This window comes from Eretmochelys imbricata, chromosome 19 (assembly GCF_965152235.1).
Source record: "Eretmochelys imbricata isolate rEreImb1 chromosome 19, rEreImb1.hap1, whole genome shotgun sequence".
NCBI classification, from domain to species: Eukaryota; Metazoa; Chordata; order Testudines; family Cheloniidae; genus Eretmochelys; species Eretmochelys imbricata.
The window spans coordinates 10,157,202-10,261,977 of record NC_135590.1 but is presented as its reverse complement, the minus strand read 5'-3'; the positions used below and the strand labels follow the sequence as shown (position 1 = coordinate 10,261,977).

The following is a 104,776-nucleotide window of genomic DNA, read 5'->3' as shown; positions in this document are numbered from 1 at the left end:
CCGTCACCTCAGACCCCATACCCCACACAGCCCCCCAACCCCCTCCCCTTGTACCTCCTCACAGCCCCCCAACTCCTCACCCCACCACCCCGTCACCTCACATCCCGTACCCTGCCAGCCCCTCAACCCCTCACCCTGCAGCCCCCCAACCCCTCACCTCACACCCCGTACCCACCACAGCCCCCAAACCCGTCACACCGCAGCCCCCCAGCCTGTCACCTCACACCCTGTACCCCCCCCCCAGTGCCCCAACCTGTCACTCCGCAGCCCCCCAACCCGTCACCTCAGACTGCGTACCCCACACAGCCCCCCAACCCCCTCCCCTCGTACCCCCTCACAGCCCCCCAACCTATCACTCCGCAGCCCCCTCACCCGTCACCTCACACCCCGTACCCCCCACCGCTCCCCAACCCATCACCCCGCACCCTGTACCCCCGACAGCCCCAACCTGTCACCTCACACCCCGTATCCCTCACAGCCCCCCAACCCCCTCCCACATCACCCCCCAACCCGTCACCTCACACCCCGTACCCCTCGCAGCCCCCTCCCCCGTCACCTGACACCCCATACCCCTCTCACCCCGCAGCCCCCCAACCCGTACCCCCCACCGCCCCCCAACTCCCTCCCCCCACTGCCTGCACCCCCCAGAGCCCCAACCCGTCACCTCACACCCCGTACCCCTCACAGCCCCCCAACCCCTCACCCCGCAGCCCCCTCCCGTCACCTCACACCCCGTACCCCTCTCTCCCCGCAGCCCCCCAACCAGTACCCCTCACAGTCCCCCAACCTCCTCCCCCCACAGCCCGCACCACCCACAGACCCCCAACCCCTTCACCCATCACCTCACACCCCGTACCCCCCACAGCCCCCCAACCCATCACCCCACACCCTGTACCCCTCTCACCCTGCAGACCCCCAACCCGTCACCCCGCAACTCCCTCACCCCACAGCCCCCCAACTCCCTCACCCATCACCTCACACCCCGTACCCCCCACTGCCCCCCAACTCCCTCACCCCACAACCCCTCCCCCCACAGCCCCCTCACCCATCACCTCACACCCCGTACCACCTCACAGCCCCCAACCCCCTCCCCCCACCGCCCCCAACCCATCACCCCACTGCCCATACCCCCCACAGCCTCCCAACTCCCTCCCCCCACAGCCCGCACCCCCCACAGACCCCCAACCCCTTCACCCATCACCTCACACCCCATACCCCTCACAGCCCCCAACCCGTCACCCCACAGCCCTCCAACCTGTCACCTCACACCCCGTACCCCTCACAGCCCCCAATCCCCTCCCCTCGTACCCCCCCAGCCCCCTCACCCATCACCTCACACCCCATACCCCGTCCCCCCACAGCCCGCACCCCCCACAGACCCTCAACCCCTTCACCCCTCACCTCAGACCCCGTACCTCCCACAGCCCCCCAACCCATCACCCCACACCCTGTACCCCTCTCACCGCACAGCCCCCCAACCCATCACCCCACACCCTGTACCCCTCTCACCCCACAGCCCCCCAACCCGTCACCCCACAATCCCCTCCCCCCACAGCCCCCCAACTCCCTCACCCATCACCTCACCCCCGTACCCCCCACAGCCCAACTCCCTCACCCCACAGCCCCCCAACCAGTCACCCCACAACTCGCAACCCCCTCCCCCCACAGCCCCCTCACCCATCACCTCACACCCTGCACCCCCCACAGCCCCCCAACCCCCTCACCCATCACCTCACACCCCGTACCCCCTCACAGCCTGCACCCCGCACAGCCCCCCAACCCCCTCACCCATCACCTCACACCCCGTACCCCCGACAGCCCCCCAACCCCCTCACCTCATACCCTCTCACAGCCCCCCAACCCATCACCCCACAGCCCGCACCCCCCACAGCCGCCAACCCCCTCACCTCATACCCTTTCACAGCCCCTCAACCCATCACCCCACAGCCCCCCAACCCCCTCACCTCATACCCTCTCACAGCCCCCCAACTCCCTCCCCAACCCGTCACCCCACAGCCCCCCAACCCCCTCACTTCATACCCCCTCACAACCCCCCAACTCCCTCCCACCCTAACCCATCATCTCACACCCCGTACCTCTTCACAGCCCCCAAACCCCCTCACACCCTAACCCCTCACCTCACACCCTATACCCCCCTCAGTTCCCAAACCCATCTCCTCACAGCCCTACAGCGCCCTTCCCGCCCATCCCCCCACAGCCCCCAAGCTCCTCAACCCCAAAACTCCCTCACATCCTAACCCATCACCTCACAGCCCTGCAGCACCCTTCCACCCACCTCACCCCATAATCCATCACCCCACAGCCCAACCTCCCCACCCCCTCACACCTTAAGCCATCACCCCACACCCTGTACCCCCAAACCCCTCACACCCTAACCCATCACCCCACAGCCTGAATCCCCACAGCCCCCCCAACCCCCTCACACCTTAACCCTTCACCCCACAGCCCCCAATTCCCCCATCCTCACACCCCACAGCCCCCAATCCACCCAGTCCTGACACCTCACAGCCCTCAAAACCTCCTCACATCCTAACCCATCACCCCAAGCCATCTCCCCACATAGCCCCAGCCTCCTCTGCCCCCTCCCTCACACCCCACAGCCCCTAATCCCAATTCACACCTAAACCATCACCCTCCTTAGCCCCCAAACCTCCTCTGCCCCCGCCCTCAAACCCCATAGCCCCCAAACCCTGCTCAGTCCCCTTTCCTAACATGCCAGAGCCCCAGAATACAATCCCAACAGCATCTCCTGAAGCCCCTCACACCCTAAAGCATCATCCTCCCCAGCCCACAATCCCCAGTCCCCAAACCCTCTCACCCCAAACCATCACTCCTTCCACAGCCTGACCCACACCCCAATAGCACAGCTCCCCACTCTTCCTTAGCCCTAACACTCTTACCCTTCAGCCTCTACTACCACATACTCAAACTGTCCCTTACACCATTACCCATAGTACCTCCACAGCCCCAAGCTCCCTCACCTCTAAACCTAACACTACACACCTCCATAGCCCCCTCAGCCGCTAAACCTAACACCCCCCGCCAAATCCCCATACCCCCTAAATCTAACACCCCCACAGGCTCCCATATCCCCACCCCAATACCACAGACCCAAACTCCTGCTCTCTAAAGCCATAACAACCGCATAACTCCTCAATCCCCACCTTGAACACTACAGCACCCGAATCCCTTTACCTCTACATTCATTAGCTCTCTACACACCTCAACCCCATCAAAACCCCACAAATCCCACTCCCCCCAAAAATCAGTGACACCCCATAATAACCCTTCACCTGAACACCACATTCTTGCCAAATCTCTTAAACCCCATAACTTCACAACTGTCTCAGCCACACCACCTCCCACATGGCTGGAAGTCTGCCCTGCAGCCCCCAGAGACCCCACTTTTCTCTTAAACCCGTAACATTCTTAAAAAACCTCAGATCCCCCAAAATTCCATTCATCCCTAATCCCCAACCCTCAAAACCCCATAACTCTTCATAACTCCTGTCCCCCCAAAACACTCATTCCTAATCCTGCAATGCTACACAGTCCCCTTCACCCCACCATAGAATCATAGAATATCAGGGTTGGAAGGGACCTCAGGAGGTCATCTAGTCCAACCCACTGCTCAAAGAAGGACCAATCCCCAACTAAATCATCCCAGCCAGGGCTTTGTAAAGCCTGACCTTAAAAACTTCTAAGGAAGGAAATTCCACCACCTCCCTAGGTAACGTATTCCAGTGCTTCACCACCCTCCTAGTGAAACAGTTCTTCCTAATATCCAACCTAAACCTCCCCCACTGCAACTTCAGGTCATTACTCCTTGTTCTGTCATCTGCTACCACTGAGAACAGTCTAGATCCATCCTCTTTGGAGCTCCCTTTCAGGTAGTTATTTTTGTTGCCCTCCACTGGACGTTTTCCAATTTTTCCAAATCCTTCTTGTAGTGTGGGGCCCAAAACTGGACACAGTACTCCAGGTGAGGCCTCACCAATGTCGAATAGAGGGGAACGATCACATCCCTCGATCTGCTGGCAATGCCCCTACTTATACATCCCAAAATTGGCCTTCTTGGCAACAACGGAACACTGTTGACTCATATCCAGCTTCTCGTCCACTGTAACCCCTAGATCCTTTTCTGCAGAACTGCTGCCGAGCCATTTGGTCCCTAGTCTGTAGCAGTGAATGGGATTCTTCTGTCCTAAGTGCAGGACTCTGCACTTGTCCTTGTTGAACCTCATCAGATTTCTTTTGGCCCAATCCTCCAATTTGTCTAGGTCCCTCTGTATCCTATCCCTGCCCTCCAGCGTATCTACCTCTCCTCCCAGTTTAGTGTCATCTGCAAACTTGCTGAGGGTGCAATCAACGCCACCCTCCAGATCATTAATGAAGATATTGAACAAAACCGGCCTGAGGACCGACCCTTGGGGCACTCCACTTGATGCCGGCTGCCAACTAGACATGGAGCCATTGATCACTACCCGTTGAGCCCGACAATCTAGCCAGCTTTCTATCCACCTTATAGTCCATTCATCCAGCCCATATTTCTTTAACTTACTGGCAAGAATACTGTGGGAGACCATGTCAAAAGCTTTGCTAAAGTCCAGGAACAACACGTCCACTGCTTTCCCCTCATCCACAGAGCCAGTTATCTTGTCATAGAAGGCAATTAGATTAGTCAGGCATGACTTGTCCTTGGTGAATCCATGCTGACTGTTCCCGATCACTTTCCTCTCCTCTAAGTGCTTCAGAATTGATTCCTTGAGGACCTGCTCCATGATTTTTCCAGGGACTGAAGTGAGGCTGACTGGCCTGTAGTTCCCAGGATCCTCCTTCTTCCCTTTTTTAAAGATGGGCACTACATTAGCCTTTTTCCAGTCATCCGGGACCTCCCCCAATCGCCATGAGTTTTCAAAGATAATGGCCAATGGCTCTGCAATCACATCCGCCAACTTCTTTAGCACTCTCGAAAGCAGCGCATCCAGCCCCGTGGACTTGTGCTTGTCCAGCTTTTCTAAATAGTCCCGAACCACTTCTTTCTCCACAGAGGGCTGGTCACCTCTTCCCCATGCTGTGATGCCCAGTGAAGCAGTCTGGGAGCGGACCTCGTTCGTGAAGACAGAGGCAAAAAAAGCATTGAGTACATTAGCTTTTTCCACATCCTCTGTCACTAGTTGCCTCCCTCATTCAGTAAGGGGCCCACACTTTCCTTGAATTTCTTCTTGTTGCTAACATACCTGAAGAAACCCTTCTTATTACTCTTAACACCTCTTGCGAGCTGCACCTCCAGGTGTGATTTGGCCTTCCTGATTTCACTCCTGCATGCTCGAGCAATGTTTTTATACTCTTCCCTGGTCATTTGTCCAGTCTTCCACTTCTTGTAAGCTTCTTTTTTGTAAAAAGAAAAGGAGTACTTGTTCCGATGAAGTGAGCTGTAGCTCACGAAAGCTTATGCTCAAATAAATTTGTTAGTCTCTAAGGTGCCACAAGTGCTCCATTTCTTTTTGCGAATACAGACTAACACGGCTGCTACTCTGAAACGTGGCACCTTAGAGACTAACAAATTTATCTGAGCATGAGCTTTCGTGAGCTACAGCTCACTTCATCAGATGCATTCAGTGGAAAATACAGTGGGGAGATTTATATACACAGAGAACATGAAACAATGGGTGTTACCATACACACTGTAACGAGAGTGATCACTTAAGGTGAGCTATTACCAGCAGGAGAGCGGGGTCGGGGGGGAGGGAGAACCACATATCTATGCAGGGGACACCATCATAGGGCCTAATCACATCAGCAACACTATCAGAGGCTCCAGAGTAGTACTCCTTATCAGAGGCTCGTTCACCTGCACATCTACCAATGTGCCAGCAATGCCCCTCTGCCATGTACATTGGTCAAACTGGACAATCTCTACGTAAAAGAATAAATGGACACAAATCAGACATCAAGAATTATAACATTCAAAAAACAGTCGGAGAACACTTCAATCTCTTTGGTCACTCGATTACAGACCTAAAAGTTGCAATTCTTCAACAAAAAAACTTCAAAAACAGACTCCAACGAGAGACTGCTGAATTGGAATTAATTTGCAAACTGGATACAATTAACTAAGGCTTGAATAAAGACTGGGAGTGGATGGGTCATTACACAAAGTAAAACTATTTCCCCATGTTTATTCCCCCCAGCCCCCACTGTTCCTCAGACTTTCTTGTCAACTGCTGGAAATGGCCCACCTTGATTATCACTACAAAAAGTTTTCCCCCCGCCCCCCCACTCTACTCTCCTGCTGGTAATAGCTCACCTTACCTGATCACTCTCGTTACAGTGTGTATGGTAACACCCATGGTTTCATGTTCTCTATGTATATAAATCTCCCCACTGTATTTTCCACTGAATGCATCCAATGAAGTGGGCTGTAGCCCACAAAAACTTATGCTCAAATAAATTTGTTAGTCTCTAAGGTGCCACAAGTCCTCCTTTTCTTTTTGCGGATACAGACTAACACGGCTGCTACTCTGAAACCTTCTTTTTTGTGTAATCCATCACAACACCCATAGCCCCTCTCACCCCCTACTCCCATAACTACCACCACAGTATAACATTCCTTGTGGCCAGTCACTGCACCATCAACTTGCAGCCCCTTCCAAACCATAACACCATTATAATACAAACCCATTTGCTCGGCTCAAACCCATTATAACAACTCCCACAGCAGGACCACCACCAGTGTGTGTGCCCTCCTCCAATTAAGCTGTTAACAGCCACCTGGGTGATGGTCACAACTTCAAGCCAGTTGTAGCTCACCTCCCACTAGACACCTTCCCCTTACAGACCCAGTGTAACTGTAGCTCCCCCAAATAACCACAGATCTAACCAAGCAAACAATAACAAGTCAAATTGTTTTGTTATTTTATTTTATAAATGTTTGTAGTGAATTTAGTGCTGGTGGAAGTTGGTGAGCTGACCACCCTGGAAACTGAAGGCCTCTGTTTATCCACAGGATAGGTTAAGTTTCCCTAACCCACACCATGTTTCACCACTCTGATGGAGGGACCACCCACAGGCAAACCAGGAGAGTTCAGTCTGCCTGGCTCACTCAATCCTTTCGCTCTCTGGGTGAGAGGTGGGATACTTGTACCACTTGGAAACAGACTGAGAGCACACTTATTTCATATATATCACAAAACACCCTCAAGACTGTAACCATTTTTGATCACTACTGACCTGGTCCAAACTTCAAATAGTGTCCTGGCTTTGATGAAAATCGATAAAAGAAACTAAGGATAAGACATGTCCTGCTACCTAGATAATTTAATGATGAAGAGCATGGATATAGGGAATAATGCTGCAGCAGAAACACTCAGAAATGGACTTGTGCATCGGAATAGAGTCTAAGTCTCTACAGCCATAACTGGTACATAAGGCAGCAAGGGTAACATAGGCTGGCTGAATCATCAATTTCCTGCTGTGCAGTTTGAGTCACATCCCTACTATTATTGTGGTTGCTATTTCTGTCAGTTTCTCTTTGACGTTTTTACCATCTATTGTGGAAGTGGGTAGGTAAAGGGCACAGCCCACTGTGACGTTAATGAACTGATGGTTAAAGTCTTTGCCCCCAAAGTTTCACCTGGAATCAGCAGAATTGGATAGTGGGGAAACAAGCACAGAATTTGGCCTCTTACATTTAAAATTTCACAACTGTGTATGGTCAGGATTCAAGGTCCATTCAGTTCTCTGGAAGCTTTGGGATATGAGTGACACAGATATGGATCACACATTAGTCAGGGGAGAAACATGTTTTGAGCGAGACATGTCCAAGAGATCTCCCACACTCAGGAAACAGATTCCATTGGCCTGAGTCTGGGTGGTGCAATAAGGAGCCTCTTCCCCCTTCACAGCAATAACCAGGGTCAGCAAAGCCTAAAGCAACAGAAGCTGGAGTCCAGGAAGTGTCAACCTGTGCAAGCAATTGCTGAAATGGCATCAGCAACATAAGACACTGCTGCTGGGTGTAGGCAGGAGGCAGCCTCCTGGGTGTTGGCTGGCAGTCGGGGCATCATGTTCAAGCTCAGGTTCCTGTAGTTTTATGAATGACTGTAGCCCTCTGCCCCCATTGGAGTGCTGCTACTCTTTGTGTGTCGCAGGACCTCTTGCAATTGTGTCTCAGGGACTCCAGTTCAAATGCGTTCAGTTTACAAGTTGTTTTTGACAACCAGAGAGATACTAAAATTGCAACAGGTCTATCTTTATTCATTGTTTTATTTGGAGTTTTAAGTTTAATCTTTATTCTTATTTACCAGTGCAAAGTCTGACTAAAAATGTCAGCAGAATTTTCTTGTAGGGAAGGCAAAGCTTAAACACTGAAGACACACTTGCCTTCTACAGGCGCAAAAATATGGACCCAATCCCACAAGCAGATCTTTGCAGACAGATCTCTGAAGAATTCAATTGATTTCAGTGGCAGCATGCAGGATCCCGGGGCTGTTTTGGAAAATCTCACTATAGCCTCTTCCAGTTAGCTGGAAAGTTTCAGGGTAGGTTTGTTTTCAAAGTCTCACTATCAGTCATGTTCGCTACATTAGCCTACTGCTGTGTGTGTTGTTAGGTTCCAGAATGCAGGTATGCCTGCTTCTCATTTCCTTTAAGTCTGTCCCTTCTGGAATTGAAGGGGTGACAACTGCCAGCACCTCAGAGGAATCTTCCAAATTAGTTTGCAGTTATGTCCTGCTGCAAGCAGTATTTAAACCAAAGTGACCAGCTACAAACAGCTACTGTCAAGGGAGGGAGGGAGAGAGAGAGAGAGAGAGAGAGAGAGAGAGTGTGTGCACGCACAAATGTACAACACCCTAAATCATTAACTGGTCATATATGTATACTATACTTAAATACTGTAGAACCAGAAGTCTCAGGGGACACCCAGAATACGTCTACATGGCAAGTAGAAACCAGCAGCAGAGCCTGGGCCTACAGAATTGGGATCACAGGGTTCATGCTGCAGTGCTAAAATAGCTGTGTAGACATTCAGGCTCAGGGGGGAGCTTGGGCTCTGAAGTTATTTTGAGCACTGCAGCACGGAGCCCTGTGAGCCTGAGTCTGTAGACCCAGGCTCTGAGACTCAGTGCCACAGCTTTCTGCTTGCTTTGTAGATGTATCCTCAAAGCCTTCATCAGAAGCTTGGACAGCTGGAGACTATCACATTCACAATTAGCTTATTCTGTTTTACGCTAAAAACAGTATATGCTTTACCCTTCTTTAGTGCCTTCTATAAAAGATCTCAAAGAGCTTCACACATTCATTAAACAAACTTCACAATCCTTTGGTGAGAGCGGGAAGTAGCACTGTCTCCACTTTAAGGGAGAGTAGAATCAGGGCATAAAGAGGAAGTGACTTTCTCCAGAATACACAGCAAGTCAGCAGCAGAACTGAAAATAGGAATTAGACCTCAGTCCTTCTGCCCTGCTGTAACCAGAGGGCAACACTCCCCTACTATTTAATGAAGTAAACAGGAATGTTCATTTCCTTCCCTCAATGTCCAACTTCCTGACAGTACTCTCCAAGCTGTAGGCCCTGTCACACTGACTCTCCTCCCCACCACAGGCAGTTCTCAAATTTCCCAAAGCTAGAGATGTCTTTTCATTTGGCGGGGAAAAGTGACTCTCATAAGGTCCACAAACTTTACTGACAACATTCAAACACTCTGATACACCCTTGTGAATTTCCATATGCCCTAGCTTGAGAACCTCTAACAACTTTCCCTAGGGACCTCTCCAGCCAACTCCTTTGTGACTCCACTTGTTCTCCATGATGCCCAGGCGCTCCTACAGAAAGAGGAGCACACTAGGAAGGCTTCTCACTGCGAGCTAGAGGATGCTTCCTTGAGTATCTCCACCATCTCAGAACCCCAATTTGTATTCTGCAGATAGACATGTCAACTGTAACCTAACCTATAACCTCAAACAGGCCTATAATTCATTTCACTAGACCATTATTAATTATGGTAAAGTGCTTCACAGAAGACATAAGAATAAAAAGACAACCCCTACCCCAGAGAGTTTACAGATTAGATTTTAGCCATCATACGACCAGTAATGCACAAATTGTAGGGGGAGAATGGAATGAGGAAGGATGAGGTTTACAGCAATAAGAGCAGAGTCATGTGCACATATTGGGGGCTCTGTATGCCTTTGGAAATAAAAAAATAAAAAAGTTTATATTCTGAGCAGTGATTCCGTTCCCATTAGCAGGTCCATCACAAATACATGTTCTCAAACTCTAACTATGTCCAAGGCAGGAAGTTGCAGTGTAGGATCAGCCCCAGCAGCCAGAAGGACAGGAAGTATCCCAGAATGCATTTGGTGAGAGGGGAACTTATTCTCCAGTTCAGCAGTAATCTCATGATGGGGTTTTCAGAAATCCCTTTTCTGAACGATCCAAGAAAAGAGCTGCCTACACTGGGCTTTTCAGAGAAGGATGCTGCAGTCTGGATAGCAGTTCCTTCTTTCCACAGCAAAGGTTCATAGTTCTGGAGCAGATGAGCAGAGAACCAGTACAAGACTGGTGTAGACGAGCCTAGGAACCTGGTTAGAACCTGAAAACAACAGGGGGAAAAAAAAAGCACATTAATTATGTGCCTGTGACTCTAAGTGACCCTGATTCTGAAGAATGAAAGGTGCAATCTATCTGCCTCAAACAGACTACTGACAAATTGGAGTGAAATATAGGCCCACTTTATGGTGCTAGAATTTATTATAAAATAATATGAAATAAAATGCCTCTCAGCTCAGGGTTACGCTTATAAAGATGTCTGTGAAAGCAGCCAAGTAACCTCCAGGTTACAGAAAAACACAGCAACAGTTTACTTGCCACAGCTCTGCAGAAATCTCTACTAAAACCTCTACAGAGCCCTATTCCTGAGCAGGGCTACAGCAAAGACTTGAATCTTGCTATCTTCCCCAAGGAAAATGAGAGAGCCAAACCCTAACTAAGAAGATGACTATTTTACATTTATGAAGAGCCTTACATTTCAGAAGATCCCAAAGCACTTTATAAATGCTATGCATGCAGCATCACTAAAACGCAACCATCTCTGTGGATGACAGCAACAGCTAGCTGGTACACAGCACTCTGCAGAACAGTGTGGAGAGGGGAAACAATGGCCTAAAACAACTCCCTTTGCTCTTCTGGAAAGAAGTTAGTGCAATATAAGATAGTACCTCACCCACTCTGTAATATCCTGGAACTAACATGGCTACAACTACAACGCAAACAACTTCTTGAAAGTGACAACGACCCCCCTCCCCTCCCCGCCATGTACTAAATTGAATGGCAGCAGTTTGTCTCCTGTGAAGGATAAAGGCATCATTCCTGTGAAGCTTCCATGGCATCCCCTCTAGCATGTATGTCCTATAACCCTCCTCAACCCTGAAGGGTCTAGAGTAACTGGAGGGACAGACTATTAGCACATAGGAGGAATCCAGAGACATTCTCCACTAATCCCTGCCTGCTGAACACATGCAAACATTTACACCCATAGATCTGCTGGGGACCTGCCAAAGCAATGTCAGAGACTGAAGAGGTTATTTAACAGGATTCCAAGTGAGAGGGGACAGACTCCAGAAGGAGGAGTCCTGCTCATACATTGGGAGGCAGGGGAAGAGAGAGAGAGTACCTCCTGCACGTGAGTTCTTAAAACACTTCTAGAGACTGGTACAGGGTTACAGAGCTTTTTGTTTCCAGGTCACCAGTACAAGCCCAGCCCAAGGTGGTAGTGGCCCAAAGTCTTTACCCCCGACAGTTGACTAGCAGCACTTTGCTGTCCTGGTGATGAGCATGTTACAAACACCATCCATTAGATAAGTGGCCAAAGTGAAACAAGCCGGTAGTTCCTAGTGCATAAGTGTCCCCATCACACCTGGCACCTAATGGGCCTCCTTTTAGGCAGTGTCAATGAAAGAAAAGGAACTAAATGGCCAGGGAAACTGAACAGTCATCTCTGACCTGGAAGTGGTTCCTACAGAGCACGATGAAATGTGCTGAGGGGGGAAGCTTGCACTGCCCCTGTCCTTGTTCTGTGGCTAGACAAATTCCATCTCCATGGCTGTCAATCTATCACCTTGCCCACCGCATTCAATTCCTTTAAAGACACCACTGCCATATGCTGCTTCACATGTCTCACCTGCACGTGCATGCAGAGGATTCCAAAGGCCAGAAGAGCCGTGGCATGGACCATGTAAACAAAGACACTGAAGCAACGAAATCCATCCACTGGCTTATCAGAGTCTTCTCCTTTCCTTCCTTCATTCTTTCTTCTCACTAGCCCAAGCATTAAGCAGTACTGGGGATTTGCAGTGAGGTAGAACCAGGTGGCCCAAGAGCCCAGCACAGTAACCGGCGCAGCTAGCAGGAAGTTGGGTACCTGTTTAGGCTCAAAGTACCTTAGAAAGCCCACATTCCAGTAAACATCTTGAATATAAGAATAGACCACAGGGAGCCCCTGGGAGCACCACACAGGTTTCACCCCATTCATGGCCGCTAGACGATACCCCTTATCCACAGCCAGCTGCAAGAGCGGCCTGGGAACAGCTTGTTCAGAGCCGGTGTCAGGATTGCAGAATCTCAAGTAGGCATAGGACTGAAACAAAGCAAATGGGAAAAAGACCCCAGCAGACATCAGAACCACTGAAGCTGCAAAGCGGAAGAGTCGTCTCCAGACATGAGGCAGCTTCATTACAGTCCCAGCACCTGCCTGGAGTTCGAGGGCAAGGTCTTTACTCTGGGAATAGATGAGGAAGCCAGTGTTGACCACCCCGTTGGAGCGCACACCAGCAGCAAGGGAGAAGAAAAGTGCGCTGGTCCAGCTCTGTCCTTTCTCCAGCTGCAGCATGGCAGTGAACACCAGGAAAGCAAACAAGCTTTCTGAGTAAGCGGCTGTCATGAACACATTGGCAGGGGTGAGGCAGAAGAGGACAGCGGAGAAGAAGGCCATCCTGCGACACCGCAGCACCACGCACCCCAGCTCATAGAGGACAGCAGCTGCCAGGACTGAGAGGAGAGCATTCAAAAACACCGCTGACAAGAGCAGGCGGCTCCGTAAACACAGTAGCCCTTGCAGAGGCCACAATGTGACCTCTGCCATGGCTCGCACACTGAGGGGGTACACTGGGAAGAAGGCAAAGTTGTGCTCATACAGGTAGCCATGCTCAGCTATGAACAAGAAGTGCTCTGCATCCCAGTGTGACAAGCCTCCCAACAGCCATTCTGACAACCAGTCACAGAGGCTGGGTTCTGACAGGCGGGGAGGAGAGAAGGCATCTGCTGCATGATCCGGGACCAAGAAGTTAAACAGGGCCTGGAAGAGAGAAGGAGAGAACTGAAATTAACCAAGCATTCTATTGTGACTTCCAGCATTGAAGACAGTCAAATGGAGTCCCAAGCAGGAGGAGGACTCCAGGGACTCAAAGTGTTAACTCCAAGAAGGGAGAATAAACAGGAGCCAAGAAATGCAGGCTAAGGGTATGTTTACACTGCAAAGAAATGTGTTAGCAGCTCAAGTTCAAGGCCAGGCTCCCCATGGGCTTTAACTCGAGATGCTAATCTGAGTTGCCGAGTCTTTGCTGCTCTTTTAGCCCAAGTTAGTGTATGTTGGTTAGCTATCCTGATTTAAAAGAAAAAAATTTTTTTTTTTTTGGCAGTGTAGCATATCTTGAGTATCGGGAAAAGGTTCGAAGTGGTGAGACCTATTGGACAACATAGTCTCTGGTGAAAACCCAAATCATTTGGAACATTCAAATCTAGACCAGACAACACTCTGGAAAATATGCAGGGAAAAATCCAAATCCTGCATTAACCTCTGTGGTGCAGGAGGTGGGAAATGGAGATGAATTAGCATGCCTTTTCTTTCTGTAATGGCTGTGATTCTGTAGCTAGCTATGAAGCACAGTTTATTCATTTCTACTCCAGAACAGCTCTAACTCTGTCTGTGCTAGTGAATGTACACTATAGCAGCTTCCATCTAAACCTCTCAACTGCTTTACAATGATTATTTCACAACCCCACATGCTGGTGAGACGGACATTTTGACCCCCACTTTATAAATGGGGAAACTGAGGCACGGAGAGGGGACGTCTTACTGATGTCACACAGCAGGTGAATGCAGTGCCCAGGCCCCTTCTCCAGCCACTAGATCACACCCCCATTGTCTCTGCTGCTTAGCATGCTGCTGTTGGAGCTGACACACAGGTGTCCCCTGACCTTCCTATTAGAAAGGCGAACGGGACTCTCGACAAACTAGCCCCGTTGTGAGTTTGCGGCATTCACCATGTTTTAACAGACGAGAGAAAAACAGAACGCTCAAGAGGCTAGGGTCTAAATTTTAAAGCACTGTAATACCCAGCCAGATGAAAGTCATGCATCTGACTGAGCAGTCCTGAAGCTTAAAATGCGGAATTAGGGGTGTCCCTTGTTCAGTTATGTCAGTGCTGGCACTAACAGGGGAAGGAGAACAGAAGAAAAAAAGGGCTGCATTTAACAAACTGTAATGAAAAACATAAAAGTTGATGCTTTACAGTGAAACCTACATTACCAGGAAACTGGCTGGCTTAGGAGACTTTTTCAGATATGGAGCCTTTCATCTCTCAGATGATTGTTCAAATCCATCCCAACCCAGTAGAAACCAAAAGTTGTTACTATCAGCTGGCTGTTTGGTGGCGCTCAATATCTTTCCCAGTTTGACTGGTTTCACTTCACAAAAGCCAAAACAGCTGGGTTCCTTGTTGACAGTCTCAGCAGATACACTAAGGAGTGAATGGGCCATGAGTAGGGTCCTACCAAATTCATAGGGTTATGAAAAATGCATCACGGACTGTGAAATCTGGTCTCCCCACATACAAGCTGGTCTTTTGTGTACTTTTACCCTATACTATACAGATTTCATGGGGGAGACCAGCGTTTCTCAACTGGGGATCCCAACGCAAAAAATGGTCATGGTTTTTTTTTTTTTGCAAGGTTATCGTAGGGGGGTCACGGTATTGCCACCCTTACTCCTGCACTGCCTTCAGACCTGGGTGGCCAGAGAGCGGAAGCTGCTGGCCAGGTGCCCAGCTCTGAAGGCAGTGCCCTGCAAGCAGCAGAAACGCAGAAGTAAGGGTGGCAATACCATACCATAATGGCAGGTTTCAGAGTAGCAGCCGTGTTAGTCTGTATTCGTAAAAAGAAAAGGAGTACTTGTGGCACCTTAGAGACTAACCAATTTATTAGAGCATAAGCTTTTGTGACACGAAAGCTTACGCTCTAATAAATTTGTTAGTCTCTAAGGTGCCACAAGTACTCCTTTTCTTTTTAGGAATACCATACCATGCCACCCTTACTTCTGCACTGCTGCCTTCACAGTTAGGTCAGGACCCTACAGTTACAACCCCATGACATTTCAGATTTAAATATCTGAAATCATGAAATTTATAATTTTTTAAATCCTATGACCATGAAATTGACCAAAATGGACCATGAATTTGGTAGGGCCCTAGCCATGAGCACTGAGATTTCCTCATGTCTAGAGATAGTGCCTCTAGGCTTGAGACTTGGGAATTGTTTGAGTGGGAAGATTAATGTACCTGTTTTGTGGATAAGCAGGGGACTTCAGTCTATAGAACTGTCAAAACAGCCGCTTGCAACAGCAGTGAATTCACACAAAAGTTTTAATTTAAAAGTAAATTAACCATGTCAAACTTCTATTTGACAGCAACACGACTTCCCAGATGCCGCTTGTAGGCCTCTGCATTAGAAGTCCAGTAACAATCAGGAAGATCGTGATAGCTCAAAATACACCCTGCAGTACTGAGGAGGTAACTCGGAAGTAGTATATTACATTTAGTACAATGTCTTGTGTTCATTAGGAGACTTGCCTGGAGCACAAGTGTCAGGGCTCTGCAACACACTGCAAACCGGATGACCTCTCGAAAATAGGGGTCTCTTCTATTCATCAGTTTCATTATGACCTTGGAAGTTGCCTCAGTGGGTCACTGCTGCTTTCGGCAGGGGAAATTTTCTCTCTGGCTTTTGAAACCTGAATTAAACACAGAGTTCAGGAACACAAAGAGGTATTGCAGGCTTCAGCTATCTTTGTAAGTTACAGATCTTTACTTACTGGCCAACAGTACTTCCCTCATAAACCTCAGGCTGTAAACTTGAAGAATGTTCCTTCTGAAAGAGACCATGGTTCAGGGGACACCATAGAACAGGAGTGGGTAAACTACGGCCTGCGATTTAATCTGGCCCTTGAGCTCCTGCTGGGGAGTGGGGTCTGGGGCTTGCCCTGCGCTCACGCTCCAGATGGGGAGTGGGGTACGCTCCATGCGCATGTGCTATGACTCCTGGAAACAGCGGCATGTTTCCCCTCTGGCTCCTATGTTTAGGGGCAGCCAGGGGACTCTGCGCGTTGCCCCTGCCCCAAATGCCACCCCTGCAGCTCCCATTGGCCATCCTGTATTTGTTCTGGAGAAACATAAAACTTCAGCCTTTAGGGCTATCAAACCAACACCTTCCAACATCATTGAATTCATTGACCATTGCAAGATGAGGGCTGGAATCCCCTCAGTGTCTCACACCTACTACTTAAGCCCTCCACAGAACAGAGAAATCATTGTCCTGACATATTTACAGAACTCTATTCTCTCACTGCTCTTCTAATGCTCTGGCAGGGGTTCCTGCTCACTAGAGTGAGGGCAACTGCTTGACTCAAGCAAATGACATATGCTAAGGGGACTCTTATCTCCCCATACCTTAACTAGAGGATTTAAGCCAGTTTAACACACACCTTAGTATTCTGGGCTGACATTTTCAGAGCTGATATGACGGGGTGGGCAAACTACGGCCTGGGGGCCACATCTGGCCCTTCACATGTTTTAATCTGGCCCTCGAGCTCCCGCCGGGGAGCAGGGTCCTGGGCTTGCCCCGCTCCAGCTGGGGAATGGGGTTGGCCCCACTCCACGCGGCTCCTGGAAACAGCAGCATGTCCCTGCTCCGACTCCTATGCGTAGGAGCAGCCAGGGGGCTCTGCACGCTGCCCCCACCTCAAGCGTAGCCCCTACAGCTCCCATTGGCTGGGAACCATGGCCAATGGGAGCTGCAGGGACAACATCTGCAGACAGGGCAATGCACAGAGCTGCCTGGCCATGCCTCTGTGTAGGAGCCAGAAGGGGGACATGCTGCTGCTGCCAGGAGCTGCTAGAAGTAAGCGTTGCCCAGAGCCTGCACCCCTGTCCCCCAACCTCCTGCCCCAGCCCTGATCCCTCTCCCACCCTCCAAACCCCCCTCGGTCCCAGCCCGGACCACCCTCCTGCATCCCCAACTCCTCATCCCCAGGGGAGTCCTCACCCCACCATCCCACTCCCCTGCCCGGAGCCCCCTGAACTCCTCATTTCTGGCATTGCCCAGAGTCCGCACCCCCAGCTGGAGCCCTCATCCCCTCCCATGCCCCAACCCCCAATTTCATGAGCATTCATGGCCCGTTATACAATTTCCATACCCAGATGTGGTCCTCAGGCCAAACAGTTTGCCCACCCCTGAGATATGATCAGAACAGGCTCATGGTCATGGAAGGCAGCTAAGTAAACTCCAGATCGGTTATGCAGTTCTCTAGGGAGCTTTAGGATAATATGAGTCTTTCCTTGGCTCCCATAGCCCTTAATGCCTTGTTGCTTTGAGAAATGGTAGGTGCTAGGTTGCCTGTAGGTTCACACTCTGTGCGCCACTCAATAATTTTACTGATTCCATTTTCTATAATACACACAAAGAGTTCAAAGCACTTTACAAACTTTCATGAATTAAGCCTCAAAACACCTTGTGAGATAAAGAAGTGGCATTATCTTCACTTCACAGGTGGGCAAAACGGAGAAACAGAGAGGTAAAGTGACTCACCCAAGGACACAGAGCAGGCCAGTGGCCAAACCGAGAACAACAGCCTAAATATGCTGAGTCCCAGTTTTAGGCTTTAACCATTAGTTTATGCTTCCTGTTTTCTCACGCACAAAACTTTTGGTTTTGCTGATATACCTCTGTCCCTCCCAAACATTTATAGCACCAGACAAATAAAGTAATAAACATGGGGAATACAATACCGAATTGTGAAGTTATAATTTATTATGGTGCGGGATTTCAGCCTAGATTACATTCTATTAAAGCACATTCACAGCTGTAAATCCTATTAAAGAACATAAGATATTTTTTGCCCCGAAGTTTATCACCACTTTGGATATTTAAAAAATCCTAAAATGAATATGCCAAGAAGGTTCAAATCAATCCATAAGAAAAGCCTGTTTCTGTCAGCACACCCTCTATCAGAAGGCAGCAAAGCCTAGAAAAAGCTACTATCCACAACCACCATATCGATAGAGAACACAGTGTTGCATGGGTCTAGATGTCTTTACACAAAAAGCACCACCAAGTGTTGCTCACAGGACCACAAGAACACCAGGGTGGATAGAAAAGGGACACAAGGAGCAAAGGTGGGTAAAAAAAAAAACTTCATAGAAGAAAAGTCAAATCTTATGCAAAATTAAAGGTGAATTTCTATCAGTGTTCAGTATTTCTAATTAGTTCCTTGTTTTTGGACAGGAATTCCCTTTGCCTCACCCCATTATGCTATCAGTAAGGGTATGAACCTCAATCAAACAGATGTTAGATAGATCATCAGGTAAATTAAAACAAATTATGGAAGAGCTATAAAATCTGTAGTGGTGACTGTCCACCACCAGGGGGCAGTACACTCTTACTACATTGGCACTTCCTCCCTCCATATACTATGGCAATCAGATTCTGGTTAGGTTATAGGATTCCTAATAGGAAATCCATTTCAATGTACACATTGGAAGCACTTATAACACAATGATTTAGGCATCTCTCAGTATTTTTGCAATCTTCCTTCAGATTAAAGGGACTCTTGAATTAAAAATATATTTACAAGAACGTGCTTCTCACCAACATCATAGATGAGTAAAACAACAGTAGAAATCCAATTTACTTTTCACCATTTATTCTGCATACTGTTTGCATTTAGAACAGCTTGGATAATAGAAAGCCTAGTCATTTTCACATTTGTTTCTAGTCAGCTTCAGTGTCTGGTCCTCAGGCACAAGACTAAAATATATGGTTGTAGCCACCGCACTATTTATTTATTTTAAAAACATTTTCCATTCAAATACTTTTTAAAAAAGGGAACATTTCTATTGATCATAGTTTTTCTAAAAGCTTATTTGTGCAAAATTTATGCACTGGGTCAAAAATTAACATGGTGCTGTCCCTGTATAATTAATTTGAAAGAACTGGCCCATTGGACCACACCCAGAGTTGATTTAAAGGGTACCAATTCACTGAAGTCAAGAGAGCTGCACCTGCTTACAGCAGGTCTGAAAATGGTCCAGTTAATCTTGCACACAATGGTATACTCCAATTATTTTGCCTTTTTCTAACACACATTTTCCAGTGTGTCTGGAAATACTACTGTACCTAACCACAATAAGAGAAATCAGACTTAAAAAAAAATCACTTCACAAGACTCGCTTGTATCAAACCAAGTAACTTTTGTTTGTTTGTTTGTGGACTCCAACTCATTACTTTGCTGTTGGTTCTTTCAGATGGCTAAAACTGACAAAGCCTGCACCTGGCATTTAAATTAAAATGATAAAAATGAAACAAAATTATTCCTCCTCACTTTGGAGATAAATTAAATCCTGCAATTTGCAAAGACTCCAGCAGAGGTTAGATCACTGTGGAAGCCCTGAATAGGAACATTTTCAAGGTTGGAAGACAATTACTTAAATAGCTTGTGTGTTTATTAATGGATTATTATTAAACACCATAGAATACAAGCAGCATTTATAGACACAAAAGGGCCTCAACCCCAGAACAGGTCACTTCAAGTGTTTCCATTAAATACATTCACTTCTGTTGTTATAAATCTTCCTAGTAGGGTTGTAGACTAGAGAATGCTTCAGTATCTTATGATTTACTCCTAGGTCTCAGATGATGTGTTTGGGCAGGGAGAGCTCATCTTTTCACTCCACTTTTTTTTAATTAACTAACCCCTTTTAAAAGGGTCAATTTGAATGTTGACAACCCCAAGAGTAAAAAAATCATGACATGCAACCCAGCCCTTCCAAAATTAGTTTTGTTTAAATGTCAGGAGATTTTTTAAAAAGTTAATCCCAGGGTCTGAGTCTGACTTCTGAACTCTTACTGGAAAGCCCCTAGCACTTATTCGTGTATGTGTTTCCAGATGACCGTCAGCCTGAGATGAACAACTATTGCACACATTTCCCTACTACTTTTCTCTTTCATTGTCAGATCTCCATGCAGCTACAGAACACTCTGGGCATCCTCTCCTTCCAGGACTGAGAAGGTGGGGGAATCAGGGAACTGGTTTCCATTTAATTCCCTCTATATAATTCACAGGTTGTCAAAGAACAGAAAAGGGACAAAAAACAGCAAACCAGTTTTGTGTTAGAATTTTTAAACACATTAACTGAGAAGACTGTAAACGCTGTGTAGACACTCCACAAATATTTGTTGTGAGTTGTATTTAGGCTGCAGCTTAGGGTTAAAAAAACAAACATTTTTGTCCTGTGTCCACTAGAATTTACAGTGACGTTAGTTAAGATGACTAAAAATCCCTGTGTGGCCATACTCTCATAGGTGGATACAGAACACTAAGTACTTCATATCCTGGAGGAAAAGAGTAGGACATTGCAAAAAGTGAAAAGAGTTGTAGCTGTTTCCAGGCCTCAGAGCTGGCCTTATCCCTTCTCTCCCCTCCCCCACAGACCCCACACTAAGTTTTATGGGCGCTGCTTTCCCATGTGTCCAGGCCCACTCGCTGGGGAAGGAGAGCAATTTTAAAACAGATTGTGAAGTGTCCCGCCCTGCAGACGCATTCCTATTGCCAAGGGATCGGGCACTGTGTGTGACTGTAAAGGCTCCCAGGGCTCGGGGGGGGGGGGAGGACGAAGTTCCCTCATTCAAAATGTCCCAGGGTAGGAAAGTCCCTCCAGGGGTCTCTCCTCCTCACACAAACCCAGTGCTGGCAATGCGGGGGGAAGAACAAGGTCTGGAGACGGGGAGGGATTAAGAGGTCTCTCAGGAGGGGGGAGGGGCTGGTACAGGGGGACACAGGGAAAGCAGCAAACTGTGGGGCAAGGAGCAATGGGGCTCTGGGTGGGGAGGGGCCAGGGGGCGAGTCTCTCTGGGGCCCCCCAGCAGTGAAAGGCCGTGGGGGGGGCAGGGAGGGTCTCGGCGGGCGAGTCCCCGCCCGGGGCTCCTGGCGCGAGGGGGAGAGTCTCGGAGCTGCCCCCGCCCCCCCGCCCGCTCTCAGGGGCTGCAGCGCCCCGGCCCCTCCCCCACCTGAGCACTCAGCGCGGGGCTCCCACTCCGGCTCCATCCCGCCGCCACCCAGGCACCGCCCCCTCACTTCCGCCCCGCAGCGAGCACTTCCGGAGGCACGCGGCTTTCGGCGCCTGCGCCGTAGGACTGAGCGAAGGCGCCTGCCGGCCCGGGCCGCGCACGCGGCGTCCGCGGGGGCGGGGGGGGCCGCCCTCTTTGCCTCGCCCCAGAGCGGCTGCGGCGCCTGCCCGACCCGCGGGGGCCCGAGCTGCGGGGGCAGGATCCGTGACTCAGCGCCAGCTCCGGGCCCTGGGGCGCCAGCTCCGGGCCCTGGGGCCCCCGCTCCCTGGCAGCCGCTGGGCCCCGTCTAGCCGGCCCTCAGCCGCTCCCGCCTGCTGAGGTGCCCCCCCCCCCCGGGCTGCCCCCCCGGAACGGACACCGCGCAGCCAGCGACGGGGGGGGCGGGCGGAAAAAGGAGCCCGCCCTGACTCCCCGCCCCCACAGGCAGCAGGAGGGGCCGGGACAGGGCCTCAGAGGCCGTTTAAACCGGTGTCATTCCCACAAGCGTCAGCCGCAGACGCTGCCCCCCGTGGCCGAACAACGGCTCCGCTGGCCGCGCGGCCGCAGCCCCGGGGAGGAGGCCGCCGTGACCGCCAGCTCCAGTCCCCCCAGCCCGCTGCCTTACGCGCCCGCCCGCCCACGCCACGCACCTGTTGCGCAAGAGCGTCTTTCAAAACCAGCTGCTCTGGAGGTTCGGCTCTTCCTGGACAACTTAGTTCAGTTTCACCCACCGTGGGGAGAGAGGAAAAAAATAAAATCTGGCCCCAGCCCATTCCGGTACTAGAACGGCTGTAACTGTAGGTCGTAGACTCTTAGAGACCTAGCCCTCTTCTCCTCGAGTAGGCCCCCACGACGAGTAGAAAAGGTCATTAAGGGATATGTTTTTACTTAAGAAGGAAAATACATTTTCTCGTGTAATGTACTTGAGAGAAATAAAACCAATCCTCCTACAGACATTGCTGATGCACAGACTCTTTTCTCTACCGCAAAAGCGCTAGCTGTAGGAGGAATGAGACAAGCCATGGCAAGAATTTTCTTCAACCTTTCGCTGAACGGCTTCCACAGCAATCATTCCCCATTTGGTCTATTCCTGTGCGGCTGCAAGGACTTGACAGGCCGAAAGTCCAGCGGTACAGACTTGATTGCAAGAATACTCATTTGCAAAGAGTCATGAACTGAATCTCAGCCTTTAAGAAAGTAATGAACCTGACTTGAGCAGGGAACCAGACACACTCTAAGAAAAGGAGTACTTGGGGCACCTTAGAGACTAACCAATTTATTTGAGCATAAGCTTTCGTGAGCTACAGCTCACTTCATCAGATGCAAGTGAGCTGTAGCTCACGAAAGCTAATGCTCAAATAAATTGGTTAGTCTCTAAGGTGCCACAAGTCCTCCTTTTCTTTTTGCGAATACAGACTAACACGGCTGTTACTCTGAAACCAGACACACTTTGGCATTCTAGCTGTCACTTCCAATTAAAAGATGTCTAAAATCTAAGTTTGCCCTCTGTTTGAAAAGTAACATGGAAAATTAAAATCTCCCCTTAAATAAATTCACTCCACAAGGCCAGCAGGAAGAGCCTGGTGGCATGTGTGAATCACTCAAGTTAACATTTAATGTACATCCACCTACACAAATATTTCCTCCTTTCTCCTACTCCATACCTAATCCTTCCCCTCCCCACCCCCCAACTGGATAAAACAGATTGAGGACAGAAGGTAACTGCAAATTAGCCCCAGGATAACAAAACTACAACAGCGCACTCATTCTTAAGGTTAGTGGTACTCAGGTATCCTGTTCTCATTTAATAGATATAGCCACATAACAGATGCATCATAAAGTAGCAACTAAGCATTTTGGTTTTATAAAGTCTTGGGAAGGGGCCTCTCCCTGGCTAGCTCAGTGTGTTTAAGACACTTTTTTGATATGCCGATACTGTGATAAAAGTTGGCAACCATCAGTGAAAACCATGAACTAGCTTCCTCCCAACCAAAAGCAACCCACAGAGCAGGCAGTGACAGCTGTTGAAAAGTACCAGCTTAAGTCCACTACGATGTTCTTCCCCTGAGGGACATGAGGAACCAATACCTGAGTATCCCCATTGCAGTAGGTTCTACTGAAGCAATGCTGTCCGTTCTGCCTGCTTTATGCCATTAGCTGTGCCACAGTGCATACCTGAGGGCAGATCTCCAACCCTCTAGTTATCAAGCCTCAGAACTCAGCCAAGGCAATTCAGTACAGGCCACAACTGTCCCGATCAACGATCATCACTGTCTTCCTCACTTAAACCTTGTCTACATTAAGGAATTTTGCATGATGTAATTATACAGATACTACACTTGATCTTAGCTCAGAGTAGACCAGCATTAAGTCAGCAATTCAGTTTAGGCCAGTAACATGCCAAAGTACATTATATGTTACATGCTACAGTACATTGGGTAACGTACCATATTTGTGCATTCAGTTAACATTACTTATAGTGAAAAAGGCTCCACTCAAGATCCTGCCCACAGAGTGAATAGTGACTTACAGATTTTGATTTTGCTGAGACCTCACAACGTACTTATCAATGATGTGGTTAAACTTAAATAAGGGCCCCACAGTCCATCAAGGACATGTTAAAGTTCTGTCTGTAATCTGGTTTGAAAAAATCTAGCAAAATATTGCAAATATGGCATTTTCTTCTGTTTGGGGTATAATCTGTTAAACAACATTCTAGCAATACATCGAACTGACAGTCATCTTCACTCATATCTTCAAAGGAGGTCCATAAAGCTGCTTCAGTCCAGGCTCTGACTGGAAGATGGGAGAACCAGCTCTCTGTTCTCTCCTGCTAATGGGAATGATAAAAAGGCTGCCTCAGCTCCCTGGGTCAAGAAAAGGACTTAGGCTTCAAATTTTCCACAGGCATTCCCTGCAACAGTAGAAGTCAGGTCAAAGCATTAAGACTTGCATTCTGCTGGGCTTAAAGTCAGGGAATTGAGTCAAACCTAATTACAAATTGTGGACAGTGGTTGTTCTCACTGAACTTATTTTCAATCTATGCTAATGTATACCATTTTTTAGAAGACCACTGGAATATACATAAATTAATCCACCTTGTGGGGAACATGCTAGGAGTTTCCCCTCGGCTCAGTTAGTAGATGTCAGTAGAACTGGTAATTATTGGCAGTTTCACTCTTCTGTGCCTCTCCACGTAGCGTTAGCTGTGAAATACCTGAAGTCCCCTTTGGACGGAGAGAGACTTGCAAGCCTGCAGACAAGCCCTTGGACACAAGCTGTTGGCAGTACCTTGTGGACATTGCTGCTGAGGTTCTTTTAGTTTAAAATCTCACTCTGTCAATTCAGATTTCCTAGTTCACTAATGCCTACAAGAACCAGACATGAGATTCTCCATTTAAACAAAGCGGCTAGGAGACAAGAGAATCTACAGACCAGACATGAAGTGTGCTTGATTAAAGACACAGATCATCGTCTTTCTACGTACAGAAAAACTTTTCAGGATGCAGTCATAGGGACTTGATACTTTAGTGGTCATCCCAGTAATTAGCACACTGCTAAAATTAAATGTAAATGGTTAAAGTTCTGCACACACCTTTTTTTTAAAGAACACAAAAATAAGGCCAGAGATACTACTTTATTATGAGCTCACTTCCCTATTTACTCAATTTCCCAAGGAACTGGAGGTTTAAAGATTCCCCAATTCCCACCAGCCAAGCAAGAAGAGTTATAAATTACTGTATAATGTTTGGTTTTGAAGCCCGTTTATCACCAATAAACACCATTACATTGAGGTGGAATTACTTCCAGAAGTCTGAAGTTAAAGACTAATCACCAAAGGGCAGTGGGTTTCAAAGTTAGGAACTGGGACATGTCAGGGAGGAAGGATTAATTAAAAAAGCAAAAACACCACCGAAACACAAGAGGTGTTTCTGGATTTCTTGAACAGAAAGGATATTTACATTAAAATAATTCACTCCTTTTCCTTTGCTGGTCTTTTTACTTACATGGCATTTCATTATTGACTTTGCCACAATTTCAGCAATGTTTTATGAAAAGTTAAAGTAAAATTTATACATTTACTAACCAACCAGAACCTATTAACGTGCAGATTGTCACATCCAGAACAAGGATTACTGGGCCACAGACTGAAATTTGGTTGCTGGCTGAAGGTCGCTAAACCCCCACTTACTGGAAACCCCCTTTCTTTCAGGAAGTCAGAGTCCACACAATAAAGTTCCAAGAAAGTTCTCTCTCCATCTCGCTCTTTCTAAATAAAATTTCCTTCTTTCAAATACCAAAAGGCAACTGTTTCTCTGCCTCTAAAAATTGTACTTTTTCCTTTTTAACCTCACAATGAATGAATTCCCAATTAGCTCCCAAGTTTCCACTACAAAATTCAGATTTTCCCTGGAAGCAGGATTGGTATTTATGAAGCTAAACCACCACCACTATGGCTAGTCTATGCCAACAGACAAGAACATGGCATTAGGGTCAGTGGAGAGACAGACAGTATCCATCTTTCTAATAAAAAATAAAAACCCTTACAAACATCTTACCAAGATTTAATGTACATTTATTCTTAACACGTGGAACATATAGTATAAAGATTTCATACTGAATAAATGATATTCATTAAGCCAAAAAAGGAAAAAAGGGAGGAATTTACATCAAGTTTTTAGCTACATCGTCTGAAATACAAATATGCAGAATTCATCACTGAAAAATCTCAATTGTGTTTCTTCATCAGGAACTTCAACTGAACCTAGAACTTTTTCACACCTCGATTAGAAAGAAAACCAAAACAGGAAAAATAAACTATAAGTTGATTGGCTGCTGAGACAGCAATGACTTTATACACAAAGACCTGTACAGCATCCTTCAGAGAGAGATGTCTGGCAAGAGATTAAATAATTGTGTCTCGCTTTTGCAGGTCATCAACTCGTTAACTCGTCATACTATAAAGGGGTGGGGAGGAGGGGGACAAAACTGCAAGGAATCTGAGGGTATGTGCAATGTACAACGTCATATATATATACACACGTGGCAGCGTTCAGGCTGCAGCTAAAGGTTAAAACCAGTTCTAAGAGGTGATCTCAGGGTTATTCATACAATCAAGGAGGAAGAGAGAAAGAGGTCAGGGTGTTGTAGGTTCACACATGATACTTTGGGGGAAAAGCCTTTTTTTTCTCCTCAACATTAACTAAAAACATTTTTAAAAACTACAGCTTGCTGCTGATCCAGCGTTTTTTTTTCAATGTGAGACATTATTACAGTATGTTTACAGTTTAAGGTGTACAGTACATGAAGTTCTACACTCTACTGCACAGGCCTCCATTGGACAAGGTCTGTTCACAACTGGTGACTTCTTGGTTCCTGCAAGATTGTGAATGTACAACGATAAACCACAGAGTTCAGCAGTCACTTTTGTCCTTCCGAGTTTACCATTAAAAACAGTTATGAAAGTGGCGCCTGTCGATGCGATAACACGGCAAGTCGTTTTCCCCAAACTCACTGTAAACGACAGTAACTTTGGTTAAAATAAAAAAAAGTCTTCTACGTAGGCAGAACTTTTGTCTCCTGGAACTGGGGGTTCAGGACAGAGTTGAGGGTGGGGTAAGGGGAAAAGGGAAGGGGGACATCTTTCCCAGGGAGAAGCAGGGCAGCGCAGGGCAGACAGTGGATTCTGAGGTGGTTTTGCATAAATAAAGGGCAACAGTCAGTTTCTAAGTTCTCCACTCACGCACACGCACACAGGGGTATAGGCATCCCACGGCTGTCATGACTGGCCAATTAAAAACAGTACATCACAAATAACTTGTGAAACCAACGAGTTCATCAAAGGCGACACGGAGATGTCCAACAGCCGCGACTCGTATAACGTGAACTCAGAGTGGTTCTCGTCCACTTTGGCCAGGGCAAGCAGCGCCCGAGCTGCCCGACGCATCATGTCCACACTTGTCGACTCAAAGGGAGGGTTTTGCATGTGCATCAAGCTGGCCTGACTCTGCTGGAACTGAGTGGTTGCCAGGCTGTCCTCCAAGAAGCCCAACAAGTTGCCAATGCTGCCCTTCTGCACTGCAATTGCTCTAGCTGCCAGGCTGTCGCCCTGTGCCAAGTTGGCCAGCAGTACCACAGCCATCTCTCGACACACTGGGTTCTTTCTGTCACTAAGGAAACGCACCATGGTGCTATAGACCTTCTCCAAGCGACTAAAGGGGGGAGTTGCAAGAATCAAATCCACGTTGTTGTCCTGGATGCTGAGTTTGCTGAGAGTTTCCAAAACCAGTCTCTGAGGGGAGAGGACAGCATTAGGCCCCAGGGTTGGAAAAGGATCCTGGGCCTCTGCTGATGGACATACTGCCCAGTGGAGGAGTCCATCCAGGACAGGCAAACAGATGCTTTCCGGGTACGGGGAGAGGTCCAACTGACCAGAAATGTTGGCCAGTGTAACCAGCGTGTTTTCACGCAGCATCTCCAAGCAGTCCCACCACCACTCCACCTTGTTGCAGCTCACCCCTTGGTCCTGCTCCTCTTCCTTCTCATAGGTCAGTGGTGCCTGTTTGCGTTCCGGATGCTTGTGGTGCAGGAGAATCAGTTTCCCTAGAATCAGCAGCAGACCGGGGTGCTTAGACATTTCAAAGTCATTGCCCGGCACAAACGATAAACTCCTGATGATGTTAGACACACAGACACAGCGTTTAGCTAGAGAGTCTTGCCAGTCTAGAAGGGTGCACAGGGGTGTCTCATCTTTACTGTGAGGTTCGTCCTCCAGAATTTTGATATTTCTGTGGCTCTGAGCTGGACTACTGCCAAATGGAAATTTGCTGCTTTCCTTTGTTGCTTCCGAGTTTTTGACCTCCTCCTCCGCCAGCGAACCTGGCCGTGCCGAAAGCATGTCATCCATAGTAGCCGTTATCCTTTTCTCCGGGGGACCATCAGATGGCAGATTCTCCCCCTCTCTAGTTCCTGGATTGCTCTCAGCTGTGGAACGTTTTCTCAAGGCAGAGTTGCAGGAAACTCGTTTGTGAGTTAACAGTAGCTCCATTTTGCTCTCAAAGTGGGTTTGAATGTGTTCAGTGGTGTCTCCACCACCAATCCGCCAGTGCAGCAGTCCACTTTCAAACTCCTGTACTCGCCCCAGCTTGTCTGAGTAATCTACCACAAATGGGTCGTTCTTCTGCACTATCTTGACTGGCAGCTTGTCAAATTTACTGACTAGTTTTTCCTCATTGCTCTCTAGGGGTGCTTTCTCTTTACTTGCAAATGCAGCCTCCTCTTCCTCCTCCTCTTCCTCATAGTTAGGGCTCTGTGGCTCCTCCTCTTCGTCCCCCTCTTCAGGAGGGGGACTTGAAGACTTGCAGAATCTTTCAGGATCTAATAGTGTTTTTTGTCCTGGATCTCCCACCTCATATTCCTTTAGGATCCCAAAGATTTCGATCAGGCAACGCCGGAAATATTCCACCAGTAGCTCCAGCAACCCTGGCAGCTGCAATAGAAAGAACAAGGGGAGGAGGGGAAAAAATAAATAAATCAGAGCAAGCTAGGCCAATACAAGTGACTGGGGAAGTTGGTCAGAAGAGAGTTAAGAGCTGAAACCGTATTGGCAATTAGTTTCTTATTATACTGGTTACACATTACAGTATTGCTACTCTAAACAGACTTCCCATCTTCTGGGAAAGGGGGTAATGGAGGGGGAGAAAGAAAAAAAAAGGTCAGTCAGTATTTTACTATCCATCACTGACCAAACACACAACACGCCCCTACACCCCCTTCCTGGTCACCTCCTCCTTCCTTCAAGCACAGGGTGGCAAAATACAACAGCAAATGAAACAGTATTTACAATATAGTAGTTCATATTTTTTGCTATGGCTGGGGTGAGGAGGAAGGAGGTATAACGCCACATGCACCAGACACCCAGCCAGAGCCAGTTTAGGAAGAAGGTTAGCTTCCTTGAATTGGCATCCAAACTTCAGGAAAAGAGGCGTGACAAAGACAGACAGCTACAGAAAACAAAATGGCATTGTAGCTCATCAGAGAAGATAGTCAGCCTTCAGAATTTTGCGGTGCCCTTACTGTGAAGGTAGGTTTGAACACCTCATCCCTGTTATTCCCTTTTTGTACCACAGAGACAACACATCCACCAGCCAGGCAAAACCTTGCATTTGCACACAATGCAAGTGGATAACTGTGTATACCGACAAAGTAGTCGGGCATGCAATTACCCAGACTCTCTACATGTATGTATTCAGGGTTGGCCTACACAACAGTTATGTTACATTTCTGCAAATGTTGGGATGGCTGGAGGTTTGGCTCTAGATGGAGAACACCTGTATTCTGCTATCTTGTTGACAGGATTCTGAACATAGGTTAGTGCTTCAAAGACCTAGATCTCAGAGCATCTGCACCTACCTGGCTGAGGTTGAAGGTCATTATGCTGTTGTCATCATAGAGCAGGATGTTTATGGTATCCAAGGCCCACGTACTTTCAGCCAGCAACCCAGACTTCAGAGACATCATCACTCTCCATGCTTCAGGAGTTCCTGTAATACAAACATATGATACCACCAGTTCCTGGCACTAAGAAACGGAAAAAAAAAGGACTGACACTCAATATTGCTTTCTGATTCCATGGACAGCAGAGCCCATTCCACGGGGCTTTACTGACCACAGTGCAGACAAACTAAATATGCGGTGGGAGGGTGGGGCGTGATTCAGACAAGGCCACCTGAGACCCATTTCCTTTGGTGGCTCCCTTCCCAACAGCCTGCCCCCAAAAGCAGTGATGGTTCTGACAGGACATCCCCAACAGCTACAGCAGAGCAGGAGCTTAGTCTTACCAATATCTTTCGTGGTCAGCCGTCTCCTTTGCTTCAACACGGGCTGCGTAGCTTCCACGGATCCGGGTGGGAAGGTGATGTCCCGTCGTGTCATGGGAGGCTGTACGGCTGCTGAGGCTATATGCGAGGCAGGGACGGGAGGTCCTGCTTTCTGCATTTTCATCCCCGAGTGCAGGAACGGAGATTTGCTGGGTGAGGTGCGGTTCTCCAGAGGTCTGGGCAGAGGTGCTGGGCTGGATACCTGAGGAATGTGATTCTGCATGCTAGGAGGGGTCTGGTAGTTAGGCTGTGGGGGCCTTGTCATTGGGGGTACCGGGGCAGAAGGACCGTAAGGAGGCTGACGGTTCCCATGGGAGGGCCATGGCCCCTCATGATTTACCCTCTGATCTGCATGTAGAATTTCATCTGTTCGATTCACTCCATGATAAGCAGGCCCCTGGGCTGCAGAGCCTGAACTCTGCCGATTTGGATAGCTGTACCCTATTTCATTGCGCCCTTGCCACAAGCTGCCCTGCTGCAAGCCCTCTGGAGTAGACTGTATGGGACCACCCATCATCTGTGGTGGCATATTCTGCTGGGCAGTCGAGCCCGGGGGAGCCGAGACCCTGTCTCTGCCAAATTGGAACGGGAACTGGTTCTGCGGCCCTCCAGCAGGTCGGCGGTCAGTGGCGGGGTATGTACTCCCATACTGGTTCTCCACAGCAGGACACGTATAAGGCTGTGCAGTTTGCTGCTGGCTCGGTTGTTGGGTCTGTGCTGTAGGCAGCTGCTGCTGCCCCTGCCCCTGCCCGGTGCTGTACGATACGTTGTACATCTCCCCTTCGTGCCGCTTGGCAGGTGGGCCATAACTGCCATCCATCGGTCGCTTGTAATTCTACAAGGAAGATGCACAAAGCAGTTGGTAATGGAGATTATTTATAAAACGCTAAAGGCAATGCGGCAGAGCTGCACAGACCAAGTGGGACTGCATCCCCAAATCATACGAATGCTACTGTCTAACCTGCACTGAGGGGAACTTTTCTAAATGGTCAAGAAGACCAACCTTCCCACATGAGGCCTGAAGAGACAGCAGCCTCCGAAGTTTACAAGCCAAGACTGATTCTTTCAGGCATTTTGAGTTATCCTAGCTGCTTCCATAAGGGCAGCTTTCAGGGCAGGCTAACAATCAGTGGGAAAGACTTGCCTATAAAAAGAGCTCAGCCTCTTAGCCTTTAGTACAGTCACCCCACAGTACAATCTGTGTGTGGATTCCTGTTCGGTCTCAGCAGCTTCAGCAGACCCTGTTCCAGTTCTTCCATAAACTGGACAGCAGAACAGAAGGTTCCACTGAACTCTCAGATAGGGTGTGAATCAAAAGCTACAGTTTGTACTTCTAATTGTTCCTTTCATCATAGATCTCAAAGCACCTTACAGAAGTGAGGATGACCCCTTTTTTACATATGGAAGGTCAGTTGGGCCATGACAGAACCAGGATTAAAACCCAGATCTCAACACCCTGTCCTGTGCCCTAACTACCGTGCTGTCTATCTAGGCTTCAACGTGATGCTCTAGAGCTCCAGGAAGACACTTGAGAACCAAAGTAACTGAAACCCTTGGCCAAGTGCCCTATGGCTCTGGTTGCAAAGCCAAACAAACTGCAAAGCAGTTGGAATTATTCTTAGCACAGCTCTGAAAGTGCCCTCTACTCTATGTTCACAAGCCAGACAGGATCTATCCCAAAATTGCAAGAAAAACAAGGGACTGGTTGAGGCATTGCCATGAATAGCAAATTAAATTTCCTTTCTTCGTTTTTATGGACGTTACACTAAACTCTTCTCTGAAAAAGGTACTCTGTATAACACTCAAGGGAGGGATATAACCCCAAAATCTTCAGCAATGGGCTCAGGAAGTGAAAAATATCCAAGAAAATTCTGGGTTGCGTGGAAGGATCCAAGTCAGAGGCAGTTACCTAGACCTATTAAGGGATGATGACCAGGCCATACATGAAATACTAGACAAACCTGCTGACTGGACACCAAAGACTGTTAGAGATACTGTGGGGATCAGACAGGTATGTTCCAGGGAGCACAGAACCCCAAGTGAAGCTTCCTGGGCTCCTGGAATCTGAACTAGTAAGTGTACTAGCTATGTACTGAAGAGCCCCCACTTTACAGAACACAGCTAACAGGACGAAATGTACACACTGCACAAAACCACAACGTGTATTACAGCGAAGTTGCATTAAAACCTGTTTAACTACTTGGAAACTGGCAGTAACATGGAAAGGTTTTGCATGATGTTTGGGCGTGTACATTCTATAGAACTCTCAAACATTACACAGAAATCAGTACAGCAGACAGCTACCCCAGAACACAATTTGCTTTTGAAAACTTTCCACAGGTAAATCATCCCACGTTTCCCTGGAGCGAACTGGAGACTTTTGGGGAGCTCACCTGCTGTTGCTGTTGATATATGGTGGTTTGCTGACTGGGAAAGGGGCTGCCAGAGGATGTGCCTTGAGTGGAGAACTGATTGCCATAGGAATCATGTCTGCAGAGAGAGATTGAACAGGTGCATTACCTCCTGCCCAGGTGCACACTTAGCAATAAGGGTTTCTGAACTCCCTGTCTGTAGTGGGAGGCAGCCAGTTCTATTAACTGGCAAACGCTGCTTGCTTGGCACCAGCCGGCACCTACCGTTGCTGCTGCTGTTGCTGCTGTGGATAGCGGCTGGGAGAGTACATCCCTGAGTCAGGGGTGGAAGGCATAATGTTGGCCTGGGGAGTTCCAGTTCCTAAGCTTCCCTCGGGTCCCATTCCTGGTTCCGTCCTGCACAAACACATACACTTGTGAAGGCTGCTCCTTTGTTCCTCTAGAGAAAAGAGGCTACCAGGGAAGTCACTGTTGTGAATAAGGGATACACTATTACACTTAGAGTCCAGCAAGCCCTCACCTCACTCTGTCGTAAGGACCTCCATAGGGATAATGTTGCCGTTGTCCCAGGGCCATGTTACCCATCCCTGGACCTGCAGCACGATTATACGGGTCACCCATACCAGTGTTGGGGCCCTGCCCTGAGGACATGAAGGGGTCACTTCCTGGAGCTGGGAGAGGAAAAGAAAGGATCAGCACAGAAAGTTCACCTTGGAATCAGAAAAAAACATTCTCCCCTTTTGCAGGAGATGGATGGCTCTGGCCCAGGGGCTGCATATATCCCGAAGGCACCTTTCAGGGGTTAGACAGTTCAATGGGTTAAGTGCTTCTGTATAAAAGAGCTCCATCACCTTTCCTCATACTGCTATAAGGATCCTTATTTGGCTCGTAGGACATGCGACCCATCATGTCGGAGGTATTCATGCTGGGCTGGTACCCGGGATTTGGAGTCATGGAGTTCCGCTTCTGGAAAGTGGGGTCACTGCCATCTGCAAAGGCATCCTGAAGACCTACTGAGTTACTCCTGATATAATACAAGAACATACTCTTTAAAGTCCTGTGCCACTCTTCGCCCCCACACCCCAGATCACCCATCTTGTAGGTGAGGAGGGGGTATCCTATCCCCCTTCCTGACAGACCCATCAAAAGAGGAAAAAAATCCTTGTTTCCCTTCAGAAAGGGAAACCCCCTAGGAGAGACTAACAATGATTACACAGATGATGGGATATAGTTGCCAATTCCACAGCTTCACTACCAGTTATTACAAAATGAGCGTGACTCGTGCAACTGACCAAAACGCTCACCTTGGCCCCAACTCAACTGCTAGCGAACATTAGCAATCCTGCCAGCAACACAGGCTCTTTGCTCATAGCAGACAGAATGTGGCAGTGTAATACCTGATGCCTGGCAAAGGGGGCATCTGACTGTGTGGTGTAGACGCTGGCGTTGGTGGTTTCAAATCTCCTCCCTCTGCCATAGAGCTGCTGGTGGACTGAGGTGTCTGAGGACCCTGCATGGAGCCTGAACCCGCTGCAAGCAGAGAAAGCCAGCATGAGTAGATATGCACCAGACAGAAGAGGTCATCCAGAAACACTCCAGAATCTCAGCAACTCCAAAAATCAAGAGACACACCCTGAAGGAGTGGTATGGCCATGCTCAAAACATGGACAGGTAAAACCTCTCTCTAACCCTCCCTCTAAAACAGAACATGTTTGAAAGATAAAGGAAAGCAACAGTGAATACAGCAGTACAAGGACATACCATCAGCTATCCAGACTTCCCAACAAATCCATACACAACATGTTGAGCTGTGAGAATGCTTAAGGCTCTCATAATTCTCTGTCAGAAAGAATGTGTCTTACGTTTTCTATCCAATTGTCCCACCCTCACCCCTTTAAAACACCTCCCACCATACTGGACAAGCTTCCCAGATTATGTGGTGTCAGAGGAAGATGCTTAGCTGTGTACCAGGCTGCACAGAATTAAAATGTTTCTCCAGCAAGTGTGACAACCCCAACCCCAATATCAGAGTTAGCAGCCCAGCACCTTCACGTTCACACCATACTCAAGGCAAAGATAGTGAGTTCGATGTCTCATAAGGCTCACATCCTTTACGAGATGGAAACTCCACTGCCTTCAGCGGAAGTAACTCTGATTTTGTACTGCATGGCTCCTTTCTCTGATGTGCCCTTTCCGGTGGGGATTCTTTCAGGAGAACCCTAGAAGCACTCCTAAGCCATCTTGGGATAGGCTCTTAGGAACAGGGACCAGAGAAAGAACAGCACTTTCAATGAATGACAAAGCCCTTGTTTAGCAAAGAAGTGGAGGATCAATTGAGACAAAGAAGCTACGGAAAACCCTCGCTCGAAAATCCTAGGCCACCACGTGTAACCAAGCACACAGCGAGCTCAGGGAGTTCCACTATTCCAGTGGAACTACTGCTATGCTCCTTGCAGCTGGCAAGAGCTGAACTCTTAATTAATGTTTCCATTAGTTACCATTCCCAGCACCCGATCTCCCTCAGCTTCAGCCTTGCTGGTTGATGAGTCATTTCAGCTATTCATTAAAATCCTCTAAGGTCACATACAGGTCATGTTTGTTTATGCCCCACCTTCCTGGCACCCTGTCCCTCTCCCCCCCCTTCCTCCTTCTCAGTCTGGGGACTTCTCCACAGAAGGAAGGGCAGTCAAGCTCAGCAGGGAGCTTCATTCATAACCTCCCCCACGCCCTTCTTCGCTATTCATTAGCATTTCAGCTCCACTCCCGCCCCCCTGGGAATTCAGCGCTGGGCTCCACTGCATTAGAACGCACAGACATCAACAGGAAGAGGCTGTTTGTCCCCATCCCCTGCTGTCTCTCCTACTCACTATTTTACAAACAGTTGGAGACAAGCCAATTCCATCCTCTGAGAATAAAACCTAACAGCCTGCTGGAGGCACCTCCCAGGGGACACCCAGCCAGTCACACTCAGGAACCCAAGAAGGAAGGGGGGGCGGGGAGAGAAAGAGGAGGAAGCCCAGAAGGCTATATCCAGACTCCTGGGAACACAAGTCACGCAGCTTTGGGGGGGACGCAAACTGCACACTAAATGGTTTTACAGTGAGGATTGCCTGAGCAGGGCATACGTTTCATTAGACACTCTCCAGTAGCCTTACCCCATCACACACACCGAGGAAGTCCCTATGTATTCCACAGCTACAAAACATACCCCTTAATGCAGAATTGTATATTGAAATCTAAGCCTCCATTAAGATGAAAATAAGTGGAAAGCGATCTTCACAGCCAGAAGGGCCAGCAATCAAAGGCAAACAGAGTAGTCTGCAAACAGCCTGAAGCAACAGCTCTGAGTGATATGAACTGCCTCCATTCATCTTCATGGAGTGTTAACTTGGTATGCCAGCAATGGCAGCTTAAATGCATTCAGTGGTGGACATGCAGGGCATAGCTTTGGAAACCAGAACTCATACTTTTCCACTCCACCACCAAAAGAGAGTCACTCACCTCTTCCTTGTTTGCAAGAGAGGAACAGAAGCATCCCCACAGTGCTAGAAGCCACCACCTACCTCCTGGGTTCTAACTGTCAAACTGCTGTCAGCTGCCAAACCTAACTCAGGCCTCCTGCCCTCCTGGATACCAAATGCCCCACTGCCCTCTACTCAGCTGCCAAAAAAACTTTCTGAGAGAGCGAGTTGCCTATATGCATTCACATTTGTGGGATGCTCCCCCTGTCTAGGTTTCAGGAACCTGGTGGGACAGCATGAGCAGCCACCTGAGGCACTGAGGTTTGGAGCCAAGGTTGTTAGAAGCAACTATGTGGGTGGGCGAATACACTGAGAATGGTCTTCCTAAAGCAAGCATCAGATCTACAGGCCAAGTCAATAGAACAGTGCTGCATAAACGTACAAAGAATTCGAGGTAGCAGGCCTGCAAATTTCCATCACTAAAGCAAGCCACCAATGCCACCATATCACTAGAAGGCCAAGTCTTGAGAATAACGCTAGCTAAAGAAAAAGAGAAAGCTATGCACCATCTAATTCACTGACAGGTACGAAGTGGAAATGCCACCCCTTCTACATTAATCTCCAAATGCCACAACTAAGTAACTTCCTAGATCAGTGGTTTTCAAACTTTATTTCTTGTGACCCAGTTGAAGAAAACTGCTGATGCCAGTGACCCAACGAAGCTGGGGATGAAGGGTTTGGGAGGGGCCGAGTGTAGGTGGGGCCCAGGGCTCGGGATGAGGGGGTTGGGGTGCAGGAGGTCGGGGCTCGGGATGAGGGGGTTGGGGTGCACCAAGGGGTTCTGGGGGCTCAGGGCTGAGGCAGGGGATTGGGGCACAGACTTACCTCCAGCAGCACAGTGGGGGTGCTAAGGCAGGCTTCCTGCCTGTCCCAGCACCATGGGCCATGCTGCACCCCAGAAGCGGCCAGCAGCAGGTCTGGCTCCTAAGCGGAGGCATGCAATCGGCTCTGCGCGACTCTTGCCTGGAGGTACTCCCCTCCTTCCCCCCACCATTCCCATTGGCTGGTTCCTGGCCAGTGGGAGTGTACAGCCGGTGCTCAGGGCGGAGGCAGCACGCAGAGCCCCATAGCCCTCCTGCCTAGAGGCAGGACTCGTTGCTGGCCGTTTCTGGGGTGCGGCCCGGCGTTGGGAAAGGTAGGCACTAGCCTGCCTTAGCTAGGCAGCACTGCTGACGGTGCTGACCAGAGCAAGGCGACCCAGCGCTTTACATGCCGCGACCCAGTAGTGGATCGTGACCCACAGTTTGAAAAACACTGTCCTAGGTGCCTTAGTCCTAACCAAATAAACTCAGAACCCTCTTAACACCTTGGTTATGCAATCTAATTTCCCTGTTGGAAAGAATGAGGTTTTGTGAAGAAAGCTGGAAGAGATCAGCGGTCTGGTTTAAGTTTAACTCAGACGCTGCTTTAGGCAAAATTTTTGCCTAATGACAAAATAGTTTCATCCTGTGGAATACAGTGAAGTTAATCCCACACTGGGACAGGTTTCCTGAATGGTGGAAAGACATTACTCAGTTCTCTGAGGAAACTTTTGACTGTGGCTGAATGCTTCACAGTTGTCTATGGGAGAGCGGTATTCTGAGATGGCAAACAAATGCATTTTGTTCAAGGACACAGCAAGGCTGATGCTTCAGATACAGTAAGAAGTCAATAAAAGATTATATGAACGCAGAGCATGATGAACTGCCGTCCACTGCTGGAAGAGGGAAAACCTTTATCCACTTCTGGGAGCAGTATTTCAATATGGAAGGCTTCTTGGTCTGCAAAGAGATCCTTTGTAGCCTTGCAAAATCTGCTAGATGAGAAGAAATCCATGTCCTGTGACCCAAGCAGCAAGGTGAAGAGACTGATCTGGGATGCAAGACCAGATTAATTTTCTTAGGTTACATGGCCCAGTGGCATAGGTAGCTGGTATGGAGACTCTTGGAGACCTATAGAGCAATACTGCCTGTTCCAAAAAAACTGGACTGATCAAGCTAAACCAGGCCCTGATCAATTGTCTCTCACCACCAGCGGTAGTAAGGGGATTGGTGGAAACGCACATAGTGGATCCCTGCTCCAATTCCATCGGAAGAACACCGGTCACTGGACTTTCTGTTCGGCCCTGCTCTGGAAGAACAACAATAGTGAGGATGCTGCACTGCTGCCTCTACCTGAGGAGGTACATTTTCCTGCCCAGACAGAAAATCTTTCTGGTTTTGTCAGAAGGGGGGGCACCACCAACCCTGGAGCTCTTAAGGCTTCCCACTGGCTGCAGAGACAGCCAGAAGAGTTTGAGTCAGGTGCGGGAAAGACGCTGAAATCCCTGCTGTAGAACCAGGTACAAGCGACCTCCCTTTGTGGTGATGAAGGGTGCAGATCCTGGGGTCAGCCAGCTGTCTGCAGCAGGTGTCATCAAGCCTTAATCAACAGATAAGTTCTTCTCCTTGTTCTCAAGTACAGTCTATCTCAAAACAGGGAGCATTTTCTTCCTGAACTTGGACAGTCTTCAACTCTAAAGATAATTATTCAAACCTGCAACTCTTGAAATTATCTGTAGTCATCGGGGTAATGAGGACAGACGTGACAGTATTCAGGCAAAACAGAAGGACTGACATTAAATGCGACTTCATCCCTATCCAGCAGGCACGTTACACTGTGGATATGAGCCAAAGGTGGAGAGAGATGATAGACTCAACAATTTAAAGAGGCAAAGAAGGTCATGGTGATTGCCCTTGGCCCTTTTGGGAAAGGTCAAAGAAGCAGGCTTCTCAACTGGCCACCAATAAACTGAGGGAGGTAGCTGCATCATCCATGGATTAAAGCATGGGGAGGACGGGAGAAAGCAGCAGCATCTGCAGAGAAATATGCCAGGGAGTCTGAGAAACCTTTGAGAGAAAGGTCCTGGTGGGGCCTGAAGGAGAATCTCACAACCCCAGGTGCTTCCTTTTGCCAGGACTGACAAAATTTACACAACTGGAGTACTCTCAAAGTAGGACTCTGTTTCACTGTCCTGGAAGATGCTTATCCCAGAACCAAAGGCTCTCTCTTTCCCACATTAAGGTGCTTCAGAGCAGACCTTTGCATGGGAATGGGACCCTAACCAGAAAATGCATCTGAAGATCTGGCTTGTAGGGGTTAAATCAGAGGTGGGCAAACTACAGCTTGTGGGCCAACTCCTGCCTAGCCCTTGAGCTCCTAGCCGGGTAGGCTAGCCTCCAGCCTCTCCCCTGCTGTCTCCCATCCCCTGCAGCCTCAGCTAGCCATGCCACCAGCGCTCTGGGCAGCGAGATCCTGCCGGGCAGCATGGCTGGCTCCAGCTGGGCAGTGCTGCTGCCAGTCCTAGTGCCCTGAGCGGCATGGTAAGGCGGCGGGGGTGGTTGGATAGGTGTGGGAGTCCCGGGGGCCTGTCAGAGAGCATAGGTGTGGATAGGGGTCAGGGCAGTCAGGGAGCTGGGGGGGGGGAGGGGAGGGGGGGAGGAGGTTTGAAGTGGGAGGGGGCAGAGGCCAGGCTGTTTGGGGAGGCACAGCCTTTGGAACATACAGTTTTGGAACCCTGATGTGGCCCTCAGGCCAAAAAGTTTGCCCACCCCAGGTTAAATCATTAGGAGGACCTGGAACCAGCTGGGTATACCTGGTCTTTTGCAATAGAGGCTTAAAGGCTTGGCATGTTCAAAACAGCCATCCAGGGAACGACCTTCTCCAATACAAATAGGATAGAAGGTTTCACACACTGGGAAGACAAAGGGGCAGAAAACGCACTCTTAAACCCAGAGTTTTCTCCTGTTCTGTACAGTCTGGATCAGACATGATGCCCAGGAACCAAGGAACAAACTGGAGATTCCCCAGGAAATGAAACTACACAACAGAGACTATTTAATTATCTATTCTAAAGCTCCTCTAAATGGTCTATAACCAAAACCATCCCAACATCTACCAATAAATTTGTGTTTTAAAACAACAAAAAAGGCTTTGGGCACAGAGTCCTAGACTTGCAGCTAGCCCTAGGAAAGCAACGGACTGATGCGGTATCTGACAACACATCCCCATAACGCAAGCTTCAAGTATTCTGTGCCGCGGAGGGGTGCTTTTGTGATCACAAGGTGCTACTTTCCCAAAAGGTTCCCACATCGCAGCAGCACGTGGTGCTGCTTGAATATGCTGAAGTCATCTCAGAGAGCCTCCTCCAGGTCACTCTCCCATACTTCCCCATCCTCCATCACGCAGTTACGCATTGTCAGTATAAAAGCCTGCAGAATACGGAACATATGGTGGCAGCGTAAAAAAGCCAGTATCAAAGATATCTCAAACTCCAGTTCCTAGAAGGTAAGTTACGTGGTCCCTAGGGATACTCACTGCAGGCATGTACGTGCTCAGGGTGCCAAGGACTAGAAATTCTTCAGCAGTGACCATTGGTCCGCGCCAGCACCCTGCGCCTTCTTGGGCTGCAAACCCAGGGCATAAGGGACAGCACACACTGACCACCTCTCCAGTTCCCACCTGCCACAAGTCATGTGAGGATCCAGAGAAGAGGCGGAAGGAGGAGAGGTCATGAATACACACAGGGACCACACATCTTTAGGAACTCCAATTACTGTAAGGGAAGTAACCGTCTTTTCTTCGAGTGCTGGTCCCTAGGTGTTTACTATGGGTGACACCCACACCATACCTATTGAGGAGGTGGGCCTGGGGCATAAGTGCCACAATAGGTGGAGAAACAAAAGGGGGAACCCATAATTAACAGCTTAAGAATCTACTAAATCAGCGGTTCTCAAACTTTAGCAACCCGAGGACCCCCATTTTGATTTAAAATTTTTCAGGGACCCCTTGGCCCGGCCCTTCACTGTTGCTTGCTCTCCCTCACTTTCACCGGGCTGGGGCAGGCGGTTGGGGTGCGGGGGGGGGGGGGGTGAGGGCTCCAGCTTGGGGTGTGGGCTCTGGGGTGGGAGGTTTGGGGTGCAGGAGCAGGCTCAGGGCTGGGGGGGGGAAGTTTGAGGGCTCCAGGAGGGAGTTAGGTGTGGGAGGGGACTCTGGGTTGGGGCAGGGGGCTGCGGTTCGGGGTCCCGGCGGCACTCACCACAGCTCCGAGGAAGCAGCCACTAGGTCCCTGAGGCCCCATGGCACATGGGCAGCCAGCGAGGCACCGTGCGCTGCCCTCATGCCCACAGGCACCGCCCACAGCTCCCATTGGTTGTGGTTCCCGGCCAATGGGAGCTGCAGAGCTGGCACTCTGGTGGGGGCAGCACGCGGAGCCTCCCTGGGAGGAAGGGGGAGGAGTTGATCAGTGGGGCCCGCTGACCTGGAGTACCCTCACGGACCCCAGTTTGAGCAACACTGTACTAACTAGTAAAAGTACTAAAAATTTTTTCGCAACATTTACAGAGAAGGCTACACACACGAGGGTTCCCTCCCAGTCAACAAGCAGCAGAAAAGAAACTGGAGAGGTCAGCAGCCTGCCACACCCCATATTCCCTTCGTTCTCAGCATTAGGAAGATGCAGACCAACGGACACTCCTACTGAAGGAGTTCTGGACCTGGGCACATGGACAACATTTGCATCCACCATGAACACCCATGAGGATGAGCCTCGAAGAAGATACATACACTACAAGGAATATTTTACTCACTGTTCTATTCCCTTACATATGGGGCTCATTAAAGGCCTTAATTTGAATGCATCTGATATTGCCACGAGAATTTCCATTTTACAGTAGGAATGCGGAGGACCTTGGAGAGGAATTTAAATCCAATTTGCTGCAGAATATATGGGATCTTGTCTGTAATCTTTATACTCACCTGGAGATGGGGGCTGTATCTTGGGCTGGGACTTCTTTGAATCAGCAGCCGCAAAGATGTCTGGGGGCGGGTCTTCGCCTCGTTCAATCTTGCACTCAAAGGCATAGAGACATTGGATGTACTGCTTCTTCAAAGAACTAGCTGCACTGCTAGAAGTGCCCACATTAAGATTGGTGGCTAACTCACGCCATTTCTTGTTTTTGTTGACCTGCACAACCCCAAAAAAAAAAAAAAAAAAAAGGGGGGGGGGGTGTCAGAACATAAAATTCAAGCCATTTCCCCTTTCCCCAGGGTGAGACAGAGCCATGTTTCCCACCCTAGATACTAGCTAAACATGTTATGTAGCAATCATAACAGCTACACTATTGGGCTGAAACTGTGGATCAAAAACAAAACAGTAAGCCTCCTCTTTGCCCACCTGGAGGGGGGAAAAAGGAGTCTCAGAGCTGGATAATACCAAGCAGCAAACTGAAGTAGACATGAGGCCAGCAGGAAGCCCACATGCATCAACACTAATAAGTGATGCAAACACAGAGAGCATCATTGCTATTCTATGGACTGGGTGAGGAAAAGTACAAGCTGGATCTCAGTGCTGTCAGAATACTCTGAACAGGAGCAAATACCTGGAGCACTGCGATTAGATCCACTTAATTCAAGGATACTGGATTTTATAAATAAGATATTAACACTATTTTAAAAGTTCCAGACTCAACTTAAATCAAAAGAACTCAGTTAGCAAATCGAGTTAAGCCTGAATCCTATTGCCTATACAGCACCTGAGATTTTGAGACTGACGCGGCTATGCATACAAACGTATAGCCATCTCACTTGAGTCACAGTCGTGATGGCTTTCAGAGCTTCTGGTCACCCACCTGAGTAAGTCCTCCAATCTCCTTTACAGAGATATAGAGTCGGTAAAGGTCTAGGGGTTTTCTGCCTACAGCTGGGAGGTTGGTCATGCCCATTGCCTTCTCTTCAGTGAAGGCTAGGTAACGATCTACCCAAATCTTCCTCTCCGGCTCACCGCCCAGCTCATACAATTTGGTAATCTTCTCATTGGTGGTAGTAGAGGAACTGGACTTCTAGAATAAGGAGAAAGCAGATCTCAGGATGGAGGAGCAAGTGAGCTAAGAAATTTAAACATATCAAGCTCAGGCCAGGTTCGTCATCTTATCAAACAGAAAAAAACCTGAAGGGATAAAATTCTGTAGTTGTATTAGGAACAGCCACATATCAGCCCAAAGGTCAAACGCACACATCTCAGTTCGATGTTGGTGTAGACAGACAACATAGAGCTTTTGTGGACAACGCTGCTGAGAATCACAATGACCACACTTCAAAAGGTGGAAGTTTTAGTCCACCCATAGGAAGGCTGCAGATATCAGGTAAATTTCATCCAGACACCAGAATGGTTTGTGTGGTGAGGGGACGAGGGACGGGCAAGGGGCTACAATCTTTCTAAAGAAGAGACTGACTTACCCGTAATTCTGCTTCTCTGAAGAGACCTTGTAGGATATTCATATTACTTGGGGGAGAGGAGGGGCTTTGTTCCTTAGCACAAGAAATGGGGAACTCCCTCAGCTCTTAAGGTTTTCTGATCCCCAAGGACAGCACTAACAGGATAAGGGAAAGCCAGGACTCCCTGCTAGCCATCACACCCTGCCAACTATAAACACTGCCCTCCAAATTTTTCAGTCAGTCCCTTTTCTAATTACTCTAGTGGAAGCTCCCAGGATACATTACTACAAATGTATCACAGATCAAAAATATGCCCCAAAGAAAACTAAGACGAGGTGTAAGAATTTGGCAGTTTAACTGAAAACCTGATAGGAAGTGGATGGGTGAGGAATCCTACAAGAGAATATCTTCCCTTCATAATTTTCCCTCCCTAATGATTCAATCTGCAGAATTTGTCACAATGCCACTAATGCCAAAAATGTTGGAAATTTCTCTCTCTTCCCCTGCCAGAATTTGCTGCTTTTTACTCACAAATATAAAAGGAAGATGCCTCTTAAAAAATACTGCATCAAACAACCTTCAAGTCTGCAGAAGGAGACCACAATTAAAACTTCTTGATGTAAAAATAATTAATTAGCCAACTGAAAAGGAGTATCCTGAATTTAAGATTGTATTGGAGTAAGTGGAAGGAAAGGAGTTTGGCCTCTCCTATCTTAGGAACAGAGGCCGGGGTGGGAGCTCTATTCTGGAGGCTGAATCCAAGCAATAACGTGCAAGTCTGCAGAACAAGGACTGTGTAGCTACTCTACAGAGGTCAACAATTAAATATTTGAGGCAGACTGTGGTGACAACCTTGAACTGGATCAAAGGAGCTTTTACAAGGTCTTCTAGTTTCAGGCCAGCCAGGTCACAAGAGCAATCAGGCATCCATGTAGACGTGACCCCGCTGGTCACAACGTTGCCTAGCAAACGGATGTCAAAAGAAACAGAATTGGACGGATTTTTTGTTAGGGGTGCTAATCCAGGTAGAGCCTGAGACATCCCTCCCTGGACCATCTGAGGTGGCATATATGGAAATGTGCCTCTCTGCGATGGGCATGCCGATGTGAGGAAAATGATGATAGGGCAATAAGTTAAGATGGAACTCAAAACACCACTTCAGAGCAATGTGGGATGAGTCTGCAGCACCACTTTGATCCACCTTATACCACATTTTACAGGGATAGGCTTTAGAGCGCTTGGTGGTAGAAGTCACTGTCACCAGTTAAATTACCTTCCATGAAAGAAATTTAAGCTCCCATGATTCATAAGCGGTGTTCATCAGCTTTGACAACACCACAGTAAAGTCCCACAACACAAGGGGCTTTTTAATTGTTTTTTTTTTCCCCTCAAGTATCAATCCTTTTGGGAGTCTGACAAGGAGCTGCAAAGACACTGGTTTACCTTTGATTAAGGTGGGATAGGCTAGACACCTGGGTGGAGTCAGACAGACACACGACAAAGGTAGCCAAGCATTTTTTGCACAAGGCAAGTAAGAGGACTTGCATCATCCCATTTCCATCATCCCATCAAATCTTTTGCCCATGGAATTGTAGGGCTTTCTGGCATAAGGCTAATCAGAGATGCTAGGAGAACACAAGCCACCTGCAAGAGACACCATGACTATGCATTGCTATCTTGTCAAGTGTTCAGTGACTAACGAGCAGTTAGCTGTCTGTTTGGAGGTGGGCAGTAGCAGTCCTACCTAAACAATGATTGCAGGACCAAAGCAACTATTCCATCTGGAAGCCTCTGCCAAAGAGCAGTGCCTTGTAAATGCATGGACCAAGCTCCATGTAGCTGTCTTAAAGATTTCAGAAATTCGGACAGTCTTTAAACAGGCAGCAGAGGCTGCGTGAGCGCTAATGTGGCTAGGTGGACCTAACCTGATTAACTCTTTTATTAACATGTCTTTATACACTTGGAGACTCTCTCAGATAAACTCTGGGGGGATATTGCCTAACCCTCTCTGCAAGGGCCAAAAAAACCAGTCCAGGGGCATTCCTGAATGATTTTGTCCTGTCAATGTAGGAAGACCATCCTTTACTATAACGTCAAGCATGCAAAATTTAGCTTCCTTTGACAATGAGTGAGGTTTGGGGAAGAACACTTGGAAATAAATCAGTTGGTTCACATGAAATTCTGAAAGAACTTGGGTTGAGGTTTGAGAGTGATCCTGTACTTATGAAACACTGTACACAAGGGTCCCTGCCATGAGGCCTGAATCTCCTCTGCCTGTCGAGTTGATGTAACGGCCACTAAAAAAGGCAGTCTTCCTAGATAAGTGGTGAAGAGAACAAATTGCTAAGGACTCAAAGTGGGATTTCATCAGTTGTGCTAATAACAGAGATCCCCAACCTGGGGACGGACAAACAAATAAGGCCCTTGAGAAACCTTACTGCTGCAGTATGGAAAAAAACAATATGGCCCGGGATAGGAAGGTGAGGAGTCAAGAGTCCAAAAATAGGAAACCAACCTCGTTTCCTTTTAGGGATGGCAAAATAGTTGGAATAAAAAAACCCTGCTCCTGAATTCTGAGGGCACCTCTTGCATTGATCCAAGTGGTAGAAGGAAGTCCACCTCTTGTTTTAATAGTATCACAGGAGAAGGAGCCCTGAAAAAGGATGGGGAAAGGGGGTAGGGCCAGAAAGCAACTGGACAGAATACCCCTTGTTAATTTCTAGGATCCACTGAACCAAGCTGATCGGAGTCCAGGCTTCCCCAAAGAAGGAAGTTGCCAAAGGTAGGGATGGGTAGAGATCCTCTGGAGGTTCTGCCAGGCTCTTGACCTGCCGACTGGTGGACAACAGACTGCCGCAGCAGGGGAAAAGGCAGAGGATCATCGCTGGAACCTCTGCTTCTTTATCAGCAGCTCAGATGTCCTTTGAAGGCTGGTAATAGGAGGGGCCAGAAGAATGCTGCCTGAAAGAAATCTGTGGTTTCACTGCTTCCTTCTTGTGGGTGGAACGCAGAGGCCCAGGGAGGGTAGTGTCACCCTGGAGTCCTTTAAGGAATAGAATCGGTCTTTGAACTAAAGCACTTGTTGCCCTTAAAGGGAGGATCCTCAGTTGCTGTTTGGACCGCTCCAGGCTGGAGTCAGGATGATCGTCTCATGGTGTCTGCTGGACATATCCAGTGCAGCCTATAAGGATGTGCAGACATGCTGTTTAGCTCCTCTGTGTATTCCTGGAGGTAGCATGTCCGCAAACAGACAGCTGGTTCCAACTGAAATAACGGTATTAGACAGAAGCATTTGGAGCATGTGGAGGCTGGTAGATGAAAATTTTGCATCTGAACAGGTCCAGTCTCTCCGGGTCTTTCTCCCTGGGTGAGAATTTGGAAGGCCCCTATTGCTTCAATATCTCTTAGACCGCAGCTACTACAAGCAAACCTGGTACTGGATGGGAACAAAGGTATTCAAAATCCCTTGGAAGCGACTGAGCGTGGATGTAACCAGAATGGATGCTGGTGTGTGCCACAGGTTTTTTCGCAGGTTCCAACAGTTCCTCCTTTATAGGCATGGAGAGCCTACCAGGCCTGGATGGGTGCAAGACGTCCAGCAGTCTGGGAACCTGCACCATTTCCAGAGGTATATCTAAAGTCTCTGCCATGCGCTTGTGGCAGCCCTAGAATGCCTTGAAGTCATCAGCTGAAGATGATGCTGAGAAGAGAATGAGGAGAGTGCAGCGGGAACAAGTTGTTCTGCCCTTTGTAGATGTCGTTTCTCAACACTTTCCTCCTCCTCCTGCCTTTCCAGAATCTGGGGCTAGCTGATGTGGCTGTGTTGATTTATATAGTCTCTTTGGGGAGGGGGATCTACACTGCAAAACTCTAACCCTATTAGCAAGAAAACAGACTTTCTCCCATTTCTTAAATAACTGCTCTACAGAGCCAAGGTGAGAGAGAGTGGCATTTGTACAACAGATAATTTTGAGGGAGAGGGTAATATTCTTGGGGCAGACACCATGTCATCTATGTGTTTGTACAATGCCCATGCAATGGGACCCCGATTCCAACTAGCGTCTTTAAGCACTGCTATAGCAGTAATGCCCAATAATAAGGGAGAGTATGTTGCACACACAATCAGAGCCTGTTCCAAAGCATTCTAATCAGAATGTCAGATGTAGTTGTTTAAATTATGATCTAAAGTACTGCACGCAGAAAGAACATTCACCCCACTAGCCGTATTTGACCCAGTGGTGCAACATTTCAGAAGCAGCACGTAACAGATTACAAGGATAAGTTTACTGATGAAGGGTGGGGGAGAAAGGTGAACTAGCAAGCTTTCAGGGATCATTTAAATTGAAATACAGTCTGAAAATACTCGGCAGTAAATAGAGTTACATTATTAAATGGAGGTTTTGAACACACGAGCAATTAAACCAGTGCATGAAGGCCATATTCTCACATTTCCTATCACCTGGGAAAGTAACAGGAATACACATGCTTTACCTTTGACTTGGATTCTGTTTTTGGCGTCCCATCTGCCTTATTGTTCATTTTAGTTGCAGGCGTTAGTTTGACATCCCCAAGGCCCATCATCTCAGGACTTGCTGCCATCCCTAGAAGATTAAACAGAATCTTCAAACACTGCATTTCAATTCAGTATCATGAAATCCAATGCCCTCCTTTGGGTTAGCATTGGCTTACCTGCCGAGTTGTTGGCCATATTCCCACTCATAGGATATGGAGCACCCTGGGGGTTTATCATGCCAGCCATACTGTTAATTCCTTGTCCATAAGGAGCTCCAGTTCCCATCATCCCCCCTTGGTTCATGTTGGGATAGCCAGGAGGCCTGAAAAAAGGAGAAGGAGAGAGCAGAAGTACATTTTCAATATCAAGCATTAAGATTTGTATTCTGCTAGAGTGGGTTTTGCTAACAGAGACTTTCCTGCAGTTGAAACATGAAATGGAAGTGACTGGTTCCATGAGAATACTTTTCCACCAAAACTGACCTAGAATAAAGTCTACAAGAGCACATACGTGACTTTGAAGCCAGAATGCTTGTCTACACTGCGCCACAACATGGACACTACAGGGGTGTGAACTTCAGAGTACGCTGAAGTGCTGCACTCTAACTGCTCCGTGTGGACATTGCTGGGGTGAACGAGTAGTCCTCTTTCAAATGGGACTATTAACGCAAACTAAATTCCTTTTAATTGGCACCAGGAGCGTCCACACAGGGCAGTTCAGGTACATCTATACAGTAATAAAAGATACATAGCAAGGCTGCAGCTGGCCTGGGCTGGTGGGGCTAAAAATCACTGTCTATATGTTTGGGCTCAGGCTGGAGCCCGAGCTCTAGGATCCTTTCCCCTCACAGAGTTCCAGAGCTCAGGCTCCAATTCGAGCCTGAACATATACAACATAACAATTTTTCAGCCCCAGAGCCCGAGTACCGTGAGCCCAAGTCAGCTGACCTGGGTCAGCCACGAGTATTTTATCCCTGTGCCCTCAGAGCACAACACATCCCCAGAGCCAGCACTGTGGCAGTGTAGACAAAGTCTTAGTCTCACTGAAAGTCAATGGGACTTCAGCTCCAAAATACCTCAACCAATTTTGCAAACGGAACTTCAACGCTTTTGAAAGTTTTGCCCCCAATCTTGCTCTGTTGCAGGTGTTAAGTTACCTGCCAAAGGAGATGGAACTCTCAGGTCTGGAATGTCACCGTAAACGTTGCTGCTCCTGCTGTCCAAGCAGGAAGTACATTGCTCCAGTCTACTGTAGCCACTGCTCTTTCTCCTTTTTGCTATATCAGATATACCCAAAAGCACCACACCCTAATACCAACTCAAACTCACATTCCAATAGAAGGGGCATCTCTATCTTTACATCTGTGGTTGGGACTATTAATCCAACAGCCTTACAATCAGGTGATAGGCCTTGTCAAACTGAAATGGGAGACCGGAATACTTGTTCAGATCTCATTGATACGCAAGACAAACCAGAAAACTTCTACTCTGCAGAGGCGACTCAACTTGTGCGTGAATTCATTGCTCTCATGACTACCCTGGTTGACTTCTGTATGCAACCTCCACCTGATTTTACAGCCATCCTACTCTTTCCTGCAGACTCCAATAATGAATTCCAGATATCTCCCCTCAGGTCTGCTGCTCATCAAGACCCACAACAGGAAAAGGTGAACTGCACCAGACACAACTTAAGTCTAAACTCCTCGACTCAAAAAACAGACAAATACAGTTGGAATAATGGCCTGCTAGATTTATTAGCTCTTCCAGGCACACTGTATCTTGTTCTCGCCTGTGCAACAGCTCCAGAAACCAAAACTGCACGGATCTCAAAGAACAACGGATTTTCTTTGTACACACAAAGAAGCCACAGAACATTGCTAATTGCACAGTGATTCAAATACGTCTCCCCTCCTAACTTCTCCAGACTGATTAAAGACCTGCTCTTCTGCAGGCATTTTAAGGAAACCTGTATTCAGGGTTTCCCAACTTTGATTTGTTTCAAAACACATGCTAGTCTGACATCATAGGACGTGCTATATGAAAGGGTTGAAAGCAAGAACAGCGACACAGGGCAGCCTCATTTCTTACCTGTTCTGGATGGAGTTGGCAGCAGCATGCATGGCGGCAGCAGCTGCTTCTTGTGCTTTCCGGTTCATGCCACCCGGTGGTGGGCACATCCCTGTCCCCACCTGGGGAGGCATATTTGCCATGTTGGGTCCATAGGGCCTGTTCCCTATGGCTGCATGGCTCATCCTTCCTGGGGGAAGCCCAGTATAGGGTTGCACACCAGTCTGACCATGAATCTGGCTCCCTGCTCCCATTGGGTTTATACTTCCCCCCATTCCTGGGCTGGGGTAGTTGGCATTAGGCATAGCATTATAGTTTGGCTGCCTGGGATAACCTCCTGCAGAGAGAAGGGTGGAGGGAGTGGGAGAAAAAGCACATTCAACTACTTGATTTGTGACTCATTAGAACTCTTCAAATCTGCAGCTGTTTTAAAATCACTAATAAAAACATAGGGACATGGGTGAATTTTAGCACCTCAACTCAGTCAATTTACCTGGTTATAATCCACATAAAATAGGTCTAAACACACAATCAAGTAACAACATCAATTCAAAGGCAGTAGGAACCTCCCCTGAGCACATCACAGAACACAATGAGCCAAACGGCCCAGGACGAGATGGCGAGGTCACAGGTAAAGTGCCATAAGATGTACAGCTCCTGTCAAGCTCTGCCCCGCTGAAGTTAACTGAATTAGCAGCAGTTTGGGGGCACAATCATCTGAAGATTTTTCAAACCAGGAGAGGAATTCTGTAGCAGAAGTACTTTAATCCTTAAAGCCCTCTGTCTTACCCTTGCTCCTGAGTGACACACACAAAGCACACTCCCTTTCATGACAGGCAAGGGTTTCAGATGTTGCTGCATGAGCTGCACATTTTAAACCAGTCCAAATAAATGCAATTTGATGAAGGCAAAAAAAAAAAAAAAAAAAAAAAAAAAAAGAGTACAGGGAATATGGGCCGTTTTTCCTGCCCACATGTTTACTTAGTGGAGCTCTATCAGTTTCCCATTCTATCCGATTGGTTCACGGCCTTACCTTGAGGACCATACTGACCCCCCTGCGGCCCATAGCTTCCCAGTGAATTCTGCTGATAAGGTCCCATCCCAGCATGCATCTGTCCTCCAGAAGACTGACGTGGAGATAAGGCGGAGCCAGGCTGAGGGGAGCTGTACTGGGGCATCTGAGGATTCCTCTGCATGTAACCTGATCAATGAGACATTCAAATGAGATAGTTATTCATTCCAATTGTTGGAATTACTGCACACACAAACATTTTAATGACACAACCCAGACAAAGTTGTTGTTTGTTTGTTTGTTTAGCAACAGCCATTAAAATAAAAAAAAAAGTCAACTGTATGTGCCAAAAGATTCCACACCTATTGCCTACTCTAACTCGGGGAAAACTGTAGCATGTCATGGCACCTGTAATGAGCTAGCCAATGTTGCATTTTTAGTGGGGAACATTGTACTACATATGCCTGCAGCCATAAAGAGAGAGGCTCCTACTCATGTATCCATCTTCCAGTGAATCTGTTCCCTTTTATGGAGCACAGAGCCACAACTGTTGTGAACATCCCACATTTTGAAGTTTAAGGTTTTCGTTCTTGAAAATGCAGCAGTCAGAGAAATTTGTTTTAAAAACCTGCAGGAAACATCTTAAATCGAAGCAAAATCTCTAGGACAAGCAACGGGCAACCTTACTGCAATGTGCTCTGAACGCTAATTGAGTTGAAAGAGCTGGTCCAGCTTTACAAACAGTATCTTAGCCCACAATCTCCACCTCATATGGAAGGGGCTGGTTTCAAAGCTTGCAGAAGTCCAGGAGATCTTTATTATGTATATATCCTGCTTTACATTTAGAAGTCTACTGTTAAAACTTAGAACTCTTAACACCACACACACATGCTCATACTCCTACCTCGATCTTGGACTATGCTTGACTGATTCATGGAAGGATGCATGATACTGTCCGAATGGCCACTAGGTGGTCGGGGTGGCATCTGATTGCCTGCACCATGGATAGAAAAGCATTAGCCACAAGAAGCACATACACAAGAAAATGCAGAATACCTAGAAATGGCTGATAGAGACTTAGGCTCATAGCATTAAACAATAGAGCAGCAACAAAATTCAAGGGGAGGTGGCGGGAGGGGGAGTTAAGCCAACCGAAGGAAGTGTGGGAGGAGAAGACACAGGTAAATTAGTCTTTTCCATATAAAACAATTAACATTATGTTACAAGTTTGCAAGCCAACAGACCACAGCTACTCTGCGAGATACCTTAGTTCATACATTTAAAAATCTCCTCCAAATTGTAGCCTTATTTTTAAGGCAATTAAATGATCCTGAGACCCACAGCGTCAGAAAGCGGGGCTGCTCTTGGTAAACCTCTCTTTAAAACTGCCAAATTTTAATTCACTGAGCCCAGGCTCTTCAGCTGCACAGCGCAGTCACACCAGCAGATCCAGAGATACACAGAATACCTTTACCTGGTACGGCAGCAGGTGAGAGTGGACCAGAACGCGACTGGGCAACACTAGCAGGAGAGCCAACGGGGGAAGGGGAGGGCCCTCTGATTCCTGGGAGGTGAGGCGAGGTATGCGGAGAGAAAGGAGACTGAGCTGGGTTACTCTGCTCTCCTTGACTGCTTGAAATCCCTGACGTGCTTACTCCAGGACTCAGGGCTCCTTCTGTACCCATGGGTAGATCATCTATGGAACCAGACAGATCCTGTAGTGCACAGAAAAGCGGATCAGACAAAAAAAAAAGGTTACGAGGCAGAGCAATTGTTCTCCCGCACATCACCAGGAAAGAGAAGCGTCTGTTACAGAATTCACTGAATTCTGCTCCTAGGCAAACTACAAACAAATAGAAAATCAATCAAGCCAGCTCATGTTATTGTCAATGATGAAGGCTGTAGCTCACACCTAGTTAACTGATAAATGCATCTTAATCTGTCCTCCCCCACACACATCCAGAAGTTCCCCAGCTGTGGTCTGTGGAGTGCTGACTGGTGGTCCAGAAAGCTAGTTGGTCACATGGGTGCCAATTCTCAAACGTGTCTCAGCTGCTAGGTTGCATTAAAAGAGGATAAAAGTAAGTTCCTACATAAGCAAGTGATGTAGTTGCCACAGGCATGTATATGATTGCAAACAGGAGAAGAGGTTGTCTATGTGATGACTAGGTGAAGGGAAGTGGTCCATGACAGAAGAGTGGCTCACCCTTTGAAAGAGTTTGAGAACTCCTGCCTAACCTCAGTCCACTCTGAGGCCTCAGGTAGGCTGGGCAGCTTCTTTCTTGAGAAAAAAGAAAAACTAAAATACAGATTTAAAAGAAAACCATGAAACATTTCCCACTTCCCTTTCTTCACCGAAATCAGAAATTAACCATTTCTTTCTGCAGCATTAAGTTTCAGGCATTATTGAAGGCAAGAACAGAGAAGGTCTCCCCTACTGCACACGTCCACCTTGAACCAGGAGACAGCAGTCTTCTCTGAACTAGTTTCAATGCCCTAAATTGGCACAAGAGTTGCTGGAAAATTGCAGCCGGTGAACAATCGGTAAATTGTCTGGATACTGCATGTGCAGGTGGGTAGGGGAACCTCAACTCATGGCTATTATTCAAGTACCTTGGTACTTACAATAACCCACGTGCGAAGACAGTCCCTGCCATTAAGAGATTAAGCTCTATGATTAAAAAAAACAACCAACCACCACCACACACGACCTAACATACTGGGAAAAGTTGGAGGAGATAATATATGGCGACGTGCTCCCCATCTCTCTCTCTCACACACACATACTAATGGTGGACAGGTGGGTGGGGAATGAGTAACTCCCTCTTTGTGGAAACCCAAGGAATAGTGTAATAAGGGTTCTGACCCTACCAGAAATCTTATTTTCCTTATTTCTAAAATACAAACCTTAGGTTTAAAATTAAAGGATTCAGATTTTTTATTCTTTACATAAGAACCGTTGCTTCCTGAATTTGTTCATATAAAGTGAAGCTCCGTAACAGTTTAATGAACAAAAATTGTACAGGTTTTTCCTCGATCTGGTTCTTATTTCTTATCCTGCATGAAACTAATTTTAAGTAGGGTTTTGGGTTTTTTTGGAATGATAGTTTAAATATTTTTTATAGGAAATGCAGAAGTAGAGAGTCTTAGGATGTACTTGGATGAGGAGAGAAAGGTTTGGAAAACCAGTTTTAGGAGGACATTTCAAACAGAAGAGGAAGCATGAAGAAAGGCACAGAAGTGGGAAAAGGAAATTAACAGTGCTTTGCAGCTGGCATCATTGAAAGAGCAGAAGATGATGCTGATGATTTAGGAATGGGCCACATTTTAGCCTACATTTCACATTTACTTTGAAACAAGGACAGACATCAAGTTAGCTTTGCTCTGTACCTACCTCTGGCCTAAACTCGTGCACATTATCCTTTGCATCTGTTAGGAGGAGCCATGTGACCATAATATCCTAATCTGATTTACAACGATTGTGCTAAAAACATTTTCGCATCTTTTCATAGACATCTTTATTTGGAAGACAGCTAGTTTTATAGTATTTGTGTAATAGCAGGTGTACAGCATGGACAATCTGCCTTTCCGTGATTAGGGACAACAGAATACCAAGGTAATTGGTCTTGTGGTTAAAGCACTGGACTGGCAGTTGTAAGGTCTGGATTCAACCCCCTGTTCTACTACAGACATCCTGTGAAATCTTGGGGCAGGTCACAGTCTCTCTCTCAGTTCCCCTCATTTGTGAGGTGTGGATGTAATTGTATCCACACTTCACAGGGGGTGTTGTAAAGATACATTCTACAGTAATGGACGGTGGGAAGTCACGTAAATAGGGGCAGGGACAAAGGGGAGCTCACAGGAGCTAGGAGGAATGGGCACGGCAGCCCTAGACCAAAGGAGACAAGAAGTTGGAAAGCAATTTGGGAAACTAAAAAAAATGGCAACTCTGATACCTGTCCAAAATTGTCAGCGATGGATGTGGAGGAGTCAATCAGGTAACCAAGTGGGGGACATATGAATAAGGCCAAACCACGTTTTAAAAACATAATTCAGAAAAGTCAGGACACAATTGCTAAACATGGCTTAGACAGTTTAGTCCCATCCTCATTGGCTAGGCTAATACCACTCTCCACAGTTCAGATAACTTAGCAGGACTTCAGGACTGAGGCCCTGCCTGCACTGGGGTGGGTAAGGGTTATCATAGGCAAACAAGAGGCCTTGTCACTCTAAAGCACCTGCTTGTCAGCATGTTCCCATCCTCAGGCTGAATACACAGCACTTCACTGAACATTCAGGGAAAGGGAGACCTGAATGCACAAGACAAGAGTGAAGCGATTCCTGTCTATGCTAGAAAATGGTTAGGGTACGTCACGGTTGGAGACTGGGTAGGCAAAGAAATCACTGTGTCTAAAACGGGTGTGTATAAGTGGGAGGGGCATATGAACAGAGTCCCATTCTCTTGCAGCACTGCCCTCTCTTGCACCATTGCAATTTCCACTGATTTTAATGGCAGAATTTGGACCCATTTTTCAAAACACCCCACACCTCCAGCAAGTGTTAACTGGCACATTTAAGATGGAAATGCCAATCCAATCCTTTGCTGGCATGACCTCAGGCCCGCTATTCTCAACTTTTTATTACCACTTCCATTTGTATTAAGACGATGTCTTGCAAGGCAGTCTCAGTAGTAGGTCTGCTTTTCTTTTTATTTCAATCAAAGATATGATAGTTCAGAAAAATCCTAAAAACAAAGTTTACAAGATCCGACGACTTTCCCGTCTCTCTGCTGATCAGTCTCAGTATGGTTGATGGCAAAGCTCCCAGTCTAAACAAAATACAACTCGTCTCTCCAAGAAGGCCTGAAGACAGTACCTTACATACAGCCATTATTGGTTCTTAGTCACTCACATTCAGGAGTATTAACCTCAAATCCAAGAAAAATCTTCTCATCTTACTTTGGGGCTTCAGGACAAATTTCTCGTTATGTAGGAATTACATTTCTTCTTCAATCTATGAGTTCAGACAAGTCGCTCACATTATCCTAACCCATTTGTGTTTGGGGTCACATTAGAGACATGTATCACAACCCCATGTCATTAAGTGGGAATGTTACAACTGCAGCTTCAGTATTAACCCCAAATTTAGTATGCCCAAACAGCCAGTTAGGTCTTAATCTGTTAATACTTTGGACTTGTCTAGCACCTTCCATCAAAGAACTGAAAAGCATTTTATAAATATTGCTTCGCAACACTCCCATAACAAAAAGGAGTTAATTTCAGTTTTATAGAACAGGCATAAAGGTGATATGCAAAAGGAAAAAAGATTGCGGGAAAAAAAAGCCACACACACACCATGTATAACGGTCTGAAAGGTTTCTTTAACCAAAAGATGTCTGCCTTTTTGTAATCTTAGAAAAAATATCTAATCTTGACTTCTCTGGCTTTGATAGATGTTTCCTTAACTGGAGAGACTATGTTAAATCTGTAACCAAATCTTTTCTCCCAAATGCTTGTGAGGTGTTTTGATTAAATAGGTAAATTTAAGAAACAAATTAAGTGTCTAAAAATCCCTTTTCTACTGCATGGCTTGGGTTTTACTTCCTTAGTGTTGTAATGTTACAATCTTACTAGTTTCTCCACAGTTGTCAGAGTCTTCCAGGAAAAGACAAGAAGATAAGATCTGAATTCTTAACGTGAAACGTAAGTGGAAGTTCGATAAAGAATCACAATTAAAATACAACCACAAACACAGAAGGGGCAAGCTCTCTTCCTCCCACTTTACAACTTCCATTTAAGTGACTTAAACAACATTATACTGGAAAATTGTGGAACAGCCAGGAAAAGAATGCAACCTTATTTATAGATACTTTGAGGAGAAAACCCAATACACCACATAACATATTATCTGATTTTGTTCCTTTATTTCAAGCCAAAAAAAAAAAAAATGTAAGACACCGTTAAGGAGACTACAGAGGTGTATCAATTAGTTCTGCTAAAAGACTTTATTTGAATGTAGTTATAACAAGCTGCATGCTTGAAAGCAAGGAAATCCAGAGTTAAGTACGCGAACATCCTTAACTCTGATCTAACACCACTACAATGGGGTGAATCCACATGATGAAGGCTTGCATTTCTCTTAAGTACTTTAAAATACTTTTAGGCTGAAATTGTCCAAGTTGTTGAGGGGGTCTGGATGCTCGATTCCCATTACAATTAAAGGGGAATTGAGAGTCCAGATCACCACAGGCAATGGAAAAACCCCACTCGTAAACTATGTCAGCGTTGTTTTAGAGAATGAAGTATAGTACTCTGCGGATGTTACACAGTAGAGGTCAGGTCATAGTAGATATCTACTCAGACTTCTGCTGGAAAAGTACATCTATAAATAAGAGAGAGAATGAATACTGGAAACGATTGTAAATGATGCGTGTTTGGGGACTGTACACTGAGGGAGAAATGTGACAACAGCAGGAGTGTGGCAGGGACACACCTCTGATCTTTGGCACCTCTGATCTTTGGCAGGTAAAAGGCAGGGTGCTATATCTGTCTTCTTCCAAAAAGAGTTTGAGGAGATCGGTGGTTGCTATGTGATGAGACTGATGTTTGTACGTTATCAGTGGGCAGAGTAAAGGCTACAACAGTAGGGCATGTGGCTTATACTGGAAATATATAGATAGGTACATGGTGTGAGGAAGTGAAGCACTGAGATACTGAAAGGAGGAAACATTAAAGGTGTTTGAACCTCAACTCTAGTTAATTTAACGATTAAATATTTGAAGTCTATGTCCTAGACTCATCTACACACAAAGGCTTAGCTAACCTGCTGCATGTCCTATGTGGATATATTTTAACTGGTTTACATACATTTAGCTTAATTTGGGAATTTATTAACTTAAATATGCTTACCTGTGTTAAATTGGACGTAAGGCCACTTTACACTGGACGGTGGCATAAAAGGGCCTAACATAGAAAAATCAGGTCCTGGACATTCATCTTATACAAGTCGGCAGAAGCAGCAGTGGCCTTACATAAGAACAGCCAGACTGGGTCAGACCAAAGGTCCATCTAGCCCAGTATCCAGCCTTCTGACAATGGCCAATGCAGATGCCCCAGAGGGAACAAACAGAACAGGTCATCATCACGTGATCCATTCCCTGTTGCCTATTCCCAGCTTCTGGCAAACAGAAGCTAGGGACACCATCCCTGCCCAATGGCTATTAGCCAGGCTGATGGACCTATGAACTTTTCTTTTTTTGAACCCTGTTATAGTCTTGGCCTTCACAACATCCTCTGGCAGGGAGTTCCACAGGTTGACTGTGTGTTGTGTGAAGAAATACTCCCTTCTGTTTGTTTTAAACCTGCTGCCTATTCATTTCATTGGGTGACCCCCTAGTTTGTGTGTTCCGAGAAGGCATGAATAATACTTCCTTACTAACTTTCTCCACACCAGTCATGATTTTACAGACCTCTATCATATGCGTAAGTTAAAGAAATTAAGGAACACTGACATGTAAGCCCACTGTACTTTTCTGACAGACTATTTAATAGGTGTGTAAAGCTTGTATGTTAAAACACCATGTATATTATAGAACAATATAATAGGAAATAGGACAATAGCATCCTAATGAAAATACTGTGCCAGTTGCATCTAACCTCCCTTAGGCTGAATGATTTAGCCACTGAAGTTTATAAACTCCAGCAATGCAGCCATCTGCCAATGGAGAGAAACTCCATCACATACACGGTCTTTTTTTAAGGTTAGGATTTCAAAGCTGTTGTGTGGTATTTATAAAATTTCACAGGAATTTGACTTCCACGGGGGAGAAGTAACGAAATGGTAAAACTAGGACCATAAATCTTAACTATGGCCAAGACTCATCCAGTTTCCATCTGACCAGATTAGTTTCTCAGACTGGCTATCATTCAAATAACTAGAGTATCTTTTAATCAGGCCCGAACACCTGGAAAACTTTAAAATGCAATTTACTGAAGTGCAACACAAAGAAAAACGCAATAAAGCTTCCCCTCCACAGTCTGCTTCTGGGACAGGTTTTAGCACGAAGTCCCTGATCCAAAGCTCACTGCAGATAACAGAGACCCATTGACTTCAATGGGCTTTGGATCAGGCACAAACTTTATTTGCCCTCTGTAAGGCTTTCACAGACAGACTTAGAACTACGTAACAGCACCACTAACAGGGCTCTCCCTCTTCTCTCCTCCTCTGAGCCCAGCCAGTCACAACGAGAGACAGGAGGTGAGGATCAACAACAGTAACTCTGCCAACTTGAAGGAAACGTCAGGGTCTGGAGAATTTCCTCACGTGTTTCCAATGTGTTTTTTATGCAGTTTATTGCTCATCTGCCATGCAGATCAAAAACGCTGGAGGGATTCCAACTATTTCACACAGAATCTCACACTCCAGGCTGGCTGCAGCCCCAAAGCCATAGTTTCTTCACTTGAAATACTGCCCAGTGTTATTTTGGGATGTGACCTGATAGCGGAAGCCCACAGGGACTCTGAAATGATAAGTGTTCCAGCTGCAATTGGTTGCCCAATCCTAGATCATGCCAGCACGGGTTTGTCAGCTCTGCTGACAAACAGGGACTCGGGCAGCTAAAACCTTTTCACACCACAACAAAACCATGCCTGAAATCACACAATTCAACACCCAAAGGAGGAGGGGCAGGGGGACTTGTCTTTCTCAGGGTGGGAGCTGCAAGTCCTAGCATGACCAATAAGAGGAAGCTGCTTATGGTAGTTTGTGCTCAAAATAAAGGGTTTTGTTTTATATGAAAAGGGAATCACCATCTCTCACTATCAGACACTAGCTCATTTTTTAAGCAAATATCAGGATGGATCAACAAAAAATACGTAAGCTTAGGACAGTAATTCTCCAGAGTCTGGGCTAGTCTGCCAGAGTACCATAGAAGGTCCAAAGTAAAGGGACCGACCAAAGTCAACAAATTGCACCACATGGGAATTACATCTGTCTAATACCGCCCCACACAGTCCCCAGGGTAAGGGCATAGAAAAAATGGGTTGAAAAGGGAAGGGGCATAGCCAGGATGCACCGTGCTCTAGCTACTACGGACTCTTGCATCACAAGCTTTAGTTAGAGCACCAGGTGCTGCTCTACCTTATAATGGGAGATGGACAGGCCCACGCCTGTCCAAGATTCCCAAAAGTGCAAAAGTTGACAAAATCACTCTTACCCATTCATCCATGGTGGAGCCGCTACACCTTCCCCCTATTTGTTCTAGATATGCTTTAGACTTGAAGATTATGTTGCAAAACCCAACCAATAGTGAAAGTTGTAAAGCTTTTTACGCAATTATAAATAAAGCCTGATTTTTGACTCCATCTAATTTTTTAAAGAGGAAAATTTTGTCTGGCTTTTCCCCTGGTTTGTTCTCCAGACAGAAGAGTGTATTTTGGGGCAAGTTTTACATTAATGAAATAAAGTATTTAAGATACAGAACTTGGACCAAAAAAAAAAAAAAAAAAACCACAACAGAACAAAACCATACCCAAAACACACCCCAAACACACACAATTCCAAAAGTCTTCTTTAGTATGGTCAGCTCAAAAACAACCCGTTTAGAAATTCCACTTGGTCCTCAACTTTTTTTGGGTTCTATTATATAAGCTAAACAACGTTATGCACGGAGCTTTTAAGGTCTGCAGGCAATGCCTGCAGAGTCACAAGGTTTATAGTCCCAGACCTGGAGAATAAGGGTTCAACACAGAAGTCTACATGGTACTTACAGACTGTTTGATGTGCTCTACGTTGAGCACTACAGACACTTCACCTTCTAAGGACTGTGTGATGCCCGCAATCCTTGTTGGCACCATTAAGTCAATAACTAGGGTTCAAGCCAATTACAAACTGGAGAAACATGGTAGAGCTTACCGCTTCCACACAGACACTAGTAAATTCCACAGGCAAAACCAAAAGGGGCTTCTAAAGTCTGAGAAAGGACTAATGAGGGAATTATTAGAACATCCTATTCTTATTCCCTGGCTCTTCTGAAAATGGACAAGCATCCTTACCACTTCTCGTCAATTGAAACGCCTGCTTTATGTTAAAGTTTCTTCATTTTTCTGCAACTTCCTTTCCAAGCACTCAAGAACTACAAATGTCTTCAATACCATAGTCTCCTGTTCTCACCCCCACCAAACAACTACTTAATCTATTTCATATTCAAATATGCTTCACAGACCCAACCTCCTCCAGTCCACTATACCACAGAAAGCTACAGAGTTGCCCAGCAAACTATGATCTCCCCACTACTTACGAGCTTTAGACCCATTCCTTCCTCTCTATTGCAGACTGCTGTATCTTCCATTTTACATTCCACATGCCACCCCATTTACCACCCCACTACGGTCTGGAGACCTCATTGTACCCCATTAACACTACATTCAAGGGTGAACTCCATATATGAGATACTCTGCAAAGCAGACCTGATGTCCCCATGTCCCTAAGTGCTGGGTATCTCATGACACAACACCATACCATAACATACTATTGTAATTCATTTACAAAAAACAGTTCACTTTTGGGGGTGGGTCTAATTACTTGGAAGACAGGTTAGTGTTGAGGGGCAGAATTAAGGATGGGGTACACATTTTAATTTTGATTTCCTTACCTGAATACTTTATATACAAGTTAGAGTTCTATTAACTTTTTTAGAAGTTATGTATCAATTAAGTCCAAGTGTTTGTTGAATTATAGTGGAGAGAATTTTCTCATCTTTTTGATTTTTCATTCACAGCAAATGAACTGGCTGAATTACTGCATCTGTAGCCAGTCAGAGAGAGGAACATTCCCTGTTCATCTTAGCGTTGTGTGAACTTCACTTTCTACAGTAGCTGCAATCACTTAAATGCTCTCATTTAAGCAGCGCAGGCCAGATGCTCAGCTGCCATCGAGGTACACTTGCTCTGCCAGAATAGCATAAAAAGACTGTAAAACACCCTAAATAGATAGCTAAAGATTCTCCTCTCTCCCCCAGAGCAAACCTAACATATAACAGTGACCAGAAATACTTACAGAATTGCGGTTTATTAGACTAGGTAAAAGGAACTGGTAGGTCTCAGTCCACTTTCTAGTGGACACATGTCCACCAATAAAACTTTGTTCTTTGCAGGCTGAGAAGACTAGACAAGAGAACTGGAGAGGCCATGAGACTCAACTACCCTTTGGGAGTGAAAGGCAGTAGTGTCAGGTTAGGGTTCAGGCAAACTGGCAAGGGCACGCATAGACCTGTACTGCCTCTGCCCAGACTGTACCCATTGTGTGTATTAAAGTTTAACTGTACTATTAACACAACTGTCTCATGCATCTGATGCAGTGAGCTGTAGCTCACGAAAGCTTATGCTCAAATAAATTTGTTGGTCTCTAAGGTGCCACAAGTCCTCCTTTTCTTTTCACGGATACAGACTAACATGGCTGCTACTCTGACAACTGTCTCAAGCACTCAATTCACTGCAAACCGATTCATGACATTTCTGTCCTAAAAAAAGCAGGCAAGTTCTAGGACATGGACTGCACAGGAAAGCACTACACAGACCTGAAAGCGCTGTGAGGGGGGTGGAAAAAAAGAAAAAGAAATTATTCAAATACCAAAAACCACAAAACACAGATTTCCAGCAACCCCAATTCTAACCTAAAAGCATACAAACTTGCCACAGAGTGGACCAGGCCATTAAACTACCTCCACTCTCTGACAACAGGCTATTGTGTGGATGATAATGGGCCATTCTTCATGGCACCAGAAGCACCTTCTAGATGCTCATCATTCCTAAGCCAAAACATGGGGGAGAGGAAAGGGGGTGCAAAATCTCATATTCATAGGCTTGGCTCTAAGTCTAGAATGTTTTTGGAGGCCCAGTGTACATTGACCGCAGCTGGCCCAGGTCAGCTGACTTGGGCTCGCAGGATTAAAGAATTGTAGTGCAGATGTTTGGGCTCAGGCTGGAGCTCTGAGACCCCCCCCCCCCGCCAGGCTCCAGAGCCTAGGCTCCTGCCCAAAATGCCTACACTGCAATTTTTAGCCCCACGAGCCCAAGTCAAATGACCTGGGCTCGGAGACTCAATGCTGTGTATTTTTTAATTGAAGTGTAGACGTACCCCAAGACTAAACTGAGAGCTCCTGCTGATAAAGATGGTTACTATCCATCCCACAACCATCCTTTTTGGGTGGGGGCAGAGGGAGGAATCTTAAAGAAGTGAAATTTATAGTTAGCCAATAGCTCTGGGAAGTGGGACTAGACGAGAGTTATTTATATGTATACACATGCTAGGAAGGAGTGCTTATCAGTATTCTCCAGTCACCTTTAAACAGAAATTTCTAACAAAATTAATACCCCAAAATAAATGAAGTACAGCTGCACACTTCAGTACAGGGTTATGTCCCCTCCACCACAAACTGCTTTCTTCCATTACATTAGTTATGCTCCCAAAATGTGTTTTTTCCATTCATTAAACTAGAAAAAAAATACTTCACTTTTTCAGAACCGTAACAACCTTGGGGAGGAAGGTGACTTTCCAAGCATTCCCTGTTTCTCATACTGGGAGGAAGAAATCAGCACCACCATAGCCCGGTTCTATGCAGTGCGCCATGAGCAGATATTAGTGCACCTGGTTCATAGCCACCCCCTTTCCCCTGCATCCCTTTTCAAAAAAGTTTTAACCATCAGCAACCAGAAGAGAGATTTAAATAGAACTGACAAATCAGATTTCCACCCTCCCAAATGTGTCACTGCGAGCTCAACTGGGAGTGAGATCTATTGATTTGAACAAGGACCAAGAGAGAGCACCTACAAACTAGACAGTTTCCAGGTTCCTCCCTGGAGGGCACACAGCATCTTTTGGGGAAGAAAGAGCGGTAAGATCGTGGTTGCAAACTAAAGGATGCATAAAATACTCTGAGTCCCACCACGTGGCAGTTACTCCATCCAACCAGTCTTTAAAATTGTGTCACTCATTCCCCAGCCCAAAAGGGAAGAAAAACTAAAGGCTAAAAAGGTAACTAAACAAAACTCCTCGGTATTCAGTCTCCCTTTTTGTTCTATGGACAAGCCATTTTTCCTTCTCTTCCTCCACAAGGAGGTTTGAGCTTCTCCAGAGTATCAGCGCTGCCAAGCAACTGTTCCAGGACAGGGACTAGAATATGGCAGAGAAATCTTTGTACCGTTTCCGTCTCTGAAAAGCTCACTCTTCCAGGATGGCTTCAGACAAACTAGTAGAAGCTGCTGGCTCTAGCTGCAGCGCAGGGAAGGAGCGTTTGGAAAGGAGGCTGCCAGGAGGAGGGGCTCAGCGTCGCACAAGAAATTTTTTCTCAATTGCAAAAATAAGGTGCTGTTCTAATCCTCCTCAGCAAATCTAGGTGGGTCTGGCTGCTTTGGTGGAGATTGGGTATAGAATCCAGGGGGAGGGAGAGAGAGAAAGGTGCTGCTGGCTTTACTCCTTTCCTGCAACGGGAGACCTTGCAAAACGCCCAGCACTGCTACTGCAGCAGCCATTGATTTTTCAGAGGTCGATACTCCACTCCCACAGATCTGCTCAGCAGGAGCTTCAAATCACATCTACTGCTTCTACTCTACACCACCCCTTCTTCTACTGCTTCTGCTCTACACCACCCCTTCTTCTCTACGTTCCCCCCCCATAAAATTACACACACACACACCCCCCAAACACTGAGCAGCCAAGCAAACCCCATGTTCTCCCCCTCCTCTCAAAAAGAGAAATTCAAAGCTACAGTGGCAGTAGAAAGTAAGAGGAAGGAATAACGTGATTCATTCACGGAACAAGATGTCGCTGACGGAAAAACCCACCATCTAGGAGGCCAGCATTCTCTCCCTCCTCGGGGAATGCTGGGTGCTGATCTCTTCCGCAAGTTCCTGGGAAATACAACAGCAAAACTAGCTTACATTTAACCCTTTGAGGACCCCTCTTAGTTTCTACAAAGCACTCTAGCATTTAATTAGCATTAATGTAAGATGGGAAATGTTCAAAGCAGTGGTGGAAAATGCTCCTATTTTGGCTTTTCCTGGCTTGCCAAGGTAGTTAGATTTATATTCTGATTAATATTCGTTATTTAACTGTTTCATCACAAAGGTTGCCCCAGCAAACGGATGGCAGCACAAATGAAGGGACCTGGACTCAACTCCCAAGCCAAACTTTTTGATCCCCAAACAGGTCAGAGCAGAAGAGGCTGTGGAAAGAGCACAGGTGACTCCTGGATGTGGTTACTTGAATAGTCACTCTTGCCACTAATCTTTCTGCTAGAGGATGCTCCCAGCAACATTTTCATGTTCTGGAGGGAGACATATCTAGACCACTTTAGTCAAGAACACTGGTCCAACTTGTGGCCTTGGGAAGGAAAATGTAAAAGAGTGGTACAACTCTCAAATGATTGACCACAACCTTGTGTTTTAGGTTTGTTTGTTTTCAAATGCACCTCATCCTCTATCTACGAAAGATGCAGTGTCTCATCCGAGGTCAAGACTCTGCCCTTATATAGAAAGTTAACCCCTTCGCTCTATCCCTAAGGATATGAGTTCCCAGCCCTGCTTCCTCATCATCTGCAAGGCATTCTTCATCTGTGATGTGTTCAGTTCAGACTCCAGAAGCATTTAGTCATCTCCGCATGTGATTACACCACCATGCCAACCACACATGGGTTTGGGTAGGCAAAGAAATGCAGCAAAGTCAGGAATTCAAAAAACTGTAGGAGATGTACAAGGCTCTAGGCCCACACATTGAATTTTGAGAAGGATTGTACCAAAAACTGAGCGAGCACAGCACAATACCCCTGAAAGTAAGATTTGAGTAAGGAAGTTCATGGGGGATGGGAAAGGGATTTGGAATTTAAAAAAAACAAAAACAAAACCAGCATCAAACGTTTGTAAGCCAGACATACCTTGCATTTCCCTCCTCTGAACCAGGCCACTGAAACAACCGTCCCCATTTCCTTGCTGGCTGTCACTTCCATGCAATTAACTCTGTAGTAGCCCTTCTGGGGCTTTCTAAAGGCACAGAGTTGTGTGTTCACAATGAAGGCACTTTCGCTCTGAGAAATCAGTCCAGCAGCACATCCCTATATTATGCTGTTGATCTGGATGGGCTAGGCCAGCTGGGAAACTGAGGTATTTAATCTAGGAAATTCTCCTTCCCCATCAGTTTACAGGAGTGAACGTGGGCAAGGGGGGGAAAAAAGTGAGTATAACCATGGCAACCGAGCCCATTCCATGCATTGCCCATTGCCGATTACTAGCTCCAGAAGTTGCCAGAACAGTCAATTACCAGAGACGTCTTTCTTGCCATTTCAGGAAACTCAACAGCCTCTTTAAGAGGTTTCTTCCTTCCTGGATAAAGGCCCGATTAAAAATAATAAAAATCAATCACTCAACTCCTCCTCTGCTCCTCACTGGGAGCTTGTCTGAAGTCACACTGCAAATCCTACATCAGTAAGAACGTGGACAGCCCTAGCAAAGCAGCCGGTGCCTCCAGAAGGGGGCAGAGCAGACAGTCTGCTAAGGAAGCTGACCCTTGATCCTACCCTACTCTACACACAACACATACACCCACTCCCATGAGAACCACATGGGGGCAATTTTCTCCCAGGACGCTTGTGACTTGCATGCATTAGTTCCCAGGAGAAGTCAGTCCTGAATGCCATGGGTGTATTTACATGATGATGCTTGCCTGTCAATTGAGAGCTCAGGTGAGATGGTACTAAAGCCTGTACAATCACCAGCCAAAAAGTTACCCACCTCCATTTATCCCCTAACCGTCCTGTGCAGAGAGGAGAAGAATGAGCACATGTTCTCCTTGCCCCTCCCACCTTTCTTCAACCCTCCAGTGAGAGGTTAGTGTCTTTTGCCGAGACTCGTCCTCCCAACACATCAGACTGCCAGAGGGAGACTTCTGCAGACTGAGCCAGTGGCAAAAGGGAACAGGTCTCCTCACTTTGCAACAGACCTCCCTGGAGAAGCTTTCAAACTAAACAGGCCATCTTTCAAAGACTAGACTCTAGAGCTCCTTCTAGGGTGCAAAATAACGGCCACACGTTTTCATTGGCTGTATCTGACTGAAAGGGGGGGGGGGGAAGAGAGGAAAAAAAAAACACTATTGTTAGGAATCCAAGATCAGAATGGGTCATCCTACAGCAATTTCCTGATTAAACACTGACCTGCCTATTTACTGTAGCCAGGCTTAAAAGCATATTGTAAAGAGTAAGAAACAAGACTGTCTTTCAGACAAACTCTGTCATTCCTCAAAGGAGGTAGAAAACTAACAAATATAAAACAAGCTAATTGAAATTGTTCCTATGAAAACAAAAGGCTCCAGCAGTTAGGGGAATCTGTGTAACATATACAGGCAGGAAGCAGAGCTGAGCCACCAACGACCAGAATAGAAACAGGAAACGGGCCCTGGATCGAGCATAGAGAAATCTGCTGCAAGCACAAGCTCCAGCACGAAGCAGAGGGAAAGCAAACTGCATCAGTGGCTCAGAGCAGCATGATTTACAAGGTGGAAGCGGATTGGCTACCCCGGCAGAGAGAAACCGAACACGCAGGGTTCAGCGCTGTTCAGAACAGCCATGGCTGATACAGCAGTGGGGGTGGGGAATTTCCTTCTAAACACCGGGTTAGACTAGCTTAGTCCAAAACTGGAGGGAGGGGTGGGAGGAGAGAAATTGCCACATGGACAAATAGCAAAGCAACCTGGAGAAGCAGGTCACACACAGAAAACAGGTCACAAGAGTGACTAAAAGATCATGCAGTGCTGCTGTAGCACTCGGTCGCAGGATATTAGAGAGACAAGGTGGGTGAGGTAATCTCTTTTATTGGACCAACTCCTGTTGGTGAGAGAGGCAAGCTTTCGAGCTACAAAAGAGATCTTCGAAAGGTACCTTTCCTGGATCAGAGTACCTTTCCCAGTCATGAGGAAGGGGTCCATGTAGCTTGGTCTCTCTCACACCAACAGAAGTTGATCCAGTAAAAGATATTCACCCACCTTTTCTTTAGACTATGTACTAGAGGTGCTAGTGGCATTCAACACCTTTCTCAAGCCCATAAAGAGCTATTAAACAAAACCCCCGCAAAAACCCCAAAGCTCAGAGAAGCTCAGCGCTCCAGAGAAATAGCACGAAAGTGTTACCAGCCACAAGATCATAGCAGAGAAAAAAAAAATCCTAGAAGAATTAACGAGGAAACTTTGTCAAAAGTTGATACAGGGAGATTCATTCAACTCCCATTGTCAAAACAGGCTTTGTAGGAACCTTCGTGAAGCACCAGACATAGGATTTCAGGAATTGCACACTTTGGGACAAGTTACAGGAGTGTTTCCCATCTAAACATTTCTGTGGTGCCCAGTCACGATAGCATAAAAGTGCCAAATGGCTCTGACATTTATACATTGCTGGTCCTCTTCAATGGCTTGTAGTCAGAAATAGGAGCCAAAAGTCCAGAAACAAACAAGTTTACAAAAAATGTTCAGCAGGAAGCCTCAACAGGGAAGGAAGCTGACTGAGTTCACTATTAGATTTAAACTCTGAATGTCTATTTCTTCCTCCAAGTTACCAGTCTGGCTCTGCACTTGGTCTTCAGCACCTAACATTCAAATAAAGACATTTGTGGCTTTTTTCCCCCAGCAGCAACTTCCTCAAGTCAGCTTTTAGCCATAATTTAGTTTGCTGTTCTGATTATTTCCAGTCAGGGGGATTGTGCAGAAGATGATGACATTTTACTCACAGACACAGCTGACTGAACTCACAAATTATTCTACCTTTCAGTACTTACAAATATAAAAAGGGGGAGGGAGAAGAGAGAAAGAAACAGACTGGAAAGTGGAAATAATGGTAAATTTAGTTAATCCCACCAGCACTTCCTGACACGCCCCAGATGCCAAGAAATAAACGGATGCTAAGTATTTGGGGTAGCAAGGAGGTAGAGAAGAGCCAAATAATTCCCAGACTGCCACACCACACACAACAGGAGAGCAGGGCCGCTTTTCACCCCTTCCCCAAAACTATTATCCAGTTTGAACGAAAATGATCGAGACTGCAAAAGTACGAAGCCATAGCGAAGGTGAAAAGTGAGATTTGGTTTTTGAATTCTCATTTGTCCTCAAAAAGGTGAAAGACCTTTTACCCCAAACATCCAATGGCAAGTGAGTGATCAGTATATGCAGCTACTAAACTGCAGGATCAAAGAAGATCAGCTTTAAAATACCCTGAAATCTAAGCCAGAGTGTCCCAATACCACAGCTAGGGCTCTGCACTTGGAAAAGTAATAAATTACTAGGTATGTCGACAATTGTCCCTTGATGTTCTCCAGATTAGGTCTCAGTGCTTTTAGGAGCTCTCATTAAGGTCCTTCAGGACAACCAGTAAGCCAGGGACGGCTGCAGCGCACAGTTGAACTTAGTTTTTACAAAAACTCTTCCGAGCCAGTCCTGAACCAGGACTCCAGTAAATTATTTAAACCTATTCTATACTTGTAGTTCCCCTCCTCCTGCACTCAAAACCAAGCCATGGACTCTCAACCCTGGTGACTCGATACCCTATTTATTCCTCTTAGGGCAGAGCTGCCAGGACCAGAAGTCACCTTTTACAGTAAAGTCAAACAGCTCATCAGATGCTGAAATTGCAGACTGGCACCAGCGCTCACGGTTGCTCTGAAGTTTTCCCCCTCCCCCTCAATTTTATGTCAACATTTCTGCTTGGGTGAAGATTATCTCACCTTCACAAACTGAAGAGGCGATCAAAATGCGTTCCTACCTGAAGATTAGTTTTCCACCATTTTCATTTTGACAGGGAAGCCACCCTATACCTGTTTATGGGGTGCAATACTTTATGCCCAACCTGAAATATTACCACGGTTCCTCATAAAAGGAAGAAAGTCGGAGTCCCTTCAGCAAACCAACCTGAAACCACCACCAAACTTGTTTGGCTTCACCAGGTTAACCACAACATTCAGCTCTCCTGCCCTCATGGACAAGTACAGGGCTGGTTTGCAGAAACAAGAAAAAGCCAAGTTTAAATAGGAGCAAGTTTCTATTGGCACAGAAAACCTAGCAGCAATTTAGGGCTACAAGGATTAGAGTGCAGTGTGCACTTATTGGAACAAGGCGAGAGACAAAATGCAGTCTAGCAAAAGAATAAATGCAAACATTAGTCATTACTGGTGGACGATACAGGCTAGACTGTCAACTAGAGTAAAAAAAAAATCAGTATAGCTTTATCAATGGAGCAGCACCCGCTGAGGATCTGGCCCTACATCCCAATTCCATATTCTGATGCCTCCTACAAAACTACAAGTAAAGCGTCTCCGAGTTCCCTACCAGGCCACCAACATATCCGTTCTTCTGACACAGGAACGCCTTGGTTTCTACATCTTTCTTCAAGCTCCTAACACTTCCATCTTCTAACCACATAATTCTCTAAGGTTCCAAGAGAACTGCCTAAAATCAAGTGTCGGTAAGCAAGAAAAGCAACTTGAGACAAAGGAGGAGGAAACAGACTAACAAAAAAAAAAAAAAAAAAAAAAAAAAAAAGACACTGATTTAAGTATTCAGGACCTTCTGCAAAAAAAATTCCTAGCCTAGACTTTAACACACAGCCCTTTGGATAATGATGCTCAGTCATATATCAGATGAAGCAGAAACATTAAACCAACCACCATACTACATAGATATTGAGAACACCAATCAAGGAAGAGGCTAATTAAGAGGAAGGGGTGGAAATCAAGGGAAGGCAAAGGAGAAGAGATGAATGAAGCAGCTTTTAGACCTTTCACATCCCCGCACTTTCAACCATGTTTCTAATCCTTAGAGTAAACTGCAACTCTTATTTATGAAGTATGCTTTAGGAGAACACACTGCCACTAGGTTTGTGAAGGTTGTGCAATAAACTCTGCATGGGATTAACGTCTCATGTAAGGGAAAATTAGTATTTTTTGGGACACTGACCTGCCATTTCCCCCTCCAGTCCTACTGAGGAGGTCTATAACTCAAGATGAGACAAGAGGAAGGGAACAGAAGAAAGGATCCACGCTTAGCACAGAAGAGAGCTCTCTGATTTCACCTAAACACTGCTGAAAGCCAACTCCTCCCAAACCAGAGAGCAGCTATTGTAATTAATAGCTGGAGATATGGTACTCCGATTCTGCAAGAGTCAAGGTCTCAAGAAGCTGAACACCAAACAAACTGGCTGCTACTTGCCAGAGAGAGTCTCTTGCTGATGATCAGAGGTTTAGGATCCCCTAGGAGGAAGAAATTTATACTAATGATTACACCATTTATTACCTCTAGACACTAAGACTACACACTGTCCCTCCCATACACAAAAGAGTTATCTAAGTTTAGTTAAGTGAATTGCTGATGGAGACTCCCTAGGAATCAAAGAATTATTCAGAAAAATTCTTCACCCAGACTATTGTAGGGAAAATTGCCTTTGCCAGGCACCTACCTGGATCTGCCACTGCTTTAAAGACATCTGTGTCACTGGGTAGCCACAGTATATTTACTCACATGCTTTTCAAGTCTACTCTTCAGAAAGGGGAAGAGAGACCAGAAAGAAGGACTTACCCTATAAAAGCCCAATAACTTGTGAACCAAAGTGGAAGGCCAGACATTTTTTGCAATCTACAGATGAGCAAACAAAGCATTAGATAAGTCTGTGAAATGAATTTCAAACTCTTGCAACATTCCTCTATTTCAGATTCTCACAGCAGTGAAAGAAACATACATCAGAGAATGATACAAAGATTAGTTCTCTAAAGTTACTGAACAGATTCCTAGACCACCACCACCAGAGACCAGCTACACATTCCTCAGAGAGATCTTGACTAGACTGGCAAGAAGTGCCACATAGCCTGGACATTCCTATTAGACTTATGGTTAAGTACCTCGGAGACTGACTTCCTTTTTTTCCTATTTTTTAAAGTGTTTCCCCCTTCACTGCCTAAAGTTTCAACACAGGCACTAAGTCTGATGGAGACATATGGAAACTCTGGCCCTTATGCAATTAAGAAAAAAAGCCTTTAAATATATTTAACCTCCTAAGCAGAGAGACCTAGAAAACAGCAGTATTCACTTTAGCCAGAGCTGCTCTACAGGTCAGTAATTAAGAAGCTGCATTTCACAGGTTGCCAGTTACCAAGGTGCACAATAGCGGCTACTCTGCAGGGCTTATTGATCGTAGGGAAGCACCTAAAACTTTCAAACGTGAAAGGCCACAGTACTACCTATGGTTCTATAAGGCACTTATACGGCTGCTTGGGAAAGTTACTCTATTATGGGGGAATCCAAAATTCCTAATTGACCATCCAACTTTGAGGGACACGGAGAGAAGAATGAAAAGCGTATATTTACTTTAACAGAAAAAAATCCTTAACAAGGACTCCATATCAAGCTATACTGCCGCCAGACCTCCCAGTACAGAAGCCAAGGGAAAAGTTGCCTATTGGAACAAAAATGGGTAGATAATATTAACACCCGCAAACATTCCCTTTTTACAGATACAGAAGTTCTTTGAGACAAAACTGGATGTGCATCAGACAGTAAGTAGACAAGAGTGTTCACCTTAAAGCTAGAGTTAACAATTCCCTTCATGTTAACAGGAGATGGAATTCTGGGAAACAAAAATGGAGGTAGTTTTTTTGTTTGTTTTTTAAATCCTGCACATCTACAAATTTATTTATATACATACATACATACCCCAGACACACACACACACACACACACACACACACAGAGAGACAGAGACATATATACATACACAAATTAAAAAGGATGGGTACCAGGCTCTAGGAAGCCATTGACAGACTGACTGACGGCCTTTGATTTCACTATCTAATCCTTGAAAGTCAGAGACTGAAAGGCTGTAAAAATGTTTGGTTAAAATAGAACCCTGGGTCTTACACAGAGCGAACACCTAACGCAACACTGGATTGAGTTCCATATGCTACAGAGGTCTAGAAGAGATTTCTCACATGGGAAGCTTAAGTACAAGTCAGACACTGATGGATATGTTAAAATTCAAGCTTCTAAACACGACAGAACTCCCACATTTCCAATTCCGCTATTCCATAATAGAGCCACTTTGAAGGTGAATTTGAAGAGGGCTCAAGGAGAGACCACATTTATCCATAACACCACAAAAACAAACTCCCACTTGGCTCTGAGCAGGAGCCACTTCTGCTAAAGAGAACAATTCACCCCTATATTCTGAGTCAGATGGAGCTGATTGGAAGGATTCCTGGAGACAGCATCAACAGCGCTACTAATCATGACACTCCACTGCTCAGATTCAGAGTGATTTCCTCAATAGCTACACTTTCCCTACATTGCAAGACAGAAGATGGGTCATAAAGAAGGACTTGGAGTGGAAAAAAACATGCTGTTTAAAGATTCTCAACACCTCAGAACAAAATTAATCTTTGGAATCAGGGTCCAAAAGTAGCCAACACCAAAATAAAATTAACCCATTTTGTTATCAAACTTAAGAGTCTGATCTGCATTTTGATGACATAACTTGCCCCCATGATCCATGGAACTGTTTAGAAGGGCTCACCACAGACCAAAAAACTGGATGCTACTGTTGAAAGCAAGAATAACTTCTGCTATGCACACAACTCATTCTCCTTTGACCAATCCAACTGCAGTCTAGGAAGGAGCTTTATCCTAGATGCTAAAGGAAAAGAACTTCCATCTGATTATAAGTCGAAAATAATTCTTCAGTGAAATCAAACTGAGTTCAACAGCTCAAACTCTTCTTTTGAGCCATAGGCATGGATCTGCTTGGTCAGCCCATTCCAGACCTTTAAAGGAGAAATGTATTAACCCTCCCCACTAAATTGCTACACTCTAGGAAGTTTAAAACCAAGATAAGAGACGCATCTCGCTCAACAAGCAGCCAGAATGTTGTCCCCAAAAATCTGGTAAGTTTACAAATTATATAATAGTTCAAATGTTTAAAAAAAACCCACAAAACAAGCAGATTTGGAGTTAAGAGGAAACTACTGTCCTGGCTGCAGTGAAAGGAGCTAACTCCAGGTCTGAGTAACCTGTCTTATTCACAATCTGTTCAGTCATGTTGGACCCAAGGTGTACAAATCAGCAACATAATAATCCACTGACACATAGGTAGTGGCTACAATTCTACTAGACTATTAACATACATGTAATACTGGGCTAAATTGGAATACAAAAACAAAACACAACCATAAAACCAAACAAGCCAGCCACTGCACCCCTATATTTTAAAAGGGACAAAACCAGAGGCTGCCCTAGTGATCAGTTCTCTTCAGCAAGAAACAAGCATCCCAGAGTGCCAGTCAAATATTTAGGCCAGGGCTTCCAAGGTTAAAAAAAGTTTACCCTCAGCTTCATTACTTTTGGAAGTTATATCTAATCTCCAGGGGGAAATCAGAAGCTATTGACTAAAAGCAAGAAGCATAGGCAGCCTCTATACCTGCTTCCATCTGGAACACTACCAGTCAGTACTAGTGATCCCAGTCAGTACTAGTGATCCTGGTGAGCTTCTTTCCTCACACCAGTCACTTACAGACAGCCTCACCACTCACCGGCAGGCTGGAGGGCCTTGATTGAAGATTCAAGTTCATATCTTCTTGTCCTTTACTGGAAGCCATTGAGGGGGCAGAGGATGCCTGGGACCCAAATGAGTCTTGAGATAACTCCTGAAACACAAAGAAAACACAGAAGTGAAATATGGACTCCACAGCATTCAGTCTTGGAGCATTCCAGCAACAAGGAAGCAACAGTTCATGTACCACTCGAGAGCATTTGCCCAAAACAAGGAGGGAGACAAAACAGAGGAACTAAGTTAGCATCCCCTGCCTCCACACAGGATCAAGGCTGCTGATGGACAGCTAGGCCAAATGTCCGTACTAGAAGTAATTTCAGCACTAGGAATCTAAAAAAGATAGTGATTTTCCAGCTATTGCTCTATTTTTCACAATAGAGACAGTTTAAGAACCAAGATCTCTTGTAGGCACTTTCTCTTCCTAACTTCTAAACCTTTCCTCTGGAAACTATGGCAATTAATTACATATATTAATAGAGCTAGTCCAAAAACAGAACAGTTTTCTGAGAAGTTCTGCCAAGATTTTTGATCTTCCTCACAAAAATTGTGAATTTCAAAGCTTTTCAGACAACTCCATGCTCAAGTATTAGAACATTAAGGCAGATGAAGATAATTTTACCTTTAACGTAACAGGCCTTGCTCTTTGATTAAAAACTCCATTTCATATTTGTGCTGGGTATTTCACTTCCCCACAAGTGTAGAGCCCTCTATATTCCCTGCTACTCTGACCTCTCCAGGTCACTTTGTATCTATTCTTCATTTGCTTCCTCCCCCAAATTTGGGGCCTATCTGTACACTGAATAAGTTTACATGGAAAAGCCTCACCCAAGCAACAAAGTAGCCACTCAGGGTGCAGATAGCTTGTTACTTTCAGTGATAAAAAAAAAAGGCTCCCAATGTCTTGGGAGTCTTGCACTGCGCTACAAAAGCAGCAGGAAGCGTGATCTCTGGAAGACCAAAAGCGTGTCATCACTATGATAAGCACTGCAGCTCTGTGGACCACCTGGAGACATTCCATGGACCACAGTCTGAAAGCCATTTAAGTGACCTGTCCTTTAGACTGGTATTGCCAATTAACAGCATTCACTAAGTACAAACAGTAGTTTCTGAACCCTACAGCCTTGGTGACTTTCTCTGCATAGCAGCCCACCTCTGTGCCTTCAGCCATCTCGTTTCTACATCACAGCCGGAGGAGATACAGATCTATGCCAAGCTAAGAGGGCAATACATGTATTAGTTTAATCATAGGTAAGCAGGCGTGCACTGGTTTTAAAATGCACAGAGAACTAAACTCTGCAAACTCCCGTAGTTACCCCCAGAAGGAGATAGCGAGCAGCAGAGGTCCTACCTGTGGAGGTGGGAAGCGTTGCTGGGAGTAGGCAGGCTGCTGCTGTGGCTGAGGTTGTGACTGAGGGTATGAAGACGACTGCTGAGAAAGAGCAGAGGAGGCGGTTTGCTGAGGTGGTTGCTGCTGCTGGTAGGGCGACTGTGCCTGGGAGTATGGAGGCTGACTCTGCTGATGTTGCTGGGCCGCGGGCTGCTGCTGGGGATACGGGGACGGGGACTGCTGATGCGGCGGCTGGGACTGCGGCTGGGGGTACGGAGGCTGCGGCGGCTGAGACGGAGTCTGCGGCTGTTGATAAGAAGGCTGGGAGTGAGAGGTCTGGGACGGTGGCTGCTGAGAGTATGGAGGCTGCTGTTGCTGGGGATGAGGACTTTGCTGGTTGTAATATGGAGTCTGGCTCTGCTGTCCATACGCACTTGGGCCCTGCTGTCCATAAGGGGGAATCTACAAAAGGAGAGTAGAATCATGCAAGTTAGAAACTGATTCAGATACGTTCTAGTGGTTTGTGGAATCTGAGTTCCTGCAGCCATGACTCCCAGGCAGCTGTGCTGGGCAATTAACTGGACAGGTCATGGAAACGCTGCTGTCTAGAGGAGTATGCCGCTGAGGAAACAGGGAAGCCAGTGCTGTGCCAGATTCCCTCTGGCAAGAACAGATCTTTAATATGGACCCATAAGGACTTTGTTGTGATGTCTATTAGTCCATCCTCAAATGTAAGTAAATCACCAAAGAGTGAAGTCTCGATGCAAAGGCAGCCTTTTGCATTCTGCGAGAGATCAGGAGGAGATGACGACTGTACGAAGCAGTGAGCCACCCCAACCTGACATTTCTGTTACTCCGAGGAGTAGTTATCTCTCTGCTCCGGTTTACAGATTTGTGTAGATGCTGTTTTAATCCATTAACTGTTTCCCCTTCCGCCCCCGCCCCCATTACACTTGTGATACTAAAGATTTATTGTCACCTCTCTGGAAAGCAAGACCACCACAGATCTTTGTCCTTCACATAAGGATTCATCTGTTTAAGTCCAACCACAACACAACGCAGCCTAAACAACAAATACTATTTTCACCTCAATAACTGAGAGTGGTACACAGCTGAATTTGTTTAAGACTGATCCCGTTAGCACACACATTCATAAGCCATATTTAAAAGAGTTCACTCATCTGCTCGTCAGAGAAGAATGGTTTGTGGTGAAGCGTGAGAGGTGTTTTATTTTTTGCTCTACCTGCTGTGCATACGAGATGCTGCCCATTGCACTCTGTGTCCTGCCTTGCATTCCCATGGGATATCTCTGGGGAGTCTGTGGCCCATATGGCTGTCCTGGATATCCATGTCCTTGCTGTGGCCCCGACTGAGGTGCCTGCTGCTGTGTGTATGGGTTACTTCCTCCATATGGCTGAGGTCTCATTTTCCCCATCTGATCCATTGGGCTTGATGGCTGTGAAGAAAGTTATGAGATGTATACAAGCTGAATGTACATCACATTGGCGTATACAATCCTTACTCCCATAAAACCACAAAACTGCAGTCATACTATAAAATTCAGCATCACTCTCTGGAGGAGAAGCAAGCACACAGGGCCTACAGATACTCCCCACAGCACTAATCCCCAGCTGTGAGGAATCTTTTTACACTCTGCCATCTCCTCTGAGGCCTGGAGAAAGGAAGGGTCATTAGGGGAAAGGGAAGTCAGTTGATATATCCAACTGGGGGACTAAAGAGCAGTGGAAGGGTCTTTTCCCACAGCAGGGTGTGGTTTAAGCAGCAAGTACACCACGAATAATTAAATTCAATGCAAAAAGTTGTGTTAATACAATGCTACAGCTGAAAATTTAAAAACGTACAGAAGTCAAAAGGCTATGGCTCCCACAGCAACCTCCTGGCACTGATAGTTTCTTGCATACCTCTACATGCAGTTAATTTGGCCTTTTATGCATTTAAATTTAGCCACACGGTTGCATTAATCCAGACATTTATTTCAGAGTGTGGTGCTACATGTGTACACGCCAATGCATGTGTAAAGTTGCATTTCCACTTTTTAATGTGTTTTACATGTTTCTTGCGTAATTTTTGGAACACAACAATATAAAATGCCCTCATTAGCTTTTAGAGCCATGCCCAGGGAAAGGATGGAGTTTTAGAACTAAGACTTTAAAAAAATTAAAAAAAAAATAAAATAAAATAAAAAAAAATGTTATCCAAGTACACGTGCACTCGTGGCACACATTGTAGGAAGAGGCTAACACCAAGATAGTTTCCCTTGCCTGTAATTTTGACCAGAGTCAGTCCATCTTTGAATCCTTTCAGTTCCCCCATCCTCATCTGCTTCCACCTGATCAAGCTCAGGCCCTGGTCACTGTTTTGAGTCCTGTGTAACTCACCCTTCCCTACTTATCGCCATCCCTTCCTACACCCCACCCCGCCAATGATGCCAGCCCCTCACATAAATATCAGTGTTTTAAACACCCAGCCACCACCACATGCTGCCTCCTAAGCTGTCAAGTAGACAAGCCCTGTGTTGATATAACTTATGTCACTCAGGGTGTGACTAAGACACACCCCCGAGTGACATAAGTTACAGTGACCTGACGGTGTGGACAGCGCTGTGTTGGCGGAAGAGCTACTCCTGCTGACATGGCTACCACTTCTCGGGGAGGTGGCTTTATTATGCCGACAGGAAAGCTCTCTCATTAGCACAGAGCGTCTTCTCCAGCTGCGCCGCTGTAGCACTTCTAGCATAGACTAGCCCCTATGCACAGATCTCTCTGCCTTTGATCACCTGCAAGGCTAATGCCACTTTTGAAATCCCTTTTTAAGAGTCACTTCTGCCAGGACGCCCACAGGACTGCTCCTGATAAACTTTAAGAGTAATGGGTTTATATTTAAGAGTAATGAGTTTATATTTAGCCTTTAAAATATAGTACTTTGCAGTTCCAAACCGCAGTCACATCACCACCTTGGCCACAGCACGTATCTTTAGATGGAGATTCTCTAGGTCTGTCTCTCTACATTGAGAGCAACTAGCATATTACAGGCACTACCAGAAATGAAAAGCAAGTTTGACAATTAACACACCGTTCTAAACTGAGGCCCTTTAAATCAAAGTCTGTACATGACAGAAGTGTAAACTGCATCCCTAAGGAAAGGGGTAAAAAAACTTAATACACATCTCTGATGCTTGTAATCCAAGCAGGCTAACTTGTCTCCACCAGGGCTGCAGCATGCATCAGCAGCGATATAGCATGTGGCCCCTTCCTTCCAAATCTCCCATTACACACACACACACACTTCATGGATAGGGCTTTAACTGCCCTAGCCTTAACAGACTTGCTCTGGTTTAAGAGGAAAAAAAAAATATATACACCATCAGGAATTCTACTTGAATCCCTTTATGCAGTTTAACCCATGTGCTTCAAGAAAGAAACAGCCAAGATTTAAATGCAGTGATGGGCCTATCAATCCAGAAGCTGGTGAGAGCAGTTGGAGGGTGGTGAGCTATAGATCCCCTTGCACACTAACGTTATAAGAGATGGAAAAGCCAAGAGGAAGGAATGCCTGTTCACTTGCAAGAACACCTCAGGATAAATAAGGAAATACCAAACCCTGACTGCAGAAGGCTGAAGAGTCTTCTCTGGACTGACACATGGGAAATCCTTTTGACAGGAAGCCACAGGAGTAGATTACTACGATTACATGTCAAAAGCAAAGGCCCTGCCACTGAGACATAACTGAGAGAAAAGTTTTACTGCTTCTTGATCAGTGAAGTCCAGACCCTTTTCTTACACCCTCCTGCATTCACAGAAAGAGAAGATTACTTACTGTAACTAGAGGTTCTTCAAGATGTGTGGTCCCTATCTGGATTCCACATGCAGGTACGCATGTGCGCCATGCGCTGGAGCTGAAACAGTTCATAATTGTGTCCATTGACACAGAGGGACCATCACTCGAAGAGCCACCAAAAGAGAAACTAGAAGCGATCTCAAAAATCTGTGTCAAGTTTTGGTACTTTGAGAGAGTGTTATACAACCAAACTTTTAGTCCTGTCATCAGCCAAATTTTCAAAAACCAAAGTTACTCTACTCCACTGTATGCAAAAATAAGTGCATGATCCAAAGAGGATGGAGCTCGGCTGTTCTCAGTGGTGACAAATGACAGAACAAGGAGTAATGGTCTCAAGTTGCAGTGGGGGAGGTCTAGGTTGGATATTAAGAAAAACCTATTTCACTAGGAGGGTGGTGAAGCACTGGAATGGGTCACCTAGGAGGTGGTGGAATGTCCATCCTTAGAGGTTTTTAAGGCTCAGTTTGACAAAGCCCTGGCTGGGATGATTTAGTTGGGATTGGTCCTGCTTTGAGCAGGGGGTTGGACTAGATACCTCCTGAGGTCCCTTCCAACCCTCATCTTCTATGGTCAGCTTGTATTCTAAAGATCAAACCTGGTCTTTCAAAAAAAATTAAAACAAAAAAAACTTGCTCTAGGCCAAAGGCTTGTAACACCAAGTTTCAGCCCAGAGAGAGCTTACTGCCAAGCTCTACAAACCCCCAAGTCAGGCTATATAATGGAAAGTGCAAGAGACAGAAGGTACAGTTACCCTACACACACTATTCTGGCTTTGCTACAATGGTGAGAACAACTTTACAAATGTAAAGATTATCCTAAACAGGGTAACAGAGATTATTCTAAGCGGGGTAACAGAACAGCATGTGCTGGTCAAGAGTGATACTTTAATACACACAAGTAGAAGTGAACAGGGAAAACTTTTCTACAGCTTCAAAGCAGGTGAAAGTGTTTTTTTAAAAAAAAAAACAAAAACACAACACCACATACTTCTGCCAGAAAACAAGACATAATAAAGGACGATCCCATACCTTTCTAAAGGGGTAAGTGGCGTTGATTCATTTATGAGACCAACATGAAAAATATGTAAAGAGTGTCTTACTGTGAAAGCGGAGGCTACAGAGCAAAGAACAGTCTCCACAGCCAGGCAAACATGTATTCCTGTCACTTTTATGACAGTCTATTACATATCTAATTTTTTGGTAGGGAAGGGTGGGGGAATGGAGAGAAAAGGGGGAAGAGTTTCTCACTGAGTCTAATTTGCAGCACTTGAATTGGCTTCACTCAGATATTGGCCAGTGCTGGGATAAACCAGAAACAATTTCTTGGAATTACAAACCTTTCACCTTGGATCTGAATTTATTTCTGACCATGTTTGCTGTCCATGTTTGGGGGGAGGGAAGGGGAGGAATATGGAGGAGGGAGGGGAATCAGAAAAAAATAATAATAAAAAGCATCCCTGGCTGTTTAACCCAGAGAAGCCCTAATTGATTCCCACAGTAATTAACCTGCATTTTACCTCCAAGAGTGGTAGTTAAGGAAGTCGGCACTGCTATTTATAACTCATCTCAAATTGAGGGCAGACTGCCTAAAATCTAACACATCCCAGCTGTACTCCTGTTTGAACTGGGGCCAAGGGAATTTTTTAAAGCAATCTTGGCACTGAATGAATGACACCAACAGTATGAGAGAGCGTGTGGTTGTGTTGTGGTGACGTAGCAGCAGAGGTGGAATGGGAAAGGGGGGGCAGTGTACTGTAATCCCTCTTCCATGCATGCTTTCACTTCACAGGCCCCAACCCTCTGGTCCCTGTACAGTGAGCTGGGAACCGCCCATTAAGAACCAAGCACAGGAAATGTCTTTTCCTGTGGAACCTTGAAGTGAGAAGCACATGGCTAATCTGCATAAAAGCAAAGCTACACCGCCCCTGCCAGGAAGGTTAGTGCTCATAATCTCTGGCTATGAGGCTGGCTGCCTGTGAGGACTTGGATCTGTGCCTGATAACCCAGAAAGAGCCGAGAGAACAGATGGGTAAGGACCCCGGCAGAAAACAGCACAAGGTCATGTGATTCACCACATGGCCCTGCAAGCACAAACTATTGTTTGGCTGCTGTGTTCCTGTACAAAGAAAAGGAGGACTTGTGGAACCTTAGAGGCTAACCAATTTATTTGAGCTTATCCGATGAAGTGAGCTGTAGCTCACGAAAGCTTATGCTCAAATAAATTGGTGCCACAAGTCCTCCTTTTCTTCTTGTGGATACAGACTAACACGGACGGCTGCTACTCTGAAACCTGTACAAAGACAGTAAATCCATTTCCTGCAAATTCAGGGAGAAGCAGCAGCAGCTGGCTACTGCTGCTTCTCCTATTGGACTCTACCATGCCCAAGCTAGTCTGAGGACAGGGACCACTGAGCCTGGGATCTGCAAGCCACCAAACACAGAAAAGCTCTCACCAACAAAACACTGATTAACATTGTTTTTGCAAGCTCGCAGATGCAGCTTCCATCACCTCCCCACAGCTGAACCCAGATGGGATCTTACAGTACTGAAGAAGATAATTTTGATTTCTGCTCAGGAGATTGTCCTCTTTCCTCTGTGTTGCATGTATTATACTACCCAGGCACAAAGGCATAACCAGCCTCAGTTACTGGAGAAACTAGAAAGCTGGCTGTCCGATATTCACTCCATCAGTGCTGAATTAATATTGGAGAGTAACAAGGAGACTACACCTCTCCACTAGGAAGCCTGTCAACCAGCTTCTTCATTTCTACAGAGGGGGTTTTATCTAGCGATCAGGTTTAACTATTTAAACAAGAGTGTAAGATGAGCCATGCTCCCCATAACTTTAAATACCTTGCCTCTACTCAAGGCCACAAGTTGTTCAAATAAAGTACTGAACCAGTGACAGAGCATCAGCTATCTGAAAGTGAAAACACCTACCCTAGTTTGTTGAAAGGAAGAGGAGACAGAATGAGCAGCTTTACTCATCCATTTTCCAGTACTTCCCACCCCATGTGCGGGCACTGCAGTCCCATGACCGCAAGTAAGAGAAATGGACCAATACACATGTCTTTGATAGCTGGCAATTCAGAATGTAAAGACAATTTTGCTCTTGAATCCAAGCCATCAATAAGGAGTCTGGACCCAGCTCAATATCTACAATAGGGTATGTCAACTGAGCATTCAAGTTGTCTCAAATACAAGCAAGTCCTAATTTAAGCGAAGAGGCTGCAGTGAATAAGAACTTTGAATGCTGGCTCCAGTTTCATAAACTATACTACCAAGAGCCATCCGTACCAATGCTCCCTTGGAATCTCCGAAACCTGGCCAGACCCGTAAAGGCCAGCATGTCGAACCCTAACCGCAAAATCCCATATGGACCATAAGGATGAAGCATCAAGCCATACCCAGCAAGCCCAGGCTCTACAGTACTTTAAATTTAAAAAAAAAAAAAAAAAAAGAAAAGAAAAGAAAAACAAAAGTACTGAGATCAATACCTTACAGGGGTCAGTGACCCATAACAAGACAGTCACTGGAAGCTCTCAAACACTCCCTGTCCTATTACATACTGGGTGGGGGTTATCATAGCTACATACATGCTCATTAACAGGGCTTGAAACACAAGGGGCAGTTCCTCAGCTGGCATAAACTGTCATAGATCCATTGAAGCCAATGGAGCTATGACAGTTTGTGCCAGCTGAGGACCTGCCCCAAGGAAGCAGGGGGTATTTCCTACCTTGCCTTATATAACTAAGGTAATGCCACAGAAGTGGCTGGAAACAAAGCACATCTTGCGGGAGGCGGCGCAAGCCGGGATTATGATACAGAAAACAATGAGAGTTAGCATTCAGCAGGACCAAAGACATTATGGTTTAGAGAACTAGACTTTCAGTTTAAAACCAAACAAAACAAAAAAGCATGGAAATGGAATGAAAGTACTTATTTGGCATCATCTGTACAACCATTTTCATGGCTCCACCAAATGGTATTTCTGAAACTTTCCCCACAATGTGTAAACCAACTTTAGCTCTTTCACAATTAGTCTGACAAGTGCAGGCTAAAAAGCCAGAGCACAGAACTTATTAATATTCTCATTCAATAGTAAACAGAGCTCAACTTCTAGTCAGAAGCACTTTCCTCTAATCTATTTAAGGTGGAGCTGTCTGTATTAAGGTCAATATCCCGGTCTGAACTCACTACCTTTTATAACTTTCTGACGGGCCAGTTTACTGTGTCATAATTCATCAGTTTTTACTTTTTTCTTTACAAGCTTGTCCTTTCAAAGATGAAGTTTCAGGTAACTGAAGTCTGGTAAAAACCCACTTCTCCGCCAATATGTATGTTTCAAAAGAATATCAGAATTACAGAATCCCTTTAAAAGGAATCACATGACGAAAAAAGGCACTTCCTAAGGTGTTCTCCTCTCCTGCTTCTACCAAAAGTCATTCAGAGCTCCCGCAAATTTAGAATTAGGACTTTTACAATGAGGGGGAAAAAGGAGGGGGAGGAGACATTTCAAATATATCAACACTCAGAAAGATACTAGTCCACTCTGGTCAGGAAAGCTGTACTAGCAAGTTCCCTTTCTGATCAGAATGAGCACTGATCATGAACTATCTCCTTCCACTTTCCACAGAGCTGGAAGGGACCTCATGAGGCAGGACCAAGTACTCCTAGACCCATCCCTGACAGGTGTTTGTCTAACCTGTTCTTAAAAACCTCCAATGACAGGAATTTTTAAAAACCTCTCTTGGAAGCCTATTCCAGTGCTTCCCCTATCCACATAGTTAGGAAAAACTTTTCAATATTTAACCTTGATCTCCCTTGCTGCAGATTACTTCCTGTCCTACCTTCAGTGGACATGGAGAACAATTGATCACCATCCTCTTTATAGCAGCCTTTAACATATTTGAAGAGGTATCAGGTCCCTCCCCCACACTGACTGTCTTTTCTCCAGACTAAACATGCCTGGGATGTTTGTTTGGTTGGTTGGTTTTCTTCTTTGTTTTTTTAAACCTTTCCTCATAGGCCAAGTTTTCAAAATGTTTTATAATTTTTGCTGCTCTCCTCTGGACTCTCCAATTTATCCACATCTTGTCTAAAGCATGGTGCCCAGTACTGGACACAGTACTCCAGATGAGGCCTCACCAGTGCCGAGTAGAGCAGGACAATCACCTCCCATGTTTTACATGCGAACAGTCCTGTTAACACAGGATATTACGGTGCAACACTATTCTCAGCAAGAGGACCATCCACACGCCCCAGAAGAGCCATACTAAACACTGCTGCTCCTACTCTGCCACAGTTTCAGCTAGTTTGGGCAGGGTTTCTGTTTGCAGAACAGACCATTATAGAAGAACAGCCTCGTGGGAAGAGGTAAGCAGAAGCTGCACTTACAAAGGAAAAGCCCTAATTCAAACAATCACAATGAATGGCCAAGTACAGTTTTTGTAGAGATGTTTCTCATACAAGAGCAAATGTGAGCAAAACAAAAAAAAATCCTGTTTAAAATGGTGCCAAAGACCAAATAAATGTCCACTGAATGGACCTTCAAAGTCCTCTTCTGAAGCTAGTCTGTTCAGAGCACACAAAAGACCCAGCTTTCGCAAAATGCGCCAGAAATATGAATATTAGAAGGTAGCACAAGAGTCTTTTTGATGCTCTGCAGGTACCAAAGATGGACACTGAAAAGTTAATTCACAACAGTAGTTAAGGCAAGATGTGTTACATCTGCAAAGAGGGATGCCATACCACATGCAGGCTTACCAAGAGGACCCTGGTCTCATCAAAAACTGGAGTAGCTAATCTCAGACGCCAGAGATACCAGGAAATTCCCAGCAACAGATGCACTTTGTCAGAAGCCAGAATTTTTCCAAATCACCTCTCCCCTCTCTGGCCTGTGCCTTTTAAACTCCCTCTACCAAAGCCACAGAATCCTACTTATCAAGACTATAGGTTTCCCTGTTCTGCAAGTCATTCTCTAGGACAGATGACCATTGTATTTATCACTCCAGGTTAGTAGATATTTATATAGTTTCCTCCCACCGCCCAAATCACCATACTATCTGAATGACTGTCGAAATTTAGATATGCTGTATGTTTTAGTTTTCTGTAACCTACAGCATTTACACATAGATGGACAGAGATTGGTCTACCAGGAAATAGTCTTATATTATTAAAATAAGTTGTTGCAAAAGATCTAGCAAAAAAGATTTACAGTGCATCTATTCTATTGGTTCAGGAGGGGAGAGTGAGAAGGGCACTTCCTTGTTTGAAAGCTAAGTTAGTGCTTGTAAAGATGCCAGACAGGCCCAGCCTTGCTAATACTAGTTGTGTGAATCTGGGCGTCTACCATGCTTCTTGCAAAAAACACACAAGCAGCATGAGGCACAACCAGTTGAGGTAAAAGCGCCTTTCTCTGGCTAATTTAGCACTTTGTTACACAGACAAATACCCTTGGCTGAAGGTGTTGAACAAGCAGAACCATGGCGCCCCCCCCCATCCAGGCAACAAAAGCAATTACGTTTTATTTATTTTTGCGCCTTCATTAAGTTTTGCTAGTGAGCCAGTATAACAAGGTTTAAATCTAAGAAGTTTCAAAACAGTAGAAGGTGATCCGATCATCCTGCCCAACAGAATTCCAGTTTGACAACTAGGGAGAAAAAATCAGAAACTAAAGACTAGTTGTAGTGCTCAACAATGCCTGCTACGGAGGATAAAGTGACGTGTGCTGTGCATGTCTGACCCATACCATGCCCAATGACATGAACTGGCTGACCAACAGGTGGGTTCCTTTTGCCACCTCCCTCTCTCTTATCTAGAAACAGATATAGGGTGGTTTACAGCACAAAACATGAGAAATTTAAAAGTAGTTATAGGATGTTGACATGGCAAGGGTAGATGCCAACTTTGGTACATAAATTTAGATGCTCAGTCAATGCAGGAGCTCAGCAAAATGCTTTATGGAACAATGATCACCAGTCAACCCATTATCACATTCTCTTTATAGGTATGGGTGTAAAGTAAGTCAAACTATTGGTATTTAGACAGTAACTGCCACTTCACTATACAATCACCTCAGCCAACATCTGTCTGCACTGGAGTGGCTTGTGCAAGTTATTTCCTGTCAAACCCATCACATACCCATATAGATGACTAGCTCCCCACCCTCCCCTCCAGAACGCCAGTCACCCTACACACAGGCTGCCCTCCCAAGCCTCCAAAAGCCTCCTGTGGATTTTTTTCAGAAACCTCAGCCAAGCAACACCGTTCAAGTCCACCAAGAAGTCTGCATCCATGAACCTCTCAAGCTGAGTGGGAGAAGCTCCCAAGAAACACATCATAGAAAGTCTGCCAAGGTACTTCTCTTCTCAAGATGGGGAAAAAGAAAAGGGGAAAAGAAAAAAAAAAACCCTTCCTTTGTAGATGGTAAAGCAGGCTCCACATTTCACCAACACCCTATTCCCACCACAGGAATGAACTTGAGGCTGGTCATGTCCTTGGCATTATCATTTCTTATTGTGACATTTTGGTAGCAGACCCACTTACATACTAGAAGAGGTAAAAGTGCACATGTTGATCAGGTCCAGTAACAAGCCATAAAAATAACTCCCAGAAACAAGTCAGGGGGGAAAATAAATAAAATAAAACCAAGCCACAGACAAGGGGAAAACAGCTATCCTGAAACTGAAAAGACTATCTTCTAGATACCAGCACTACTCAGTGATGCAATTTAGAACAGCTGAGCAGTCCGAGCCATGCAGATAATCCACAAGACAGTATTCTCAGTAAGCATCATTAAAACTTCAAAACAGTTTCAAAGCTGACTAATAAGTCTATTCAGACACCTGTAGCCAGCAATGAACTTTCAGTCACCATTAACCATCTGGTTCCCTAAAGCCCTGCTCTTCCTCCCAAATGAGCAATACAGACTCCAGACACAGCAGGACATCCTCAGCTACCAAACAGTGCTGGCGTTCAATCTGTGGTCTAAAACATTAGGCCTGAGGGAAGGCCCTGCAACAGAGGACTCTTCAGGATTCACTTTCCAAAGCAAAGTTTGTTTTATTAATTCAGAAGGAGCCCTTTACACATGGAAACATGGCAGGGTCCAATTTCTGTCAGATTCTCAGATAAGTCACCTTTTCTTTCTGTAGAGATCTTTTTCTGCAGTAGGTATGGTTGCAAAGTAAGGTACACATAAAACAGACCCAAAATCAATGAGAGAATGAAATTAATGGTAAGCATACACTTATTAAGGCAAATCAGGTTGGCTCCACATACATGTATAAACCAGAAAGAGTATCTAGTGGTGGGGGTCAGAGGAGATAATGAAAGAAAACACCACCCCTGAATTTCATCCTCTTCCACTCCACAGTTATGAAACAACACACTCAAACTTTATTAAGAAGAGTGCTTCATTGTCAGTTTGCTAGGAGACTGAGGGCCACTACCAGTTTGCAAGGAAGGAAAGAATGGTCTATGGTTAAAGCACAGAACTCAGTCAGGAGACCCAGTTCCTGGCTGTTCCAGACTTCGTGTATGACCTCTGGTGCTTCACCTTAACTCCTATATCTCAGTTTCTTCATCTGAGAAACAGAAACACTACACCCTTGTAAATTAAGAAAACATTTTCCGGGTGGGTAGGAATTTGCAAGTGAGGTCTTTAGGTTGGGGGGGGGGGGGGGAGAGAGAGGACGGACATTTTTGTTGTGTTTTGTCTTTATTTTAAATCATTAAGATCAAGGGTGGGTGAATAGACAGTGTCTGGGCTGGTGAACTGTCATTAACATTTACAAGGCTGGCATAATACTGACCTGCTAGGGTGTTGTGAGGTTTAATTTATAATTTTAAAGTTACAAGATCCCAGGGATTCTTACAGAAGTGCAAAGTACTGCAAAATAGAGGAGAATGCAACACATTAATCTGCTCTAGAAGTACAGCTGTTGGAGGCTACCTCATTCCAGCATCCAATGCTCCATCATGTCCAGAGTAGCTGCCTCATTTAATAACGATGGAGCACTAGATGCTGGGTGGGACCTGTAGTTTCTGCAGAACCACATTTTGGAATCTCCTTGGAAGCAGAACTTTCTCCACAGCAAAAGATCCCAGTAAATATCAGACAAGTTTAATTTTCAACTGTGCATAACCAAACATGGAGGAAGGCTAACACAGCATATGAAAGCTGGCCCTTGGAAGTAAACCGAGCATGTGTGTTTTTCCTCCCTCACCAACTTAAATTAATCCAATGAATAGTACCAAACAAACACACACACCCCCTAGAGATTTATCCCTAAAGTCCTTGAATTCAAGTTCTGCTGGTCACTCTCAAAGTTCAATGGTGGACTAAGGTCAAGGCAGTGGACGCTGCTCCTGCTAGTTTGCAATGGGGTATCAGTGTGGTGCAGACAGATCCAAAGGAGATTACCTGCCACATACTACTCCTCAAGTCTGGCTGCCAGCTAGTGTACAAAAAGTGGTTCTGACAAGGATCAGGACAACATGAATTCTGCCTTCTTAACATGAAGAGGAAGCGAAAGCAACTAGCTTCACGATCAAGAAGCGAGCAATAGCTTTGGACTCAAGAAAGCCCACACCAAAAGCCTTCTGCCACTCTAGTTGGGAACACCACTAATTTCACCTCCTTAGAATCAAAAAAATATTACCAACTGCTGTGGGCAAGTGAGGAAGTCTACCAGTGATGAAGCTTGAGGTCTTTGTAACAAATAACTACTTTCCAGCATTTATAACCAGGTGACCTATTTGCATCAAAAAGCCGGGAGCTGCACTCGTGTCTGCACTAGTGAGAAAAGAGGCGGCTGGGGGAGGAAAGACACTGTGCGCACAAGAGCTGCAGCCAAGCCTTTGCTGTCAGAGAGTAGTAAGGACACTCCAGTACAGCCTTAAAACCAACACCAATACGGATTCCAATACGTTACTCTTGACAAGCCTTAGGTGAATCCCAATCCTATAGACACACACATCCTAGGGTAGGTCACAAATACAAACTAGATTTGTACTTTTCATAAGCTTTAAATGCCAGGTTACAGCAATCCTGAAGCCTAAATTGTGATGAGTTTCCTTTAGTCTTCTTGGTCTTTCCTTCTGGCTGTGAGCGTCTATCCTCACATCAGCTCAGGCATTAAATGAACTGCTTTTAAAGCAAAGTTTGCAACACTGCAAATTGTTTAACAAGTTAAAAAGGAGAGTGAGCATGAGCTGGCTGCTGGCGAGCCGATGCTGAAATTAATTAGTGTGCCAATGCCAGGGGGAGAGGAGGAACAGCCAACGCTGCAAACTCTTCACTGGTTTCAGGAACAGGTATAACAAGAAATCATAAGGCAGCAAATGGAAAAGGGAAGGCAGACATGACTATTACACCTTTTCAACCGTAGCAACTCTTACCAGGTAAGTGCTATGTGCAGCATACTCAGCAGATGCAAAGCTAACCCTGATATTTGTGCACCAGCCAGAATGCTACAGCTCTCCTGAAAAACAATGCGCGGCTAAAAGTTGCTCCTCCCATCAATAAGCCACTAAGGTAACCTTTTGCGTATCAGATTTCCTGGTACCCTGTCTGATGTGTCTTATTAGAATCAAATTTTCTTCCCTTTCCTTCCCTGAAAGTTGCATTAGGACAACGTTTTGTGCTCTACTTCAGAGTCAGGGAATTGGGAGAAGATGAGTGTTAAGGGCTGATGTGGGTAGTTGGAGGGCTGAATAGGATCCCCCATCTGCTCAAGTATATTTTATAAGGCAGTAATATTACTTCCCTTGATTTTAAGAACTCCCACACCCAATGTGCATATGGTTTTTCAGCAGAAGTTCTTCCTTCAGTGAGGAGCAGTAAAGCCACCTTTGAGCGGAAAGGACAGGTTTCTTTATCTCCAACCCATCACAAGAACTAAGAGGCAGGGTTTTTTTGGGAATATCTTTAGAGTATAGACAAGTGGGTAATCCAGGATGGGTCTACTGCAACCATTTCCATTCGCTTATCCCTGACTATTGGAAGACCATCTTAGATCAAGCGTTTTACTAGTTTTTCCTTCCTCCAGCACATTAATTGCAGGAGTGCCTTCTAAACAAATGAATACTCTTATTACATTGCTACTGTACCTAACCAAAATGCATCATCAATACACCCAGGTTTAGTGTGCTGCAGCCATCAATCAACTGGAGATGTTTAATGTTTTTATGTATTGCAAACACATCCCATTCCAGGAAAACTAAGGCCTTCCCTCGTAAGTGCCATACACAATTAGAATAGGAGCATGAAGGAAAAAGACTGGCATATTCTGTGAAACAGTAACTTCCTAAAACCCAGACTGGCATACTATCAAGGTGTAATCCCACTCCTAGAGAGGACAGATGGCTACTGGTTAGGATTTGGGAGATCTGGCCTCAAATCCCTGCTCTGCCACAGACTTTGTGTGATCCTGATCAAGTCCCTTACACTCTCTGTGCCTCAGTTCCCTATCTGTAAAGTGGAGGCCATAGGATTTCCGTACCTCACAGGGGTGAGGAGGACAAACACATGACAGATTGTGTGGTGCTCAGATACTACCGTAATGGGTGGGACATACAAGTACCCAAGATAAGTTCCCATCCCATACAGTCATAAGTTACAATAGCTGGCTGTATCTATTACACATGTATAATTAATAGGCCTGGGCCTTTTTCCAAGGGTTATGAATGGGTACAAGAATCACCAATCCTATTTGGAACAATAGTTGAATGGACAAAAAAATAAAATAAAATAAAGCCACCAATCCACATTGTATAGTTTGGGTACTTCAAAAACCACTTTGTCACACCACATGCAGCCAACCACAGTTAAAGCACTATAGAAAGGCCATTTCTGCAAGTCTATGGGCATCTACGGATGTGCCGGCCTAGCTAGCATACCAGCCTCAAGTGCAGGGCCTTACGCACATTTGATAACAGTACCCAAGTAGTCAAAAATGTTACAAGTTAAAAAAATAAATATAAAAATCACAACTCCTTTCAGCAATTCAGCCATTTAAATATTTCTTCTGAAGAAGGAAAGTGCTCTTCTTCAAACTATTCCATAGTTAGCACATTTGAGGAAGACCTAGCTAGCTTGCTACTAGAGAGTTTAATTATTTACACCAAGTTAATAAATACCAGATACTCCTTCTAAATCTGTACAGGGTGCATAGTCCCATAGTCGTTTGGACTTTAAATCCAGTGCTTGATAGTCATGGAGAGCAAGACATGAAACCTGAGCACAGGAAGGATCCCACGCAGCAAGAGAACAGTGTGTATGCAGCATAAGCCTGTTCAGTCCTGAGATCCTGGAACAATTTCAGATGTTACAACAAGAGTAGTCAAGTTCCTTCAGCAGAACCTCAAGTGAGCATTAATTTAAAAGAGAAAAAGACACTGTTCACAATTTGTTAACTGGCAGGTTCTCCTCAAAGGACCAAAAGAGATCTATGCAGCCACCTATAGAGCTATGCACCCACCAACAGGGGGCATCGTACCAGAAAGTCACTTCCTCCTTTGGGAAAGACTATAGGATTCATTTCCTCCTCTCACTAGAAGATGTGATAGAAGCAAGCAGCCCTAGTTCTATTTTAATATTCAGATACTGCTATTCTCAGGGCAGGTCTACACTACAGGGCTAAGTCGACCTAATTTACGGAACTCCAGCTACATGAATAATGTAGTTGGAGTCAACATACTTAGGTCGACTTATTGCGGTGTCCACATCGCGCTGGGATGACAGGAGAAACTCTCCCGTCAACTTTATGCTTCTCATTCCGACGGACTACCGGAGTCGACAGGAGAGCGATCGGCAGTCAATTTAGTGGGTCTTCAGTAGACCTGCTATATCGACCCCCTGGTGGATTGATTGCCGCATGTCAATCCCCTGGTAAGTGGGGACAAGCCCTCAGTATTAGCCTGAAGAGAGAAACCCAAGTCCAATGTCAGATTTTAGACTGTTTCAGTAATATTCAGCAGGACATAAGGACGACAGACACAGTTCTTTTCTCCCAGATGGGGAGCTCCATCCTCCCTTATAATCACATGAACCTGGCTCTCCCAAGGTCTGCAGCAGAATTCAGAGCCCACAAACAAGGAAACACAGGCTACTTTAGTCTATGCACAAACTGAGGCAATTTCTATGTTTTATGGTAACTGAAGAGATGGTTCTAAATATTCACATCACCACAGAGGTCAGGATCATTCCTCCAATCCCATAACTAAAAAAGAATGTTGCCAAGGAATCTTCCATGTCCTGCTAAGAAACCCAATGATTAAGGCTGTTAAAAAAACCCAAAACTTGCGGGCTCTGATTTTGTTGTGGAAACAGCAGCTTCACACACACACAGCAAGTTAGCTGTTGCAAATGCGAGAGGCATTGTGACTTGGTGCACAGCGTCACACCACCAATCAAATTTGGCCCAGCCATCCCTCCGTCATGCTTGCCTTTGAGAACCAAGTGGGATACACAACGTCTCTTCTGTGCTACTGCCCTTCTTTGGGAGGCAGGCTATTTGCCTTGGAAGAAGGTGCTGGAGCTGGTCTGTGGATACGCGCACATAAGGGCTTGTATGCACACAGGTTTTTGTACTGCTATAACTATCCATCTAGAACGCGATCAAAGTTAAAGCAATACAACCCCTTAACACGGACAGATGAACTGGCTGTATACATATATACAGCAGGGTTGAACCATTAATTATATCTGTATAAAAATAATACCCCTAACCTAAACATTATATCAGTAAATACAACAGTTTAGACCAGACCTAAGCAGGATGGATTAGATAGGACTTCCCTTAAAAACAAAGTGGATGCTACTGAATGCTCCCACTGGCTCTAGAAGCTGGAAATCAAACCTGCATCTATGACCATTGTTCCAGGGCAGGACGGAGATCTGTCCCAGGGACTGAATTTCAGCTCCATTGTTATCTACCCACTCTAGTACTGGTGAGGTGATCCTAAACTCTCAGCAATGTATTTAACACATTAAAAACCTATGTGAAAGTTACACGCTCAAGTTAGGTTGCATGTGCAACCTAAGTTTTGCCCCCACATGTGTACTTATTATTATTTCTTCCCACAGGACTGCTGCCTCATTCAGTGCCTGGGATGAGTCAAGGTTGTGATCTAGATTAGGCTGTGTGTAGGTGCCCTGCCTTATTTGTTGCAAGAGATAGAAGGTGTATAACAAATGAGGCAGAAGACTACAGGAAGAAAGAAGAATGGTCTTATGGTTAAGACAGGTGGAATGCCACACCCCAGAGGAATTCTCTTCTGTATTTGCCTTTGCAACATTCTTCCTACGAGATGCCAAATAAGTCACTAAACCAAAATTTTGGCAGAGGGCACTAGTTGTATAGGCCTCATTTCTGGGGGTCCCAATAGGAGGCACCCAGGGCCTTACATGCAGAAGTTCTAAGCACTTAACTGCAACTAAAGTCAACAGGAGCGGTGGACACTCAGCACCTCTGCACTGAGGCAGCGTGGCCTAGAGGAATGAGTTGACAGTTGGGAGTCAGGTGATCCCAATTCCCCTCCTCCGTGGCAAGGAGGGGGAGAGAAAAAAAAAAAAAAAAAAAGGTCAGCTAGGAGCTCAGGGAGCTCCCCTCTTCCCCCAGCTCTCCCAGTGCATACGTGAAGGTGGGGTAAGCAGCGCCCTGGGTCCAGCTTTTGAGACATTCATATGCAATTCTTTTGGTAGTCTACCAAAGTTGTGTTGACATCACATGGGAAGTGGAGATTTTCAGGTTTTCCACAGTCAAACCCATATGGAATTTCACAGAACAAAGAAAAGGCACTTCTCTGGCCACAGGTCTCTTCTTGTCAAATTCCAAAGGCCAGCTACGAAGTCACCAGATTCTTTTACAACTGAAGTGTTAGGAAAGCCAACAGGGAACATTTTAAGTTCTGTATGATACACTGCCTTAGTTCTAACTTGCAATTCAGAGGCTTGGTCTAACACGACCAACTTATAACAATGTCTCTTAAGGCTGTGGATTTTCCATGCCCCTAAGCAAGGCAGTCATACCGACCTAACCCACAGCGTAGACAGCGCTATGTTGATGGGAGGGCTTCTCCCATTGACAAAGGTACTGCCTCTCGGGGAGGTGGCGTATCTACGCTAACAGGAGAAGCTCTGCTGTTGGCGTAGGTAGCGTCTTCACTAAGCGCTGCATCACTGCATATATAGACACACTCACAGTTTATACCAGCCCAGAACAACCAGAGTTGCCAATAGTTAAAGCTAGCAACTTTTGGAGACCCGACTGGAAACATCCTTTCTGGTCTTTGAGACTATTCCAATCCCAATAGTTATGTTATGGGAAGATCAGCATACTGGTTACTGGATATGAAACTGGAAAAACCCTGTTCCTCCATCATAACCCCTTTTACAAACACTGGTTTCTTACGATAGTTTAACAAAAAAAAAAGTCACCCTCCCACTAGGAATGGGGAGGCAGGGGAAGGAAAGGGTGAAAATCACCTTGTTATTCATCTCCCCTCCCCACAAAAAGGAGATGGCACCGGAACGTCAGCTTCAATATCATTTTACTCTGGAGTATCTAAAGCAAGGAATTATTTGTACAAGAACTATGACATAGGGAACCGTAATAAAAGCTACCATTACACAGCATCTTATACATTTCACTACAGAAACCTCACGTGCACATATTGACAGCTCAGCAAGTGTTTACACAATGCTCAGAGGCACTCCAGAAAGAAAAACAACCAGTGCCAAACTTGCAAATGCCTCTTCCTCACTGCTGAGCTATGACAAGAACTGGGAGCGCAGGTGTATAGAGAAGAGGAAGAAATATGAACTCCTCCCCGATCCCTATTGCATATTTACACCACATGGTTAGATCACTACAGGAACAAGAAAAGTATGCACACGAGATCAACCCTGAAAGAAGCGGCTGTTCCTGTTCCAGCCCTTACCAAAGCTACTATGTCATTCTGCAAACCTCCTACAGCTGGTTTGGGCACTGTGTTTCTTTAGACACAGAGCACCATAAAAAGCGGTGGGTGGTTTTTTAAAATGCATTATACAAAAAAAAATAATCCTCTATTAAATGGACCAATGGCCTGGTGATTAAGGGATAGATCTGGGAGTCAGAAGACCTAGCTTCTATTCTCAGCTCTGTTACAGACTTGCTGCATCACCTTGGCAAGTCACTTAACCTCTGTGCCTCAGCTTCCCCCTTCTGTAAAAGGGTTACCACCACCAGAGTGCAAGACTGGAACAGAAAGATCTGTGCTCCAGTGGCAAGCTTTCCCTAGGAAGTAGCGGACTGCCCCGACTACCAACTTTGACAGAATTTCAGCTTTAAAAAAAAAAAAGTTTAAGTTTATAAACATAATATTGTAAAGATTACATTCAGTTCGTGTTTGGAAGGTCAGCGGAAGTCTTACTGAGCCTGCAGAAAACAGCTCCAATCTCTTTGCAGCTGCTCAGCTTGCCCAAGTCAATAAGGGCAAGCAACTAAAAAAGGACACTGTCAATTTCTCTACTGTCATCCAGGCAGGTGGATAGTAGAAAAACTGACAAGACCTGTGTCAGTTCCACTCATCTTCCCCAAATATCAACAGGGAACAATAACTTCCACCCTCCCATCTTTCACATTCACCTCTAGCTGGTAGGTTTAGGACTCTGGTGAGCAAGTGACTGGTACATTTTTCTCAATCCACGTGCATTTCCCCTTTATACATAAGAGGCTGCCCCAAAAAGTTTACAATGAACTGTTTTTTCTAATTGACCAATTTCAACAAATTTAAGTTCGACATAGCACCTTTTAAAGAGCATGTGCTGGTTTTTAAGTTCCTGGTTTAAAAAAAATACAAGGGGGGGTAAGGAAAAGCTATTGTACTCCCCTGCTGATGTTTACAAGGGTCTTTACAGGAGGGGACATGGGTGGGTCTATCAGCAATACTGTCAGGCCCACCCCTCCTGTCCTTCTTCACTTTGCACATGCCTGCCCCTTCAGTTTTAGCTTTACTACTGTGACTACTTAGAAACACTCTTGCAGGACCCAAGTAATGACATGCAGGTGAACTTCTCCCCAAAGTAGTGCATGTGACAGCAAATGCAACCGAGCACGTCAATAAACTGCCCGTATACAAAGTGCCATCAAAGGTACCAATTAAACGAACGGGGAAGGAAAGAGTACCTTTTCTCCTGTAGCGTTCCAATTATAGTGATTGTAGGGGTTACCTGTGAGATCAGCAGGTACAGATTTTTCAGGTGGAAAGGGAATTTCCAAATTGGTGTCCCTTTGAGCACAATAGCAAGGACACTGGTGGGGAAGCAGTAGGGGTTGTAACACCAAGACAGCATGGGGGCCTGTGTTATTTTAAGTTTTCATTTGTTTTGAAGAAAAGCTGCTGGGTTGTTTGTTGCAAGGCGTGCATGTTAATACCCCTGGAAGGTCGATAGATATTTACTAATATTATCCTCAGATGAAAGGTGCTATATCAGCCCAAAGCTTAGGTTTCAGAGTAGCAGCCGTGTTAGTCTGTTTCCGCAAAAAGAAAAGGAGGACTTGTGGCACCTTAGAGACTAACCAATTTGGAAGCTTAGTATCTTCACGATAAAAAAAAGTGATATTCGAAAATACTCATTTAAAAAAAAAAAAAAGAAAAAAACATTCTTCCCACATCCCTGTGACCTCCTACCATGATGGGAGAGAGATCTGGTACATATTTTTCTAGTGTACTATTGAAAAAACCATCACCGTACTAGCATTATAGCCTAGTGTTTTAACAAGTTAAGTGGAATGACAACGGAACGAGACCGACAGTGATAGGAAACCGTCTGCCAAAGATTCCGTTTAAAAAAAAGGAAGTTAATAAAGAGACCCCTGCACCTGTCCCCACTCCACCCCCAATCCCAAACTCCAGAGGGCACATTCTGTTAGTATCTTGGCAATAATAATAGCACAATAGGAGTTAGCATACACAAAAAGGTGATCTCACTACCCCCATGCAGAGTGAAAAATAAGCACTTATGCAATGCCCTTCATTTGTAGACCTCAGCATATTTTATTAAGGTGGGCAAGCATTATTAAACCCACATCAGCTAAGTGACTAAGGCAGAGCGATTACGCGACTTGTCCAAGGTTATACACCGTGAGTCAGTGAAAGAGCAGGGAACAAAACCTGACCCCAATTCTGACTCCCATTTGGGTGTCCTATCCACTAGATTATGCTGCCCTGGTAGATGCCATTAGTTCACTGGGGCCTCCCAAAGCACAGGTTGTATCCTGAAACACCAGCCTCCTAAAACCACTTGCACAAAATATTTAAACAGAATGGCGAGGCCAAGGCCTCATCTACACTAGACCAGTTTAACTAAAATCAATTTAAAAGTTAATCTAGCTAAACTGGTTGAACCTTAGGTGTGTCTACATTAGGGGCTTGCACCATTTTAAGAAGTTTTACATTAGGGGCTTACACCAATTTAACGAAGTCAATTTTAAAAATCAATTTAATGAAACCAGTGTACTTTTCTAGTAGAGACAAGGTCTGAAAGTCATTCACAGGCAAGGCCCACATCACAAAAGAATACCACCTCTCTTTTGTTGTACAGAACTAATGTTTACTAGACCTTACGGGCAATGCAAGAGCTGCCAACAATGCAATACTAAGCAAGAAAAAACCCTAAGATAAAAGTGAACAGGAGCCAGGGCTCAATTTCAGATTCCAAGATATCACAGCTCACTGGCACTAAATGGCTCTGTGCTGCCAATTTATTTTGAAAACCATGTTTTTAACAACATGTTCATGCTTCAGTTGCTACTAAAGTTGAGATTTAAAGTCAACAACTGGGCCTAGAGATTTTTTTTTTGTTATTAGCACGTTATTGTTTTTAAACCAAGTTCCCTGAACATGTAATAAAGGTCTCTGGATGACAGTACACCTATAGGGAGGTTATTCAACATGTGAATGTTTAATGCAACCCAAAGACATCTCCCATTACAGGAGATGCCTTTTACTGTAGTTAGCATTGTATCAAGACAAATACCCACCTATCTACTCATTAGCAGAAAGTCTCTTCTTGCAGGCAGTTTTCTTGAGGATCGTTCTGCTCCCTGACCCCACCCTTTTTTCTTTATAATTTTACTACTAATGAGACTGGACAAAGTCATAGTCCACTACCAAAACCAGCTATATGCTACAGGAAAAAAAGGTGAGTGTTTATCTTTCCATTTTACTAAGAGCTCTAGAAGCCCTGTATGTGAGATGGCCCAGACTTCCTGCTTGTCATTCCCATAGACCTCCAGGATCTTCTAGATTCACTTATTCTGTAAAACAAGTCTTCTAATCTCAATCCAACTCTGTATTTCCAGACTAAAATGGTCATAAGAACAAACAAAGTCCCTGCATCTGCCCCGCTCCATACAGATAGAGAACATCCCAGTATTCACAACTCCCCGGATCGGCTGTGCATTCTTATAGGTGACCTATCTGCAAAAGTCTTTAGTGTTGAGAGGGTTACATATTGCTGTGCACAAGTGAGCAGCTACTTTTAACCTCTTATAGGAAAGAGTCTTTCAAATCAAGGTTTTACATTAAAACAGTGAAGTAACTCCTAAAGCAAGAGATGGGTAAAAAGGTCTGTACCTCCACATCATTCATCCTGAGCTTAGAGAATCAATGATATTTATACTCTTTCTTCCTTAGTGCCTGCCTGCCTGCCTGCCTGCCTCCCCACCCCCCAGAAACCTAAACATTTTTCCCTTCTGGATGACTATATAAAGGGAAAACTAACTAAACACTTTCCCCCAAACTCCCTTCCCTTAATCTGAAAGTAGAGGTACTGGGGGGGGGGGGGGGGGAAGAGAGGGAGGAATCTATCCTTCTGAAATTTCTCAGGTAAGGTTATTTGATCAGCACCCATTGGCTCACCACTGTACAAGACAATAATGAGATTGAAAGCACTTAGTTTAGTCCGATCTAAGAAACAGAACAGGATACACTGCAAGGAGGTTATAACATAGTTTTGGGGTATTATTATTAAACCTACTTCTTGTGGGCAACCGAGAAGACGCAGGGGGAACTGGTTCCACAGTGCCAGGCAACAGCGTTTTCACAACATGAAGAAGGATTGTGTACATTTATGTCTGATCATCCTTGGCACACAGAACTTTTTATAGAGGCCATTTGTGCTGTCTAAAAGTCACTTTCATTCCCAAAACACCAAACATACACTCACTAATAATCTGAGTTGATAGGACTAGAAGGCTCACACATACTAAACTGAATGCCTGGAGTATAAATTATAACCAGACCAGACCTCTAGGATACACTGGGGGTGGGGTTGTTTTTTTAAACTAAACGATTTTTGAAAGTTTCTATCACAGAATCACAGCCATGCTATCCATAATCCAAATAGGTCTATGCACTGGAGTAAAAATCGGTTTCAAACAAATAGAGTTTAATCTTGGGCTGTTTTTTTTAGTGCCCATCTTATCCAGGTTGATTTTTTTTTTTTTTTTTTTTTTTTACAAGATATAAAATCCCTCAGTAGGGCACCAGTTTACATGACACACTTGTGCAACTTTCTTGCAAATACATAGGGTTGTATTGCCCAGGAACTCAAATGTTTACCCTGAATACAAGTTGCATATGTTCCAGAGTAGCAGCCGTGTTATTCTGTATTCGCAAAAAGAAAAGGAGTACTTGTGGCACCTTAGAGACTAACAAATTTATTTGAGCATAAGCTTTCATGTTGTTAGTCTCTAAGGTGTCTCAAGTACTCCTTTTCTTTTTTCAAGTTGCATGTGGACAACGCGGTGACCACAGCAGTGATAACAGCCACTCTACTAGAAAACACACTATTTCAATCTAACAGAAAGAACACAGCTAAGCTGAAGCAGACATCGCTATCAGTTAGCAAGGAACAAAACTTACACTAAGTTTTCAGAGCCACAGAAGAGAAGGATTGAGCAAGAAGGGAAAACTCTGTAGCTGTATGTCACACTCCAGAGTATCAAATGTCTCTGACCCAGAGCTTGCAATGAAAACAGGCAGGGTATGAGCAGAGAGAAGTCTGTCAGTCCTGAACAAGGCCATTACACATTCAGATCTAAGACATGTAAACACAGCATAACAGATTATCTGCAAACTCTGATTAAGAACAGATATGAACAGAATGTTAGCATCACTGTCCCAAATGTCCAAAATGTCTGACTTGCATGTAGCTGAAAGTGCAAGAGCACATTTGTATTGCTGGCATTAGTTACATTTCCAGCAAATTAACAAAAATATTCATTTACAGACTCTTATCCTGCTCCCACTTCTCTCCAAAAAGTAGGAATTTACAATATAGTCAGGCCCAACAGTTCCAGGCATTTGATGTTTAATGTCACTATAATAAACAAACAATTGTTCCTTCTGAACTTAAGTAAAATTAATATAGTGATTAAAAAAAAATAAGTCTTGAAGCATAGGTAAGGAGTTAGGCCAGGCCTGTACTTTAAGAGAAAACTCAATATGAAAAAAAGTGTTAATCGATAATTCACCATTTCTACTACTGCAGCTACAAATGCTTTTTAAAAGGTTTCTAACATACCCCATAAAAGCCCCACATTTACTATCTGATAACGGACCCAGCCAATTTCAATTCTGAAATGGGTCAAAACTAGTCAGGAATAAATGCATCCTTAGATTCCATCAAAGAAATCCTTTATACCAATGGGAAAGTCACATAACCAAAACAAACAGCACGCCCATTGTACAGAGAACCCCTGCTACTGTTCCGACAACACTGAATCTATTCCAGGCTGTATAAAACATAACAAGCAAAATAAAATCCAAGGTACAAACAAAATGCCATTCCCCTTCTCTTTTGTTTCAGGCACAATGCAACAAGGGCAGCCTGTCTGGAACTCTGCTCCTGCTGATACAGTATTGCTACTGAACTTCCTCAAGGTCACAGCCAATTTCAGCTGTGGAATAAAAAGGCAGATAGTGGCAGTGGTGGTTTGGGTTATGGATGGCAGAAAAGCAGAGTGTAAAAGTTTATGAGCTCATCAGGATTGTTGTACCATTACATCAGAGGCAATTATAAATGGCCAAGAGCAGGAGATGGGGAGCCAATCAGATCACAGATAGGATGTCAACCTAAGACCAACTGTCTCCTGGCTTTGACAGAAGGATTTTACCTCCATAATTCAAATCCCAAACCAAAGCAATCTGCACTTACTACTCCAATCACTGAACTGTTTACCAGCACTTCCAGGGAGAGGCCCAAGCCACTGGGCTAACCAAGAGACTGCTCAGGAAAATGGCCACAGCTAACCTGGGCAAGCTGCAGCTGCCCAAAACAGGTCACTTCCCACCTTCCTACCCCCAGGGAAGTGCAAAGGCCCCCTCGCTTGGAGCAAGAAGAGGGAGGAAGAGCCTAATGGGGGCAAATGTGTAAGTGCTGCTCTGCAGAGCTCCCACTGCCTCTACTGATCGCACCCCTTCCCATGCCCAACAACGAGGAGCTCAACTACCCACCTCCACCCCAGGCACACACGCACCATAGTGCCAGGCCCTTCCTCCACCCAGGGGCTCCCTCCAGCTCCCCCCTAGAGCCCCCACGGCAGGCAGGGGGAGTGGGAAGGAGAAGGCACCGCTCTGGAAGCCTCGCACAAAGGCTGGAAGGGGAGGAAGAGAAGGCAGAGAGGCAGCCATTTTAGAGAGAGAAAGACACAGACAATGGCAGCTCCCCAGCAGTGTGGGTCCAAGTGGGGGAGGGAACCCGTCGGAAATTCGCCCACCCCGTCACCCCCCTCCATCGCCCCACGTGCCCCCATCCCTGCCCCTCATGGGTACCCCTCTCCTGCCCTTGCCCCCATTGTCCCCGGCCCCCAAGCCACCCCACGTGCGCCCAGCCCCTGCCCCTAACCCCAGCCCCTGCCCCCCCACCCACACACGGGCCCGCCCCTGCCCCCACACACATCCCCCCCATGCCAAGCGCTCACCTGCTGGGTCCTAGCGAGCGGCTGTCCCCCGCCAGCGCTGCTGCTCCCGGGGCTCATGGGCGCATGGTGGCTCCTTTGTTGGCCCCCTCCTGCGGCCGTGGCCCAGGCCTGGCTATTGCCCCCGCCGTACTGGGAGGCCATGTCCGCGGCCGGGCCCTTGGCGGCGGCTCCCCCGTCCTGGGGCCCGCTGCTGTAGTCGCCCCCGGGGTAGCCCTGGTAGCCGCGGGCTGAGCTGGGGGAGGTAAGCAGCTGGTTGAGGGTGGGGGTCGCGGTGGGCTGCGGGGTGGCGCCCCCTCCTCCTGCTGCCCCGCCGGCGGCCGAGGGCCCCATGGCCCCGAAGCGCTGCTGCTGCTGCTGGAAGGCGGCGGGGGATTTGGCCCCGGCGGCCGCTTGCGCGGGGCTCTGCGCGCTGCCCCGGGGGGAGCTCAGGGCGTAGGCCTGGGGGGGAGGCGGGTAGGCGCCGGCGCTGCGCCCGGCCGCCGCCGCCGTGTAGTAGGAGTTGTACTGGTGGTTGGGGAAGCCGTGCTCGGCGCCGCCATGCGAGTTCTGGGGAGGTGGTGGCCCCGGGGGGGCCCCCGCCGGCCCCGGGTAGGGCTGCTCCAGGCCCCCGCTCTGCAGCGCTGCCATGCCAGTGCTTTGTTGTCCGCCATGTTGGTGGAAGGCAGCCGCGGCGGCGGCAGCGACGGCAGCCGCCTGGGCTCCCCGGCCGTAGGGCGGCCCGAAGCCGTAGGCTGGCGGGGCCAAGGCGGCCGGGTGGGAAGGGGGAGGCTGCTGCGGCGGCGGCGGCTGCGGCGCCCCCACCCCGTCGCTGCTGCCGCCGCCGCCGGGCGGCTCCGGGAGGTTATTGTTCAGGGTGGCGGCGGCAGCGGCGGGCCTGGGGCCCGCGTTCCCGTTCGAGCTCTTCAGGTCGGGCTCGGCCCCGGCGTCCCCTCCGTTGCTCTCGGCCCCGTCCTGCAGCTCCTTCCCCGGGGGGCCCTCGCTCTCCGCCTGCTTCTCGCCGCCGCGCTCCGCCACCGCCTCGCCCCCCGCCTCCTCCGGGGGACAATCCCGCTGCTGCGCCTCCGCTTTCTTCAGCTCGGCTGGAGCCGGGGCGCCCAGGCTGCTGGCGGCGGCGGGGGCGACCTGAGCAGCCATGATCCCCCCTCCCCACCTAGCCACCCTCCCCGGACCCCTGCCCCCGAGCTGCTCCCCTGCCTGGCCGGCCGGCGGGAGGCCTCGCTGCTCTGCTGCTCCCCGCTCAGGCGGCGGCGGGCTCTTCAGGGCAGCGGGGGCTCATTCCCCCCCGGCCTGGCTGGCGAGGCGGGGAGGGCTCCGCTGGGCTGGGCTCCCCGGGGCCTGGCCCCGCTGTGCCTCCTCGGTTGCAGCCGGCGGAGAAAGGGGAGGAGGGATCGGGGGGAGAGGAGGAGGAGGGGGTGGGGGGGGGGGACCCGGGACGGGGCTCCCGGCGTGGGAGAGGCAAGAGGGAGGGGGGTACGGCGGGCGAGCGGACCCCGTCCCTGGAGCCGGGCGGTGCGGCGGCGGGGCCGGACTAGGCGAGCCGAGCAGCAGCTCCCGACTCTCGTCCGCCGAGTCCTGCTCACTCCGACACGAGGCTCAGCACTGCCATTTTACCCAGCGCCGCGGCGGCCTGCCAAACCCGGAGCGGAGCCCAGCCCGGACTGGAGCCTCCCCCCTTCACAAAGGAGGAGCAGGCAGGCCCCGGACGCTTGCAACTCAGCAAGGCTGAGGCCGCTGCCGCACGGAAAATCCGCAGCGGATCCCGCGGAGCCGAGCCCAACCTTCCGCCACAAAAGGAAGCTCCCCTGCTGGGAAACACGGAGCGGATTTCAGCCTGGGCGAAGCGGACTGCCGGCTCGTTCTTCAGAAGACCCGCACCAGAGTGCTCCTCTCCCCCCCTGCACTACTGCCCGGCGCATAAAAAGATACCCGCAACCACCA

The 104,776-nt window shown here is 46.2% G+C and overlaps 2 protein-coding genes across 3 annotated transcripts; both read right to left on the bottom strand.

Moving 5' to 3' along the window:
• Positions 1-6,961: 6,961 nt before the first annotated feature.
• On the bottom strand, positions 6,962-21,476 carry PIGV (phosphatidylinositol glycan anchor biosynthesis class V). Of its 2 annotated transcripts, none has more exons than XM_077838015.1 (4): positions 21,421-21,476; positions 15,930-16,090; positions 12,206-13,378; positions 6,962-10,618 (listed from the first exon to the last, which is right to left on the bottom strand). In XM_077838015.1, the coding sequence occupies exons 2-4, from the start codon at positions 16,014-16,016 to the stop codon at positions 10,307-10,309; spliced, it is 1,572 nt and encodes a 523-aa protein (XP_077694141.1). In that variant the 5' UTR covers positions 16,017-16,090; positions 21,421-21,476; the 3' UTR covers positions 6,962-10,306. The 2 variants fall into 2 exon arrangements, with proteins under 2 accessions (XP_077694141.1, XP_077694142.1); XM_077838016.1 differs by having other exon boundaries at positions 15,930-16,227; positions 21,421-21,472.
• A 4,538-nt stretch (positions 21,477-26,014) lies between these two features.
• On the bottom strand, positions 26,015-103,980 carry ARID1A (AT-rich interaction domain 1A). The gene is made up of 20 exons (XM_077837720.1): positions 102,839-103,980; positions 77,246-77,458; positions 76,024-76,464; positions 74,656-74,769; positions 52,530-52,770; positions 51,960-52,049; positions 51,077-51,244; positions 50,065-50,380; positions 48,154-48,299; positions 47,956-48,065; positions 42,879-43,088; positions 42,007-42,214; positions 34,108-34,240; positions 33,562-33,734; positions 33,231-33,381; positions 32,975-33,106; positions 32,732-32,828; positions 30,300-31,173; positions 29,872-30,002; positions 26,015-28,948 (listed from the first exon to the last, which is right to left on the bottom strand). The coding sequence occupies exons 1-20, from the start codon at positions 103,970-103,972 to the stop codon at positions 27,239-27,241; spliced, it is 6,792 nt and encodes a 2,263-aa protein (XP_077693846.1). The 5' UTR covers positions 103,973-103,980; the 3' UTR covers positions 26,015-27,238.
• Positions 103,981-104,776: the final 796 nt, after the last annotated feature.

Excerpts from the sequence above, each read along its gene's own strand:
- PIGV (XM_077838015.1), bottom strand. The coding sequence starts at position 16,016 with ATGAAACTGATGAATAGAAGAGACCCCTATTTTCGAGAGGTCATCCGG. Across the intron at positions 13,379-15,929 it reads CCCTGACACTTGTGCTCCAG|GCCCTGTTTAACTTCTTGGT; the intron begins GCAAGTCTCCTA and ends TCTCTCTTCCAG. Across the intron at positions 10,619-12,205 it reads TCCTCTGCATGCACGTGCAG|GTTCTAACCAGGTTCCTAGG; the intron begins GTGAGACATGTG and ends TGTTGTTTTCAG.
- ARID1A (XM_077837720.1), bottom strand. The coding sequence starts at position 103,972 with ATGGCTGCTCAGGTCGCCCCCGCCGCCGCCAGCAGCCTGGGCGCCCCG. Across the intron at positions 76,465-77,245 it reads GCATCTCGTATGCACAGCAG|ATTCCCCCTTATGGACAGCA; the intron begins GTAGAGCAAAAA and ends CTCCTTTTGTAG. Across the intron at positions 52,771-74,655 it reads CAAGGCCCTCCAGCCTGCCG|GATCTGTCTGGTTCCATAGA; the intron begins GTGAGTGGTGAG and ends TGTGCACTACAG.